The 144,179-nt window shown below is 42.5% G+C and overlaps 2 protein-coding genes and 2 pseudogenes across 2 annotated transcripts; 3 read left to right on the top strand and 1 right to left on the bottom strand.

Moving 5' to 3' along the window:
• Positions 1-29,261: 29,261 nt before the first annotated feature.
• LOC124004937 (patatin-like phospholipase domain-containing protein 2) lies at positions 29,262-39,101 on the bottom strand. Its single transcript, XM_046313743.1, has 5 exons — positions 38,972-39,101; positions 38,693-38,833; positions 30,134-30,354; positions 29,870-29,935; positions 29,262-29,603 (listed from the first exon to the last, which is right to left on the bottom strand). Exons 1-5 carry the CDS (start codon positions 39,099-39,101, stop codon positions 29,262-29,264), a joined length of 900 nt encoding a protein of 299 aa, XP_046169699.1.
• An 11,053-nt stretch (positions 39,102-50,154) lies between these two features.
• Positions 50,155-55,850, top strand: LOC124004936 (matrix metalloproteinase-20-like). The gene is made up of 9 exons (XM_046313742.1): positions 50,155-50,384; positions 53,163-53,311; positions 53,485-53,616; positions 53,734-53,895; positions 53,989-54,100; positions 54,184-54,326; positions 54,556-54,712; positions 54,997-55,100; positions 55,229-55,850. Exons 1-9 carry the CDS (start codon positions 50,155-50,157, stop codon positions 55,327-55,329), a joined length of 1,290 nt encoding a protein of 429 aa, XP_046169698.1. The 3' UTR covers positions 55,330-55,850.
• A 3,754-nt stretch (positions 55,851-59,604) lies between these two features.
• LOC124004935 lies at positions 59,605-66,193 on the top strand (annotated as a pseudogene).
• Positions 66,194-66,275: 82 nt separating this feature from the next.
• On the top strand, positions 66,276-125,632 carry LOC124004934 (annotated as a pseudogene).
• Positions 125,633-144,179: the final 18,547 nt, after the last annotated feature.

Here is a 144,179-nt window from a genome sequence, read left to right as displayed (position 1 = left end):
GAAAGAATGAATGGGGCCATGTATCGTGAGATTTTGAGTGAAAACCTCCTTCCATCAGCAAAGGCATTGAAGATGAACGTGGCTGGGTCTTTTAGCATGACAATGATCCCAAACAGCCCCAAAACATCACTGCTCTAGAGGAGATCTGAATGGAAGAATGGGCCAAAATACCAGCAACAGTGTGTGAAAACCTGTGAATACTTACAGGAAACGTTTGACCTCTGTCATTGCCAACAAAAGGTATATAACAAAGTATTGAGATAAACTTTTGTTAGTGACCAAATACTTATTTTCCACCATAATTTGCAAATAAATTCATAAAAAATCCTACAATGTGATTTTCTGGATTTTTTTCTTTTCATTTTGTCTGTCATGACGTAATGACGCACCTGAAAAAGTTGGCAAAACCAAAGAAGTGCTGCACCGTCTTGATATTGGATAGACCGTACTGCACTGATCCTCTGCTCTTCCATTTCTCCTCCCGCGGTGAATATCCAATAGCTCAGGAAGAAGACCGCTTGCTGAAAGATAAGACAGTTCTCCGCCTTGGCATACAGGTGACGCCCCATCGGCCTCTCCAAAATGGACCTGACATGAGAGACATGTTGCTCGCATGTAGTGGAGTACACCAAGATGTCATCTATGTACACCACTGCACAGCGACCCACCATGTCTCTAAACACCTTGTTAATGAAGGATTGAAACACAGAGGGTGCATTTGTCAGGCCGTAGGGCATTACCCTGTATTCGTAGTGCCCGGTGATGGTGCTGAAGGTGGTATTCTTTTCATCCCTCTCTAATGCGCCCCAGGTTGTAGGCACTGCGTAAATCCAATTTATTAAAGGACTTAGCACAGTGCATCTGTTCGATCACAGTGTGTATGAGAGGCAGGGATGACTGAATTTAACAGTAGCCTAATTCAGTGTCCGGTAATCGATACAGTGATGGAGACCTCCCTCCTTCATGAGAAAGAAGCTGGAGGCAGCTGAGAGAGTTTGACGGAGGGTTGAATCCTTTCGCCAGCCCCTCCTGGACGTAGGCCTCCATGGCTTCGTTCTCTGCATGCGAGAGAGGGTAGATGTGCCCCCGTGAGAGAGTAGATCCAGACAGTCGGTTGATAGTGCAGTCCCATGGGTGATGAGGGGGCAGGCATGAGTCTTTGAAAAGGCCACCTGTTGGTCCCGGAACTCCTCCGGAATAGGGACGTGGGTGGCCTGGTCCGGACTTTCCTTGGAGGTGGCACAGATAGATGGAGACAACTCCCCTGACACTCCTGTGACAAACCCAAAAACCTCCTCTCTGTCCATGATATCCTGGGGTTATGCAACTGAGCGTCTCCTCCGTTGTAGACCTCCCTCCTTCGTCCGCTCACCTCCCTCTCGACTCTCTGTAGGGTGGTCAAAGATGGTGCGGACGAGTTGGGTAAACGCTCATAGGACTGCACTTCTGGTCCGTCCCACTCCCAGACGGCGTGCGCCACTCAAGGGCCCGGCCTGTCAGCACCGAGATCACCAAGGCCACATTGTCCCTCTTGGAGGCCGTCCCAGCATGACGGGCCAGGTGGAGGTTACACTGCAGGAGAACTCCCCTACAGTGAGCGGGGATCGTGAAATCGCTCCGGAGGGGCAGGTGGACGTTGTTGATCGGACCAGGTAATGTACATGGTGGTGGGGTAGCTGGAACGACTGCGGGGAGCTGGGAAGGTGGTGGTGTAGCCTGCAGTTGGCCTACAACCAGAGCACCTCGTCTGTGGCAGTCCCGAGGCGCTCCAGGCAGGGGAGAGGTCAGGATGTCCTGCTGCTACCGGTTTTCTTAGGTCGGTCATTCTGTCACTGGTGTAGAGAGGAGTAGGCAGGAGGTACTCACAGGTTTAGAACTACTAAATCTAGGTTAACCTGTTATGGCTGCAATACTGATATCGGGATCGATATGACAACTACCAGTGAAAATAGAGGGTGCCAAATTCAAACCACAGAAATCTCATAATTACAATTCCTAAAACATACATGTGTTTTATATCATTTTAAAGCTATTCTCGTTGTTAACTCCACCAACATGTCTGATTTCAAATAGGTTTTTCAGCGAAAGCACTACAAACGATTTTGTTAGGTCTCCACCAAACCACAATAAGCACGGCCATTTTCCAGCAAAATATAGCATTCACAAAAACCAGAAATAAAGATAAAATTAATCACTAACCTTGAATTATCTTCATCAGATGACACTTCATGTTACACAATACATGCATGTTTTGTTTGATAAAGTTTTGTTTGATTAATATTTATATAAAAAAATCGGAGTTTACATTGGCGTATTAGATTCACTAGTTCCAAAAACATCAAGTGATTTTGCATAGCCACATCGTTTCAACAGAAATACTCATCATAAATGTAGATGATAATACAAGTTATACACATGGAATAATAGATATACCTCTCCTTAATGCAACCTGTTATGCAGGTGAATGAGGACCCAAAAGCGACTTGGCGAAAACAGAGTCTTTAATCCAGTTTAAGGAAATAGCAATACTCCTAGACAAATCGGAGCGGTAAATAAAGCATAAAAACAATTTCACTCGTAATCACGAGAACTGACTGGAGACTCGATAATAAACTGCAGGTTGCCTCGGGAAGGCACTTGACCGTAGCAGACTCAGACACCTGCTCACCACGCAGCATCTGAGGGAAACACGACACGACAGGGCGATACAAAGACACAGCACGGTGAACAATAGACAAGGATCCGACAGGACAGAAACGGAAAACAAGGGGAGAAATAGGGACTCTAATCAGGGGGAAAAGATAGGGAACAGGTGTGGGAAGACTAAATGATTGATTAGGGGAATAGGAACAGCTGGGAGCAGGAACGGAACGATAGAGAGAAGAGAGAGAGAGAGGGAGAGAGAAAAAGGGGAACGAACCTAAAAAGACCAGCAGGGGGAAAACGAACAGAAGGAAAAGCAAAATGACAAGACAATATAAGACAAAACATGACAGTACCCCCCCACTCACCGAGCGCCTCCTGGCGCACTCGAGGAGGAATCCTGGCGGCAACGGAGGAAATCATCAATCAGTGAACGATCCAGCACGTCCCGAGACGGAACCCAACTCCTCTCCTCAGGACCGTAACCCTCCCAATCCACTAAGTATTGGTGACCCCGTCCCCGAGAACGCATGTCCATGATCCTACGTACCTTGTAAATAGGTGCGCTCTCGACAAGGACGGGAGGGGGGGGGAGGGAAGACGAACAGGGGTGCGAAGAAAGGGCTTGACACAGGAGACATGGAAGACAGGATGGACGCGACGAAGATGTCGCGGAAGAAGCAGTCGCACAGCGACAGGATTGATGACCTGGGAGACACGGAACGGACCAATGAACCGCGGAGTCAACTTACGAGAAGCTGTCGTAAGAGGAAGGTTGCGAGTGGAAAGCCACACTCTCTGGTCGCAACAATACCTAGGACTCTTAATCCTACGTTTATTGGCGGCTCTCACAGTCTGTGCCCTGTAACGGCAATGTGCAGACCTCACCCTCCTCCAGGTGCGCTCACAACGTTGGACAAACGCTTGAGCGGAGGGAACACTGGACTCGGCAAGCTGGGATGAGAACAGAGGAGGCTGGTAACCCAGACTACTCTGAAACGGAGATAACCCGGTAGCAGACGAAGGAAGCGAGTTGTGAGCGTATTCTGCCCAGGGGAGCTGTTCTGCCCAAGACGCAGGGTTTCTGAAAGAAAGGCTGCGTAGTATGCGACCAATCGTCTGATTGGCCCTCTCTGCTTGACCGTTAGACTGGGGATGAAACCCGGAAGAGAGACTGACGGACGCACCAATCAAAGACAGAACTCCCTCCAAAACTGTGACGTGAATTGCAGACCTCTGTCTGAAACGGCGTCTAACGGGAGGCCATGAATTCTGAACACATTCTCGATGACGATTTGTGCCGTCTCCTTAGCGGAAGGAAGTTTAGCGAGAGGAATGAAATGTGCCGCCTTAGAGAACCTATCGACAACCGTAAGAATCACAGTCTTCCCCGCAGACAAAGGCAGACCGGTAATGAAGTCTAGGGCGATGTGAGACCATGGTCGAGAAGGAATGGGAAGCGGTCTGAGACGACCGGCAGGAGGAGAGTTACCTGACTTAGTCTGCGCGCAGTCCGAACAAGCAGCCACGAAACGGCGCGTGTCACGCTCCTGAGTCGGCCACCAAAAGCGCTGGCGAATAGAAGCAAGAGTGCCTCGAACACCGGGATGACCAGCTAACTTGGCAGAGTGAGCCCACTGAAGAACAGCCAGACGAGTGGAAACAGGAACGAAAAGAAGGTTACTAGGACAAGCGCGCGGCGACGCAGTGTGCGTGAGTGCTTGCTTAACCTGTCTTTCAATTCCCCAGACTGTCAACCCGACAACACGCCCATAAGGAAGAATCCCCTCGGGATCAGTAGAAGCCACAGAAGAACTAAAAGACGGGATAAGGCATCAGGCTTGGTGTTCTTGCTACCCGGACGGTAAGAAATCACAATCTCGAAACGAGCGAAAAATAACGCCCAACGAGCTTGACGAGCATTAAGTCGTTTGGCAGAACGGATGTACTCAAGGTTCTTATGGTCTGTCCAAACGACAAAGGAACGGTCGCCCCCTCCAACCACTGTCGCCATTCGCCTAGGGCTAAGCGGATGGCGAGCAGTTCGCGGTTACCCACATCATAGTTGCGTTCAGATGGCGACAGGCGATGAGAAAAATAAGCGCAAGGATGAACCTTATCGTCAGACTGGAAGCGCTGGGATAGAATGGCTCCCACGCCTACCTCTGAAGCGTCAACCTCGACAATGAATTGTCTAGTGACGTCAGGAGTAACGAGGATAGGAGCGGACGTAAAACGTTCTTTTAGAAGATCAAAAGCTCCCTGGGCGGAACCGGACCACTTAAAACACGTCTTGACAGAAGTAAGAGCTGTGAGAGGGGCAGCAACTTGACCGAAATTACGAATTAAACGCCGATAGAAATTAGCGAAACCTAGAAAGCGCTGCAACTCGACACGTGACCTTGGAACGGGCCAATCACTGACAGCTTGGACCTTAGCGGAATCCATCTGAATGCCTTCAGCGGAAATAACGGAACCGAGAAAAGTAACGGAGGAGACATGAAAAGAGCACTTCTCAGCACTTCTCAGCCTTCACGTAGAGACAATTCTCTAAAAGGCGCTGTAGAACACGTCGAACGTGCTGAACATGAATCTCGAGTGACGGTGAAAAAATCAGGATATCGTCAAGATAGACAAAAACAAAGATGTTCAGCATGTCTCTCAGAACATCATTAACTAATGCCTGAAAAACAGCTGGCGCATTGGCGAGACCAAACGGCAGAACCCGGTACTCAAAATGCCCTAACGGAGTGTTAAACGCCGTTTTCCACTCGTCCCCCTCTCTGATGCGCACGCGATGGTAAGCGTTACGAAGGTCCAACTTAGTAAAGCACCTGGCTCCCTGCAGAATCTCGAAGGCTGATGACATAAGGGGAAGCGGATAACGATTCTTAACCATTATGTCATTCAGCCCTCGATAATCCACGCAGGGGCGCAGAGTACCGTCCTTTTTCTTAAACAAAAAAAAACCCCGCCCTGGCCGGAGAGGAAGAAGGCACTATGGTACCGGCGTCAAGAGACACAGACAAGTAATCCTCGAGAGCCTTACGTTCGGGAGCCGACAGAGAGTATAGTCTACCCCGAGGAGGAGTGGTCCCCGGAAGGAGATCAATACTACAATCATACGACCGGTGAGGAGGAAGGGAGTTGGCTCGGGACCGACTGAAGACCGTGCGCAGATCATGATATTCCTCCGGCACTCCTGTCAAATCGCCAGGTTCCTCCTGAGAAGTGGGGACAGAAGAAATGGGAGGGATGGCAGACATTAAACACTTCACATGACAAGAAACGTTCCAGGATAGGATAGAATTACTAGACCAATTAATAGAAGGATTATGACATACTAGCCAGGGATGACCCAAAACAACAGGTGTAAAAGGTGAACGAAAAATAAAAAAATAAATAGTCTCACTGTGGTTACCAGATACTGTGAGAGTTAAAGGTAGTGTCTCAAATCTGATACTGGGAAGATGACTACCATCTAAGGCAAACATGGGCGTAGGCTTGTCTAACTGTCTGAAAGGAATGTCATGTTTCCGAGCCCATGCTTCGTCCATGAAACAACCCTCAGCCCCAGAGTCTATCAAGGCACTGCATGTAGCACCCGAACCGGTCCAGCGTAGATGGACCGACATAGTAGTACAGGATCTAGATGGAGAGACCTGAGTAGTAGCGCTCACCAGTTGCCCTCCGCTTACTGATGAGCTCTGGCTTTTACTGGACATGAATTGACAAAATGTCCATCAAATCCGCAATAGAGGCACAGGCGGTTGGTGATCCTCCATTCCCTCTCCTTAGTCGAGATGCGAATACCTCCCAGCTGCATGGGCTCAGTCTCTGAGCCAGAGGAGGGAGATGGTTGCGATGCGGAGCAGGGAAACACCGTTGACGCGAGCTCTCTTCCACGAGCTTGGTGACGAAGATCTACCCGTCGTTCTATGCAGATGGCGAGAGCAATCAAAGAGTCCACACTGGAAGGAACCTCCCGGGAGAGAATCTCATCTTTGACCACTGCGTGGAGTCCCTCCAGAAAACTAGCGAGCAGCGCCGGCTCGTTCCAGTCACTAGAGGCAGCAAGAGTGCGAAACTCTATAGAGTAATCCGTTATGGATCGATCACCTTGGCATAGGGAAGCCAGGGCCCTAGAAGCCTCCCTACCAAAAACTGAACGGTCAAAAACCCGAATCATCTCCTCTTTAAAGTTCTGGTAATTGTTTGAACAATCAGCCCTTGCCTCCCAGATAGCTGTGCCCCACTCTCGAGCCCGGCCAGTAAGGAGTGAAATGATGTAAGCAACCCGAGCTCTCTCTAGAGTGTGTGTTGGGTTGGAGAGAGAACACAATATCACACTGGGTGAGAAAGGAGCGGCACTCCTTGGGCTGCCCGGAGTAGCAAGGTGGGTTATTAACCCTAGGTTCCGGAGGCTCGGCAGACCAGGAAGTAACAGGTGGCACGAGACGAAGACTCTGGAACTGTCCAGAGAGGTCGGAAACCTGAGCGGCCAGGTTCTCCATGGCATGACGAGCAGCAGACAATTCCTGCTCGTGTCTGCCGAGCATGGCTCCTTGGATCTCGACGGCAGTGTTACGAGCGTCTGTAGTCGCTGGGTCCATTCCTTGGTCGGATCCTTCTGTTATGCAGGTGAATGAGGACCCAAAAGCGACTTGGTGAAAACAGAGTCTTTAATCCAGTTTAAGGAAATAGCAATACTCCTAGACAAATCGGAGCGGTAAATAAAGCATAAAAACAATTTCACTCGTAATCACGAGAACTGACTGGAGACTCGATAATAAACTGCAGGTTGCCTCGGGAAGGCACTTGACCGTAGCAGACTCAGACACCTGCTCACCATGCAGCATCTGAGGGAAACACGACACGACAGGGCGATACAAAGACACAGCACGGTGAACAATAGACAAGGATCCGACAGGACAGAAACGGAAAACAAGGGGAGAAATAGGGACTCTAATCAGGGGAAAAGATAGGGAACAGGTGTGGGAAGACTAAATGATTGATTAGGGGAATAGGAACAGCTGGGAGCAGGAACGGAACGATAGAGAGAAGAGAGAGAGAGGGAGAGAGAAAAAGGGGAACAAACCTAAAAAGACCAGCAGGGGGAAATAGAACAGAAGGAAAAGCAAAATGACAAGACAATATAAGACAAAACATGACACAACCGCTGTGTCAGATTTCAAAAAAGTTCACGGAAAAAGCAACCCATGCAATAATCTGAGACGGCGCTCAGAACAGTAGCCAAATTAGTATCCATGTTTGAGTCAACAGAAACCAGAAAATACATGATAAATGTTTCCTTACCTTTGATGAACTTCATCAGAATGCAGTCCTAGAAATCCCAGGTCCACAATAAATGCTTGATTTGTTCGAAAATGTCCGTTATTTATGTCCAATTAGCTACTTTGGTTAGAGCGTTTGGTAAACAATTCCAAAGGCACAAAGCGTGTCCACTATAACGTGGCGAAATGTCCAAAAGTTCCGTAACAGTCAGTAGAAACATGTCAAACGATGTACTGAATCAATCTTTAGAATGTTGTTTACATATATCTTGAATTACGTTCCAACCGGAGAATTAGAATGACTTCAGATGAGCGATGGAACGCAAGTCCTTCCCCTGTGAACGCGCCTGGTGAAAGCATGGTCCACTCATGGCTGTGGTGTCTATTTCCTGTGTCAATCGACCCCTCTTCACATTAGAGTCATCAGACAAAGTTCTATTGACTGCTGACATCTAGTGGAAGGCGTAGGAAGTGAAAACTCATCCATATCTCGCTGTAATTTCAATGAGACCTTGGTTGAAAATCTGCCACCTCCAGAAAAAAACAGGAAGTGGAATTTCTCAGGTTTTTGCTTGCTATATGAGTTCTGTTATACTCACAGACATAATTCAAACAGTTTTAGAAACTTCAGAGTGTTTTCTATCCAATACCAATAATACTATGCAAATATTAGCAACTGTGACTGAGGAGCAGGCCGTTTGATATGGGCACCTTTCATCCAGGCTACTCAATACTGCCCCTGCAGCCATAAAAAGTTAAGCACCATAGATCAAAGCTGGATGAAACCCAAACACTGTTGTGCTCAAAATATATCTTCATGAACAAAAAGGCACATGGTGGACGCAAAGTGCAACATTTTAAGTACTCAGGAAATAGTAGGAGAGATTCCTCTCAAGAAAACAAGTAACATTTACAAAGAACGACAAAGTCAAATGGCAGAGGGAGTATATATACAGTGATTGAGTGAGCATTGGAACCAGGTGTGTGTAATGATGACGAGACAAGTCCGGGTTGATGAGTGTAGGGTGTTTGCCAGCAGTTGGTTCGGCAGCAGATTTAAATGCCGGCGACGCAGAACGCCTGAGTTGAACAGGAGGGGGTGCCAAAGTGAAGGCTTGTGTGACACCCATGTTCTTCACCCTTATCATTTTGTCTATTTTCCCCTCTTAATTTCACTGACTGTTTTGACTTGCTAGTACACATGTAACCCATAGCCTGTTTTAGTGAAATGTCATCATTGAATGTTATAAGAGCTTTCTTTGTCTGCTTTACATGCCCCCTTCATTTATCGAATGGTTCTGACTTGGTTGATAGGGAGATTACTGTAAGAACCGCCCATGTTCTGAATTATGTCGCTGTACATTTCAAAAGTACTTCTAAGCTTGATCATTTACAAATTGCCTCTTGTCTGCTCAGGGCTCCCTTTTGGCATAGTTGGTACATCTCAATTGTCAGTAGTCACAAAATTTGTTTCAGCAAGTCAGCCATATCAGCTTTGTTTAAAAAAAGGCAGTAAATAAGGCTAAATGAACTGTTTCGCTGATAGCCAGGCGTAGTAGTGGTAAAGATTCACTCCATGGTGTTGAAAAGAAAGCTCTGCTGTTGAGACAGCTTTATGTTGGCCCTAACAGTTTGTGGGCACCGTTTGTCACTGCTATAGTGCAATTCATGTATTGATTAGTGTTGTGTTGTACATTGACTTTGCTGGCATGCAGAAAATAAAAAATAAAAATTGACTTTGCCCCACCAAGATTTACATGCTAAAATTGTCATTGCAAACAACATGCTCTACCAACTGAGCCACACAGCACCACAGGATCAGAATGGTTATCTAAATGTTAGAGGAGGGACAGGACAATAAAAGGTCCAGTGTAATAATAATCTATACTGGGTCATACTGGGTTCTGGGCCAGGTCACATTTAAGGTCACATCACAATTCTGCCACCTTTCAACCTCATATTCATTTTCTCCAGCACTTTACCAGAATGTGAAAAAGGTGAGTTTCTATGACTTGTGGTTAAAAATATAAGAAGTCTTAATAAATGCTTCTCTGTGACTCACAGGGTATAACTAAAAGGAAACAGCATTGATTTAACCAGTTAGAACACATCAGTCACACTATCATTAGAGACAGTTGTATAAGCAGCAAGGACACTTCTTTCATAAAACTATATATATATACACGGAACAAAAATATAAACGCAACATGCAACAATTTCAAAGATTTTATTGAGTTACAGTTCACAGAAGGAAATCAGTCAATTTAAATGTATTCATTAGGCTGTAATTTATGCATTTCACATGACTGGGTAGGGGCACAGCCATGAGTTGGACTGGGAGGGCCCACCTACTTGTGAGCCAGGCCCACCCACTGGGGAGACAGGCCCAGCCAATCAGAATGAGTTTTTCACCACATGAGGGCTTTATTACAAACAAGAAATACCCAGCAGCAGCTTATGGTAGAGAAATTAACATTTAATTATCTGGCAACAGCTTTGTTGGACATTCCTGCAATCAGCATGCCAATTGTATGCACACTCAAAACTTGAGATGTCTATGGCATTATGTTGTGTGACAAAACTGAACATTTTAGAGTGGCCTTTTGTTTCCCCCAGCACAAGGTGCACCTGTGTAATGATCATGCTGTTTAATCAGTTTCTTTATTTGCCATACTTGTCAGGTAGATGGATTATCTTGGCAAAGGAGAAGTGATCACTAACAGGGATGTAAACACATTTGGGCAAAATAAGCTTTGTGCATCTGGAACATTTCTGGGATCTTTTATTTCAGCTCATGAAACATGGGACCAACATTTTACATGTTGCCTTTATATTACTGTTCAGTTTAAATAATCGACAGGATGCTTTGTAATTGATTAATGAAGTCTGCAGACATAGACAAGCTAAGATGTTCTGTTTATGATATAGTGTGTGTTTTTAGTTTAAGTATTAACTATTAGAACAAATATGGGAGAGGATAATCTGAATACATTCTCAATTAGGTCCCCTTGACTGAAAGGAAAACTGGAAAAGTAGTTGTCATTGTCCGCAACAATCTGTTCATTATGTCACAGTTTCCCAGCTTCCCCATCTACATCATTTAGCAGACACTCTTATCCAGAGTGACAATAGCTGCATTTATAGAGGCAGCCCAATTCTGATTCTGATTTTCACTAATTGATCTTTTGACCAATCAGCTCAGCAGTGAAATAGATGTGAAAAGATCTGTTACTTGTCAAAAGACCAATTATTGGAAAAAATATCAGTATTGGACTGCCTGTGTAAACAAAGCCAGTCAATGCATTCAAATAAGGTAGGTAAAACCACAACACATGAGTCATTAGAAGTAAACATTCCTGGGTGGTCAAATGCACAATAGTGCTGTTTGAAAGTAGACTGTGTCACAACCGGCTGTAACCAGGATCCCCATCCCCACAGCGCAAACCCAGGGAAGGGTTTGGAAGGTGTGAGTTTCCTTGGCTCATTGTGCTCTAGTGACTACTTGTGACAGGGCCAGGCGCCTGAAAACTGACTCTGGTCGACAGTCTAACAGTGTTTACTCCTAAACATTGGTGCAGTTGACATCCGGGTCAAGTGAGAAGTGTGATAAAAAGTAAGCGAGCAGGCAGGTCATGTTTCAGAGGACACATGACTCAACCTTCGCCTCTCCTGAGTTGATTGAGGAGTTGCAGGGATGAGACAAATGACCTAATTTGGTGAGAAACATGGGAGAGGGGGAATACGCTCAAAAAAATATACATACACATATATATATATATATATATGGTGGCTTGAAAAAGTATTCACCCCGCTTGGCATTTTTCCTATTTTTTTGCCTTACGACCTGGAATTGAAATGGATTTTGGGGGAGTTTGTAATCATTTGATTTACACAACATGCCTACCACTTTGAAGATATCATTTTTTTTTTGTGAAACAAACAAGAAATAAGCTTGAGCGTGCATTACTATTCACGTCAATATTTTGTAGTCACCATTTGCAGTTACAACTGCAAGTCGCTAGAGGTATGTCTCTATAAGCTTGGCACATCTGGCCACTGGGATTTTTGCCCATTCTTCAAGGCAAAACTGCTCCCCCTCCTTCAAGTTGGATGGGTTCCGCTGGTGTACAGTAATCTTTAACCACAGATTCTCAATTGGATTGAGGTCAGGGCTTTGACTAGGCCATTCCAAGACATTTAAATAGCTCTCCTTAAACCACTAGGGTGTTGCTTTATTAGTATGTTTAGGGTCATTGTCCTTCTGGAAAGTGAACCTCCGTGCCAGTCTCAAATCTCTGGAAGACTGAAACAGGTTTCCCTCAAAAATTTCCCTGTATTTAGCGTCATCCATCATTCCTTCAATTCTGACCAGTTTCCCAGTCCCTGCCGATGGAAACCATCCACACAGCATGATGCTGCCACCAACATGCTTCACTATGGGGATGCTGTTCTCGGGGTGATGAGAGTTGTTGGGTTTGCACCAGACATAGTGTTTTCCTTGATGGACAAAAAGCTCCATTTTAGTCTCATCTGACCAGAGTACCTTCTTCCATATGTTTGGGGAATCTCTCACATGCCTTTTGGTGAACAGCAAACGTGTTTGCTTCTTTTTTTTAAGCAATGGATTTTTGTCTGGCCACTCTTCCGTAAAGCGCAGCTCTGTGGAGTGTACGGCTTAAAGTGGTCCTATGGACAGATACTCCAATCTCCGCGGGGGAGCTTTGCAGCTCCTTCAGGGTTATCATTGGTCTCTTTCTTGCCTCTCTGATTAATGCCCTCCTTGCCTGGTCCATAAGTTTTGGTGGGAGGCCCTCTCTTGGCAGATTTGTTGTGGTGCCATACTCTTTCTGTTTTCTAATAATGGATTTAATGGTGCTCCGTGGGATGTTCAAAGTTTCTGATATTTTTAATTAACCTAACCCTTTCTTTACATAGTTGAATGTACTGACAACAAAATCACAAATCAATTATCAATGGAAATCAAATTTATCAACCTATGGAGGTCTGGATTTGGAGTCACACACAAAATTAAAGTGGAAAGCCACACTACAGGCTGATCCAACTTTGATGTAATGTCGTTAAAACAAGTCAAAATGAGGCTCAGTAGTGTGTGTGGCTTCCACGTGCCTGTATGACCTTGCTACAACGCCTGGGCATGCTCCTGATGAGGTGGCGGATGATTTCCTGAGGGATCTCCTCCCAGCCCTAGACTAAAGCATCCGCCAACTCCTGGACAGTCTGTGGTGCAACGTGGCGTTGGTGGATGGAGCGAGACATGATGTCCCAGATGGAATCAGGTCTGGGGAACGGGCGGGCCAGTCCATAGCATCAGTTTCTTCCTCTTGCAGGAACTGTTGACACACTCCAGCCACATGAGGTCTAGCATTGTCTTGCATTAGGAGGAACCCAGGGCCAACCGCACCAACATATGGTCTCACAAGGGGTCTGAGGATATCATCTCGGTACCAAATGGCAGTCAGGCTACCTCTGGTGAGCACATGGAGGGCTGTGCGGCCCCCCAAAGAAATGCCACCCCACACCATGACTGACCCACCGCCAAACCGGTCATGCTGGAGGATGTTGCAGGCAGCAGAATGTTCTCCACGGCGTCTCCAGACTCTGTAACGTCTGTCACATGTGCTCAGTGTGAACCTGCTTTCATCTGTGAAGAGCACAGAGTGCCAGTGGCGAATTTGCCAATCTTGGTGTTCTCTGGCAAATGCCAAACGTCCTGCACGGTGTTGGGCTGTAAGCACAACCCCAAATGTGGACGTCGGGCCCTCATACCACCCTCATGGAGTCTATTTCTGACTGTTTGAGCAGACACATGCACATTTGTGGCCTGCTGGAGGTCATTTAGCAGGGAACTGGCAGTGCTCCTCCTGTTCCTCCTTGCACAAAGGCGGAGGTAGCGGTCCTGCTGCTGGGTTGTTGCCCTCTTACGGCCTCCTCCACATCTCCTGATGTACTGGCCTGTCTCCTCGTAGCGCTTCCATGCTCTGGACACTACGCTGACAGACACAGCAAACCTTCTTACCATAGCTCGCATTGATGTGCCATCCTGGATGAGCTGCACTACCTGAGCCCCTTGTGTGGGTTGTAGACTCCGTCTCCTGCTACCACTAGAGTGAAAGCACTGCCAGCATTCAAAATTGACCAAAACATCAGCCAGGAAGCATAGGAACTGAGAAGTGGTCTGTGGTCACTACCTGCAGAACCACTCCTTTATTGGGGGTGTCATGCTAATTGCCTATAATTTCCACCTGTTGTCTATTCCATTTGCACAACAGCATGTGAAATGTATTGTCAATCAGTGTTGCTTCCTAAGTGGACAGTTTGCTTTCACAGAAGTGTGATTGGAGTTACATTGTGTTGTTTAAGTGTTCCCTTTATTTTTTTGAGCAGTGTATATTGGTTAGAACATCTACTTTGTGCATGACACAAGTCATTTTTCAACAATTGTTTAGAGACAGATTATTTAACTTATAATTCACTGTATTATACTGTATTATATATGTTTTATAATTCACTGTTCCAGTGGGTCAGAAGTTGACATACACTAAATTGACTGTGCCTTTAAACAGTTTGGAAAATTCTAGATAATTATGTAATGGCTTTAGAAGCTTCTGATAGGCTAATTGACATCATTTGAGTCAATAGTATGTGTACCTTTGGATGTATTTCAAGGCCTACCTTCAAACACAGTGCCTCTTTGCTTGACATCATGGGAAAATCAAAAGAAATCAGCCAAGACCTCCACAAGTCTGGTTCATCCTTGGGAGCAATTTCTAAATGCCTGATGGTACCTCGTTCATCTGTACAAACAGTAGTAGGCAAAGGTAAACACCATGGGACCTCGCAGCCATCATACCGCTCAGGAAGGAGATGCGTTCTGTCTCCTAGAGATGAATGTACTTTGGTGCGAAAAGTGCAAATCAATCCCAGAACAACAGAAAAGGACCCTGTGAAGATGCTGGAGGAAACAGGTACAATAGTATCTATATCCACAGTAAAACAAGTCTATATCGACATAACCTGAAAAGCCGCTCAGCAAGGAAGAAGCCACTGCTCCAAACCGCCATAAAAAAGCCAGACTACGGCTTGAAGCGACATCTCATGCTTGGTCACAAATGGGTCTTCCAAATGGACAATGGCCCCAAGCATACTTCTAAAGTTGTGGCAAAATGGCATAAGGACACCAAAGTCAAGGTATTGGCGTTACCTTCAAAAGGAGCGGCAGGTACCTTAGTGTTGGACTAGTAACCGAACCCACTGTTCCTTGGCTGTCATTGAAGATAAGAATTTGTTCTTAACTGACTTGCCTAGTTAAATGAAGGTTAAAAACAAATCCCTGACCTCAATCCCATAGAAGCTTTGTGGGCAAAACTGAAAAAGCATGTGAAGCAAAAAGTCCTACAAACCTGATTCTGTTACACCAGCTCTGTCAGGAGGAATGGGCCAAAATTCAACCAACTTATTTTGGAAGGCTTCCCGAAACGTTTGACCCAAGTTAAACAATTTAAAGGCAATGCTTCCAAATATTAATTGAGTGTATGTAAACTTCTGACCCACTGGGAATGTGATGAAAGATAAAAGCTGAAATAAATCATTCTCTCTACTATTATTCTGACATTTCACATTCTTAAAATAAAGTGGTGATCCGAACTAACATAAGACAGGGAATTTGTACGAGGATTAAATGTCAGGAATTGTGAAAAATGGAGTTTAAATGTATTTGGCTAAGGTGTATGTAAACTTCAAATTGTGTATATATATATATATAAAGAAATAAACTTTTCTCAAAAATGCTGCTATCATTGCAAGACAAGTGTGAGTGTATGAAGGGCAAGTACAACAGTACTCAGCCCAGGGCAGAGAGGTACAGTGGCGATAGTCTCCACTCCTTCTCTGCCTCCATCCCCCTCATTCTCCACCACCTTCTATATATATATGCCATTTAGCAGACGCTTTTATCCAAAGCGACTTACAGTCATGTGTGCATACATTCTACGTATGGGTGGTCCCGGGGATAGAACCCACTACCCTGGCGTTACAAGCGCCATGCTCTACCCGCTGAGCTACAGAAGGACCATATATCCCTTCACTCCAGATCCAAGCGGAGCAAGATCGTGTCCTGGTTGTGTGTGTGTGTGTGTGTTTCATGGGGGGGGGGTTGGCTAGAAAAAGGAGAATAGGAGAATGGGAAAAAACACTGGTTGAATTGGACATACAAGACAAACTGACCCAGAGAGTCAGGAGACACAGGGATGAATACACTGGGGAAAACAAGAGACACCTGGAGGGGGTGGAGACAATAACAAGGACTGGTGAAACAGATCAGGGTGTGACAATCATCATCATCAGCAGCAGCAGCAGCAACAGCAGCAGGAGCCGCAGGAGGAGAGGAGAGGAGGAGGTTCCCTGAGAACATTCACACATCACACACACACACAGGAAAACACACTAAATATAAACATATACATGTGGTTCTGACACACAGAAACACAAAGACAATTCTGATAGAAATGTACTGTGTAGAACAGACTGTTTTGTGTAGATCGCAGCCCAGCTCTCACCTTTCCTGTAGTCCAGGTCTGTCTGTCTATCTGTCTTGTAGGTTTCTGTGGAGGCATTTTAATGACATACAAGCTGATGACATTCAAGGTGATGACATACAAGGTGATGACACACAAATGATGACACACAAGGTGATGACACACACCAGATATAGACAGTACATAATGTATGCATGTACACTGAGTGTACAGAACATTATGACATAGACTGACCAGGTGAAAGCTATGATCCATTAGTCACTTGTTAAATCTAATTAAATCAGTGTAGATTAATAAATATTGTTCATCCTTGAGATAACTGAGACATGGATTGTGTGTGTGCCATTAAGATGGTGAATGGGCAAGACAAAATATTTAAGTGCCTTTGAACGAGGTATGGTAGTAGGCGCCAGGCGCACCGGTTTGTGATACACACAAACATGGATATCTGATTTGTCTGTGTGTATCTGTCTATCTGTGTACCTGTCTTCTAGGTTTATGTGGAAGCTGGAGACCAGGGTGTTGATGATAAAGAAGGTGATCTGTCGTAGGTCCTGCCACATCCAGAACGCTAATACAACCAGCCTGACACACACAAACACAGACACAGAGAGAGAGAGAGAGAGAGAGAGAGAGAGAGAGAGAGAGAGAGAGAGAGAGAGAGAGAGAGAGAGAGAGAGAGAGAGAGAGAGAGAGAGAGAGAGAGAGAGAGAGAGAGAGAGAGAGAGACAGAGAGAGAGAGGAATCAGGTCAGACAATGGGAACAATGGGCACTTCTTACACTTGCTTTGGCAGTGTTAACATATGTTTCCCATGTCAATAAAGCCCATTGAATTGAATTGAATTGAGAGACAGAGAGAGAGAGACAGAGGAATCAGGTCAGACAATGTGAGCTTCCGATCTTTGTGTATTTGTGTGTGCGTGTTACCTATGCACGTTTCCAAGGAGGAAGCTGAGTAGCAGAGTGAAGGGGAGGAGCATGTATGACATCACACGCATTGGGGTGTGGGTCCACAGGAACCCCATGATGTTGCATAGCAACGCTGAAACACCAATCACAGCCTTGTAACATGACACTTCTTTATTAAGATGAAAATAACAGGCCACAGTCTGTCAAGTATTCTGAAAAAAAATGGAATTATCACTTATTTAGCATGATGTCACTCGGTGTGTGTGTGTACCATACCTGTGTGTATCCAGGTGGACAAGGCTAGATACATGGCCAGCTCTGGGTTTGCCAGATTCCAGGGTAGATCTCCCCCTTCAAGAGAGTAATTTCTCTGATCGCCTCTGGTCTCTGTCAGGGAGTACCACTCCTCTTCCTCCTCTTCCTCCTCCTCCTCCTCCTCCTCCTCCTCCTCCTCCTCCTCCTCCTCCTCCTCCTCCTCCTTCTCTTCTTCCTCCTCATCCTCCTCCTTCGTTTGCTCCTCTCTCTTCATCTTTTCCTGCCTCTCTATTTGTTCCTCTTCTTCTTCCTCCTCCTCCTCCTCCTCCTCCTTCGTTTGCTCCTCTCTCTTCATCTTTTCCTGCCTCTCTATATGTTCCTCTTCTTCTTCCTCCTCCTCCTCCTTCATTTGCTCCTCACTCTTCATCTTTTCCTGCCTCTCTATTTGTTCCTCTTCTTCTTCCACCTCCTTCTCCTCCTCCCAGTCTGTTTCCAGATCTGTCCATCTGTCAGGAGGAAAGGACTGATGCTCTGATGGAGTGTTCAGAAGAGGCAGACATGGGACCAGGTCTGGTAGTGACAGGAGAGAGAGTGTGAGGAGAGAGATCGAGGAGAGAGAGAGCGAGGAGAGATTATTATTATTATTATTATCTTTAATTTGCTTTGGCAATGTAAATACAGTATATGTTTCCCATGCCAACAAAGCCCTTTGATTTGAATTGAATTGAGAGAGAGAGAGACACACACAAAACTAGATCACCTATTGGGAAACTGGCCCGAAATTGACAGTACACCATGGCAGACCATTTGACCATGATTACTGATCAAAACCTTGACAAAGTACAGACAGTGAGCACAGCCTTGCCATTGAGAAGGGTAGATACAGGAAAACCTGGCTCCCTGTAGCATAAAGGCTATGCAGTCACTGTGCTATATTGTTGCCTGGCATCAAATGAGGGACAGTGTCTGACAGACCAACCAACCTGCACATTTCTTTGTGTTATTTACTTATTTTCTTACTGATATCCATTCCTAATACAACCCCATCCCCCCCCAACAACAACAATTTAGAGAGAGAGAGAGAGAGAGAGGCAGAAGATACGATAATTGAAGAGAAAGAGAGAGACAGAGATATAAGTCAGGAGAAGTGAACAGAAAGAAAGACAGAGGGACAAAGTGAGAGGCAGAATAGCAGTGAAGAGAAGGAGAGAGACAGAGAGACAAAGTGAGAGGCAGAATAGTAGTGAAGAGAAGGAGAGAGACAGAGAGACAAAGTGAGAGGCAGAATAGCAGTGAAGAGAAGGAGAGAGACAGAGAGACAAAGTGAGAGGCAGAATAGCAGTGAAGAGAAGGAGAGAGACAGAGAGACAAAGTGAGAGGCAGAATAGCAGTGAAGAGAAGGAGAAAGACAGAGGGACAAAGTGAGAGGCAGAATAGCAGTGAAGAGAAGGAGAGAGACAGAGAGACAAAGTGAGAGGCAGAATAGCAGTGAAGAGAAGGAGAGAGACAGAGAGACAAAGTGAGAGGCAGAATAGCAGTGAAGAGAAGGAGAAAGACAGAGGGACAAAGTGAGAGGCAGAATAGCAGTGAAGAGAAGGAGAAAGACAGAGGGACAAAGTGAGAGGCAGAATAGCAGTGAAGAGAAGGAGAGAGACAGAGAGAGACAGTCACAATTAGATTATGACTCACTAGCTATATGTCACATAATATCTGCTTGTACCATCATAAAGACTAATCGATACAGAGAACACATGACATGACCCACCACTGGTTTGTAGAAAGTGAAGGCCATCACTGTATCCACTGTGGTAGGCCTTGTCCAAAGCCTGAGGAGAGGATAAAGGTCATAGAAACAATCACTCTGGACTATCATTGCTCCACATCCAACATACCCCTGTTGAAATACAAGATACCAAACCCATTCACAAGGTTGTTAACTCTTGAGGTCCCACTCATCTCCACAATGATTGGTAAATCCACCTTAAGTTTATTTCTCTCTGATTTTATCCAGGTAAGGTGATTGAGGACACATTTTAATTTACAGCAACAACCACCTGGGGAACAGTTACAGGGGAGGGGGATGAATGAGCCAATTGTAAGCTGGGGATGATTAGGTTACTACAACAGTATGAGAGCCAGTTTGGGAATTTAGCCAGGACACAGGGGTTAACAGCCCTACTCTTATGATACATGCCATGGGATCTTTTAGTGAGCCAGGAGACCTGTTTAACATTCCCTACACAGGGCAATAGTGCCTCCTACTGGCCCTCCAACACCACTTACAGCAGCATTTGGTCTCCCATCCAGGGACTGATCAGGACCAACTCTGCTTAGCATCAGAAGCAAGTCAGCAGAGTGACACAGGGTGGTATGCTGCTGGAAAGATATGAACCACATATATGGAATACCTTACAAAACCAATTACACCTGCTTTCCCTGCTGCAGATAGGGCAGTTTAAAACTGTTGTTAAATAAGTTCACTGAAGTGCGACATTGTCTCAGTTACTTATTATAACTTGTTGTAATAACCCGAAGTAATGTTTTTATAGCTGTCTTGTAGTTTATCTGTTTGGAACAGGAGTGGAGAAATTATTTTTTTCTTTCAGCATCTCTTGATAAAATGTGAATGTGTGTTATCTTTTACACTTATGCGAGCAGACAGTACTTCAAACACATAAAATACACACCTAAGAAGAACTGAAGTCTTATCAGAAACATGTTTTATAGTTTTAACAGCTTTTTATTTCCTTGAAACCTGTCAAACTGATGACATTTAGGCATTTTGCACAGGAACAGTCTTTCCACTGTTTGAGTTGTTGCAATTTCTCCCCAGTCCCTAAATGAACCAGGCAACTTTACCGGCGTTAGCTAGATTATAATGCATTCATTCTATCAAAGTAAGACATTATTCCGGTGAGCTCTACTTTATTTAGTCTTCTTGAGTCTTCTAGAGCAACAAGTTATGACAGGAGAGAAGATGCATGTATCCAACCATAGATGGCAAATGGCCTACCAAAAGTCGGAAATTATAAGCAGAAACGTATCTAAGTTAGGGGTGAATGTAGCCCAAGCCAGTAGACTATACCGAGTATGCAGAGTATTAGCAAAGTCAATTATTATGGAATTATTGTGCTGCATCAAACTGTGCTGGTAGCCTACTTTCTTGCATTTATGGTCCTTTCTAGCTTGAGTAAACAATATACAGATTCATAAAAATCTTAATCTTTACACTGAAATAGGTTCTGATAGTAGTGTTCTGAATATGTCAGTGTGATCTGGGTTGTCACTAAGTTAGATTACTTTGATGTGTGTGTCTCATTTGTATGATGAGTTTCATTTTGAGCAGGGAGTACATTATTTTGACCGCTGTGTTTCTTTTTGCAAGATGTCTGTGGGTTTGGGGAAATTGTCTAACTGTTTTATAGAGTTGAGTACCTGAGATGTAGTTTCAGCAAACGTGTGTTAACAATTGGGAAAAACTGTAATAAAAGTTCATAAAAATACAGCATTATGACATTTACTGTACTGCAAGTGATGGCTCTACAGTCCTCCTATCCTTCTGATAGGCTTATGATCTTCCACCCATAGAGATCCCATTACATTTCTAGAGGGGCCATGTCATAAACCCACAAAGTTCAAATTTGGGGTGAAAATGGTAGCCATCTTGGTCAGGGATTAATCCAAAACTATTCTAATTGGAATGAATGGCAGTAGAGGTGTAGGTGATGCATTTCCTGCCTTTTCTTATGCAGGAAAATAAAAGTCATGAGATGCATCAGCAATTGAAAAATTACAGTTGTAACTCCACAGAAGAAAATATATTATTATTGTTGCTAGGCAACCAGTTAACGCTTTTAACTTGCGGTTTGTGCCCACCTTTATCCAGAGGTAATACAAAACTTATAGATAGTGTCTAAAATAATGATATGGATTTAATATTTGTCAAATTATTGAGCATGTCCTCCAAATTATACTGAACAAAAATATAAACACAACCATTTCAAAGATTTTACAGAGTTACAGTTCATTTAAGGATATCAGTTAATTGAAATGAATTTATTAGGCCCTAATCTATGGATTACACATGACTTTGAATATAGATATGCATCTGTTGGTCACAAAAAAAGGTAGGGGTATGGATCAGAAAACCAGTCAGTCAGTATCTTGTGAGATGTTGGATATTGGTGGGAACTGGAACACTCTGTCATACACGTCGATCCAGAGCATCCAAAACATGGATTATATGTCTGGTGAGTAAGCAGGCCAAGGAAGAACTGGGACATTTTCAGCTTCCAGGAATTGTGTACAGATCCTTGTGACATTGGTCTGTGCATTATCATGCTGAAACATGCGTTGGTGGCAGCGAATGGACCTAAGGATCTCGTCACAGTACCTCTGTGTATTCAAACTGCCATTGATAAAACGCAATTGTTTTTGTAGTTTATGCCTGCCTATACCATAATCCCACCGCCACCATGGGGCACTCTGTTCACAACGTTGACATCAGCTAACCGTTCACCCACACACGGCAGACACGTGGTCTGCGGTTGTGAGGCCTGTTGGACGTACTGCCCAAATTCTCTAAAAAACCACTGGAGGAGGCTTAAGGTAGATAAAAAAACTTGAAAGTGTTGAGAAATTAACATGAAAGGAACAACACTGGTGGACATTCCTGCAGTCAGCATGCTAATTGCACTCTCGCTCAAAACTTGACACATCTGTGGCATTGTGTTGTGTGACAAAACTGCACATTTTAGAGTGGACTCTATTTTCCCCAGCATAAGGTGCATCTGTGTAATGATCATGCTGTTTACTCAGCTTCTTGATATGCCACACTTGTCAGGTGGATGTATTATCTTGGCAAAGTAGAAATGCTCACTAACAGGGATGTAAACAAATTTGTGCACAAAATCTGAGATAAATAAGCATTTTGTGCAAATGGAACATTTTCTGGGATATTTGATTTCTGCCGAATGAAACATGGGACCAATACTTTACAAATATAATAGATGTTTTGTTGTTGTTGTGTAAAATAAGCATCAGAAATGGTCCTTATTTAGCAAATCAAGATCCTGATATGGACCTCATTCAATAACATAATGCATTGTAACTAAAAATATATTATGAGGGCCTACCATCAGAATTTGGCTCATATTGAGAAAATAAGATGTCCACATCAGGATCGTGATATTTAGTGAGTGTTAATGATTTAAGAGCAAACATTATGAATTTACTGAACATAAATGCAATAATGTTTGTGTATGGTTGAAAAGTCAAAACGCATGTCGACATTTATTCTTATTGAAGGAGAATGCAGTTACACAAATCTGCAAGGAGTTAGTAGAAACCATATTTATTTAAGCAAGTCAGCCATATCAGCTATTGTTTACAAAAAAGGTAGTAAATGAGTCTGAATTAACTTTTTTTTGCAGCCAGATGAGGCTCCACTGATAGCCAGGTGTAGTGGTGGTAACGATTCCCTCCAAGATGCTGAATAGAAAGCTCCACTGTCGGGACAGCTTTATGTCGGCACACAGTTTGTAGACACTGTTTCTCACTGTTATAGTGCCATTAATATATTGTTTAGTGTTGCGTTGTGACTTTTCTGGCATGCATCAAAATGTACATGCCAAAATCACCACTGCCCATGAGTGACAGAACACTGATCCAATCACAGCACAACTACAGAAAACGGCCAAAGCCTACGCTCTGTATTTTTGCTGGCAGCCCCTCCTCCACAGAAAGCACTGAACTAAACTGAAACACCTGCATTTTCGAGCTGCCTTACTCAAGAGACCAAGTTTGTATGTGGCTTTATTAACTCAATGATATTTTTTTATTTTTTACATTGTTTGCAAACTGATATGTAACACAAATTATTGTCAGGGTGGGAAATTGCAAATGTGAATTGGGCAAAGCTGGGGGTAATAATGCATTTTGGTTATAGCTTATTGAGATGCATGAAAAGCTTGATTTTATGGCTCTTTTAAAATGAATTTCCTGCAAATCAATGATTCATGTTCACTACTTGGTCAATTGATTTGAAGATATAATCTACGCAAATACATTTTATGAATTGATAGTTCACCTCCCTGTGTTATTTTATCGGCTCACGAAATAGTATTTCAAGAAGATCGAAATGCATAGGTTATTTAAATTAAACTGATTGAGATCAATCAAATGATTGGCTTGCAGACACAGTTTCACCTGTAAAATATTAGGAATTATTAAAATTCAATTGACAATGATGATGGCCTATTTTGAAATGAGGTATGGCTAACTTGGTTTTTGAGGGTACTAAAAGTAGAACCTTTTCTTGAGACAGTATCTGTGGGCATCATTGACGCATATTCAAGGATGTCAAGGGAAGCCAAGCTTACCCAAAAAATCGAATCAAGCGCAAAACGTAATTGACAGAAATAACTTGTATTGTTGCATCTTGTTGTACTTTGGTGACTAGCTAACTAGCTCAAATTGTTTCCCTTTCCTAAAGTTTCATTGGGCTAGGCCCCTTTTTTCTAAATGTTCTGCCTGAATGACGTGCCTAAAGTAAACTGCCTGTAGCTCAGGCCCTGAAGCCAGAATATGCATATAATTGGTACCATTGGAAAGAAAACAATTTGCCGTTTGTTGAAATGTTAAAATACTGTAGGAGAATATAACACAATAGAAGTGGTAGGAGAAAATCCAAAGAAAAAACAACCAGAATTGTTTTTTTTGAGAGACCATTCTCTTAGAAATGCAAGAGAGATTTAAAATAGCTCTGTGGATGCAATTCCTATGGCTTCCACAGGGTGTCAGCAGTCTATGGTTCATGCTTGTAACTTCAAAAACTAATAAGAAATAACAGTTTTAGTAGAAGGACACAGTCTTAGAAATCCGTGTTTGTGCGCGCCCTGAAGAAATTACATGCTCCATGAAGAAATTACGCACTTAAAATTGGTTTCCTATTGAACATAATTCTTTCCGAAATAAATATTATAGTTTGATTACATTTTATGGTATCTGAGGAGTAAATAGAAATGCATTTTGACTTGCTTAAACAAAGTTTAGGGGTAGATTTCCGGATTCCTTTCTCTGCGAATTGAACGAGTGGTTAACTCAAATCGATGGCGCCAACTAAACAGACTTTTTGGGATATAAAGAAGGATTTTATCTAACAAAACAACACTACATGTTATAGCTGGGACCCTTTGGATGACAAAACAGAGGAAGATTTTCAAAAAGTAAGTGAATAGTTAATCTTTATATGTGAATGTATGAAACCTGTGCTGGTGGAAAAATATTTTGATGTGGGGCGTCGTCCTCAAACAAGCGCATGGCATGTTTTCGCTGTAATAGCTAATGTAAATTGGACAGTGTAGTTAGATTAACAAGAATGTGAGCTTTCAGCCGATATGAGACACTCATATGTACCTAAATGTTTAAAATCCATAATATTTATGATTATTTATTTGAATTGTTCGCCCTCCAGTTTTACCGGAAGTTGCCCCGATCCTTAATTAAGAAGGTCTAAATTACTAGTGGTTTTACTTGATTATCCATACTGGCCAATGATTATAGCGGTGATTCTTATTCAACCATAAATTCATACATTGTGCCCCTGGACTGAGAGGATGGAAGTTCAACATGTAGCTAAATGTAGAAGGCTAATGTTAACTAGTTGGCTCATCGTTGCCCATGAAAGGATGTGAGGCTAGCGAGCAAGCATTTTAGCTAGGTTTCCTGGGACAACAACAAATAAAAGTATGTACTGTATGACAAAGTCATGGTGTATGACAAAGTGAAAGAGAGGATGACATTGGTGTTTCCCTACAGCTAGGGTGAGTCAACATTTTTTTGTATATGCATGAACACACACCTACACACAGAGAAATCAGAACCATGGACAGCCACATCATATTAAGCTTACGTTGATTGGACTAAATCGTTTTTGCTATCTTTTAGTTGTCACCGTATTAGACTCAGTGGCGACCAGTCATTCAGGGCAGGTTGCCTGTTTTGAGACCCACACTTTAAGGTAAAAAAATATATTTTTAAATGAATATATATATATATATATATAAGTCCGAAGTTAAGATACACTGAGGTTGGAGTCATTAAAAAATGTTTTTCAACCACTCCACAAATTTCTTGTTAACAATAATAATATATGCCATTTAGCAGACGCTTTTATCCAAAGCGACTTACAGTCATGTGTGCATACATTCTACGTATGGGTGGTCCCGGGGATCGAACCCACTACTCTGGCGTTACAAGCGCCATGCTCTACCAACTGAGCTACAGTAGGACCATATCATTTTGTGGGAGGCTTGCCAGTTTTGCTTGTTATTGTTTTGCATTAATACGTGTCACATATCGGTTTGCAAACAATGTAAAAAATGTAATTGATTTAATAAATCCACATACAAACATGGTCTCTTTTTGGTTTTCTTGAGTAAGGCAGCTCCAAAATGCAGGTGTTTCAGCTGAGCTCAGTGCTTTCTGTGGTGGTGGAGCGTCGAGCCTGATTTGCTTAGTTTTCTGCACTCATGGGACAGTACGTCACACCATTGTCTAAGGTTAGAGCTCAAAAATTTTGCCCCTTAGGTGCTGCCATAGAGTTAAATTAGAAGTGCCCATCCAAGAAGCCTCAAAGTCATTGGCCACAGATAGAATGACATCAAATCATGTTAAGTCTACAGTAGCTTTGATTGGATTGATCATGTCAACATCATACTTTCAAAATCATAGCTAGCAAGCTTGCAGTCGTCATTGTGAATCAAGTCGACAATCTACTGGTAAAACATTTTCAATCTTTGTCATATGAAGAGAAATGAGAGATTAAACATCTCAGTGCTCATCGGCCGTTGGACATAAACATTACACAGCAAGTTTGAAATTGCAAATTCAACAATGAGTGGTTTGAAAGGAATCAGTGGCCAACTGTGAGTTCAAGACAACTGGGAACTGGGAAAAACGAGCTACGACTAGGAAAATATGTTTTGAACGGTCATTCAACTCGGCACTGTCAATTCGGCATCTTTCTCTATGATGACAGCATTTTCCTTACCAAGCACATCACAGCTACATGAGTCCATAAATGTCTTATGCTGCTTCATAAATGATGTAGGAAGTCAGCGAGATATGTTACTGTAGTTAAGAAAGTAATACTAAGTGTATGTTGTGTAGTAAGCTGTTAGTAGCTCATGTGCCTCACCCTAATAATTTGGTCTATTTTCAACAACACGGCATTCGTGGCAGGTGTGTGCTGATAGTAGCACACTGTAAGAACGGCCCATGTTCTGAATTCTGTCGCTGTATATTTTAAAAGTGCTGAACAAATACTTATACTGACTACGTCCGTCGTCGCTCGCTCATTAATAACTTAATCGAAATTACGGATGGCCTCTTATCCGCTGGGCGTCTCCTTATGTCATAGTTTGTACATCTCAATTGTCAGTAGAAACCACATTTGTTTAAGCAAGTCAGCCATGTTAGCTATGTTTTTTTAAAAGGGAGCAAATGAGGCTTAATGAACTTTTCCGCTGCCAGACAAGGCTCCGCTGAAAGCCAGTTGTAGCAGTGGTAAGGTGTTGGGACTGCTGTTGGGACTCTGCTGTTGGGACAGCTTTATGTAGGCCCAGTTTGTCACCGTTACAGTGTAATTAATGTATTGCTTTGTGTTGTGATGTGTAGTGGTTTTCCTGGCATTTAACCCACTTTTTTATAGACTATGATTTACATGCTAAAATCGCCACTGATAAGCCTAAGCATAGGTGATTTGATGATGTTGAAATGTTGAAGTTGAAATGGTGCTGGAATAGTGGAGGCAGCTCCTGTTTTCTTTGTGACTTGCGGTAACTCTCAATAGTTGTTTAGTATTCTGAAAATGTCGGAAACATTAACTTACTTGTGGGCTACAGCGGAAAGAGGTTGCTCTCCGGATTTGTGATGAAACAAAGGTGTAGTTGAATTTATTGTCTGAGCCTTTAGGCCTAGAATCTCGATTGCAAGGCATATGAACTGGCAGCTTATAGAGCAAACAACTCATTTATCACAATTGTAAGTCGCTCTGGATAAGAGCGTCTGCTAAATGACTTAAATGTAAATGTAAATGTAGTGATCGGTTGTAATATGGCTTTTTGGGGAGGGATTGGCTTCCTCAATGATTTTACCCGCACAACGGTATTGGTGAGCATAGGCAGACGTTGCAATTGGAGAATGCATTTTATGCGTATTCTTTAACAGGGCTCTACAACCTTGTTCATGGAGAGCTATCATCCTGTAAGTTTTCATTCCAACCCTAATAGCTCACCTGATTCTAATAATTAGCTGGTTTATAAGATTAATCAGGTTAGTTACAACTGGGGTTTGAGTGAAACCTGACAGGATGGTAGCTCTCCAGGAATAGGGTTGGAGAGCCCTGTAATGATAGGCTATTCAATAGGCTACATCTGTCGGTACAAACTTCGATTGAGGAAATGATAAAGTCATTTAAAAGACATTTACGCTCCCTCACCTGAAAAGCGTAGCACTACAACACTGCTTATTTTCAACATATCAAAAAACATGTCAAGATCAGGATATGGAAGAGAAGCTTCATATCTTGAATTTGACGAGAAAACACAGATATCCGATGTATACAGTCAGTATTTGTCAACATGAAGAGAGAAAATAGGATGACACATGCATCCACAGGAAATGTCCATGTGTGATATTAGGAGTAATTCCAATATCATACACAGCATGTTAAAAAGACACATCGGGATTCAGAATTCGTCAGGATATGGTTAATATCAACGAAACTCAAAACATGTATTGGAAATGGTCTGTATACACCGGAATATAAAAAATGTATATCCCCTGATATGGACCCTTTTTACCCAGTTTAGTCTCAAAATATATGTAAACAGACCATAAATGTCTCAGATTTGTATTTTCTTGGTAAACTGTGAGAGCTATTATAAGATACTTGTTGAATTTACAACTTGTGTAAGTCCTATCATATACTGATTTGAGTCAGTGTATGGCTGTGGATTGACAACATTGTTTGAATGAAATGTTGGCATATTGGTAGTTAACTTGAACAATGTATTGAATCATTCCTCTGAAACTGTCCGGCTAGCTAAGACACAGCACAGATATATTGTTTGCATGTTTGTTTTCAGGTCTGGGGGAAGGGGGTTGGGGATTGTTTTCATGTCTTTTTAAAAACATTATGTTTTACCTTTATTTAACTAGGCAAGTCAGTTAAGAACAAATTCTTATTTTCAATGACAGCCTAGGAACAATGGGTTAACTGTTGGTTTAAGAACGACAGATTTGTACCTTTTCAGCTCAGGGATTCGATTTTGCAGCCTTTTGGTTATTAGTCCGATGCTCTAACCACTAGGCTACTCTGCCTCCCCCATGGGAAGGGTTGTTGTCATGTCTAGGGGAAGGGGTAGGAGTAGAGGGCTGCGTTTAGAGGTATAGAGGTTGTTTTGGGGTCTAGGGGAAGGAGTGAGGGCTGGTTGGAGAGGTAGAAGGCTGGTTGGAGAGGTAGAGGGCTAGGTGGTGTGGTAGAGGGCTAGGTGGAGTGGTATCAAGGTTTTTTTGGGGTCTAGGGGAAGGAGTAGAGGGCTAGTCGGAGAGGTAGAGGGCTGGGTGGAGGGGCAGAAGGCTCGGTGGAGAGCTGGGTGAATGGGTAGAGGGCTGGGTGGAGGGGTAAAGGGCTGGGTGGAGAGAGTAAGGGTTGTTTTGGGGTCCAACCTCCCAGTTGTAGGGGTAGAGGGCTTCAAGGATCCGGTAACCGTTGGCCACACTGCAGTTGAGGGGCATGCCACTCATGACGATGACGTACATGGAGCCAGGGTCTGGTGGACAGATGTCCGCCTCTCCAGCGAATGGCGACACAGTGAGGGTGTGTGCATAGGGAGAGGAGTGGGTTGGCTGGATACTGGACATACCACCGTCCACATAATACTGTGAGACAACATACACAGCTTTTATAGCATTATTTTTCTATTTCAGAGATAGCATACCTGATTCAACTTCTCAACCAATCATCAAGCCCTTGAATCAGGTGTGCTACTTCAGGACTACAACAAAATTGTAAAATGTTTGATGATAGCCTGACTGGAGTGTGTATGTCTTGCATGCAGGTGTAAAAGTGTTTGAGAGTGTGCATTAAGTGAAAGTATGTTAGGATTATTATTAGCCTACAGACAGTGAGCAGTGTGAGCACTCACCACTCCTTTGTAAGACGGTGGCTGTATACCATGGTACCCAGGGATAAAGCAGCTGCACAACAGCGCCTTCATGTAGGGAAAAGAGGAATGCAGTTAAACATCACTGCCTAATATACAGACAGTATGGCCAAGTTCTTCACATGTTGATTCTTCTATCTAATGCTTTAGGGTGAACAAGGGTCAACTGAGATTTACACAAAATATTAGCTTTCTTAATGTCATAGTCTATAGCAAAGCACACGCACTCAACCCCCGCCCAAACACCTGCACAACGTCCTCTCGGGATGTGAACTCTGACACCACAGTATTCTGTCCATCTGGGATGCGTGTCATGATGACGGCGAGGCGTCCACTGGCCCGGATGTGGGCGTCGTCTGGTAGTGAGCGCCGCAAAAGACCTTCTATCCACACAAACACGTTCCTCGCCAGGTGCAGTGGCCCCCTACTCTGCAGCACAAACCTCAGCATCTCATTACGCACCATGTCTGCATGTCACACAGTCAACATGGCACACACACAGACAGAGGCACAGAGAGACAGGCATAGACAGTCAGCATGACATACAGTCTGCATGGCACAGATGTAAGCTACACTTGCAGTGTGATTAACCTGTTAAGCTTACCCCCTACTTTTTCGAACATTCTGTTAAAAATCTCGCAACATTTCAGCGCCCTGCTACTCATGCCAGGAATATAGTATATGCATATGATTAGTATGTGTGGATAGAAAACACTCAGACGTTTATAAAACTGGTTAAATCACGGCTGTGGCTTTAACATAACGTGCGTTTCATTGAAAAGTGCAGGAAAATCTGATCACTGAAAGTGGAAAAATATATCCATCCGCCGCTTCAACCCATTGTTATGGGCGAAAGACATTAAATATGGCTGAGGTTGCAGTACCTACAGCTTCCACACGATGTCAACAGTCTTGTCATTTGCCTAGGATTTGTTTCTTGGTCAAACGAACAAGAGACAGCCCATTTCTTCTGGTCTCCGACTGGATATTTTGGTTGAGAAATAGACGGACAGTATTTCAAGATGGATCCCTATAGAAAACACTACGTCTCGTGATTAATTTGATCGCTTATTAACGTTTACTAATACCTAAAGTTGCATTACAAAAGTATTTCGAAGTGTTTTGTGAAAGTTTATCGTCGACTTTTTGAATTTAAAAAAATGACGTTACGTTATGAAACGCTATTTTATTTAATTTATCACACAGTCTACATAGAACGATATCTAGGCTATATATGGACCGATTTAATCGAAAAAAAGACCCAATAGTGATTATGGGACATCTAGGAGTGCCAACAAAGAAGATGGTCAAAGGTAATGAATGTTTTATATTTTATTGTGCGGTTTGTGTAGCGCCGAATATGCTAATTATTTTGTTTACGTCCCCTGCGGGTCTTTTGTGGTGTTACATGCTATCAGATAATAGCTTCTCATGCTTTCGCCGAAAAGCATTTTAAAAATCTGACTTGTTGCCTGGATTCACAACAAGTGTAGCTTTAATTCAATACTCTGCATGTGTATTTTAATGAACGTTTGAGTTTTAACTAATACTATTAGCATTTAGCGTAGCGCATTTGCATTTCCAGAGCTCTAGATGGGACGCCTGCGTGCCAGGTAGAAGCAAGAGGTTAAACCATGAATCAATGCATCTCACATTACATGAGGGTCTGGGTGTTGAGAGCACTGCACTCCCCTGGCTACAATCATACCTCACATACTGGGACCCACTACATCTCCATCAACGGCCACACCTCAGACTCAGCTACACTTTTACAGGGTGTCTGACCCCAAGTAGTTGTGCACAGCTCAGCTGTTTGTTCACCTCGCTAATAACCCATCCACAACGCCGGATTATATGTGAAAAAGTGAACATCTGAGGCCAGCACCCAACCCTAACCCGCAAATATAGAACATGTGCTATAGGCCACAGTCAAAGATGGCAGAACAATTTATTGACAGGTGGTGCAGGATTTGTTATGCTTGATTAAGATATGTTTCTTATTTTGGTAGGCTATTTGTTAGTCATCTTGTCTATGATTAGATCAGTGGCGACACGTCATTGAGGGCAGGTGGGACCGACCTGTTTTGAGCCCCGCATTTTTAGCAAATGTTTTTGCATGTTATTTTGGCATTGATACGTGTTACATAATAGTTTGCAAACAATGTAAAAAAACAAAAACATTTTGAGTTAATAAAGCCGCATGCAAACATGGTCTCTTTTTTGCTTTCTTGAGTAAGGCAGCTCCAAAATCCAGGTGTTTCAGCTTAGCTCAGTGCTTGCTGTGGTGTTGGGTCAACCAGGAGTTGGTAATGTTCTCTAGTTGCGCCGTGATTGGCTCAGTGTTCTGTCACCCATGGGGACACCACGTTACCGCCAAGTCTAGGGGTAGAACTTGAAAATTCAAGCCCCTTGGGTGCTGCCGTAGCGTTACATTAGAAGTACTCATCAAGGAAGGCTCAAGGTCATTGGCCATAGCTAAAATGACATCAAATCACGTTATATCTACAGTAGCTTTGATTGGAGTGATCAGGTCAACATCATGCTTTCAAAAATCTGGCGGATCCTGGCTGACTGGCGGCTCTGGCGGATCCTGGCTGACTGGCGGCTCTGGCGGATCCTGGCTGACTGGCGGCGCTGACGGATTCTGGCTGACTGGCGGCTCTGGTGGATCCTGGCTGACTGGCGGCTCTGGCGGATCCTGGCTGACTGGCGGCTCTGGCGGATCCTGGCTGACTGGCGGCTCTGGCGGATCCTGGCTGACTGGCGGCACTGGCGGCTCCTTGCAGAATGGCGGCTCTGGCGGCTCCTTGCAGACTCGTGGCTCTGGCGGCTCTGGACGGACTGGAGACTCTAGCAGCTCTGGACAGACAGGAGACTCTAGCAGCTCTGGACAGACGGGAGACTCTAGCCGCTCTGGACAGACAGGAGACTCTCGCAGCTCTGGACGGATGGGAACACACATAGGGAGGAGACAGAGAGACAGCCTGGTGCGTGGGGCTGCCACAGGATCCACCAGGCTGGGGAGACCTCCAGGAGGCTTGGTGTTAGGAGGAGGCACCTGAAGGACCGGGCTGTAGGGGAGCACTGGAGCTCTGGTGCACCACTCCCCCAGATAACTACTCTAGCCCTAACCCTCCAGAGTGCAGGCACAGGTTGAACTGGGCTGTGGGTAAGCATGGGAGATCTAGTGCGCGCACCTCTCCCTTAGGCTCCACTCCCACATTTGCCCGGACCGAGCGCAGGCATAGGACGCACTGCACCCTCTCAGCGCCCCGGAGACACAGCACGCAGAGCCGGCGCAGGATACCCTGGACCGAAACGGCGTACCGGCGACCAGACACGCTGAGCAGGCACCATACGCCCTGGCTGGATGCATACACATGCATGACACTTTCGGGGGGCTACCCTATAGTGCACCGGGCTATGGGCACGTACTGGCGACACCGTGCGCTTAACCGCATAACACGGTGCCTGACCAGTAATGCACTGCTTCTTCGTCTGAAGAGGAGAGGCGAGAAGGATCGGAGGACCAATATGCGGAGTGGTAAGTGTCCATGGTTCTTTTAATAAGAACTGATACACCACAACTGATACAAAAACAATAAACATGAAACGAAAAAAAAAAAAACGAAATAGTACCGTGTGGTGAAAAAACACAGACATGGAAACAAACACCCACAATCAAACAGTGAAACCCAGGCTACCTAAGTATGATTCTCAATCAGAGACAACTAACAACACCTGCCTCTGATTGAGAACCATACTCGACCGAAACATAGAAATCCCAAAATCATAGAAAAACAAACAGACTGCCCACCCCAACTCACGACCTGACCACACTAAATAATGACAAAACAAAGGAAATAAAGGTCAGAACGTGACACTAAAGTTTCCAAAACGGTCAAAATATTGTCTGTGAGGTATAACAGAACTGATATGGCAGGCGAAAACCTGAGGAAAATCCATCCAGGAAGTGCTGTTTTTCTGAAACTAATCTTTTCCATTGCAAGCCTATCCTCCATTTAAAGGGATATCAACCAGATTCCTTCCCCTATGGCTTTCACAAGGTGTGAACAGTCTTTAGACATAGTTTCAGGCTTTTATTCTGAAAAATTAGCGAGAATGATCACATCGCGTCAGTGGATAGCCAGATAGTCCTCAGATTTGTGCATGCGCATGCACCGGGAGCGAGACCTTTTCTTTCTCTCTTCTATTGAAAAGGCTACCGTCCGTTTGAAATATTATCGATTATTTATTGTAAAAACAACTTGAGGATTGATTATAAAAAACATTTGACATGTTTCTATGAACTTTACGGATACTATTTGGAATTTTCATCTGCCCGTCGTGACCACACGAGCCTGTGGATTACTGACCAAAACGTGCCAACCAAATGGAGGTTTTTGGCTACACAGAGAATCTTTATCGAGAAAACAAACATTTATTGTGTTGAGGGCAAACATACGAAGATCATCATAGGTAAGTTATTCATTTTATTTCTTTTCTGACTTTCGTGACCAATCTACTTTGCTGCTAGCTGTTTGTAAGGTTTTGTATGCTGAGAGCTGTCCTCACATAATCACATGGTTTGCTTTCACCGTAAAGCCTTTTTGAAATCTGACACGCCGGCTGGATTAACAACAAATTAAGCTGTGTTTTGGTTTATTGTACTTGTGATTTCATGAAAATTAAATATTTGTTGTATTTTCATTTTAATTTGGCGCTCTGCAATTCAGCGGATGTAGAAGAAAATGATCCCGCTAAAGGGATCGGAGCGGCAAGAGGTTTTAACTTCTTATGGCTGCAATCCTGTTAACGGGAGCGATATGACAACAACCAGTGAAAGTGCAGGGCGCCAATTTCAAAACATCAAAAATCTCATAATTTAAATTCCTCAAACATACATTTATCTCATACCATTTTAAAGCTAATCTGTTTGTTAATCCCACCACAGTGTCCGATTTCAAATACAGCAAAAGCACCACAAACGATTATGTTAGGTCACCACATAGCCAAAGAAAAACACAGCCATATTTTTTCCAGCCAAAGAGAGGAGTTTCAAAAAGCACAAATAGACATACAATTAATCACTAACCTTTGATGATCTTCATCAGATGACACTCATAGGACTTCATGTTACACAATACATGTATGTTTTGTTTGATAAAGTTCATATTTATCAAAATATTAGTTTACATTGGCGCGTTACATTCACTAGTTCCAAAAACATCCAGTGATTTTGCATAGCCACATTATTCAACAGAAGTACTCATCATAAATGTTGATGATAATACAAGTTATACACATGGAATTATAGATATACCTCTCCCTAATGCAACCGCTGTGTCTGATTTCAAAAAAAGTTTACGGAATAAGCAAACCATGTAATAATCTGAGACGGCGCTCAGACGAATAAATCACAATAGCCGCAATGTTGACGTCAACATAAACAAGAAATTACATGATAAATATTCCCTTACCTTTGATGATCTACATCAGAAAGCACTCCAGGAATCCCAGGTCCACAATAAATGTTTTGTTCAATAATGTCTGTTATTTATGTCCAAATACCTTCTTTTGTTAGCGCGTTTGGTATACATATCCAAACGCTCATTCTGGTCAGCGTTATGTCAGACAAAAACTTCAAAAAGTTATATTACAGGTCGAAGAAACATTTCAAACTAAGTACAGAATCAATCGTTAGGATGTTTTTAACATATAGCTTCAATAAAGTTCCAACCGGAGTATTCCTTGGTGTCTTGATGAGCAATGGAACGCAAGTGGATACCATGAGGAATGCGTGTGATCAGAAAATGGCTGATTGCCAGACACCTGATAGATTCTGCTCTCATTCATTCCCACAACAGAGCAGAAGTCTCATTCAAATTTCTAAAGATGGTTGACATCTAGTGGAACCCCTAGGCAGTGCAACATCATTAATATCTCAAGGGGATTTCATTGGGAACTGTGGTTAATACATACAAAGCTCAGATTTCTCACTTCCTGTTTTGATTTCTCCTCAGGATTTTGCCTGCCATATGAGTTCTGTTATACTCACAGACATCATTCAAACGGTTTTAGAAACTTTAGAGTGTTTTCTATCCAATATGAATAATACTATGCATATATTAGCAACTGAGACTGAGGAGCAGGCCATTTACTTTGGGCAACTTATTCATCCACGCTACTCAATACTGCCCCCCCAGACATAAGAAGTTAACATAGCTAGCATTTGCCACCTAGCAACAATTTGGATATATCATAGATTTTGCGAATTTGTCACATACGTTTTGCAAATTTATAAACATATTGTACGTTTTTGCTAATTCATACCTTAATGCATATTGCTACTTTAACATACAATACAAATTGAAAGTAAAGAACATGCAAAATGGGTGATGGACATCAACAAATTTATACACACCATACGAAACATAACATACCATACTAAATGGAGTATTGCGATTTACGTACAGAATAGTACGAAATGCTCTGAGAACAGGTGATCACACATACTGTAATTTACCCAGCACTGCTATCAACCTCTTTCACCACCTCACCAAATCTTTCCCAAACACAACTTTTCTGGCCCTTCTCCTTATTTTCAACTCTCCTTTCACAGATTATGTCTCATTGAATTAATCTATGACAATGTCCGTTTTGTCTCAATGGATTGACTAACTTTTTCTGCATTTTTCTGCCATTCCCAAAATAATTTGGCAATTGGCGTGTAGGCTCTTTGGCGCAAGTACAGTTAGCCTAAAATAATGAAAGGAAAAAAATCAATGTAGCCAATCAATATGAATTGTACAATAATTATAAATGTATGGATTTTTTAAAGTATTTTATTTTTATTCAACCGCCCACAATATTTAAAGATCCTAAACCCATCCGCCCTGCAAATATAACCAGGAAGACTGTGGGTTATGAGTCAACCCATGCATTACTATACTCCGGAGCTCTGTACTGGGTCCCTTACTCTTCATCATCTACATCCTTTATCTTGGTCAGATCCTACGTCACGTCAACCACTACTATAGTGATGACACCCAGATGTTCCTCAGCACCAAATCTCTCCTCAACCTACCTCTGACCCACATTGAATCCTGCCTCTCTGCAATAAAAACATGTATGCAACAAAACGTCCTTAATCCCTACAGTGATAAAACAGAACTTCTCCTCAGAGGGACCAAATCCATCTGGTCATGCTGCTGCTCCAGTTTCAACTGTTCTTCGTGCGGCTATGGTACCCTGACCTGTTCACTAGACGTGCTACCTTGTCCCAGACCTGCTGTATTTGATTCTCTCTCTACCGCACCTGCTGTCTCTAACTCTGAATGATCGGCTATGAAAAGCCAACTGACATTTACTTCTGAGGTGCTAACTGTCACGCCTTGGTCTTAGTATTTTGTGTTTTCTTTAATTATTTGTTCAGCCAGGGTGTGACATGGGTTTATTGTGTTGTCGTATTGGGGTTTTTGTAGGCATTGGGATTGTGGCTGATTAGGGGTGTGTCTAGCATAGGCTTGGCTGCCTGAGGCGGTTCTCAATCAGAGTCAGGTGATTCTCGTTGTCTCTGATTGGGAACCATATTTAGGTAGCCTAGGTTTCACTGTGTATTTTGTGGGTGATTGTTCCTGTCTCTGTGTTTGTAGTCACCAGACAGGCTGTATAGGTTTTCACGTTCCATTTGTTGTTTTGTATTATTTATAGTTATTTTCATGTATCGCTATTCTTCATTAAAGAACATGAGTAACCACCACGCTGCATTTTGGTCCGCTTCTCCTTCAACAGACGAACGCCGTTACACTAACCTGTTGCACCATCTAAAACCACTGTGATTATTATTATTTGACCCTGCTGGGTCAATGAAAATAAAACCTAATATAACTCAAATGGAAAGCATTTGCATTTTTGCGCAGTCCAGGCAGTGCTGAGAGGGATATTATGGACGTTTGAACATCTTGGCAATGTACGGCCTTGGTTCCTCTCTAGGGTTCTTCCTAGGTTCCTGCCGTCCTAGCGAGTTTTTCCTAGCCAGTGTGCTTCTACATCTGCATTGCTTGCTGTTTGGTGTTTTAGGCCGGGTATCTATATGGCACTTTGTGACATTGGGTGATGTAAAAGACCTTTATTGATACATTTCATTCCATTTGAAACGGTTCAAAACTCTACAGCCCGACACCTCACCTGCACTAAATCCTGGCAGCACATCACCACTTTCCTCCGTGAACTCTGCTGGCTCCCTGAAACTCCCTCCCTTCAGCCATCACTACCTTTCAGTCCATCCTAAAGTCCCACCTAAGCCCCCCTCCACCACACACACACACACAAATAACCCACGCACACACAAATAAATAAACTACAAAGACACTCCTCTTTTCACCATACTGAGCATAAACCTAACCCTTACCATACCCCTCACCCTAAACCAGATTCGTATCCTAACCCCAATCCCGTGCCTTACCCTAAACCGTGTTTGTATCCAAATCCCAACACTACCCTCTCCATACATCACAATCTATCCCTTCTTGGAGCCCACCTCTCTCTTATATTAGGTTTTGTTTTGACTCCTGTTATTTTTGTATACTTTAAAATATATATTTTTTTAAAGAATGTATGCACACATGACTGTAAGTCGCTTTGGATAAAAGCGTCTGCTAAATGGCATATATTATTATATTATTATTATTGTAAAGTGACTTTGGGTCCTTGAAGATCACTCTATTAGTCCAATGTTATTACATGTACATTCAGCCAACAATAAAACATGAACAATGTAATGTACTGAATAAACCTTCTCACCTAGGCTGGATCCACAGACCAAAGCAGCAGCTACCAGGGACCCGGCCGAGGCCCCCATTACCTTAGGGGCTGCTTGTAGCACCAACGGTGCCAGGTCCAACATGCTCTGGGCCACACCCAACTGGTAAGTGGCCTGGAACCCTGATGCAGAGAAGGAGATGGACAGAGGAGCAGGCTCAGACTGACCAGCCATAAGCGGACTGGACAGAGAAGGAACAGACGTATACTGTTGACCAGTAGAGAGAGATTCCATCGCCTGCCCAGTGGAGAGAGACTGACCATCCACAGACTGAACATCCACAGAATGACCAGACACAGACTGCCCAGCAATGAACTGACTAGCAACAGACTTCCCACTGGATAAAGACTGAACAGCATCAGACTGACCACTGGACTTTGCTGGAGACATGTTTAGGCTGCAGGAATAACAACCGGACTGTCTTTGGTGACCAAGGAGAGGAGAGGAGAGAAGAGGAGAGGATGTCTGACTAGTCTTCTTCTCAACCTCTATGGGTATCAGTCTTCTTCTCACCAGGAGAATATCTGAGCTTTTAGCAAGCAGAGCAGTAGCGTGGTTCTTTTCCAAACTTCACATCAATGTCTATCTAGACTTGTTTGAGGTTCTTGTTTGAGGAGGTGAAACAGAGTGAATAGAACCGAAATACTCCACTTGAGTTGCTCTTTAAGTAGTCCAGTAGAGATTAAGTGTATCAGTCCACACTAGTTCAGTCTGATGACAGTGATTAGCAGCCCCTGGCTCTCTAGGTGAAAGGTGTGCCGTCCACAATTTTACACATCATAGACTATCAATCAAATTATATTAAACACAATCAGTTGGAGGTCTCTTCTCTCCCAGACCTCTTCTATCCCAGTGTGTGCATGTGTCTCTCTGCTGTGTTGTGAATGAATAGTCTGCTCTGCTGTCTCTCTGTACTGTAGAAACAGGAAGCTGATCTACGTAGCCATGGTAATCAGAGCCCAGGGGCCTATTCACAAAGCGTCTCTGATAGTTACTGCTGAACTAGGATCAGTTCCCATCTTTTACTCATTATAATCTAAAAGGCAAAAGTGATCCTACATCAGCACCCCTACTCTGAGGCGCTTTGTGAATACGGCTCCATGTGATGTTCTAAAGCATCAATCTGATTCTGTTTCAGCTCCCCACTGAGACTGATCTGATTTCCTCACTGCCTCACAACTTGAACCTGGGTGCCTTGCTGCCTACACATACATAAGAAGGTTGTATTCACTAGAAACCAAACAGAAGCAAACAGAACAAAACTGGGCAGGATCTACCTTCATTCATCCAATAGAAACATTTCATTGCAATTTTTATTTCGTTAGGAGTAAACAAACCGTATCCATTTAAAACTGTTTTGCTACGGTGTCTGACTAATAGATACACCACTGATACGGGTGCCCACCCCCATAGGGTCTCAAAGACTGGAGTCTGTGTATTATGTGGTTTAAGGATCAACTCTGCATGTGTTGCTTGTTCAGTTCAGTGATGTAACAGAGTGTCATGAACTACAGTCATACACACACTATAGTTATTCACAACCACCAGTTCAGGAACATCACAGATGAAATCATTTTTTACAAAACATTTGAATTGAAGCATTAAAGGATAATCTGGGATTTAAAACAACAAACTGGACACCCTGACACTTTGGGATGGGGCAGGAGAAATGTGGATGTACCAATAATCAATTACCCCTTTAATACACATTCTGAAATTGGCCAGCAGACAGGACACAGGAGTTGGTAATGATTTGTTCTTAACTGGCTTGTTTAGTTTTTTTTTAAACAAAGTAGAAAAGCTATATAGGTTGATTATTATTCTTTTTTTAACAAAGATCAGAAAGAAAACGTATCAAAGATCCCAAAACCTTTGTCTTCATCAGACTCCTCCTTATTCTTCTCCTTTTTTTCTTCCTCTGAAAGAAGAGATTAACAGATTAACATTTAGGAAAAATTCTAGTCCACATAATGATCGTTCATTTCACAATTGGTAATTTCATTTATTTCCACTAGATGGAAGCAGTGTACAATGTAGCTGGTTCATCTGTGACAGGCTGGTCAGGCTGGTCAGACTGTCAGGCTGTGACAGACCCCACACAGTGAAAAACATGGAGCCCATTTCACTGACATTCATAATCAAATAACTATTAAAAAACCACAAAACGTTATCAAATGAAGAAATTATGATGCAAAAGTTTATGTTATATGCTATTTTAGTAAATCAATAAGACATAAGATGGTATAAGGTGTGATATATACTGTACAGACCAAACATACTGTATAAGGTGTTATTACTGTACAGGCCAAACATACTGTATAAGGTGTTATTACTGTACAGGCCAAACATACTGTATACAGTGTTTTTACTGTATAGGCCAAACATACCGTATACAGTGTTATTACTGTATAGGCCAAACATACTGTATACAGTGTTATTACTGTACAGGCCAAACATACTGTATAAGATGTTTTTACTGTATAGGCCAAACATACTGTATAAGGTGTTATTACTGTACAGGCCAAACATACTGTATACAGTGTTATTACTGTATAGGCCAAACATACTGTATAAGATGTTTTTACTGTATAGGCCAAACATACTGTATACAGTGTTTTTACTGTATAGACCAAATATACTGTATAAGGTGTTTTTACTGTATAGGCCAAACATACTGTATACAGTGTTTTTACTGTATAGGCCAAACATACAGTATACAGTGTTATTACTGTATAGGCCAAACATACTATATAAGGTGTTTATGTGTCGGGGGGCTAGGTTTAGTTTGTTATATCTGGAGAACTTCTCCTGTCTTATCCGGTGTCCAGTGTGAATTTAAGTATGCTCTCTCTAATTCTCTCTTTCTCTCTTTCTTTCTCTCTCTCGGAGGACCTGAGCCCTAGGACCATGCCTCAGGACTACCTGGCATGATGACTCCTTGCTGTCCCCAGTCCACCTGGCCATGCTGCTGCTACAATTTCAACTGTTCTGCCTGCGGCTATGGAATCCTGACCTGTTCACCGGACGTGCTACCTGTCCCATACCTATTATTTGACCATGCTGGTCATTTATGAACATTTGAACATCTTGGCCATGTTCTGTTATAATCTCCACCCGGCACAGCCAGAAGAGGACTGGCCACCCCTCATTGCCTGGTTCCTTCCTAGGTTTTGGCCTTTCTAGGGAGTTTTTCCTAGCTAACGTGCTTCAACACCTGCATTGCTTGCTGTTTATGGTTTTAGACTGAGTTGCTGTAAAGCACTTTGAGATATCAGCTGATGTACGAAGAGCTATATAAATACATTTGATTTGATTTGATTTTGATTTATGTTGCCTCTCTGATTGACCTGTTGAGGAATTGGGCAGTATTTTCACTTAGCATGAATTGAGTGCCCATAGTGAACTGCATCCTACTCTGTCCTAAATTGCTAATATATGCATATTATTATTACTATTGGATAGAAAACACTCTGAAGTTTCCAAAACTGTTTGAATTATGTCTGTGAGTATAACAGAAATCATACGACAGGCAATCTTCCAAACACGAAGTGAAATTCTGAATGTGGGTCAACTTTGACGTCATCGCCCCCTCCTTTCCCAACAAGATATGGATCTGGTAGCACTTCCTAAGCCTTCCATTAGATGTCCTCATTCAGTAGAAAGGGGAATGGAGCTTTTGGTGTGAACTTTGACCGAATGGGAGGGGAAATGGTCACTGTCCCGACAGAATGCCATTTTCCTGTGGCACATTTCTCTGTGGGTGCCACCGCCGTTCCATTTGGCTGCAGCTGAAAATGTATGATCCGGTTGGAACGTTATTGGATATATATGAAAATAACATCCTGAAGATTGATTCTCTACTTAGTTTAACCAGTTTATTCGACCTGGAATATATCTTTTTGAAGTTTTCGTGCGAGTTGTCCTGGACCGGCGTCAGCTTTTGGGCACGTGAGCTGAAAGTGGTAGCAAATGCAGCTAATTGGACACTAGTATTGGACATTATGGAACAAAACAACGATTTATTGTGGAACTAGGACTCCTTGTACTGCATTCTGATGAAAGATCATCAAAGGTAAGGGAATATTTATGATGTAATTTCTTATTTCTGTTGACTCCAACATGGCGGAGAAATACTTTTACGTCTGAGCGCTGTCTCAGATTATTACATGGTAGGCTTTTTCCGTAACGTTTAAAAAAAATCTGACATAGCGGTTGCATTGAGAACCAGTGTATCTTTAATTATATGTAGAACATGTATCTTTAGTCAAAGTTTATGATGAGTATTTCTGTTATCTGGTGTAGCTTTCTATAATTCCTTTGGATATTTTGGAGGCATTTCTGTAAACCGAGATTTGTGGATTTGTGGATATAAATATGCATATTATCGAACAAAACATAAATGTATTGTGTAACATGTTATATGAGTGTCATCTGATGAAGATTTTCAAAAGGTTAGTGATTCATTTTATCTCTAATCCTGCTTTTGTGACTCTATCTTTGGCTGGAAAAATGGCTGCTTTTTTCCTTTGATTTAGTGGTGGTCTAACATAAATATATGTTGTGTTTTCGCTGGAAAACATTTTAAAATCGGACATGATGGGTCGATGAACAAGATGTTTATCTTTCATTTGAGGTATTGGACTTGTTAATGTGTGAAAGTTAAATATTTCTAAAGAATATTTTTGAATTCCTTGCGCCACCTTTTCAGCTTATTGGGGGGGGGGGTGGAGTTCCCCTTGCCATAACAGGTTGCCTGGTCAGGCGCTCCTTGCCAGGCCCTCCTTGCCTGGCCTTCCTTGCCTGCCCTCCTTGCCTGGTCCGTGAGTTTTGTTGGGCGGCCATCTCTTGGCAGGTTTGTTGTGGTGCCATATTCTTTCCATTTTTTAAGAATGGATTTAATGGTGCATCGTGGAATGTTCAAAGTTTTCGTATATTATTTATAACCCAACCCTGAATTTCTCCACAATATTGTCCCTGACCTGTTTGGAGAGCTCCTCAGGCAACACTGCCTGAGCCATGTTCCTGTTTTAGGGTGGCCTAAACAGAATGTGTGAGGTGACAGGTGAGTCAAAAACAATGGTGTCACATAATATCATATGAAATATCCATCATGATCAGGTTTTATTTGGATTAGACATGGAACATAGTGGACCAAGACCAGGTTGCACAAGATATGTATCATGTGATTTTAAGATGTCAGATTAAAATCTCCAACAGTAAACATTGTACATACATATATATTTTTTACCTTTATTTTACTAGGCAAGTCAGTTCAGAACAAATTCTTATTTTCAATGACAGCCTAGGAACAGTGGGTTAACTGCCTGTTCAGGGGCAGAACAACAGATTTGTACCTTGTCAGCTCGGGGATTTGAACTTGTAACCTTCCGATTATTATACCAATGCTCTAACCACTAGGCTACCCTGCCGCCCCATATCTGCTATGGATGTGGTTATGATGCTACAGAGAATGGTTTGTTAGTTTATAGTATTTTGATAAAGTGGTGACATTTTGTTCCAGTGGTGCAGGTTAGTGTGTTGACATTTTGAAGTGGTTAAAAGCAAGCTCCCGTGAGTCTGGTTTGTGCAATGTAAGCTGTGTGCTTAGGGTGTTTGCGTACACACTCTGGCTCATCTGCTTTAGGCCCTGCATTGTGAAAGCCCTTAGCGACAGAAAACATTCTGATTGTGAAGACATCAGAGGCACGACTGTGGGCTTTGTTCTTACTTCTTACACATAAGCACTACATGTGCACTACAGTTTAAGGTCAATGAACTGCCTATGAATCTGAATGTAGAAACACAGTCATTTTACAACCTCCAACTTCGACAGACCATGAGAGAACTTTTACCCCTAGGGATAGATTTCCTACCTAAGAGGACTCAACCTCGCTAAGAACTGTCACGCCTTGACCATAGTAAGCTATTCTCTGTGTTGGTTGTGTTGGTTGGGGTGTGATAGTGACTTGGGTGGGTCATCTAGGTGTTTTTGTACTTCCATGGTGGCCTGATATGGTTCCCAATCAGAGGCAGTTGTTTTTCATTGTCTCTGATTGAGGATCATATTTAGGTAGACATTTCCTCATTTGTGTTTGTGGGATCTTGTCTATGTTTAGTTGCCTGTCAGCACTATTTGTATAGCTTCACATTTTCGTTCATTGATTTTGTTGTTTTTGTTCGGTGTTCATTTATTAAAAGGAAAATGTAAGCCTACCACGCTGCACCTTGGTCTAATCATTACGATGAGCGTGACAAAGAACCAGGATTCAATACAGGCACCGGAGGGGATGGCTGCCTTTTTGCGGGCTCCCAACCAACTGTGCTATTTTGCTTGATTTTTCGCATTGTTTATAACTCATTTTGCACATAATTTTGCTGCTAATGTCTCTTATGACTGAAAAGAGCTTCTGGACATCAGAACAGCGATTAATCACCTCAAACTGGACAACAAATCTTTCTTTAAATGAGTCCGACGCGAAGGATATACTGCTTTGTCAATACAAGTGTCACAATGTTAGAGAGGAGTAGGCAGGAGGCAGTCGCAGGATTAGAACTACTGAGTTTATTAAAGCAATATATATATATATATATATAAAAGTGTGACGATACCCAAAGTGCAAAATATTAACGTACTCAGGAAAATAGTAGCAGAGATTCCTCTCAGGAAAACAAGCAACATTTACAATGACCGACAAAGACAAATGACAGAGGGAGTATATATATACAGTGATAGAGTCAGGATTGGAACCAGGTGTGTGTAATGATGACAAGACAAGTCCAGGGTTGATGATTGAAGGGTGTTTGCCAGCAGCAGGTTCAGCAGCAGCTAGAAGGCCAGCGACGCTGAACGCCTGAGATGGACACGAGGGGAATTCAAAGCAAAAGCTGGTGTGACTACAAGGCCCAAATCGTAGTCCACAGCGTGAAGAAAACATGGAGGAAAAGTGGGATGAGTGCGGGTTGCCTTGTAAGAATTTGCAGACAAGTAGATAAACCACCCCTACCCTCCGTATTATTGGTCAACATGCAATAATTGGAAAACAAACTGGACGATCTACGATTGAGACTATCCTACCAATGGAGCATTAAAAACTGTAATATCTTACAAATCTCAGAGACATGGCTGAACGACGACACAGATAATGAAGAGCTGGCTGGCTTCTCTGTGCATCTGCAGGACAGAGCAGCAACGTTTGCTAAGAAAAGGGGTGGGGGTGTGTTAATTTGTCAATAACTGCTGGTGCGCAATGTCTAATATTAAAGAGGTCTCAAAGTATTACTTGACTGAGTACCTCATGATAAACTGTAGACTACACTATCTACAAAGAGAGTTCTCATCCATATTATTCGAAGCCGTCTATTTACCACCACAAACCGATGCTGGCACTAAGAAGGCACTTAACGAGCTGTATAAGGCCATAGACAAACAAGAAAATGCTCATCCAGAAGCAGGGCTCCTAGTGGCCGTGGATTTTAATAATGCACATTGTCACATGTGCAACCAGAGGATAAAAAACTCCAGACCACCTTTAAACCACACACAGAGACTCATACAAAGTTCTCCATCGCACTCCACCTGACAATAATTCTATCCTCCTGATACCTGCTTACAAGCAAAAACAGGAAAGTACCAGTGACTCAATCACTCAATAAAGCAGGAAGTACCAGTGACTCAATCAATATGGAAGCTGTCAGATGACATGAATGCAGGACTGTTTTGCAATGATACAGACTCGAATATGTTCCAGGATTCATCCAATGGTATTGAGGAGTATGCCACTTCAGTCACTGGCTTCATCAATAAGTGCATCGACGACGTCGTCCCCACAGTGACCGTACATACATTTCCCAAATAAAAGCCATGGATTACAGGCAATATCCGCAAAGAGATAAAGGCTAGAGTTGTCGCTTTCAAGGAGCCGGAAACCTATCCGGACACTTATAAGAAGCCCTGTTATGCCCTCAGACGAAATATCAACCAGAAAAACCGTCAATACAGGACTAAGATTGAATCGTACTAAACCGCTCGTCGGATGTAGCAGGGCTCAAAAAATATTACGGACTACAAAGGGAAACCCAACTTCGAGCTGCCCAGTGACGCGAGCCTACCAAACGAGCTAAATACCTTTTGTACTCGCTTTGAGGCAAGTAACACTGAAGCATGCATGAGAGCACCAGTTGTTCCGGACGACTGTGATATCACGCTCTTCATAGCCGATGTGAGCAAGACCTTTAAACAGGTCAACATTCACAAAGCCGAGGGGCCAGATGGATTGCCAGGACGTGTACTCAAAGCATACGCCGACTAAATGGCAAGTGTCTTCACTGACATTTTAAACTTTACGTCGGTAGCCATGAAGTGCTTTGAAAAGCTGGTCATGGCTCACATCAACATCATCATGCCGTAAATGCTAGACCCACTCCAATTCACATACACCCCCAACAGATCCACAGATGACGCAAGCTCAATCGCACTCCACACTGCCCTTTCCCACCTGGACTAAAGGAAGACCTATGTGAGAATGTTGTTCATTGATTATAGCTTAGCTTTCAACACCATAGTGCCCACAAAGCTCATCACTAAGCTAAGGACACTGGGACTAAACACCTCCCTCTGCAATTGAATCCTGGACTTTCTGACATGCCATACCCAGGTGGTAAGGGTAGGCAACAACACATCTGCCATGCTGACCCTCAACACTGGGGCCACTCAGGGGGGCGTGCTTAGTCCCTTCCTGTACTCCCTGTTCACCCACGACTGCGTGGCAAAGCACGACTCCAACACAGGCATTAAGTTTGCTGACGACACAACAGTGGTAGGCCTGATCAACGACAACGATGAGACAGCTTATAGGGAGGAGGTCAGAGACCTGGCACCATCCCATCTCCGCCTCGATGCTTCATGGTGGGAACCACATTTGCGGATATCATCCGTTCACCTACTCTGCGTCTCACAAAGTCACAGAGTTTAGAACCAGATTTCCACTGGTCTAATGTCCATTGCTCCTGTATCTTGGCCCAAGCTTGTATCCTCTTCTTATTGGTGTCCTTTAATAGTGGTTTCTTTGTAGCAATTCAACCATGAATGTTTAATTCACGCATTCTCCTCTGAACTGTTGATGTTGAGATGAGTTTGATACTTGAACTCTGTGAAGCATTTATTTGGGCTGCAATTTCCGAGGCTGGTAACTCTAATGAACTTATCCTCTGGAGCAGAGGTAACTCTGGGTCTTCCTTTCCTGTGGCGGTCCTCATGAGAGATACTTTCATCAAAGCTCTTAATGGTCTTTGCGACAGCAATTGAAGAAACTTTCAAAGTTCTTGAAATGTTATGGATTGACTGACCTTCATGTCTTAAAGTAATGATGGACTGTCATTTATCTTTGCTTATTTGAGTTGTTCTTGTCATAATATGGACTTGGTCTTTTACCAAATAGGGCTATCTTCTGTATACCACACCTACCTTGTCACAACACAACTGATTGTCTCAAACACGTTAAGATTGATATGAATTCCACAAGGCAGACCTGTTAATTGAAAGTAATTCCAGGTGACCTCATGAAGCTGGTTGAGAGAATGTCAAGAGTGTGCAAAGTTGTCATCAAGGCAAAGGCTGGCTACTTTCAAGAATCTCAAATATAAAATACATTTTGATTTGTTTAACACGATTTTGTTTACTAAATTATTCCATATATGTTATTTCATAGTTCTGATGTCTTCACTATTATTCTACAATATAAGATATTGTCAAAATAAAGAAAAACCCTTGAATGAGAAGGTGTATTCAAACTTTTGACTAGTACTGTGTTTATATATATATTTATTTTCACTTATAATGAAAAACGAAGAGTTATGGATGCTGGATACCCACTGTGCATCACTGACTTCCCATGGCTCAATACTACTATCGATGCAGCTGTCTACAAAGATGGTAAGCTACTATTATATCACAACAACAAAGGCCATGCCAGCTCAATTTGAACATTTAATTTTGTAAAACTCCTTTTAATTGTTACATTTTTGTTTATCCAAGACTTCATCTACTTCTTCGTTGGACAACAAGTTTATAAGTACGATTATACCCAGAAACAAGTTGCTGGAACTGAGAAAGCAAATACCTAGCTTAGATGCTGAAGGATTTTGATATGAAGTGACCACAAACATTTAATGGGAAATTAAATGTTTGTGTCCAAAATGCAATAAAGGCTATGCAAAGCTGTATAAAACTGTTTGCATACTTCTAACATGTTGAGTTCAGTCCAATGTATTGGGTTGCCTGTAAGGAAAACATTTTGGAAATATTTGCAGGTTCATGAATCAATACCGTGAGAAAGGAATGTGTTACATAATACCAACATGCTCCCAGCACATCAGGCAGAAATTAGTGGGTGAGTTTCTATGACTAATTTCATAAACATTTCCTAAATCACCTATTTCATTTCAGACATCTACAAGTACGGTTGAGATTGTAATGAAGATATCAAACCAGACCGAGAGTATCTATTTTATTGAAGCTGTGTGCCAATTGACACATTACGAGTAAGGGAGGACAACACTGCCTATTTGACACGTGCAATTCAACAGTTCAGCCAAATAACTACAGTATAGTAAAGTTAGTCCAAATAACTCTAGTCTAATACAGTTGTTGTTTAAAAATCATGGCCAAAATAAGGCCATATGTCATTTGACATTTTGGAAATATTAGAAAGACCATTGACTTGCAAAAGCAGGAAACAATATACTTGGTAACCAAAGTAACAAGCCCAGTGTTGACAGGTAGGGCTATAGGACATCCCTTTATCCCGTTTCACACTCTTAAGACCTGGATTGAGGTAAACAAGATATAGTTCAGGGTTTTCCATAGAGTAATTATTCTTACCACACACCTCATGGTAATAGCTTCAGGTAGAACTGCTGCAACTGCAGGATTGAGGGCTTGGAAACCATGTGATTCACCACAGACCTTAAGCATGCTCTTATCTATAAAGCCATGGGCTGTAAAGAGCTTGTTCATTTAAAGATGGAGTGGCTCTGGCCCTGGATCCAAGTGCTGTGCTTTCTAGTGCTCACAGACCTGTTTTGGACTTTACCTATCTCTAAGGAACAATTGCCAAGGATTGAGGACATGGAACTGGCTGAGGTCTGTGTCTTCATCCACTTTTTAGAAAATCTTCTGAAAATCCTATCTCTAGAAAAAAAACTGTATTGGAATACATTGACTGTGTTTTGACTATTTTCCCAGGTATTTCAATTCTAGTTATTGTCTGTTTTTCGATGGTAAATGTTGAGTAAATTTATGAGGTGCACTTTAGAACAACTTAATGTTAAGACTACTTTAGGTCAAGCAAAATCTGTCGTCCTTATAAGAGAAGTGACCTACTATCAGTGGAAGTTTGTTTAGTAACCAGCTGTATGATAGGGTTACCTGAGGAGGTTCTACCACATGAGCCCCAGCAGTGGCCCCCAGCCCCGTAATAGGAGGGCCACCGCCACCTCAGCCCTGGGGGAAAAGATCAGGGAGATGCAGGGTTTCTTCAGTCTGAAGCAGACTGGCAGACTGGACCTCCAGACACTCTCTGTGATGAGGAAGCACAGGTGTGGAGTGCCTGACATGGAAAACTACAGCTTTTACCCTGACCAGATCAAGTGGAAGAATTCCACCATCACATACAGGTGCATATTATTATCTGTTATCTGTCTAGTATCGGTTGTCGGTCACAATGTCTTCTTTTTTGCTGACAATTGTCTTCCATCTGTGTTATCCATCTTGTTGTACCATTTTTTTTTAAATCCACCGCCCCTGCCACACAGGATGCCTTTGGTCTCTAGCCAGGCCGTCATTGTAAATTACAATTTGTTCTTAATAGACCTGACTGGAAAAAATAAAGATAAAATAAATACACTTCATCTTTTGGGATTTGCTCTATTGATATTCAAAATATCTGTCAGAATATAGATATTACTTCCTAAAACAGACTTTCAAATTGTTTAACTGCAGGGAATTACACTGAGTGTAGTAAACATTAGGAACACCTGCTCTTTTCATGACATAGACTGACCAGGTGAATCCAGGTGAAAGCTATGATAGCTATGATAGTGATGTCACCTGTTAAATCCACTTCGCTCAGAGTAGATGAAGAGGAGGAGACAGGTTAAAGAAGGATTTTAAGCCTTGAGACAAGTGAGACATGGATTGTTTATGTGTACCATTCAAAGGGTGAATGTGCAAGACAAAAGATTGAAGTGCCTTTGAACGGGGTATGGTAGTAGGTGCCTTTGAACAGGGTATGGTGGTAGGTGCCGTTGAACAGGGTATGGTAGTAGGTGCCTTTGAACGGGTATGATAGTAGGTGCCTTTGAACGGGTATGGTAGTAGGTGCCTTTGAACGGGGTATGGTAGTAGGTGCCTTTGAACGGGGTATGGTAGTAGGTGCCTTTGAACGGGGTATGGTAGTAGGTGCCTTTGAACGGGGTATGGTAGTAGGTGCCTTTGAACGGGTATGATAGTAGGTGCCTTTGAACGGGTATGATAGTAGGTGCCTTTGAACAGGGTATGGTAGTAGGTGCCTTTGAACAGGGTATGATAGTAGGTGCCTTTGAACAGGGTATGATAGTAGGTGCCTTTGAACGGGTATGATAGTAGGTGCCTTTGAACAGGGTATGGTAGTAGGTGCCTTTGAACAGGGTATGATAGTAGGTGCCTTTGAACAGGGTATGATAGTAGGTGCCTTTGAACAGGGTATGGTAGTAGGTGCCTTTGAACAGGGTATGGTAGTAGGTGCCTTTGAACAGGGTATGGTAGTAGGTGCCTTTGAACAGGGTATGGTAGTAGGTGCCTTTGAACAGGGTATGGTAGTAGGTGCCTTTGAACAGGGTATGGTAGTAGGTGCCTTTGAACAGGGTATGGTAGTAGGTGCCTTTGAACAGGGTATGATAGTAGGTGCCTTTGAACAGGGTATGATAGTCGGTGCCTTTGAACAGGGTATGATAGTAGGTGCCTTTGAACAGGGTATGATAGTAGGTGCCTTTGAACGGGTATGATAGTAGGTGCCTTTGAACAGGGTATGGTAGTAGGTGCCTTTGAACAGGGTATGATAGTAGGTGCCTTTGAACAGGGTATGATAGTAGGTGCCTTTGAACAGGGTATGGTAGTAGGTGCCTTTGAACAGGGTATGGTAGTAGGTGCCTTTGAACAGGGTATGGTAGTAGGTGCCTTTGAACAGGGTATGGTAGTAGGTGCCTTTGAACAGGGTATGGTAGTAGGTGCCTTTGAACAGGGTATGGTAGTAGGTGCCTTTGAACAGGGTATGATAGTAGGTGCCTTTGAACAGGGTATGGTAGTAGGTGCCTTTGAACAGGGTATGATAGTAGGTGCCTTTGAACAGGGTATGATAGTAGGTGCCTTTGAACAGGGTATGGTAGTAGGTGCCTTTGAACAGGGTATGGTAGGTGCCTTTGAACAGGGTATGATAGTAGGTGCCTTTGAACAGGGTATGGTAGTAGGTGCCTTTGAACAGGGTATGGTAGTAGGTGCCTTTGAACAGGGTATGGTAGTAGGTGCCTTTGAACAGGGTATGGTAGTAGGTGCCTTTGAACAGGGTATGGTAGTAGGTGCCTTTGAACAGGGTATGGTAGTAGGTGCCTTTGAACAGGGTATGGTAGTAGGTGCCTTTGAACAGGGTATGATAGTAGGTGCCTTTGAACAGGGTATGATAGTAGGTGCCTTTGAACAGGGTATGGTAGTAGGTGCCACGCACACCAGTTTGAGTGTTTCAAGAACTGCAACGCTTCTGGATTATGCTCAACAGTTTCCCATGTGTATCAACAATAGTCCACCACCCAAAGGACATCCAGCCAACTTGACACAACTGTGGGAAAATTTGGAGTCAACATGGGCCAGCATCCTTGTGAAATGCTTTTGACACCTTTTAGAGTCCACACCCCAATGAATTGAGGCTGTTCTGAGGGAAAAATGAGGTACAACTCAATATTAGGAAGGTGTTCCTGTTTTGTACACTGTGTATAAAAGGAATGACATAATCCCCAAAATTAACCATGTTTCATCATAAAATCACAATTTTGTTTCATCACTTAATTGTATAGTGGTTCAAGCATTGGACCAGTAACGAAAAGGTTGCTGGATTGAATCCCAGAGCTGGCGAGGTAAAAATCTGTCGTTTTGCCCCTGAGCAAGGCAGTTCCCAGATGTCGATGTCGATTATGGCTGCCCCCCCCCCGCATCTCTCTGATTTAGAGGGGTTAAATGTGGAAGACACATTTCAGTTGAATGCATTCAGTTGTTCAACTGACTAGGTACCCCCCTTTCCCTTTTAAAACCAGACATCTGCCAATAGATTACCAGCTCACTGGATCTAACTAGCCCAGTTTTTTATGCTTTTTTTCAGGCTGCTTCATGTTTTTCTGTGTTGTCTGTGTGCCAATGACCTGCAGGATTGATCAGTACACCCCTGACCTTACACAGGAGGAGGTGGATACTTCCTTCCGTTTGGCCTTGAAGATCTGGAGTGACGCGGCCCCACTGAAGTTCATCAAGGTCAACCACGACAAGGCAGACATCATCCTCTCCTTCGCAAAAAAAAGTATTCTGACCCTGAATCATTCTCCGTTCAGTTCAGTGTATTTTCTAATAGAGGTTGTAGAGAATGTATGTGGCTGCATGTGAGGTTTTAATTGTGCTATAATTATATACTTATTGGAGGCAGTTTCCAGGTACATGCCTGATGATCCATCTCGCTCCATCCATCCATCATAGGTCACGGAGACTTCTTTCCCTTTGACGGCCCCAAGGGTGTTCTGGCCCACGCCTTCGCACCAGGGGAGGACATGGGGGGAGATGTGCACTTTGACGAGGACGAAATCTGGACGATGGGGAATTCCAAGCTAGGTAGGGCCACTGTTATAAGCATAACATGATCTGAATTGATTTTATTAAACACAATGAATTAGGATTCAAAATATGGTTGTAGACAAATAAACATTTTCTTATTGGATGCTGTTTTAGGTTATAACCTGTTCACTGTTGCGGCTCATGAGTTAGGCCACTCCCTGGGCCTCTCCCATTCCAAAGACCCCTCATCTCTCATGTACCCCAACTACAATTATTACATTGGAGCACAGTACATACTTCCACAAGATGACGCACTGGGAATCCAGGCGCTGTATGGTAAGTAGAAATGAGCAATAACATAATTATCACATGGTACATTTTTGGGTGGATTTCTATCTAAACATTGGAGACTTTGCTTTTATTTCCAAGGCAAGCCAGTCAGAAAACAGGATCCACCAAACCTTCCTAAGAAGTGTGATCCCAACTTCTCTGTTGATGCAGTGGCAGTGTTCGGGAAGGAAATTGTGTTCTTTAAAAACAGGTAAAGGAGTTTTGAATTATGCAATATCATTTTTATAGTATATGTTCTTATTTGCCCCAACACAGCGGTTTGTTTTCCTCCAGGTACATGTGGTTGAGGACAACATGGATGACATACTGGAACCTTCTGAGAGAGGGCCCCAGCAGCACATACCTCCCCAGCATCAACTCTCCTGTGGACGCAGCCTATGACATCCCTGCCAAAGGTGTGGCATATGTCTTCACTGGTAATGTGCCGTCTGATCGCCTCAAATGCCTCACTTAGGCTTTCGTAGCATGACAGGGCTAGATTTGAAACAGAACGTTGTTTCAAAGAACCACTGGACCTAAATTATAACCCTGCGTCAAAATTGTCGCACTTCATGCAAGAAACTCTCAAAGCTCATTGGCATCTGGCAGTTCTTGTTGTATGTTTTCATAGGGTTCCAAGTGCAGTAAAAGTGCCCTGTGTTTCAGGTCCTAAGTACTGGGTAGTTCGACAGCTTAAGAAGAAAAGCCACTTTGGCTCCATATATGACTATGGATTCCCAGCCAGAGTAAGGAACATTGACGCTGCTGTTCACATCAGTGAATATGGAAAAACCTTCTTCTTCATAGGACATGATTACTATAGGTAAACAGCCTCTAACAAAATGTTTTTTGGTAAATGACAAACAAAGTGAACGGTTATTACAGTATAATACAATATTATGTTGCAGAAAATATACTGTTCCAAAGTCCACTGTTTAGGTAGGAGCAGTATGTTTTCAATGTTTTGATGAATAGGCATTCCAGCTCCTGAGAGGCAAAGCCTGCCATCTAGTGTTTAACAATGAGACATTTGTTAGAAAGGAACTGCACATAAGCTATCCGTCATTTATTTCTAAGTTCAATGTTTATTTGTTATCTATTGTACAGATACGATGAACACAGACGTAGGATGGATCCAGGATTTCCAAGAAACATCCAAACAGACTGGCCAGGTATTGGGAGGAGTGTTGATGCTGCACTTGAGTTACAAGGTAGCCATAAAACACTTCACCATGTCACCTTGACTTAAATTGCATACATTATAATATCATGACACTTTTGTGTTACCTTGATTACTAGGCCCACTTTAAGAAAACATGATCATATTTCTCATCAACAGGTACAATCTATCTCTTCAGTGGAACAAAGGCATACAACTATGACTACAGACAGAACCGGGTGCTGAATCGAATCCTAGCCAATGCATGGCTGGACTGCTAACATATCTGTCAAAGACACTAGATGTGACCCCACCTACAGACACTCTTATACAGAGCAACTTACATAAGCAATTAGATTTAAGTACATTGCTCAAGGGCACATTGACAGATCTGTTTCACCAATTTGGGTCGGGGCTATGAACCAGCGACCTTTTGGTATCTGGCCTAACGCTCTAACCGCTAGGCTACCTGTCTCTGTTACAAAGCTTGTTACCGACCTAGCCCAACTTTGAAAGAACATCTGACAAGAGTGTACCTGCTCAATCAATTGAACATATCCTGAAGTATACCTTAGGGATATGAGTTTGACAGATTTTATACGTAGCAATCGGTTTATTGTTCCGGCACAAACACGTCTTTGGTAGCTTTGATGCAAATATCAAGAATTGCTGTTCAAAGTAGTTTATTTATTTGATATTGTCACGCCTTGGTCATAGTGTTTTGTATTTTGTTATATATTTGGTCAGGCCAGGGTGTGACATGGGTTTATATGTTGTGTTTCGTATTGGGGTTTTGTAGGCATTGGGATTGCGGCTGAGTAGGGGTGTAGCTTAGGTTGGCTGCCTGAGGCGGTTCTCAATCAGAGTCAGGTGATTCTCGTTGTCTCTTGATTGGGAACCATATTTAGGTAGCCGGGGTTTCACTGTGTATTTCATGGGTGATTGTTCCTGTCTCTGTGTAGTGTTCACCAGATAGGCTGTAATTAGGTTTCACATTCCGTTCGTTGTTTTTTGTATTTATTAAGTTATTTCATGTATCGTCATTTGTTTCATTAAAGAACATGAGAAACTACCACGCCGCATTTTGGTCCGACTCTCTTTCGACAAACGAAGAACGCCGTTACAGAATCACCCACCACACACGGACCGAGTGGTGTGGTAACAGGCAGCAGGAGCAGCGAAGGGAGGACGTTATGGATAGCAGAAGTATGGAGTATACGTCGTGGGATGAAATAGACAGGTGGGCGGTCGACCCAGAGAGAGTGCCGGAGCCCGCCTGGGATTCGCTGGAGCAGTGCGAAGAGGGCTATAGGAGAATGGAGTCGAAGGGAAAGACACAGCGGCGCAGAAGGAAACCCGAAGGTCACCCCCAAAAATGTATTGGGGGAGGGCTCAGGGAGAGAGTAGCAGAGTCAGGAGTCAGACCTGAGCCAACTCTCCCTGTTAATCGTGAGGAGCAGCGATCAAAGGACTTCTGAACTTGGGAGGAGATATTAGACGGAAAAGGACCCTGGGATCAGCCTGGAGAATATCGCCGTCCCAAGGAAGAACTGGAGGCGAAAAAAGCGGAGAGGCGCTGGTATGAGGAGGCAGCACGGCGACGCGGATGGAAGCCTGAGAGTCAGCCCAAAAAATGTATTGGGGGAGGCTTACAGGGAGTATGGCTATGCCAGGTAGGAGACCTGCGCAAACTCCCTGTGCTTACCGGGGGGCTAGAGAGACCGGGCAGGCACCGTGTTATGCTATGGAGCGCACGGTGTTTCCAGTGCGGGTGCATAGCCCGGTGCGGTACATACCAGCTCTTCGTATTGGCCGGGCTAGAGTGGGCATCGAGCCAGGTAAGGCTGGGCAGGCTCGGTGCTCAAGAGCTCCAGTGCGCCTGCACGGTCCGGTCTATCCAGAGCCACCTCCACACACCAGTCCTCCGGTAGCAGCTCCCCGCACCAGGCTTCCTGTGCGTGTCCTCAATCCAGTATCACCAGTTCCAGCACCACGCACCAGGCCTTCAGTGCGCCTCGCCTGTTCAGCACAGCCAGAGCCTTCCTTCCTTCCTGCGCTGTCGGAGTCTCCCGCCTGTTCAGCGCTTCTCGAGCCTTCCTCCTCTACAGCGCTGCCGGAGCCTCCTGCCTGTTCGGAACAGCCTGAGCTGCCAGTCTGCATAAAGCAGCCAGAGCTGTCAGTCTGCATGAAGCAGCCAGAGCTGTCAGTCTGCATGAGGCAGCCAGAGCTGTCAGTCTGCATGAAGCAGCCAGAGCTGTCAGTCTGTATGAAGCAGCCAGAGCTGTCCGTCTGCATGAAGCAGCCAGAGCTGCCAGTCTGCAAAGAGCTGTCAGTCTGCAAGGAGCTGCCAGTCTGCAAGGAGCTGCCAGTCTGCAAGGAGCTGTCAGTCTGCAAGGAGCTGTCAGCCTGCATGGAGCAGCCAGAGCTGTCAGTCTGCAAGGAGCTGCCAGTCTGCAAGGAGCTGCCAGTCTGCAAGGTGCTGCCAGCCTGCATGGAGCAGCCAGAGCTGTCAGTCTGCATGATGCAGCCAGAGCTGCCAGTCTGCATGGAGCAGCCAGAGCTGTCAGTCTGCATAGAGCAGCTAGATCCGCCAGTCAGCCATGATCTTCTAGATCTGCCAGTCAACCAGATTCTTCCAGATCTGCCAGTCAACCAGTCTCTTCCAGATCTGCCAGTCAACCAGAATCTTCCGGATCCGCCAGCCAGCCAGGATCTACCGGAGCCTACTACCTGCCTGAGCTTCATCTCAGTGCTGGGCTTCCTCTCTGTACTGGGCTTCCTCTCAGTACTGGGCTTCCTCTCAGTACTGGGCTTTCTATCAGTCCCGGGCTCCCCCTCAGTCCCGAGCTGCCCCTCAGTCCCGAGCTGCCCCTCAGTCCCGAGCTGCCCCTCAGTCCCGAGCTGCCCCTCAGTCCCGAGCTTCCCCTCAGTCCCGAGCTGCCCCTCAGTCCCGAGCTTCCCCTCAGTCCCGAGCTTCCCCTCAGTCCCGAGCTGCCCCTCAGTTCAGTGGGGTTCTGGGTGAGGACTATTAGGCCATGGTCGGCAGTGAGGGTGGATTATCCCAGGACGCGAAGGGGACGAGCTATGACATTAATGTCCCGAGCCAGAACCGCCACCATGGACACACGCCCACCCGGACCCTCCCTATGGTTGTGAGGTGCGTCCGGGAGTCCGCACCTTAGGGGGGGGGGTTCTGTTACGCCTTGGTCATAGTGTTTTGTGTTTCGTTATATATTTGGTCAGTGTACACTGTACTGTGACATGGGTTTATATGTTGTGTTTCGTATTGGGGTTTTGTAGGCATTGGGATTGCGGCTGAGTAGGGGTGTAGCTTAGGTTGGCTGCCTGAGGCGGTTCTCAATCAGAGTCAGGTGATTCTCGTTGTCTCTGATTGGGAACCATATTTAGGTAGCCGGGGTTTCACTGTGTATTTCGTGGGTGATTGTTCCTGTCTCTGTGTAGTGTTCACCAGATAGGCTGTAAATAGGTTTCACGTTCCGTTTGTTGTTTTTTGTATTTATTAAGTTATTTCATGTATCGTCATTTGTTTCATTAAAGAACATGAGTAACTACCACGCCGCATTTTGGTCTGACTCTTTCGACAAACGAAGAACGCCGTTACAGATATTTTAAATCGGATTCATTGAATCTTGTATTGAGTAAGACTAATATGCAGTATCTAAGTACCTCAGGGCTACCTCATCTAGCATGAACCAAGATAATTCACTAGCTGAATGTTGATGAAAGTGTTGCAAGAAGTGAAATTGCATCATCAAGCAACCATCTTCAAGGCCATTTAACTTAAATCCTTGTGGTAACTTACTGTATAGGTACAGAACATAAATTACAAATTGATTAATTGTATTATAATGTAGTAACATGTTATGCTTTGAAATGTTTTTTGAAGTTTGATTGTTAATAAATGTGCTTCACTGATCAAAGATATTCAAACTAACCACAGTTTTTTCCTTACAATGTTAACTTATGTGTACCTACAGTATGCCTAAACCTCACCCTAACAATCACCCAAAACTCTACACACCACCTCCAACAATGATATCAGGAGAACTCTCTCTCTTCCTTGAGGATAGGGGTTTGTCCAAAAGTTTACAGGAATGTTCAAGAGCACAACGCTTACCTTGGCATCTCACTCATGTTCTGAATGGAACCATGTACACCCCAGACTGTTAGGGATCATTCAAAAGAGAATTTGGACAGGGCAGAGTGATAGAGAAAGAGAGGGAGTCTCCCCTCTGCATTACCACAGGTTTGGAAATCGTCTTTATACGGGTTCCGTGGTCCTGTTTCTGGCCTGTTTTGGTCTGTGTTAGGCTGCCCCCGCCAGTGCTCCAGCGGTCCAAACATCATCAGAGGACGACAAGACAGTCGCTGAGGAAATGTATCTGAAGAATTGCATTACATGGCTCAGTATATTGCTACCCTTATCATCAGTATTATCTTAGAATAACGCGGGAAAATACAAGTTAGCCTACTTGTTATGCTTGTACTGTTTCGCATGAGAGTCGTAATAGGCATGAGAAAACAGATTGTTTAAAATGTTGTCTCTAATCCTCCTTCGACACCAGGACTATCTGTCTCAATAGTACACATATGTGGGGTTGACAAACTCAACTTCCCAGAGTATTATCAAGCCAGACTTCAACAAGAGCCTAGAGGCCATGCAGGCACTCTTTGGCCTGGAGGTCACTGGGGTTCTGGACAAAAACACTCTGGAGGTGATGAAGGAGTCCAGATGTGGAGTGTCTGACATCAGCAGATATGAACACCCCACAGGAAACCAAAATGGGAGAAGAACACTGTGACCTACAGGTATAGTGAAAGCTCTGACTGTAGATGAGCACTTTGACTTCTTTTAAAATGCATTACTTTTGACAGCTATAATCAAGGAAAAGAATATGGTATTCATGGTTCATTGTTGATCATCTGCTAAATATGTCAAATCCGTTGTTGCCCAGCCTGGGTCATTGTGCAATGCCTGCACTGCAGGAGTAAAACGGGTCCCTTTTATTTGTCAGGTAATGTCAGTGAGTGACTTGTGTTTGACAAAATCACTCAGTACACACCAGACCCGAGGCAGTGATGTACGTAGATGCAACTATAGCCCAGGCCTTCTAAATCTACAATGATGTGATCCCCCTGTACTTCAAACAGATCTACACTGACACTGCCAACGTCATGATCCTCTTTAAGGGTGGATGTGAGTATGGACTATGATAATGGTATTGACTCAATCACTAAATCAAATCAAATTTTATTTGTCACATACACATGGTTAGCATGTGAAATGCTTGTGCTTCTAGTTCTGACAATGCAGTAATAACCAACAAGTAATCTAGCTAACAATTCCAAAACTACTACCTCATAGACACAAGTGTAAGGGGAAGATAGGCAAGATAGGGGAAGATAGGGGAAGGGGAAGATAGGCAAGATACAGTAGAATGGTATTGAGTGCAGTATATACATATGAGATGAGTATGTAAACAAAGTGGCATAGTTAAATTGGCTAGTGATACATGTATTACATAAAGATGCAGTAGATGATATAGAGTACAGTATATACATATGAGATGAATAATGTAGCGTATGTAAACACTATACACTACTGATGAACGTCTTAAATCTTACTTGTCTAAACACAGATCATACAGACTATCCTTTTGATGGGCCAAATGCTGTCTTAGCCCATTCCAACTCCCCTGGACTGAACCAAGGTGGGGACCTGTTCCCGATCCTTTCCCCTGATTGGAGTCCCTATTTATTCCTTTGTGTTCCGTTCCTGTCCTGTCGGTTCCTTGTTTAGAATTCACCGTGGTTAGACTCAGGTTTTGCCTTCATTGATGACGATGAAACCTGGACACTGAGCCAGAGGGGTGGCCATCTGAACACACAACACTATTTAAAACATAGTGTAGCCCGATTCACTGATTCAACACACACATGTAGTGTTGTACTCAGGAGTGAATCTGCTGTTGGTGGCTGCCCATGAGTTTGGTCATCCTCTGAGGCTGGACCACTCCAGGGCCCGGAGAGCTCTGATGTTCCCCACCTATCAGTATGTCAACACCAATGGATACACACTGCCTGATGATGACAAACTTGGGGTCCAAGCCCTGAATGGTCATTAAACACATTGACAGCATTTCTATAGAATAATTATGTTCACTGTATGTGTTTTTTATTACCATCTTTCTTGAATACTATTGGTATGTTTATGTGATGTGTGTTATCTTAAAGGTATCCGTGAACATGACAGCTAATGATTTGTGTACTCCCACTCTCAAACTCTCTCTCGTACAAACAGTGTTTACTTCTCATATTTCCACAGGTGACAAAAAACTGGGGAATAAGGACTTCAGCAAAGACGATCCTCCCTGGCTATCCAAAGCCAACTTTGGCTTCCACTCATCAGTGACTAAGGGAAAACCTTATTTGTGTGCAACAAATACAGGAGGTGTTTGGAACATGGTTACATTAGACTCCAATAATTGATATGTCATGCATTTTTCTGTATGATAATATGCATCATTAGATTTATTAAAAAATCTAAATAAATAATTATATATAATAATATATATGCCATTTAGCAGACGCTTTTATCCAAAGCGACTTACAGTCACGTGTGCATACATTCTACGTATGGTATAATTTGATATTATGTTTCAGCTTTGATGAGGCAAGATGCCAGATGCACTATGGATATCCCCAATCCATAACTCAGGATTTTCCAGACATTGACTCCAAAGTTGATGCTGTCTTTCAGAACTTTGATGATAATTTACTGTAAAACTATATTTATTATTATTACATAAATGAGTTAATAAAGCATTCAGCACAACTTTTTTTTACTGATAAAGACAATTTTATAGGTTACCCTCTGGAGAGCCTTGCGGTTGAGGGCGGTGCAGTTGAAGTACCAGGCGGTGATACAGCCCAAAAGGATATCTCAATTGTGCATCTATAAAAGTTTGTCATGGTTTCAGGTGACAAGCCAAACTTTTCAGCCTCCTGAGTGTCACGACTTCCGCTGAGGTTGGCTCTCCTGCCCGTTCGGGCTGTGCTCGGCGGTCGTCGTCACCGTCCTATTAGCCACTACCGATCCCTTTTCGGTTATCTGTTGGTTTTGTCTGATTGTTTTCACCTGTGTGTTAGTTAATTAGTATCTGTATAATATGTAGGTTGTCCCGCCCTTGTTTTGTGCGGGATTGTTTGTTTTTGTCATTTTGTTTCGGCTGTCAGTGTTTTTGTGGTTTTTCTCCGGTTTGTCTGTTTATTCCTGTTTTGGATATTTTTCACCCTGTTTGTATTTTGGGTTGTCCGTGTTTATTGTTGTTCACCGGAGAATAAACCTCTATTCATTATTTGCTCTCTGCGCCTGATTCCACCCACCTTGACTAGTCGTGACACTGAGGTTGAAGAGGCGCTGTTGCGCCTTCCTTCTTCACCACACTGTCTGTGTGGGTGGAACATTTCAGTTTGTCTGTGACGTGTACGCCGAGGAACTTAACTTTCCAAGTTCTCCACTGCTTTCCTGTCGATTTGGATAGAGGGGTGCTCCCTCTGCTGTTTCCTGAAGTCCACAATCATCTCCATTTGTTGACGTTGAGTGAGAGGTTGTTTTCCTAACTATTGAGTTGGAGGCGTGCATGGCCATGCAGTCATGGGTGAACAGGGAGTACAGGAGGGGGCACGCACCCTTGTGGGGCCCCAGTGTTGAGGATCAGCGACATGGAGATATTGTTTCAGAAAGTCCAGGACCGAATTGCACAAGGGGTTGATGACCCAGGGCCTCAAGCTTAATGATGAGCTTGGAGCAGGTATGCCTAACCTGAAGTACGCTTACCACCAGTGGTAGCTCAATCCCGTCTGGGGTAAGTCAAATAAACTTGTGATTCACATTTAAAAAAACTATAAAACAGTATATACTGTAAAACTATATTCATTTTTATTACATACATGAGTTTATAAAGCCTTCAGCACAACTTTCACAAGCCATTTTATTCTCCTATAGGTTACCTTTACTTCTCAGATGGTCCAAGGCAGAGTGAGTACTACTGGGTGATACATGTTCTCCTGAACTACAGCTGGCTGGATTGCTGCTAAGATACTACTACTAGTTATTATTTTATTAGGCTAGTCAGTTAAGAACACATTCTTATTTACAATGACAGCCTAGGAACTGTGGGTTTTTTCTAATCCTTTTTAATCATTGTCATTTAAGAGAAATAATTATGGGCCTCCTGTGTGGCGCAATGGTCTAAGGCACTGCATCGCAGTGCTAGCTGTGCCACCAGAGATTCTGGGTTTAAGCCCAGGCTCTGTCGAAGCTGGCTGCGACTGTGAGGCCCATGGGGCAGTGCACAATTGGCCCAGCTGGGTTAGGGAGGGTTTGGCCAGCAGCGATATCCTTGTCTCATCGTGCACTAGTGACTCCTGTGGCTGGAAGGGTGCAGTGCATGCTGACCAGGTTGCCAGGTGTACGGTGTTTCCTCAGACACATTGGTGTGGCTGGCTTCCAGGTTGGATGTGCATTGTGTTTTGTTAGGTTATGTTATGGGAGTTGCAGCAATCAGACAAGACTGTAACTACTACCAATTGGGGAGAAAGGGGTCAATATTTTTTTTTCAAAATAAATAAATAATGAAGAGAATTTATAGATAAAACTTATCAGTGCTCATCGGCCATTGGACATAAACATTTCACAACAAGTTGGAAATCGCAAATTCAACAATGAATGGTTTGAAATGAATCAGTGTCTAATTGCAAGACTTTGCAAAGCAATCATTATCCTGCTATTCAGTGGAGTGGCAGTGTGGTCCCTAGTCTAAAATTAAGGGTCTAGTTTGAAATTATAAACATTCAAAATTGGACATGCTTTCAATAAAGTATGATTTCTGCCACGCTCAAAACAACTGTTAATCTAAACATTACTAAAGTGGCATTATTTAAAGTGACTAGTGATCCATTTATTAAAGTGGCCAATGATTTGAGTCTGTATGTAGGCAGAAGCCTCTCTGAGGCAATCACCATATCTACATGTACATACTACCGCAATCAGCCTGACTAACCGGTGTCTGTATGTAGCCTCGCTACTTTTATAGCCTCGCTGCTGTATATAGCCTGTCTTTAACTGTTGTTTTATTTCTTTACTTACCTATTTTTCACCTAACACCTTTTTTGCACTATTGGTTAGAGCCTGTAAGTAAGCATTTCACCTGTTATATTTGGAGCACATGACAAATAAACTTTGAATTGTCATAGATTTGATAGAACTAAATCTTATTATCAATAGTAGTAGTACTTAGTAGTATCTTAGTAGCAATCCAACCAGCCGTAGTTCAGGAGAACTGGACCATCTGAGAAGTAAAGGTAACCTATAGGAGAAAAAATGGTCTTTATCAGTAGAACAAGTTGTACTGAAGGCTTTATTAACTAATGTATGGAATAATAATAAATATCGTTTTGCAGTATTTATTTATCATTTTAACAAATAAGTAATGTGAATCACATTTTTATTTGGCGCACCCCCGTCGGCATTGCGCGTCCCCCTTCATGGTTAAATACTGTAAATAAGTGATTACTGTCTTTGATTTGTAAGTGATTGCTGTCTTTGATTTATATCAAATGATATTCAAATAACTGTTGGAATATAATCGATAACTGCCGGGTTATTTTTCTTTTTTAATTCAAAATTCTTCACATTTTCAAACAGTCCATTTCTATTTTCCAAAGGGTCAATGCATTTGGATGATGTTTTTTCCGAGTAGCCTCGTTTCAATGCTCAAAATAAACTGAAACCATGTAGTCTTCAGCAAAATAACAACACAATGTCAATTACAGGTAGCCTAGTCAAATAATGAACATCCAAACACATTAACCATTACTCTCTCTCGGGAATTCCACTAACGGTCCGTATGTAACCAAACGTAGCTGCTGCTCATTCCGTTTGCTCGAAAATTGATAAATGGTTAACAAAAGTAAGGCCTGCCTCCATAGAGACACATACTGTACCAGCTATACTGGTAGTACTGCTACTACCAGTAGTACTACACCTGCACCTGTCGACGACACAAGTTGTTCTGCTTCCACGAGCACATCCAATGCTAGCATCAGTAATTCTTCATTTGTTATTAGCCCAGCTAGCATGGACACTGACAGTTTTGATTCTGATGCAGCCGAAGAGTTACTGCCCCCTTACCCAGGAAAATCACCGAACAACAGACATGGACGTTGGACCATCGAAGAGGCACAAATATGATGAGAACTACATTCTTTTGGGGTTCACTTATATTGGGAGTAGTGCCTTTCCATAGCCACAGTGTGTTATATGTGCAAAAGTCTATCTCAGAACTCAATGAAATGTTCACTCTTACGCAGACGTTTAGAAACAAAAAATATTCAAATCTGCGAGCTGACAAGGTACAAATCTGTCGTTCTGCCCCTGAACAGCCAGTTAACCCACTGTTCCTAGGCTGTCATTGAAAATAAGAATTTGTTCTTAACTGACTTACCTCGTTAAATAAAGTTTAAAAAAAGGTTAAAAGAAATAAATACTAAAGACAATGATTTGAATCACTATTATTCAAGTCATTTCTGTAACACAATGAATTCAGATGCTACATGCTTCCCCCATTACACTTAGATGCATGGAGGAGAAATGTAGGTGATGTGTAGTAGACATCGGGCTCTCTGATGAAGTTGCACACTTGGAGAAGTTTGTGCGAGTAAAAGAGGAGCACAGGTGAGTACACTTATGGCTGTGCATGCAACCCAATACCTTCCCTCGAACTGCCTTGTATTGACACAAAAACATTTTCACTTTTGACCACTGATTGACAGGTACCTTGAAAACTGTTTTTGTTGTCTAATCAGACATCTCTTGTGCTTTGTTTTTAGGTTCTTACTGAAATCACTTTTGCAGTACCAGTCTGTGTCAGAGGGGGAGATGCTTATCGCTGCCAGTACCAGTTCCCACCCCCCTATGACATTCAGCTCCAGCCCAATGTGGGCATCTGGCCCCTAAGCCTGGCCTTCCTAAGAAGCCCAAGAAAGAACGAAAGGAAGGAGTCAGGGAGAATGGAGAAGAAGACGGTGCGTAGAGCCATGTTTATACCAGGCTACCTGTAGATTAGACACATTCTTATGTCCTGTGATGATGGGCAGCACAAAGTGTTCTCCATAAAATATATTTTCCTCAGGACCAAAAAGAATGTTGAAAAAGCAGAAGGTTGCTGACAGGGGTCTCGTAAGCAAGCTGGTTCAGCTCATCGCTCTGGACTCCTCAGGACGTCCTCTCTTCCCCATAGTACTTGGGGGTCTGACTGTGTACAGTCTAGGGGATGTCTGTGTCTCAAATCATGCTTATGCCTCACATTTGTTCTGTATAAACACTCTCCAAATGATCTTACATGGTTTTCTCCATATCTCCTCATTAGCATGACCACTCTTAGTTGAAAGTTCTGAACAGATTATCACCAAATTGTCCTCCCTGATCATTTTGTTCAGGGTCATTATCCATGAAAGGAGACCAGGAGAAGCTATTCAAGACTGTTGGGACACAGCCCATGACTGTTCTCAGATCAGTGGCTAGAGAATAATGAATGATGTCCTTCCCTGTTCCAGATGATCACAGACAGCATGCTATTCCATGACCAGTGTGCCATCTACCCAGTGAGCTTCTGCAAGACACGCTTCTTCGCCAGCATGAAGAGCCATGATCAGCAGTGCCTCTACACCTGCCAGATTAAGGACGGGGGTGGTGGCCCACAGGTACCCTCACACTAATTTAGCTACAAAAAATCATGGAGTCAAATGCTAAGTAAGTCAAATAGGTGTTGTGAGACAGCTTATGAATGTGCTTGCGAGAAGATTTGTCCTTATCAAACCATCTCTTCCCACCCCCACTTTGAGATAGTGCCTGAGGAAAACCATAAGAAAGCCATAGCTGCTTCCTCGGCCCTCACCTGCCATTCCAACCTGCTGAAGGCCATTGGTGCTCTAAGGTACCTCCTTGCTGTTTAGACTGGCTTATAGAATCGGTGGATACATTTCAATGTATGATTTTTCTCTCATTATCTTACATTTATGGCCCACATCATGCCTTCAGGAGCAGACTTCTTTTGTTTCTCCCACTCCACCGTCCAGAACCTTATCCAGTACTTCCCGGGAGCACACAAGCGCTGCAAGTGTGTCTCTAGTACTCAAGTATGTCAGATACCTCACAGGACATGAGTTGAACATTGCACATTATCTTTGTGGAGATTGCAATTGGTGCATTTCCTGAATTCAGAGGAACTGACCTTAATATGCTCTCTCATATCTGCTAAAGTATGTATAGCTGAACGACTTATGTGTTGCTTATTGGTTTGATATGTCCCTGTACAGTTATCTGTGGATCCGTTTTGAGGTGTGTCATCCATGGCCAGGCTCTACACAGCCTGTTGGAGGACAACGCCTCAGTCAACTTTGAGCCCTACCAGAGACACCAGGGCTTTGATGACAGCATGAGGGTGGAGCACAATCTAGTAGGTGAGGCAGAGCAGTTTGGCACAGACTTTCTCTACCTAGCTGTACCCTCTAGGCTATTTCTCTACCTACAGTGAGGGAAAAAAGTATTTGATCCCCTGCTGATTTTGTTTGCCCACTGACAAAGAAATGATCAGTCTATAATTTTAATGGTAGGTTTATTTGAACAGTGAGAGACAGAATAACAATGGTGGAGAGTTAGGAGAGTTAGGAATCTTCTTCTGTGGACAGGTGTCTTTTATACAGGTAACAAACTGAGATTAGGAACACTCCCTTTAAGAGTGTGCTCCTAACCTCAGCTCGTTACCTGTATAAAAGACACCTGGGAGCCAGAAATCTTTCTGATTGTGAGAGGGGGTCAAATACATATTTCCCTCATTAAAATGGAAATCAATTTATAACTTATTTGACATGCGTTTTTCTGGATTTTTGTTGTTGTTATTCTGTCTCTCACTGTCCAAATAAACCTACCATTAAAATTATAGACTGATCATTTCTTTGTCAGTGGGCAAATGTACAAAATCAGCAGGAGATCAAATACTACTTTTTTCCCTCACTGTACTTATAGCCCCTAGGCTATTTTTCTACCTAGCTGTACCCCCTATGCCCTTTCTCTACCTTCCTGTACCCCCTGGGCTCTATCTACCTACTTGTACCACCTAGGCTCTTTCTCTACCTATACTATCGGTCAAAAGTTTTAGGACTTCTACTTATTCTGCTCAGCAGAGCAGCACAGGGGAACCCAAGGGCAGACTCAGACCAGGAAACAGGGATGAATGAACCAATATTTTTATTGTAACACAGGAAAAGATGAAGTGCAGATCCAGGGAAGCTTGGATGAGTTGTAGGAAACCAGATGTGGAGGCTGAGGTTGGAATGAGCTGTGTTGGGGCAGGGTAAACGGGTTCAGAGGGTAATCTAAGGGAGTGATGATGAGTTGAATCCAGAGCAGGGTAGCAGGGTGGTGAGATGTGGACAGGAGACAGGAACCAGAGTCAGAGCAGCAAAACAGCAGTGAGAGGAGAAACAGCACCAGGCAAAGAAATAGGCAGAGCAGGATACTTAACTTCTTGGTGACAGGGGGCAGTATTTTCACGTCCGGATTAAATGCATGCCCAAATTCAACTGCCTGCTACTCATCCCCAGAAGATAAGATATGCATATTATTTTGGATTGAAAACACTCTGAAGTTTCTAAAACTGAATCATGTCTGTGAGTATAACAGAACTTAAGTAGCAAGCGAAACCCTGAGGAAAGGTCACTCTCTTTTCAATGAGTTTTCATTGGGAATCCAAATTTCTAAGGGACTTTCTTGCAGTTCCTACCGCTTCCACTGGATGTCACTAGTCTTTAGAAATTGGTTGAGGTTTTTCCTTTGTGTAATGAAGAAGTAGCCCTGTTCAAAACGAGGGTCACTTCAAGTGTACTGTTAGATAGAGGCGCGTGACCAGAAAGGCAGCGTCAGTTTGTTTTCTCCCTGTATTGATCACAGATCATTCCGTCTTCAATTTATCAATTATTTACTTTAAAAAAATGCCTAGTTGTATTACAAAAGTAGTTTGAAATGTTTTGGCAAAGTTTACAGGTAACTTTTGAGATATTTTGTGGTCATGTTGTGCAAGTTGGAACCAGTGTTTTTCTGGATCAAACGCGCCAAATAAATGGAATTTTTGGATATATATCGACTGAATAAATTGAACAAAAGGACGATTTGTGATGTATAAGGGACATATTGGAGTGCCAACAAAATAAGCTCGTCAAAGGTAAGGCATGATTTATATTTTTATTTCTGCATTTTGTGTTGTGCCTGCAGGGTTGAAATATGTTTTCTCAAAAAGCATCATTTGCTTTTTGAAATCTGACATGTTGGCTGGATTCACAACACGTGTCGCTTTAATTTGGTATCTTATATGTGTGCGTCCCACATATCCCAGAGGGGTTAAATAACAACAAATAGCTAGACGCATGACTGACTGAACGGAGATTATGATCTGGCAGAGTTGAAGTGGCAAGACTGAGTATTTGTAGAGGTCTTGATTATAGACCGGGTTGCAGCTGCTTTCCAACCACACAATCACACAGAGAAGAAGAGGGAGAGAACTGGGGGAAAGAGACACCGGATGTCCACTAAGGAGTGTAAGCAGGACAGATGTGGACAGGTGAAACATTCAAAAGGCTTTTCTTTATTTTTACTTTATTTTTATTTTTTTTACTATTTACTATTTTAACTATTTTCTACATTGTAGAATAGTAGTGAAGACATCAAAACTATGAAATAACACACATGGAATCATGGAGTAACCAAAAAAGTGTTAAACAAATCTAAATATATTTTAAATTTGAGATTCTACAAGTAGCCAGACTTTGCCTTGATGACAGCTTTCCACACCTCTTGGCATTCTCCCAACCAGCTTCGTAGTCACCTGGACTGCATTTCAATTAACCGGTGTGCCTTGGTAAAAGATTTGTGGAATTTCTTTCCTTCTTAATGCATTTAAGCCAATCAGTTGTGTTGTGAGAAGGTATGGGTGGTATGCAGAAGACAGCCCTATTTGGTAGAATACCAAATTCATATTACGGCAATAACAGCTCAAATAAGCAAAGAGAAATTCTATCAGTACTTTAAGACATGAAGATCAATCAATACGGAATATTTCAAGAAATTTGAAAGTTTGCAAAAACCATCAAGAGCTATGATGAAACTGGCTCTCATGAGGACCGCCACAGGACTGGAAGACCCAGAGTTACTTCTGCTGCAGAGGATAAGTTCATTAGAGTTACCAGCCTCAGAAATTTCAGCCCAAATAAATGCTTCACAGAGTTCAAGTAACAGACACATCTCAACATCTACTGTTCAGAGGAGACTGTGTGAATCAGGCCTTCATGGTTCGAATTGCTGCAAAAAGAAACACTACTAAAGGATACCAATTAGAAAAAGCGACTTGGTTGGACCAAAAAAACACGAGCAATGGACATTAGACTGGTGGAAATTTTTCCTTTCGTCTAGAGTCCAAATTGGAGATGTTTGGTTCCAACGGATGATCTTCACATGTGTGGATACCACCGTAAAGCATGGAGGAAGAGGTGTTAAGGTGTGGGCGTGCTTTACTGGTGACACGGTCTGTGATTTATTTAGAATTTAAGGCACACTTAACCAGCATGGCTACCACAGCATTCTGCAGTGACACGCCATGCCATCTGGTTTGGTCTTATTGGGACAATCATTTTTTTTTCAAAAAGGACAATGGCCCAACAAACCTCTGGGCTGTGATCTTTCACCTAGATATCCCTAATATGATGACTGCTTGCTTTTTTCAATTTTTAATAACGACATGCCACTGACTTTGAGTAAAGCCAGAGTGTCTATGTATGCGGATGACGACTCAACACTATACACGTCAGATACTACAGCAACTGAAATGACTGCAACACTCAACAAAGAGCTGCAGTAAGTTTCAGAGTGTGTGGCAAGGAATAACTTATCCCTAAATATTTCTAAAACTAAAAGCATTGTATTTGGAACAAAACACTCACTAAACCCTAAACATAAACTAAATATTGTAATACATGTGGAAATTGAGCAAGTTGAGATGACTAAACTGCTTGGAGTAACACTAGATTGTAAACTGTCTTTGTCAAAACATAATGATGCAGTAGTAGCTAAGATGGGGAGAAGTCTGTCTATAATAAAGTGATGCTCTGCCTTCTGAACAACACTATCAACAAGGCAGGTCCTACAGGCCCTAGTTTTGTTGCACCTTGTCTACTGTTCAGTCGTGTGGTCAGGTGCCACAAAAAAGGACTTGCAATTGGCTCAGAACAGGGCAGCACGGCTGGCCCTTGGATGTACACGGAGAGCTAATATGAATAATATGCATGTCAAGTGGAGGAGAGATTGGCTTCATCACTACTTTTATTTATGAGAGGTATTGACATGTTGAATGCACCGAGCTGTCTGTCGAAAGTAATGGCACACAGCTTGGACACCCATGCATACCCCACAAGACATGCCACAAGAGGTCTCTTCACAGTCCCAAGGAGGTACACAGTACTACATAGAGCCATGATTACATGGAACTCTATTCCACATCAAGTAACTGACACAAGAAGTAAAATTTGATTAAAAACTTATAATATATATATATATAATAATAATAAAATTTGATTACTTAAAAACATTCTCGTATGGGTGGTGGGATATGTACAAGCGCCATGCTCTACCAACTGAGCTAGCGTGAAATTGCAGGGCGCCAAATTCAAAACAACAGAAATCTCATAATTAAAATTCCTCAAACATACAAGTATTGTACACCATTTTAAAGATAAACTCCTCGCTAATCCAGCCACAGTGTCACATTTCAAAAAGGCTTTACGCCGATAGCACACCTTGCGATTATTTTTGGTCAGCGCCAAGTCACAGAAAAACATACAGCCATTTTCCAAAGAAGTAGAGGTGTCAGAAAACTCAAAAATAGCATTATAAATATTCACTTACCTTTGATGATCTTCATCAAGGAATCCCAGTTCCACAATAAATGTTTGCTTTGTTCGATAAAGTCCATTTTTCACTTACCTTTGATGATCTTCATCAAGGAATCCCAGTTCCACAATACATGTTTGTTTTGTTCGATAAAGTTAATAATTTATGTCCAAATACCTCCTTTCTGTTAACGCGTTTAGACCAGTAATCCAAATGCTCAATGCGCGATCACTTAGTTCAGACAAAAAGTCAAAAAAGTTATATTACAGCTCGTAGAAACATGTCAAACGATGTATAGAATCAATCTTTAGGATGTTTAACATACATCTTCAGTAATATTTCAACCAGACAATTCATTGTCTTTAGAAATGAAAAGGACCGCAGCTAGCTCTCACGGTTGTGCGCCTGACTCTGCTCATAGCATTCTGACAGACATCTGACACAAACAGCTCTTATTTTTCTCCCCCTTCAAAGTAGAAGCTAGAAACAAGGTTCAAAGTCTGTCGGCATCTAGTGGAAGCCTTAGGAAGTGCAATATAACCCCATAGACACTGTATATTGGATAGGCAATGACTTGAAAAACTAAAAACCTCAGATTTCCCACTTCCTGGTTGGATATTTTCTCAGGTTTTTGTCTGCCATATGAGTTCTGTTATACTCACAGACATCATTCAAAGAGTTTTAGAAACGTCAGAGTATTTTCTATCCAAATATACTAATTATACACATATTCTAGCTTTTGGGCCTGAGTAGCAGGCAGTTTCCTCTGGGCACCTTATTCATCCAAGCTACTCAATACTGCCCCCCAGTCCCAAAGAATTAAAAAACAGATAAAAAAAACACCTCGTGGAACAGCGGGGACTGTGAAGCAACACAAACATTGGCACAGACACATGCATACACACACACTCACACACACATATGGTAACATACGCACTAGACATACACATGGATTTAGTACTGTAGCTATGTGGTAGTGGTGGAGTAGGGGCCTGAGGGCACACAGTGTGTTGTGAAATTTGTGAATGTATTGCAATGTTTAAAATTCATATAAACTGCCTTCATTTTGACGGACCCCAGGAAGAGTAGCTGTTGCTTGGGCAGCAGCTAATGGGGATCCATAATAAATACAAATACAAATACTGCAGTATACAACATAGAAGCTTATCAAGTTCGGATCATCTTACTATGCTTCTTTACCCAAGATTGGCCACCGATTGCTAATTAATCAGTTAATTATTCTCCAGGCTCCGCTTTGCATCAAAATTGATAACCTTGCAATGAGTGACATGTATCCATCTTGATTTTCCCTGGACTCGTTATGAGCAAGACTTGATAAGGACCTTCCCATTTTGGCCCTAATGTGTCTGTTACATATGCATATCACCCATTGTCCTGGTACTACATCATGTGGGGAATAACTCCCGAGGGGAGACGTCTCTTTATCTTGCCTGTCTGCTTCCCCTACTGCATTAGAGAGTTGTATGCAATAGTTAAGCATTGTGTCATTCATAAGGTGAAAGTCTGCTTTTTTCAAATCAAACATACCTGGTAGTGACATGGGTCAACCTGTGACAACATCAAACGGACTCAACCCTGTGGTTTTGTTATGTGTTGCCCATATACTACGTAATACCGTAGGCATTGCATCTGGACATGCGAACCCTTCTTGATGCAACTGTTCTACCTGTCCACTCGATTGAGGATGATAAGGGCAGTGTAAGTTGCCAGTCTATGTTCAGAAGACGAGCTACCTCCCTACACATTTTCCTGTGAAATGAGTGCCTTGGTCAAAATCTAATTGTTCCAGATATCCCCATCTAGGTATGATTTCTTGAATCAGAATTTTAGCTGCGTGTTAAAATCCTTTTTTTGTAGGGGAAGCTTCAACCCATTGTGAGAAACGATCAACAATGACGAGCACATCTTCATGGCCTTTACATTTTGGCAGCATGATGTAATCAACCTGTAGATGTCTGAAGGGTCCTGGTGGGGCAGGTGCTTGTCGCGTCTGTACTTTCACTCGTCCCTTGGTGTTGTTTTCCATACAAGTGTTGCAATTTGCCACGACAGCCTCAGCCTCTTTCCCCACACCAGGATTCCACCATTTTCCCACAAAATGATAAACTATCTTGTCCACACCAATGTGTCCCAAAGAGTGGAACTGTGTCACCAAGTAGGGTAAGAGTGCATTTGGCGCTACACATCTCAGGTTGTATTTCCACACACCTTGATTGAGTTTGCATCCTGCAGCCATCCATTCCCACACTTCATGTTTTGTGTATCTCCAATGTGTTGCAATGTATGCAAGGGGTATCCAAGGTGTATCTGTGAATCAGTTTAGGTGACAGAGGTGTTCTCTTAGCAGCCACCATGGCAGCACTGTCAGCCAAATCATTGCTTTTACCCTCGCCTGTAAATCTTTTTCCATGTGCTTTCATTTTCAAAATTGCAACTTGTTCAGGTAACTGGAGAGCATTCAGTAGAGCCATCACCTCTGGTCCATTCTTCACAGGAGCTCCCAATGATGTCATGAATCCTCTGTTTTTCCATATTTCCCAAAATCATGGGTAACACCAAAAGCATACCTTAAGTCTGTGTAGATAGTAGCTGTTTTTCCTTCAGCTTGTTTACATACTTGTGTCAAAGTCACCAATTCCGCCACCCGTGCTGATGTTCCTGCAGGTAACGTGCCTGTCACTATCACATTGTCCACTGTAGTAACTGCCCAGCCTGCCTTCCTCACACCCCCCTTCACAATGCTTGAACCGTCTGTGTAGAAGATATACTCAGGGTTTTTTAACGAATGACTCTATGAACCCACCAGACTCTATTAACCCACCAAAACAACTCATAACAGTCGTGTTCAAGTAACGTGGTATCTGTAGGATACATCAGAGTAGCTGGATTACATGGTGTCTTTTCAACTATACACATCTTTACTCACTACTTTAGTAGCATCCATAGCTTCCTTACTAATGGGATATTGTTTTGTGCAAGGTGGGGCAACACCTGTCAAGCACACTGGTTCCATATCCAAAGTTCCTAAATATTTTTTATTTGTAGTCCAAATAGCATGGTTCTGAACTGTAGATCCCTGCAGTTGCCTAATTTGCCACGTCAACTTCCCTTCAGAAATGTTCAATTTAGAGTCAAGTTGCATAATAACATCAAGGCCTAAAATAGGTTGTTCAAATGAGCCTATCCACACCGCTGCATCAATCTTCATTGGACCAATAGAAATTGATAATGGTCTGTTTTATATGTCCCCCCCTCCCACTCCGGTTGCTCTCATCTTCTTGCCCATGTCCTGAGGACATATATGTTTTGTATAATACATTGCAAATACAGTGACTTCAGCACCCATATCTACTAAAGAATCTATTGCATAAATCCCATCCGAGGGAGTCTATTAGTTTACCTCCACAGCATCAAGCAAACTCTGATGCTAAGCAGGAGAGAGCTTCTTAAATTTCTGCATCAACATTGTGTTATTGGGGCTGTTGTCTTGATTCCATTTTCTCTTACATGGACCCTGCTTCTCCTGGCGATTCCTCATAAGAACACTTTTTCTTTTCCAACATTCTCGTTGCCAGTGACCAGATATCCCGCCAAAATGACATTCATCAGGTTTCTCTTCTGCTGAATCAATAATTTTGTTGGTTTCACTAGGAACCTGCACAACTCTGATAACAGCCAGTTTATTATGTTGATTGATGTCTCTGTCCAGTCGTGACAGTCTGACGATGATGTCCGCGTAGTTTTGTCTCTCCCAGTCATTAGATGTGGAAATCAAAGTTTTTTGCAAATCATCATGTATAGATTGCATCAGCTGATGAGTGATTGTCCCATTTTTGGAGGAATTTAGTGTATCTTCATTTTCCATGTCAGGTAACCCACTGTGTCTAACTAGCTCTGCTCTAAACCTTCAAATCTTCAAATTCATCTAATGGTTCTTTCGGTTTTTGAACACATTTAGTAATCTCTCCCCAATTGGTGGTTGCATTGGGCAGACCCTGAAAACATATATGGAACTCCATCCATCAGCCACATCTTGCTCTTCACCACCCACAGCTCTATAAACCTTTTCTTCAAGGACACCATGTTCACAGTGTAACCCATCACAAGAATGTCCTGGGACATTGTAAAGTCCATGGAGAATAAGAGCACCTCCTGCCGACTGTACTGAGGCTAGGAAAAACAGTCGCCACCGATAAATCCACTATAATTGAGAATTTCAATAAGCATTTTTCCACTGCTGGCCATGCTTTCCACCTGGCTATCCCTAACTGCCCGGCACCCCCCGCAGCAACTCGCCCAAGCCTCCCCATTTCTTCTTCACCCAAATCCAGACAGCTGATGTTCTGAAAGAGCTGCAAAATCTGGACCCTTACAAATCAGCCGGCTACACAATCTGGACCATCTCTTTCTAAAATTATCTGCCGAAATTGTTGCAACCCCTGTTTACTAGCCTGTTCAACCTCTCCTTCGTATCGTCTGAGATTCCCAAAGATTGAAAAGCTGCCGCGATCATCCCCTTCTTCAAAGGGGGAGACACTCTAGACCCAAACTGCTACAGACCTATATCTATCCAACCCTGCCTTTCTAAATCCAAGGTAACAAACAGATTACCGAACATTTTGAATCCCACCGTACCTTCTCTGCTATGTAATCTGGTTTCAGAGCTGGTTGTGGGTGCACCTCAGCTACGCTCAAGGTCCTAAACGATACTATAACTGCCATCGATAAGTGACATTATTGTGCAGCCGTATTTATCGACCTGGCCAAAGCTTTCGACTCTGTGGTCATTCTTATCGGCAGACTCAACAGCCTTGGTTCCTCAAATTACTGCCTCGCCTGGTTCACCAACTACTTCTCTGATAGAATTCAGTGTGTCAAATCGGAGGGCCTGTTGTCCGGACCTCTGGCAGTCTCTATGGGGGTGCCACAGGGTTCAATTCTCGGGCCGACTCTTTCTGTATACATCAATGATGTCGCTCTTGCTGCTGGTGATTCTCTGATCCACCTCTACGCAGACGACACCATTCTGTATACTTCTGGCCCTTCTTTGGACACTGTGTTAAGTAACCTGCGGATGAGCTTCCATTCCATACAACTCTCCTTCCATTGCCTTCAACTGTTCTTAAATGCAAGTAAAACAAAATAAATGCTCTTCAACCGATTGTTGCCCGCACCTACCTACCCGTCCAGCATCACTACTCTGGACGGTTCTGACTTAGAATATGTGGACAACTACAAATACCTAGGTGTCTGATTAGACTGTAAACTCTCCTCCCAGTCTCATATTAAGCATCTCCAATCCAAAATTAAATCTAGAACTGTCTTCCTATTTCGCAACAAAGCATCCTTCACTCATACTGCAAAACATTTCCTCGTAAAACTAACCATCCTACCGATCCTCGACTTCAGAGATGCCATTTACAAAATAGCCTCCAACACTCTATTCAACAAATTGGATGCAGTTTATCACGTTGCCATCCATTTTGTCACCAAAGCCCCATATACTACCCACCATTGGGACCTGTACACACCAGTTGGCTGACCCTCGCTTCAGACTTGGCGCCAAACCCACTGGCTCCAGGTCATCTACATGTCTCTGCTAGGTAAAACCCCTCCTTATCTCAGCTCACTGGTCACCATAACAGCACCCGCCCGTAGCACGCGCTCCAGCAGGTATATCTCACTGGTCACCCCCAAAGCCAATTCCTACTTTGGTCGCCTTTCCTTCCAGTTCTCTGCTGCCAATGACTGGAACAATCTGCAAATCACTGAATCTGGAGACTCATATCTCCCTCACTAGCTTTAAGCACCAGCTGTCAGAGCAGCTCACAGATCACTGCACCTGTACATAGCCCATCTGTATTATAGCCCATCCAACTACCTCATCCCCATACTGTATTTATATAGTTATTTATCTTGCTCCTTTGCACCCCAGTATCTTTACTTGCACTTTCCTCTTCTGCACATCAATCACTCCAGTGTTTAATTGGTATATTGTAATTACTTCGCCACCATGGCCTATTTATTGCCTTTACCTCCCTTATCTTACCTCATTTGCACACACTGTAGATTTTTTTCTTGACTGTAATTATTGACTGTATTTGTTTATTCCATTTGTAACTCTGTGTTTTTGCATGTGTCAAACTGCTTTGCTTTATTCTTGGCCAGGTCGCAGTTGTAAATGAGAACTTGTTCTCAACTAGCCTACTTGGTCCTTCTGTAGCTCAGTTGGTAGAGCATGGCGCTTGTAACGCCAGGGTAGTGGGTTCGATTCCCGGGACCACCCATACGTAGAATGTATGCACACATGACTGTAAGTCGCTTTGGATAAAAGCGTCTGCTAAATGGCATATATTATTATTATTATTATATTATAAGGTAAATAAAATACAATAAAAGATTGTAGAGTTTCTTAAATGCTTCAAATGGTCCCACGTTTTCATACCCTGTTCTCTGGGACGTTTCAAAGTTTTCGACCATTCATCCAACTGTTTGGAGATGCTGATTTATGTCACCGGAGGCTTTTCTTTATTACCTTTTACAGCCTGTGTTCTGGTTGGCCTAAGACATCATCCATTACCGCTATCAGTATCTGTTGACTCAAAGCCAGGCAGTGCTGACCAGATGCTTGAAACCCGATCATCCTTGCGTAACTCGGTGTGAGAGTGGATTGGAAGGGACAAAGGGTCCTCCACATGTTGGAGCCCAGTCTGGTTTTACGACCCTTGCCAATAATTATTGAATCTCTTCTTTCAAGGTTTTGATCTGACAACCAGGGGCTTTCAAATTATCCTTATCTCTCTGCAATGTCCTGTCATGATTCTCCAGAAATAATTTCTCATGGCTAATACAGTTAAAGACCATTGTGTCTTTGTCAAGGAATTAGACATTCTCTGTATTTTTCCCCAAGCTTTTGGTATATCAGACAGATTCCATATTACATCTTTGTCAACAATGACATACTATTTCTTTATTATCTCTTGCATACACTTCTCTACTTTGAAATGGTTCTTCATACCACTAGACAGTGAATTTAAAATATTTTTCATGCTCACATCCAGAGGAGCTGTTCCATCCTTTTCCAGAGTGGTTTTCTCACTCAACAATGGCATTATATTAACTTCAAAAGTAGTATAATAGTAGTTAAAAAGTTTGGGGTCACTTAGAAATGTCCTTGTTTTTGAAAGATAAACAACATTTTGGTCCGTTAAAATAACATCAAATTGATCCGAAATACAGTGTAGACATCGTCAATGTTGTAAATGACTATCGAAGCAGGAAAAAACATATTTTTTGAAATGGAATATCTACATAGGCGTACACAGGCCCATTATCAGCAACCATCCCTCCTATGTTCCAATGGCACGTTGTGTTAGCTAATCCAAGTCTGTCATTTTAAAAAGCAAATTGATCATTAGAAAACCCTTTTGCAATTATGTTAGGGCAACTGAAAACTGTTAAAGAAGCAATAAAACTGGCATTCTTTAGACTAGTTGAGTATCTGGAGCATCATAATTTGTGGGTTCGATTACAAGCTCAAAATGGCCAGAAACAAAGACCTTTATTCTGAAACTTGTCAGTCTATTCTTGTTCTAAGAAATTAAGGCTATTCAATGCGAGAAATTGCCAAGAAACTGAAGATCTCGTACAACGCTGTACACTACTCCCTTCACAGAACACAAACTAGCTCTAACCAGAATAGAAAGAGGAGTGGGAGGCCCCGGTGCACAACTGAGCAAGAGGACAAGTACATTAGAGTGTCTAGTTTGAAAAACAGACACCTAGGGCCTCCTGGGTGGCGCAGTGTTTAAGGGCACTGTACTGCAGCGCCAGCTGTGCCATCAGAGACTCTGGGTTTGCGCCCAGGCTCTGTCTCCATCGGCCGCCACCGGAAGGTCCGTGGGGCGATGCACAATTGGCCTAGCGTTGTCCGGGTTAGGGAGGGCTTGGCAGGTAGGGATGTCCTTGTCCCATCGCGCACCAGCGACTCCTGTGGCGGGCCGGGCGCAGTGCGCTAACCAAGGTTGCCAGGTGCACGGTGTTTCCTCTGACACATTGGTGCGGCTTCCGGGTTGTAATGTGTGCTGTGTAAAGAAGCAGTGCGGCTTGGTTGGGTTGTGTATCGGAGGATGCATAACTTTCAACCTTTGTCTCTTCCGAGCCCGTACGGGAGTGGTAGCGATGAAACAAGATAGTAGCTACTAAAAACAATTGGATACCACGAAATTGGGGAGAAAAGGGGGTAAAACATTTTTTTTAAACAGACACCTCAGAAGTCCTCAACTGGCAGCTTCATTAAATTGTACCCGCAAAACACCAGCCTCAACATCAACATCGAAAAGGCGACTCCAGGATGCTGGCCAAAAGGCACCTAAAGGACTCTCAGACCATGAGAATCAAGATTCTCTGGCACCATCACTACAGTGAAGCATGGTGGTGGCATCATCATGCTATGGGGATATTTTTCAATGGCATGGACTGGGAGACTAGTCAGGATTGAGGGAAAGATGAGCAGAGCAAAGTACATCAAGATCCTGCTCAGTACCTCAGACTGGGGCAAAGGTTCACCTTCCAACAGGACAACAACCCTAAGCATTAAGACAAGACAACGCAGGAGTGACTTTGAGTGGCCCAGCCAGAGCCCAGACCCGACTGAAAATATCTGGAGAGAAAAACAGCAAATTAATTACTTAAAAATCATCAATGTGATTTTCTGGATTTCTGTTTTAGGTTTGGTCTCTCACAGTTGAAGTGTACCTATGATAAAAAATTACAGACCTCTACATGCTTTGTAAATAGGAAAACCTGCAAAATCGGCAGTGTATCAAATACTTGTTCTCCCCACTGTATATAGATATATATATATATTTACACACACGTCAACATCTCATCCCAAAACCATGGGCATTAATATGGAGTTGGTCCCCCCCTTGGTTGTGATAACAGCCTCCACTCTTCTGGGAAGACTTTCCAATAGGATGTTGGAACATTGCTACGGGGACTTGCTTCCATTCAACCACGAGCATTAGTGAGGTTGTGCACTCATGTTGGGCTATTAGGCCTGGCTCGCTGTCTATGTTCCATTTTATCCCAAATGTGTTTGATGGGGTTGTGGTCAGAGTTCTATGCAGGCCAGTCAAGTTCTTCCACACAGGGTGACAAACCATTTCTATATGGACCTCGCTTTGTGGACCTTCCCCAAACTGTTGCCACAAAGTTGGAAGCACAGAATCGTCTAGAATGTCATTGTATGTTGCAGCATTAAGATTTCCCTTCACTGGAACTAAGGTGCCTAGCCCGAACTATGAAAAACAGCCTCAGATGATTATTTCTCCTCCACCAAACTTTACAGTTAGCACTATGCATTCGGGCATGTAGTGTTCTCCTGGCATCCGCAAACCCAGTAGTTCGTCGGAGTGCCCGATGGTGAAGCATGATTTATCACTCCAGGGAACGCATTTCCACTGCTCCAGAGTCCAATGGCGGCAAGCTTTACACCACACCAGCCGGCACTTGATATTGCGCATGGTGATCTTAGTCTTTTGTGCGCCTGCTCAGCCACTGAAACCCATTTCATGACGCTCCCGATGAACAGTTCTTGTTCTGACGTTGCTTCCGGAGGTAGATCGATTTGGAACCAAGGACATACGAATTTTACATGCGACACGCTTCAGCAATCTGCTGTCCCTTTCTGTGAGCTTCTGTGGTCTACCACTTCGCGGCTGAGCCATTGTTACTCCTAGATGTTTCCACTTCACAATAACAGCACTTACAGTGGACTGGGGCAACTCTAGCAGGGCAGAAATTTGACGAACCGACTTGTTGGAAAGGTGATGACATCTGATGACAGTGCCATGTTGAAAGTCATTGAGCTCTTCAGCTCATAAGAGAGCTAACGGGACTTCCCCGGCAGAGCTCCCGGCCGACTTGTACTATGGTGCATTAAGTTTGTTGAAACCTCTCCAGCTTGCTGATAACAAAGAATGATTCATTTATTTCGACTTTGAGTCCCTGTTGTTAATTTCCATGACATCACCAAGTAACAAATGAGAAACACAATATTCTGTTTTTATGTAAGATTATTTTTTACATGCTGGCCTTTTGTGAAGACAAATGAACATGCCATGATTTACTAGCATGTATGTAATTAAAATAAAGTTCCCATGCAGCAGAAATGTGTGATTGATGATGGGAAGATAATTGAAAAGATGTTGCCTCAGATGGAGCGATGACTAACGAGAGTTACACTTCTTATGTTCAGCTTCATGAAAAGGCTATACACAGGAGTGATTACTTTCCCAGGTAATTATGGAGTTTATATTTATGACAGTCATTTCACAAAACTGATAAATACCATAATATCAAATATGTTGTTCTCCATATTTTCAAAGGTGTTGTTCTCCAGAGAGAGAGGTGCTAGTATACATGTGCCCAGAGAGAGAGGTGCTAGGTTACATGTGCCCAGAGAGAGAGGTGCTGGTTTACATGTGCCCAGAGAGAGAGAGGTGCTGGTTTACATGTGCCCAGAGAGAGAGGTGCTGGTTTACATGTGCCCAGAGAGAGAGAGGTGCTGGTTTACATGTGCCCAGAGAGAGAGAGGTGCTGGTTTACATGTGCCCAGAGAGAGAGAGGTGCTGGTTTACACGTGCCCAGAGAGAGAGGTGCTGGTTTACATGTGCCCAGAGAGAGAGAGAGAGGTGCTGGTTTACATGTGCCTAGAGAGAGAGAGGTGCTGGTTTACATGTGCCCAGAGAGAGAGGTGCTGGTTTACGCGTGCCCAGAGAGAGAGGTGCTGGTTTACATGTGCCCAGAGAGAGAGGTGCTGGTTTACATGTGCCCAGAGAGAGAGGTGCTGGTTTACATGTGCCCAGAGAGAGAGGTGCTGGTTTACATGTGCCCAGAGAGAGAGAGAGGTGCTGGTTTACATGTGCCCAGAGAGAGAGGTGCTGGTTTACATGTGCCCAGAGAGAGAGGTGCTGGTTTACATGTGCCCAGAGAGAGAGGTGCTGGTTTACATGTGCCCAGAGAGAGAGAGGTGCTGGTTTACATGTGCCCAGAGAGAGAGAGAGAGGTGCTGGTTTACATGTGTCTAGAGAGAGAGGTGCTGGTTTACATGTGTATGTCTAAATTGTCCTCTTGGCACATCTGCTTCACAAACAACTAGGATATCTGCTGAAGAGTTTTTTTTCTGCTAGCGTTAATTCATTTGTTGACCTTAATGTCCCTGTAGATTGTTAGAGTGCTTCATGCTTGGTCGTTCCCCAACAGACATCTCTGATAATTAGAGTTGCAGTCATATCAAGCCTTATGTCATGTCAGCACACCTGCAATCCACTTCTAACAGTAGAGTTACAAAACAAGTGTCATTCAAATACAGTATAGCCTAGCATCACGATAAACAACACACTGTAAAAAGGAGGATATTGTTTTTGATTCTGTATTTAGCAGTACAGTGTCCCCTCAGAGGATTATAAATGTCTGAGATCCTGTGTGTTCTCTTAGACGTCGGTATGTGTTTGCATAATTGGATTTTCATTAACAGATAGTCACTTGAATGTATTTCATTGTCTGAGCCTGACTATAATCTGTCTATTCACTCATCTTGTTTTTCTACTCCCACACTCTTAGAGATTCTGCAGTGCTAGCACTCACATCTGTGTGTAGGAGGCATGTCCAGACTCAGAATGATGCCTGTGCTGTACTGTTCTCTACCATGAGGTGCTAATAATATGCAGACAAAATACAAATCCATTCAGACATGCCTTTTTCATACATTTGTATATGCTTTTCTTATAAGAGAAAAGAGCAAATGCACAGTGCAGACAGTTCTTTCTAAATCTACTTGTTACACCAACATGTTTATTTTTCATAAAAATGAAAGCTCATGGAAACAATAATTGTATGCAGTATCTGTTTTTTGGAATTTGCATGCAATATCTCTGGCAGATATACTTTATTTGATAATATGAAATTATTTTCGATCATTTTCACTGCAGTCCTGATATCAGCGCTCTGCAGGCAAACACTGTCAGACACCATATGGACAAGAAATGCATGTCCTCCTCTAGCATTTACCATATGCAAGATTGTTAACCATACCTTCCTGTGCATAGAGCTACCCTTTGTCTAATGCTGCATGAATGCTGCATGTCTCTATGGCCAGTCAATGACTGATGATCACCTACCTATGAATAAATATAGGACATCACTTATTTTCCATGTCACACAAATTCTTAACTATATGTAGAGATAGAGCCCTAGGGCTGCAGGAGGACCTGCCCCTTTGCCCTCCTATTAAATAAGTGCTCGTTTGATTGGTGGCGTTTTATAAAACATATTGCTTATTTAATTTTTTAAATCTATTTTCTCTATTGTAACTTTACATTCAATGAATTACCTATTAAACTTGACCTGCTGTTGGGACAGCTTTTTGTAGGCCCTAACAGTTTGTGGGTAGCATTCTTGAGAAAGTGTGAAATAAATTGCCCTTCCACTCTCTGCATCCCAGAGACTATGTCATGCAGGTGAAAGAGGACCCAAACGCGACTTAACAGAAACAGAGTTTATTAATGTTCAAAACGGAATAACTGAAATCCTCTAGATTTGTAGAGGGGAAAACAACTGGAGAAGCGGCCACAGACTGCAGGTCGCTTCGGGTAGGCGCAGGCCGTAGTCGACTGAGACACCTGCTCACACGCAGCGTCTGAAGAAGGCACAAAACACGACAGGACAGGGTGATACACAATCACGGCAAAAAACACGACAGGACAGGGCGAAACGCAATCACAGCATGGAATACAAAACAAGGAACCGACGGCACAGGAACGGAACACAAAGGAATAAATAGGGACTCTAATCAGGGGAAAGGATCGGGAACAGGTGTGGGAAGACTAAATGATGATTAGGGGAATAGGAACAGCTGGGAGCAGGAACGGAACGATAGAGAGAAGAGAGAGCGAGAGAGTGAGAGAGGGAGGGGAGAGAGAGGGCTAGAAGGAGGAAAGAACCAAATAAGACCAGCAGAGGGAAACGAATAGAATGGGAAGCACAGGGACAAGACAAGATAATAAATGACAAACATGACAGTACCCCCCCACTCACCGAGCGCCTCCTGGCGCTCTCGAGGAGGAACACTGGCGGCAACGGAGGAAATCATAGATCAAACGGTCCAGCACGTCCCGAGAAAGAACCCAACTCCTCTCCTCAGGACCGTAACGAAAAACGATAAAAAGGGAAACTAGGGTACTACTCTAAAAAAAAAAAAAAATGAGAACTAGGGACAGACTGAGACACAGCAAGGGCAGGGACAAGAACAGGAGAGATGCGATGGCAGGGAACAGACTGAGACCCAGCAAGACCAGGAGCAGAAGCAGAAAAAAATTACCAGACTTCTTCTGCGCGCAGTCTGAACACGCAGCCACGAAACGGCGCGTGTCACGCTCCTGAGTCGGCCACCAAAAGCGCTGGCGAATAGACGCAAGAGTGCCTCGAACACCGGGATGACCAGCTAACTTGGCAGAGTGAGCCCACTGAAGAACAGCCAGACGAGTGGAAACAGGAACGAAAAGGAGGTTACTAGGACAAGCGCGCGGCGACGCAGTGTGCGTGAGTGCTTGCTTAACCTGTCTTTCAATTCCCCAGACTGTCAACCCGACAACACGCCCATAAGGAAGAATCCCCTCGGGATCAGTAGAAGCCACAGAAGAACTAAACAGACGGGATAAGGCATCAGGCTTGGTGTTCTTGCTACCCGGACGGTAAGAAATCACAAACTCGAAACGAGCGAAAAACAACGCCCAACGAGCTTGACGGGCATTAAGTCGTTTGGCAGAACGGATGTACTCAAGGTTCTTATGGTCTGTCCAAACGACAAAAGGAACGGTCGCCCCCTCCAACCACTGTCGCCATTCGCCTAGGGCTAAGCGGATGGCGAGCAGTTCACGGTTACCCACATCATAGTTGCGCTCAGATGGCGACAGGCGATGAGAAAAATAAGCGCACGGATGAACCTTATCGTCAGACTGGAAGCGCTGGGATAGAATGGCTCCCACGCCTACCTCTGAAGCGTCAACCTCGACAATGAATTGTCTAGTGACGTCAGGAGTAACGAGGATAGGAGCGGACGTAAAACGTTCTTTTAGAAGATCAAAAGCTCCCTGGGCGGAACCGGACCACTTAAAACATCTTGACAGAAGTAAGAGCTGTGAGAGGGGCAGCAACTTGACCGAAATTAAATCGATAGAAATTAGCGAAACCTAAAAGCGCTGCAACTCGACACGTGACCTTGGAACGGGCCAATCACTGACAGCTTGGACCTTAGCGGAATCCATCTGAATGCCTTCAGCGGAAATAACGGAACCGAGAAAAGTAACGGAGGAGACATGAAAAGAGCACTTCTCAGCCTTTACGTAGAGACAATTCTCTAAAAGGCGCTGTAGAACACGTCGAACGTGCTGAACATGAATCTCGAGTGACGGAGAAAAAATCAGGATATCGTCAAGATAGACAAAAACAAAAATGTTCAGCATGTCTCTCAGAACATCATTAACTAATGCCTGAAAAACAGCTGGCGCATTGGCGAGACCGAACGGCAGAACCCGGTACTCAAAATGCCCTAACGGAGTGTTAAACGCCGTTTCCACTCGTCCCCCCTCTCTGATGCGCACGAGATGGTAAGCGTTATAAGGTCCAACTTAGTAAAGCACCTGGCTCCCTGCAGAATCTCGAAGGCTGATGACATAAGGGGAAGCGGATAACGATTCTTAACCGTTATGTCATTCAGCCCTCGATAATCCACGCAGGGGCGCAGAGTACCGTCCTTCTTCTTAACAAAAAGAACCCCGCCCCGGCCGGAGAAGAAGAAGGCACTATGGTACCGGCGTCAAGAGACACAGACAAATAATCCTCGAGAGCCTTACGTTCGGGAGCCGACAGAGAGTATAGTCTACCTTGAGGAGGCGTGGTCCCTGGAAGGAGATCAATACTACAATCATACGACCGGTGAGGAGGAAGGGAGTTGGCTCGGGACCGACTGAAGACCGTGCGCAGATCATGGTATTCCTCCGGCACTCCTGTCAAATCGCCAGGTTCCTCCTGAGAAGTAGGGAGAGAAGAAACGGGAGGGATGGCAGACATTAAACACTTCACATGACAAGAAACGTTCCAGGATAGGATAGAATTACTAGACCAATTAATAGAAGGATTATGACATACTAGCCAGGGATGACCCAAAACAACAGGTGTAAACGGTGAACGGAAAATCAAAAGAAATAGTCTCACTGTGGTTACCAGATACTGTGAGAGTTAAAGGTAGTGTCTCAAATTTGATACTGGGAAGATGACTACCATCTAAGGCAAACATGGGCGTAGGCTTGTCTAACGGTCTGAAAGGAATGTTATGTTTCCGAACCCATGCTTCGTCCATGAAACAACCCTCAGCCCCAGAGTCAATCAAGGCACTGCATGTAGCACCCGAACCGGTCCAGCGTAGATGGACCGACATAGTAGTACAAGATCTAGATGAAGGGACCTGAGTAGTAGCGCTCACCAGTAGCCCTCCGCTTACTGATGGGCTCTGGCCTCTTACTGGACATGAATTAACAAAATGTCCAGCAACTCCGCAATAGAGGCACAGGCGGTTGGTGATCCTCCGTTCCCTCTCCTTAGTCGAGATGCGAATCCCTCCCAGCTGCATGGGCTCAGTCTCAAAGCCAGAGGAGGGAGATGGTTGCGATGCGGAGCAGGGAAACACCGTTGATGCGAGCTCTCTTCCACGAGCCCGGTGACGAAGATCTACCCGTCGTTCTATGCGGATGGCGAGAGCAATCAAAGAGTCCACATCTGAAGGAACCTCCCGGGAGAGAATCTCATCCTTAACCACTGCGTGGAGTCCCTCCAGAAAACGAGCGAGCAGCGCCGGCTCGTTCCACTCACTAGAGGCAGCAAGAGTGCGAAACTCAATGGAATAATCCGTTATGGACCGTTCACCTTGGCATAAGGAAGCCAGGGCCCTAGAAGCCTCCCCACCAAAAACTGAACGGTCAAAAACCCGAATCATCTCCTCTTTAAAGTTCTGGAAATCGTTAGAGCAAACAGCCCTTGCCTCCCAGATAGCTGTGCCCCATTCTCGAGCCCGGCCAGTGAGGAGTGAAATGACGTAAGCAACCCGAGCTCTCTCTCTAGAGTATGTGTTGGGTTGGAGAGAGAACACAATCTCACACTGCGTGAGAAAGGAGCGGCACTCAGTGGGCTGCCCGGAGTAGCAAGGTGGGTTATTAACCCTAGGTTCTGGAGGCTCGGCAGGCCAGGAAGTAACAGGTGGCACGAGACGTAGACTCTGGAACTGTCCAGAGAGGTCGGAAACCTGAGCAGCCAGGTTTTCCACGGCCTGGCGAGCAGCGGACAATTCCTGCTCGTGTCTGCCGAGCATGGCTCCTTGGATCTCGACGGCAGTGTAACGAGCGTCTGAAGTCGCTGGGTCCATTCTTTGGTCGGTTCCTTCTGTCATGCAGGTGAAAGAGGACCCAAACGCGACTTAACAGAAACAGAGTTTATTAATGTTCAAAACGGAATAACTGAAATCCTCTAGATTTGTAGAGGGGAAAACAACTGGAGAAGCGGCCACAGACTGCAGGTCGCCGGGTAGGCGCAGGCCGTAGTCGACTGAGACACCTGCTCACACGCAGCGTCTGAAGAAGGCACAAAACACGACAGGACAGGGTGATACACAATCACGGCAAAAAACACGACAGGACAGGGCGAAACGCAATCACAGCATGGAATACAAAACAAGGAACCGACGGCACAGGAACGGAACACAAAGGAATAAATAGGGACTCTAATCAGGGGAAAGGATCGGGAACAGGTGTGGGAAGACTAAATGATGATTAGGGGAATAGGAACAGCTGGGAGCAGGAACGGAACGATAGAGAGAAGAGAGAGCGAGAGAGTGAGAGAGGGAGGGGGAGAGAGAGGGCTAGAAGGAGGGAAAGAACCAAATAAGACCAGCAGAGGGAAACGAATAGAATGGGAAGCACAGGGACAAGACAAGATAATAAATGACAAACATGACAGACTACATGTAGCCATGCCTCGGGACCTATACATACCCGCTAAGATTGGCAGCCCTATGTAGGCATGCAGGTCAATCTCATCCATCCTTTTCCAGTTGTCTCCGTATTTAAAGAAATAATTTGTCATGAAATTTGTCACCTCCAGGATGATTTTTTTGATGGCTTGTGTGATGAACATGTAGAATGTTGAGGCGATGTCCTGGTCATGGGCAACTGCATGTCTTGTGGGCCCAGGGGTCATTCTTATGACGTTTTGCAGTTTTTTGACAAAAATGTCTTTCAGCTTGAGGGATTTCTTCTTCATCTGAAGATGATGCCTCATGCTCTGGGTTGTATTCTTCCTGATCTTCTTCAGATACCTCCTCCTCTTCTAAATCATTGTTCTCTTGTTCCTCCTGGACATCTGAAGAAATAAGATCTTTGACCTGTTGAACACTGAAATGTGAACTCATGGCTTCAACAAAGAGAGAACTGGGGGGACTGTCATCTGCAGCACCTTTATAGTCTCTGACTGCATTCCCTATTAGTGAACAATGTTTTCAAGAAATGTTTATTTTGTCAGAATTTTTGTTTATTTTGTCTGTGAACTTGAGTCATGTGTGGGGTCATGGAGGGGATATGCTGCACATGCACAGAATGTTTTAGTTTGTCTGAGCTCAATCAGTAGCACACAATCTCAAATTCTCACTGTGTGTGTGTGTGTGTGTGTGTGTGTGTGTGTGTGTGTGTGTGTGTGTGTGTGTGTGTGTGTGTGTGTGTGTGTGTGTGTGTGTGTGTGTGTGTGTGTGTGTGTGTGTGTGTGTGTGTGTGTGTGTGTGTGTGTGTGTGTGTGTGTGTGTGTGTGTGTGTGTGTGTGTGTGTGTGTGTGTGTAAATTATTTTATAACAGTTTTTGTCCCAAGCAAGTGTCATCTTACTATTGGTGTCCTTTAGTAGTGGTTTCATTGCCGCAATTCGACCATGAAGGCCTGAACAGTTGATGTTGAGATGTGTCTGTTACTTGAACTCTGTGAAGCATTTATTTGGGCTACAATTTCTGAGGCTGGTAATTCTAATGAACTTGTCCTCTGCAGCAGAGGTAACTCTGGGTCTTCCTTTCCTGTGGCGGTCCTCATGAGAGCCAGTTTCATCATAGAGCTTTTGCTTCTGCACTTGAATAAATGTTTTACGGATTTACTGACCTTCATATCAGTAATGATGGACTGTCGTATCTCTTTGCCTATTTGAGCTGTTCATGACGTAATAGGAACATGGTCTTTTACCAAATAGTGCTATCTTCTGTATACAACCCCTACCATGTCACAAGATGACTGATTGGCTCAAACGCGTTAAGAAGGACAGAAAGTCCATAAATGAACTTTTAAAGTACTACTTAAGTCATTTTTTGGGGATATTCGTTCTTTACTTTAAGATGTATATTTTTTAACACTTTTACTTTTGCTCCACTACACTACAGTTTTACTCCCATAAATTTACCCTGACACTCAAAGTAGCGCTACTTGTTACTGTCACGCCTTGGTCATTGTATTTTGTGTTTTTGTTTTATGTTTGGGTAGGCCAGGGTGTGACATGGGTTTATATGTTGTTTTCGTATTGGGGTTTGTATTATTTGGGATCGCGGCTGATTAGGGGTGTTGTTAGGCTTGGCTGCCTGAGGCGATTCTCAATCAGAGTCAGGTGCTTGTCGTTGTCTCTGATTGGGAACCGTATTTAGGGAGCCATAGTTTCGCTTTGTATTTCGTGGGTGATTGTACCTGTCTTTGTGTAGTTTCACCAGATAGGCTGTAATAGGTTCACGTTCCGTTTGTTGTTTTCGTCTTTCAGTTATTTCATGTACCGCATTTTTCATTCATTAAAGTCATGAGTAACCAACGTGCTGCATTTCGGTCCGACTCTCTTCCTTCAACAGACGAAAGCCGTTACAGTTACATTTTGAATGCTAAGGCAGGACAGCAATATAACGCATTGTAATCTCTACTGCCTCTGATCTGGCAGACTCACTAAACACAAATACTGCATTTGTAAATGATGTCTGAGCATTTGAGTGTGCTCCTGGCTGTCCTTTAAATTAAAAAAATGTGCTTTCTGGTTTGATTAATATAAGGAATTTGATGAATAGCATTTACTTTACTTTTGACAATTGAGTACTTGTTCCATCACTTCACTTTAGTACATTTCAAGCGGGATACTTTTCGATTTTTACTGGAAGTAGCCTTTTTTCTGTGTGACTTTCACTTTTACTTGAGTCATTTTCTATTAAGGTATTTTCGCTTTTACTCAAGTATGACCATTGAGTACTTTTTCCACCACTGTGGAGTGCGTGGGTCTGTATGGTGGTGGTACACGTCGACAAGCTTGTTCTCCTGTATGCGATTACCATCGATCCAAGCACCATCTCTTAGTTCTTTCATAAGCTTGCTTTAAACTCTGGTCACAGATGTGACATTCCTGTGACATTCCTGCACACATATAAATATATATTTGTAAATTACATAATCTACAGTGAAAATATTTTTTTAAAGTATGTGTTTATATTGTAACTAAAACTCTTGACTTATTCCACATTTTGTTATGTTACAGCCTTCTTCTAAAAGGGATTTTTTTTAAATCCTCATCAATCCACACACGATAGCCCAAATTTATGAAAAATTCAAAACAGAAATACCTTTTTTATATTAGCATTCATACCCTTTGCTATGAGACTCAACATTTAGCTCAGGTGCAGCCTGTTTCAATTTATTATCCTTGAGATGTTTTAGAACTTGTTTGGAGTCCACCTGTGGTAAATTCAATTGATTTTAAAAAGGTACACACCTGTCTATGTGAGGTCCCACAGTTGACAGTGCATGTCAGAGCAAAAACCAAGCCATGTGGTAGAAGGAATTGTCCGTAGAGCTCCGAGACAGGATTGTGTCAAGGCACAGATCTGGGGAAGGGTACTAAAAAGCAGCATTTAAGGTCCCCAAGAACACAGTGGCCACCATAATTCTTAAATGGAAGAAGTTTGGAACCACCAAGACTCTTCCTAGAGCTGTCCGGCCGTATAAATGGAGCAATCGGGGTAAAAGGGCCTTTGTCAGTGAGGTGACCATGAACCCGATGGTCACTCTGACAGAGCTCCAGAGTTCCTCTGTGGAGATGGGAGAACATTCCAGAAGGGCAACCATCTCTGCAGCAGTCCACCAATCAGGTCATTATGGTAGAATGGCCAAACGGAAGCCACTACTCAGTAAAAGGCACATGACAATCCTCTTGGAGTTTGACAAAAGTGTAATGTCTGGAGGAAGCCTGGCACCATCCTTTCGATGAGGTGGCAGCATCATGCTGTGGATATATTATTCAGTGGCAGGTGCTGGGAGACAAGTCAGGATTGAGGGAAAGATGAACATGTAAATGTGATTATTTCAGTAGTTTTTTTTATACATTTGATCAAATTTAACAGCAGGGGTTCAAACTGTAGAGCCCATTTCCTACATTCGAATATAAAAATGGATTTTATCAAACAAAATTATGCTACATTTTATATCTGGGACCCTCAGGATGACAAGATTACTGAATGTAAGTCCATTATTTAACTTCAGAGGTGAATGTATCATACCAGTTGCAGTGATAAAAAGTGTTTTGTTGTTGTGCACTCCACACAAACAATAGCATGGTATTGTTCCACTGTAATAGCTACTGTAAATTGGACAATGCAGTTAGATTAACAAGACTTTAAGCTTTCTGCCCAAATGCAACATGTCTATGTCCTGGGAAATGTTGTTACTTACAACATCATGCTAATCACCTTAGCGCATGTTAGCTCAACCATCCCGTGGGGGGGAAACTGATCCCGTAGATTAAAGTGTTTTTACATATGTAATTTACACCAGTGTGCACTTAGCAGAGCATGGTGTCTACATTTGCCAGGCAAGACAACACCTTACGCTGTGTTATTGCTACAGAGGCTTTTGGCGTACAGGTTGATGACTTAGGGTGCACTGGGGGACATCCCGAAGACCATATGAGCTACTAGCAGGAGGTTGGCTGACGTGCCCGAAGATTCACATTCCCAGGTAGCATTGCCTTTAAATTGTTTAACTTGGGTAAAACGTTTCAGGTGGCCTTCCACAAGCTTCCTGATATTGTACCTGTTTCCTCCAGCATCTTCACAAGTTACTTTGCTGTAGTTCTGGAATTGATTTTCACTTTTCGCACCAAAGTATGTTTATCTCTAGGAGACTCAACACATCTAATTCCTGAGCAGTATGGTCCCATGGTGTTTATACTTGCGTACTATTGTTTGTACAGATGAACGCGGTACCGTCAGGCTAAACCAGACTTGTGGAGGTTTACAATTCCTTGTAAAGGTCTTGTGGAGGTCTTGGCTGATTTCTTTTGATTTTCCCATGATGTCAAGCAGAGGCATTGAGTTCGAAGGTAGGCCTTGAAATACATCCACAGGTACACCTCCAATTGACTAAAATTACCAAGCTTACCAATTAAATTTTCCAAGCTGTTTAAAGGCACAGTCAACTTAGTGTATGTAAACTTCTGACCCAATAGAATTATGATACAGTGAATTATAAGTGAAATAATATGTCTGTAAACAATTTTTGGAAAAATGACTTGTGTCATGCACAAAATAGATGTCCTAACCGAATTGCCTAAACTATTGTTTGTTAACAAGAAATTAGTGGAGTGGTTGAAAAACTAGTTTTAATGACTTCAACCTAAGTGTATGTAAACTTCCGACTTCAACTGTACATTTATCCCTACTCGATCTGAACAAAACACAAGAACATGATAGAACTGATCAAGAAGAAAATAATGCATTATTTTTTCTCTCAGACATGGGGAGAGAAGCGTTATTATCAGCATGTGGCCAACCATCTTGTTGCTGTGTGTGTGTGATGCCTGAGGTCAGTAATAATTTGCTCAGTTCAGTTGTTGGATTTTAGTTATCATTAATTTTTCATAATTTTTTTAATCATTTAATTTAGGAAATGAATGTAATGTATATACTTTCATACAATTATATGCTGCTACTGCACTGTACCCTATACCACTAACTTTGCACATCGACAAACAATGCCCATACTATATCCCTATAGGACATTTTCCTTTTTTCTACATGCCTCTTGTACTTTATTTAGTTTATTTAGTCTTTTATTATTTTTAGTATGTTATATGAAATTAGGTGATGGGCAAAAAAGCTGTAGGGCGCGATCGACCTCTCTGGAGGTCGTCCCTCCAGACTGCTCATTGCTAACTGGGTAGTAGGTTACTTTGGAGTTGCTAGTATGTGCTATCTTTTACTGTCATGTACAGGGGAAGGGGTGACAGGGGCAGGGGTAACTGCAGATCGACTGTTTGTCAGTAGCAGAACACATTCAAATCCAGGTCTGTGCACGGCCCTTCCCGCCGTCAATCACTATCAAGCGATATAACATTCAGTAACAAGTCTAGTGACCATCATCAACCCATACACACATGAGTGTCATAAATAATCATGTGCATCACAGAAAGGGAAAACATAAATATGCTAAACATTGTGTTAATTACTCTTAACTGAATTTGAATTTGATTCATTTTAAATAATCCCATTACATCATATAACAACATTAATTACACACGATTTCAGAGGACCAGACGTGTACTTTAAATTCAAGAGTTGTGGATAAATGCATGATATTTACTCTACATACAGTGTCTTCAAAAGTATTCACCCCCTTTGGCTTTTTTCCTATTTTGTTGCCTTACAACCTGAAATTTAAAAAATATTTTTTGGGGGGTTTGTATCATTTGAAGATGCTATATATTTTGTATTGTGAAACAAACAACAAATATGACAAAAAAACAGAAAACTTGAACGTGCATAACTATTCACCCCCCAAAGTCAAGACACCTTTTGCAGCATTTACAGCTACAAGTCTCTTTGGGTATGTTTCTATAATCTTGGCACATCTAGCCACTGGGAATTTTGCCCATTCTTCAAGGCAAAACTGCTCCCGCTTCTTCAAGTTGAATGGGTTCTGCTGGTGTACAGCGATCTTTAAGTCATACCACAGATTCTCAATTGTTTTGATGTCTGGGCTTTGACTAAGCCATTCCAAGACATTTAAATGTTTCTCCTTAAACCACTCAAGTGTTGCTTTAGCAGTATGCTTAGGGTCATTGTCCTGCTGGTAGGTGAACATCCGTCCCAGGCTCACATCTCTGGAAGACTGAAACAGGTTTTCCTCAATCATTTCCCTGTATTTAGCACCATCCATCATTCCTTCTATTCTGACCAGTTTCCCAGTCCCTGCCGATGACAAACTCCCCACAGGATGATGCTGCCACCACCATGCTTCACTGTGGGGATGCTGTTCTCAGGGTGATGAGAGGTGTTGGGTTTATGCCAGACAAAGTGTTTTTCTTGATGGCCAAAAAGCTCAATTTTAGTCTCATCTGACCAGAGTACCTTCTTCCATATGTTTGGGGAGACTCCCACATGACTTTTGGTGGACACCAAATGTGTTTGCTTATTTTTTCTATAAGCAATGGCTTTTTTTCTGGACACTTCTGTAAAGCCCAGCTCTGTGGAGTGTTGGTCTTAAAGTGGTTCGATGGACAGATACTCCAATCTCCGCTGTGGAGCTTTGCAGCTCGTTCAGGGTTATCTTTGGTCTCTTTGTTGCCTCTCTGATTAATGCCCTCCTTGCCTGGTCCATGAGTTTTGGTGGGCGGCCCTCTCTTGGCAGGTTTGTTGTGGTGCCGTATTATTTCCATTTAAAAAAATAATATTTAATGCGAACTCCGTGGGATGTTCAAAGTTTCAGATATTTTTTATAACCCAACTCTGATCTCCACAACTTTGCCCCTGACCTGTTTGTAGAGCTCCTTGGTCTTCATAGTGCCACTGGTTTGGTGATGCCCCTTGCTTACTGGTGTTGCAGACTCTGGAGGCCTTTCAGAACAGCTGTATACATACTGAGATCATTTGACACGTAGATTGCACACAGGTGGACTTTATTGAACACATTTTGTGACTTCTGAAGGTAATTGGTTGCACCAGATCTTATTTAGGGGCATCATAGCAAAGGAGGTGAATACATATGCATATGGATTTCAATTTATTTTCTTTTTTTTTACCAATTTGGACTATTTTGTGTATGTCCATTACATTAAAAAAATCCATTTAAATTACAGGTTGAAATGCATCAAAATAGGAAAAACACCAAGGGGGATGAATTCTGTTGCAAGGCACTGTAATGGCAATTACAAATGACTGTCTGACATGGTTAATAGAGAGCATATGCAAGACCTTTGATTATAGAATGTTGATGGATTCAGAAGCACCATGTCAGGTTAACTCTTATGCGCAGTTAACGTTTGCATTAGCAACTGTACTGCATGTACCACATGCAACTGTACCACATGTGATATTTGATGTGAAGTTACTGCATTATGTTTTTGATGGACTTCTAATTGTGGCTAGAAATATATTTGGTGGATACAGTCACCCATTTTAGGAACAATTCCAGTTGAAAACAGTATTATTTTCAGTTTCATTATTTCTTTATGCACAAAGGATTAGATCCAGAAATAAATCATATAGATTAGCGTATGGCAACTAATTGAATAGGATAATTTAATTAAAATCAATATGAGATATATTCAGTGGCATCAGTGACCTCAAACTGCAGTCTCCCTTCCAAGGAAAATGGTGTTACTTTGAAGCAAGATTCACAACCAGCATTTCGTTTAATGTGTTGAGTACAGACATCTTGTGACATCCTTCTGAAGTGTTTACATGTGTTCAAGATAAATGGTATCATGATTGCATGGAACGAGATGCATAACTTAAAACCTGCCTATGGACTGCCGTATGCAGTGTGTAGCAGCAGTTCTCCCATGCTCCAGTTTTGTACTTTCCTTACAGCTGTACACACTGCCTAAGTCAAACAGATATGACAGTAGGCCTACATTCCATGAGAATAATCTGGTAACACAATCACTACAGGCCTTAAGACAAATCAGTGTTCATTCGATCGCTGAAATTGGTTTGAAAATAGCCGCCCCTCTAGTGGCCCGTGGAATAGGCTAGAATGTTCCTTCAGATTTTACATCTAATTTCTCATGGATGAGATGCAAATGCATTTGTGGCTTCACGCGCGAACCCAAGATTAATGGGCGACGTCTGGACCCCAACACAGGTTTAATAACGCAGGACCTCTAATACATCATGTGATAAATTCCACCAATTAGGGCCTCCCTTTAGATACTAGTGTCCATACAGCATGCCATGCATGGTACTCTATGTATATGTAGCAGGTGAAACACTGCACTGCGGGTGAACAGGCAGTGGCTCAGGTGGTTGTTGTCCTTGATGATCTTTTTTGCCTTCCTGTGACATCGGGTGCTGTAGATGTCCTGGAGGGCAGAAAGTGTGACCCCGAGGATGGTTGTGCAGACCGCACCGCCCTCTGGAGAGCTTTGCGGTTGTGGGAGGTGCAGTTGCCGTACCAGGCAGTGATACAGTCCGACAGGATGCTCTCAATTGTAAATGTTTGTGAGGGTATTAGTCGACAAGACAATTTCTTCAGCCTCCTGAGGTTGAAGAGGTGCTGTTGCACCTTCTTCTCCGCACTGTCTGTGTGGGTGGCCGATATTAGTTTGTCCGTGATGTGTATGTCGAGAAACTTAAAACTTTCCACCTTCTCCACTGCTGTCCCATCGATGTGGGTAGGGGGGTGCTCACTCTGCTGTTTCCTGAAGTCCACGATCATCTCCTTTGTTTTGTTGACGTTGAGTGAGAGGTTGTTTTCCTGACACCACACTCTGAGGGCCCTCGCCTTCTCCCTGTAGGACGTCTCGTTATTGTTGGTAATCAAGCCTTTTACTGTTCTGGTATCTGCAAACTGGATGATTGAGTTGGAAGCGTGCATGGCCACGCAGTCATGGCTGAACAAGGAGTACAGGAGGGGGCTGAGAACGCACTCTTGTGGGGCCCAGTGTTGAGGATCAGCGGAATGGAGATGTTGGTTACTACTTTCACTACCTGGGGACGGCCCATCAGGAAGTCCAAATCCCAGTTGCACAGGGTGGGGTTGAGACCCAGGGCCTCAAGCTTAATGATGAGCTTGGAGGGTACTATGGTGTTGAATGCTGAGCTATAGTCAATGAACAGCATTCCTACATAGGTATTCCTCTTGTCCAGATGGGATAGGGCAGTGTGCAGTGTGATGGCAATTGCATCGTCTGTGGACCTATTGGGGTGGTAAGCAAATTGAAGTGGGTCTAGGGTGACAGGTAAGGTGAAGGTGATATGATCCTTGACTAGCCTCTCAAATCACTTCATAATGACAGAAGTGAATGCTACGGGGCGATAGTCATTTAGTTCAGTTACCTTTGCCTTCTTGGGTACAGGAACAATGGTGCCCATCTTGAAGCATGTGGGGACAGCAGACTGGGATTGGGAGAGATTGAATATGTCTGTAAACACACCAACCAGCTGGTCTGCGCATGCTCTGTGGACGCGACTAGGGATGCCTTCTGGGCTGGCAGCCTTGCGAGGGTTAACACGTTTAAATGTCTTTCTTACATTGGCCAAGGAGAAGTAGAGCCCACAGTTCTTGGTAGCGGGCTGCGTTGGTGGCACTGTAATATCCTCAAAGCAGGTAAAGAAGGTGTTTCGTTTTTCTGGAAGCAAGACGACGGTGTCCGTGACGTAGCTGGTTTTCCTTTTGCAGTCTGTGATTGTCTGTAGAACCTGCCACACGAGTCTCGTGTCAGCTGTTGAATTGCAACTCGATTTTGTTTCTATACTGACATTTCACTTGTTTGATTGGCAGGGAATAACTACACTGTTTGTATTCGGCCATGTTCCCAGTCAACTTTCCATGATTGAATGCAGTGGTTCGTGCTTTCAGTTTTGCGCGAATGCCGCCATCTATCCACGGTTTCTGGTCAGGATAGGTTTTAGTAGTCACAGTAAATACTACATCTCCTATGCACTTCCTTATGAACTCACTCACTGAATCAGCGTGTACGTGTTCTCAAATTTGCTTTGTTAAAATCCCCAGCTACGATAAATGCAGCCTCTGTATATATGGTTTCCACCCGGAAGCTGTGGATGGTGTGCATACCTCCGAAGTTTGACCAGAAGACCGTTCCATCTACCTCTTCTCCGGCTGCTTTGTTTTGGGTCAGCCTCTTGAATCAGTTCAAATGCCCTGTTGACGTCGCTCTGATATCCAATAGTTCTTCCCGGCTGTGTGTAAATAACCCTTAAGATTTTCTCATCTATCAATGTAAGAAATCATACATAAAAAAAGAAATACTGCAAAGATTCCGAGGAAATAGAAGTGAGGCAGCCCTCTATGTCGGTGCCATCATTGTCATTAGATACAGGTTAAAGGGAATTCAGCAGGCAATAGAAAAGAACTTATTTATCTAGAGAGGGACCATCTGTACAATCCACATAGACTGCATCCTTCCAAAGACGACATGATTTACCACTGGCAAATTAACACATCCTCTTTAGGACCATGTACTTCATTAAAGTTCCACTGAGGATTATGACTATATGGGTAGACATGTTCTTTGTAATATCATGAAATAATGTGGAAAGCTTAAGGGACACAGAAAATGATTTCAAAGTGAAATGCAAATGGCTGGACAACCATTATTAATTAATGACCTTTTATATTTCAATGGCAAGCCATTAGATCATAAGAGAAGACCACATTGATGAGAGTCCCCAGGGAGCCAAATAGCCGCGTCTGACACATCAACTATGATCATTGCATTCAGAACACATGAATACATTCATTTAGTTGTGACACACACAAAACAATGGACGTTTTGACATTGTGGATGACAGACAGTTGTTTAAAAAACAATTTCTTGTCCTTCCCATCTTTATATTAAAAAGCTATAAATCTGATAAACAACAATCGGTCACAGATATATTAGCTATACATCGGCATCAGTTAGAAGATGTCGTTGGCCAAGCATCAATAACAACAATTCTTGTTCCTTTTTTATCTTTGATTTTATTTAACCAAATGTGTACTCTGCAGTCCTGTTGCCAAGCAACCCCCTTTCTGCTCCTGGGAAGAAGAGAAAGTAGAGCTGCAATAGATTGTCAAGTAGATAATTAGAAGTTGGCATGCACAAGGGGAAGAAAGATCTGTGGGAAAAGTGTTGTCACTCTCAATTATTTTCTTTCTACGCCCATGTCCATACAAAAATGTATTAAGAAATTGTTTCCCGACACAAGATATTGACTTAAACACATTTTGTAAGGCACATTTTCTCCCTGGGAATGCTTTTTTAGCACTTAGAGAATGTGTAGGCAATAGTATGAAGAAATGACTTTTACTTACAGTACCTTCGGAAAGTATTCAGACACCTTGACTTTTTCCTCATTTTGTTACATTACAGACTTTTTCAAAAAATATAAATGTTTATCCTCAGCAATCCACAAACAATACCCCATTGGTTTTCCAAAAGGCACCTAAAGACTCTCAGGCCATGAGAAACAAGATTGTCTGATGAAACCAAAATGTAACTCTTTGGCCTGATTGCCAAGCGTCACGTCTGGGGGAAACCTGGCACTATCTTTACCGTGAAGCATGGTGGTGGCAGCATCATGCTGTGTGTTACGTTCATCGATGGAAGGATCGGACCAAGGTGCAGCGTGGTAGGCATACATTATAATTTATTAAATGAACACCGAAAAATAACAAATACAAAACGAAATGTAACGTCTAGAAGGGCTAAACAGTACCAAAGACAAGATCCCACAAACCACAGGTGGAAAAGGCTGCCTAAGTATGATCCCCAATCAGAGACAACAATAGACAGCTGCCTCTGATTGGGAACCATACCCGGCCAACAAAGAAATAGAAAACAGATTGCCCACCCTAGTCACACCCTGACCTAACCAAGTAGAGAATAAAAAGGATCTCTACGGTCAGGACGTGACACTGTGGGGATGTTTTTCAGTGGCAGGGACTGGGAGACTAGTCAAATAAAATCATAATCAAATTGAATCTAATTTTATTGGTCACAGACATGGTCAGCAGATGTTATTGTGTGTGTAGCGAAATGCTTATGCTTCTACATCTGACAGTGCTGCAGTATCAAACAGGTAATATCTAACAAATTCCACAACAAAACCTAATACACACAATCAAGTAAAGGAATGGGATAAGCATATATAAATATAAAATATATGGGCGAGCAGTGACAGAGCGGCTAAGATGCAATAGATAGTGTAGTATACAGTACATACATATGAGATAAGTAATGTGAGATATGTAAACATTCTTAAAGTGGCATTATTAAAGTGACTAGTGTTCCATTTATTAAAGTGGACATTGATATCAAGTCTGTAGGTAGGCAGCCGCCTCTCTGTGCTAGTGGTGGCTGTTTAACAATCTGATGGCCTTGAGATATAAGCTGTTTTTCAATCTCTCTATCCCAGCTTTGATGCACCTGTACTGACCCTGCGTTCTGGATGGAAGTGGGGTGAACAGGCAGTGGCTCGGGTGGTTATTGTCCTTGATGATCTTTTTGTCTTCCTGTGACAGCGGGTGTTGTAGGTGTCCTGGAGAGCAGGTAGTTTGCCCCCGGTGATGCGTTGTGCAGACTGCATCACCCTCTGGAGAGCCATGCGGTTGTGGGCGGTGCTGTTGCCGTACCAGGCGGTGATACTGCCCGACAGGATGCTCTCGATTGTGCACCTGTAAAAGTTTGAGGGTTTTGAGTGACAAACCACATTTTTCAGCCTCCTGAGGCTGAAGAAAGCGCTGCTGCGCCTTCCTCAACACACTGTCTGTGTGCTTGGACCATTTCAGTTTGTCAATGATATGTACACAGAGGAACTTAAAACTGTCCACCTTCTCCACTGCTGTCACATCGATGTGGGTAGAGCGGTGCTCCCTCTGCTGTTTCCTGAAGTCCACCATCATCTCTTCTGTTTTACTGACATTAAGTGAGATTATTTTGTATTGATTGATGAGGAAAAAAACGATTTAATCAATTTTTAAAAAAGGCTGTAACATAACAAAATGTGGAAAAAGTCAAGTGGTCTGAATCATTTCTGAAGGCACTGTAGGCAAGAACAAAGTGGATTTCAAAGCCATCAGTGAATTGGGAGTCCGCCCTTACAGCAGGCCGGGATGGTTGGAGTACTTCTAGGTCTTACAAGTAGCTCAAGTAGGGTACAACTAATGCATCGCTATCAAGAAGGATTTATTAATAGGGGTTATTTTTCTCAACAATATAGCCTGAAAGGGTTATAGGTTCAGAGCTAAAACATCTTTTGAAATCCTTGATCGTCTATGCATCTCAACGTTATGGCTATTAGACATACAGTACAGTACGTCATCAAAAGGAAACCCCTTCAGGAATTACAACTCTATTCTTTCATCCTTGAATCCAAAAAAAGGAACATATCTTTACCCCTTTATTATTAATAGACTAAATCAAAGCCAGAGGCAATTAGGTTAGGTGGCGGACTTAGCGCTACTATTCCTCTCATTTATTTTAACAGTACAATGTCCCTGTGCTGGATGATAAATGATTCAGTGCTTTAAAACATAAAACAAGCCTAGGGGTATAATTAAAATGAATTGCTGTGCAAACAGATGAAGCAGATTATTTTCTTTCTGTTGCACTCCATTAAACATGCGGGGGACACATACTGTAGTACTCAGTGAATTATGCGAGAGTGGGCATGGAAAGGTGTATTATATTTGTATTTGAGCAGAGAGAGGCATGCCAGGTGCCTAGATCTAAGAGGATGCAAGGACTACATTAGACCAGCAGGTGGAGCTGTAACAATAGTAACTTGGTATTACTGTACTGTGCTGTGCCGCCTTAGTCAATGTGGGATGGGGGATAGATTCTAATCCAAGGAAAGGCAGAGCAACACTAAAAAAGCTGCTGTCTTTGCATTTAAGTTTAACTGATGCCTCTCAACAGAAGCTGAATTTCAGAGTGCAAAATGGTGAGGCTGAAAACAGTTGACAAGAGCCAGTCTAGCTTTCAAAGATTAGTCATAGCACACCAACACATGTTTTTTCCATTCAAACTGATTGACATGTTTAACTGTATGTAGTAATATTCAACCATTTGAATGAGAGACACAAAGGCCATTCAAGCTATCCCTGATTCATTCAACTGCTTCCCAGTATTCCTGGTGTTAGCTAGTTACAGCATTATGACTTATTGAAGATTCCGACGCCGAATACAAGACAATCAAATTACTGTGAGAGTGGTTGCCTTGTTGACGTATCAGGTGAAAAATTGAGGAGCTTTGAAATTATGTTTGTGTACATAGACTTCACAGCATGCAGTTGTGCACCTGCAGAGACTTGAGGGCTGGAAGAATAATTGCTTCACACTCCAAACCCTTGATGGAATCAAGGCAATATAAGTACGAGGCACGGTAAAGGTTGTTCACCGCCCAGAATTAGCCCGGAATTCTAATTTAGCTTAAGACCCCTACAACTGCTTTTTAGAGTCAGGCAGGGTCACTTTCTCTCTCTCTCTCGCTCTCTCTCAAAATAATGCTGACAGGGTTCCATGAGCAATTGCCTTCAAATTCAATCCCACCTGTGTAAAGTGGTATACACTGCACTGGGAAGAAAAAAGCCCTCCACTTTTCAACATTGATAAAGTCCCATAAACTGCGATTATTTTTAAACAGAGATGCCCGGTGTCATGTAACGTGGTCAAAACCTCTTGAAGCATGAAATATATATGAAGCAGGAAGTGAAGAAATATTTATCTTAAAGATAAGGCAATTTTAGACAGTTCACCGTATATAATTCACTATTTTGTATTAATGGTTATACTTCTGGGATATGTGTTAGATAACATTCAATAATCCCTAATGTAAGGTATATGGTTCAAACCTGGGACACTATAATGTATCCACAACAAAGCACAGCAAGCATTGTTTTGTTTATTTCACCTTTATTTAACCAGGTAGGCCAGTTTAGAACAAATTCTCATTTACAACTGCGACCTGGCCAAGATAAAGCAAAGCAGTGCGACAAAAACAACAACACGGAGGCACACATGGGATAAACAAATGTACAGGATAAACAAATTCTGTACACTGTGCAAATTAAGTATGGAGGTAAGGCAATAAATAGGCCATAGTGGCAAAGTAATTACAATTTAGCAATTAACACTGGAGTGATAGCTGTGCAGATGAGGATTTGCAAGTAGAAATATTGTTGTACAAAAGAGCATTAAAAAATGTATAATATGGGGATGAGGTAGGTAAGTAGGTTGGATGGGCTATTTACAGATGGGCTGTGTACAGCTACACCGATTGGTAAGCTGCTCTGACAGCCGAGTTAGGGATGAGGGAGGGATATACGTCTATAACTTCAGTGATTTTTGCAATTCATTCCAGTCATTGGCAGCAGAAAACTGTAAGGAAAGGTGGAAAAAGTAGGTGTTGGCTTTGGGGATGACCAGTGAAATTTACCTGCTGGAGCGTGTGCTACGGGTGACCAGTGACCGGAGATAAGGCGGAGCTTAACCTAGCAAAGACTTATAGATGACCTGGAGCCAATGGGTTTGGTGGCGAAAATGTAGTGAGGACCAGACAACGAGCGCATACAGGTCGCAATGGTGGGTAGTATATGGGGCTTTGGTGACAAAACAGATGGCACTGTTAGACTGCATCCAATTTGCTGAGTAGAGTGTTGGAGGCTATTTTGTAAATTACATTTCCAAAGTCAAGGATCGGTAGGATAGTCAGTTTTACGAGGGTATGTTTATCAGCATGATTGAAGGAGACTTTGTTGCAAAATAGGAATCCAATTCTAGAATTAATTATGGATTGGAGATGCTTATTATGAGTCTGGAAGGAGAGTTTACAGTCTAAACAGACACCTAGATATTTATAGTTGTCCACATATTCTAAGTCAGAACTGTCCAAAGTAGTGATGCTACGCGGGCGGGTGCGGGTAGCGATCGGTTGAAGCTCATACATTTTGTTTTACTAGCGTTTAAGAGTAGTTCGAGGCCATGGAAGGAGTGTTGTATGGCATTGAAGCTCATTTAGAGATTTGTTAACACAGAGTCCAAAGAAGGGCTGGATGTGTACAGAATGGTGTCGTCTGTGTTGAGGTGGATCAAAGAATCACCCGCAGCAAGAGCGATATCATTGATATATACAGAGAAAAGAGTCGGCCCGAGAATTGAACCATGTACAACGCCCATAGAGACTGCCAGAGGTCCGGACAACAGGCCCTCCGATTTGACACACTACTATTCTTAGAAGTAGTTAGTTAAGCAGGTGAGGCAGTCACTAGAGAAACCAAGGCTGTTGAGTCTGCCAATAAGAATACGGTGATTGACAGAGTCAAATGCCATGTCCAGGTCAATGAAGACGGCTGCACCGTACTGTTTTTTTTTATCCATGGTGGTTATGATATCGTTTAGGACCTTGAGCGTGGCTGAGGTGCACCCGTGACCAGTTCAGATGTCGCATTGCATAGCGGAGATGGTACGGTGGGATTCGAGATCGTCATTGATTTGTTTGTTCACTTGCCTTTCAAAGACTTTAGAAGGGCAGGTCAGGATGGATATAGGTCTGTAACAGTTTGGGTCTAGAGTGTCTCCCCCTTTGAAGAGGGGGATGACCGAGGCAGCTTTCCAATCTTTAGGAATCTCAGACGATATGAAAGAGAGGATGAAGAGACTGGTAATAGGGGTTGCGACAATGGCGGCAGATAATTTTAGGAGGAGAGGGTCCAGATTGTCGAGCCCGGCTGATTTGTAGGGATCCAGATTCTACAGCTCTTTCAGTACATCAGCTGTCTTGTTTTGTGTGAAAGAGAACTGGGAGTTTTTGTGCCAGTTTCTGCGGGGGTTCAGAGCTGTTGGCCGGGGTTGTTGTAGCCTTGTGAAATGCGCGGCCAGCTGTAGAGAAATGCTTATTGAAATTCTCGATTATCGTGGATATATCGGTGGGGATGGTGTTTCCTAGCCTAGCAGCTGAGAGGAGGTGTTCTTATTCTCCATGGACTTTACAGTGTCCCAAAACTTTTTGGAATTAGTGCTGTAGGATGCAAATTTCCATTTGAAAAAGCTAGCCTTTGCTTTCCTAACCTCTTAGCACGAAGATCCTCACTGGCGGGATCAAATTCGACAACATTCGGTGAAATCGGAGCGCACCAAATTCAAAATACAAAATCGTAATATGAAACATTCATGAAAATATAATTGTCATACATGATTCTTTAGCTATGCATCTTGGTAATCTAACTGCGTTGTCAGATTTCAAAAAGGTTTTATGGCGAAAGCATAGCATCTGATTGTTTGAGGACAGCGTCCCATGTCAACATATCTTTTAAACCAGCACTGGCGACACAAAATCATAAATAGCAATAAAATAAATAACTTACTTTTTAAGATCTTCCTCTGGTTGCAATCCCAAGGGTCCCAGATACACAATGAATGGTCATTTTGTTCAATACAGTCCTTTGAATTCAATAATCCAGTCTTTCAACATGCATACGAGTCAAATGTTTTTTATTAAACACAGGTTGTCTAATATCTAAATAAATGATACAATTTCAGACGGAGAATAGTATGTTTAATAGCATAGGAAAAGAACGAAGACCGCGCCTACATTCACACGTGCAAAAAGACTACCTTGCCCTGGCGCTCAACTTGGAACGACAACAAATACACTGCTCCAAAAAATAAGGTGGTGACCACAGACCACTTCTCAGTTCCTATGCTTCCTGGCTGATGTTTTGGTCACTTTTGAATGCTGGCGGCGCTTTCACTCTAGTGGTAGCATGAGACGGAGTCTTACAACCCACACAAGTGGCTCAGGTAGTGCAGCTCATCCAGGATGGCACAGCAATGCAAGCTGTGGCAAGAAGGTTTGCTGTGTCTGTCAGCGTAGTGTCCAGAGCATGGAGGCGCTACCAGGAGACAGGCCAGTACATCAGGAGATGTGGAGGAGGTCGTAGGAGGGCAACAACCCAGCAGCAGGACCGCTACCTCTGCCTTTGTGCAAGGAGGAGCAGGAGGAGCACTGCCAGAGACCTGCAAAATGACCTCCATCAGGCCACAAATGTGCATGTGTCTGCTCAAACAGTCAGAAACAGACTCAATGAGGGTGGTATGAGGGGCCAACATCCACAGGTGGGGGTTGTGCTTACAGCCCAACAACGTGCAGGACGTTTGGCAGATTGGCAAATTCGCCATTGGCGCCCGGTGCTCTTCACAGATGAAACCAGGTTCACACTAAGCACGGGACAGACGTGACAGAGTCTGGAGACGCTGTGGAGAACGTTCTGCTGCCTGCAACATCCTCCAGCAGGACCGGTTTGGCGGTGGGTCAGTCATGGTGTGGGGTGGCATTTCTTTGGGGGGCCGCACAGCCCTCCATGTGCTCGCCTGAGGTAGCCTGACTGCCATTAGGTACCGAGATGAGATCCTCAGACCCCTTGTGAGACCATTGCTGGTGCGGTTGGCCCTGGGTTCCTCCTAATGCAAGACAATGCTAGACCTCATGTGGCTGGAGTGTGTCAGCAGTTCCTGCAAGAGGAAGAAACTGATGCTATGGACTGGCCCGCCCGTTCCCCAGACCTGAATCCAATTGTGCACATCTGGGACATCATGTCTCGCTCCATCCACCAACCACCAATGTTACACCACAGACTGTCCAGGAGTTGGCGGATGCTTTAGTCCAGGTCTGGGAGGAGATCCCTCAGGAGACCACCCGCCACCTCGTCAGGAGCATGCCCAGGCGTTGTAGGGAGGTCATACAGGCACGTGGAAGCCACACACACTACTGAGCCTCATTTTGACTTGTTTTAAGGACATTACATCATAGTTTCTTCAGCCTGTAGTGTGGTTTTCCTCTTTAATTTTGTGTGTGACTCCAAATCCAGACCTACATGGGTTGATACATTTGATTTCCATTGTTAATTTTTGTGTGATTTTGTTCGGCACATTCAACTATGTAAAGAAAAAAGTTTTTAATAAGAATGTTTCATTCATTCAGATCTAGGATGTGTTATTTTAGTGTTCCCTTTATTTTTTTGAGCAGTGTACTTAAAAAAACAAAAAAACAAACCTATAATCTTGTATCCATTGGAAGCCATAGGAACTGCAATCTGGGAGGCAGAAATAAGATCTTTCAATAGCATTGCATTGGAAGTCATTCCAAGCTGAAATAAATTTTTCGGATCGATTTTCATCGGGTTTTTGCCTGCTATATCAGTTATGTTATACTCACAGACATTATTTTAAAAGTTTTAGAAACGTCAGAGCGTTTTCTATCCAATCCTACCAATAAGTTGCATATCCTAGCTTCTGGGCAGTAACAGGCAGTTTACTTTGGGCACGTCAGACGGGCGGAAATTCAGGAAACTAGCCTTACTCGCAGAGATGTTTCCTCACTGACTGTGTATTGGTTCCTGACTTCACTGAAAAGCTGCATATCACGGGGACTATTTGAAGCTAGTGCAGTGCGCCTCAGGATGTTTTTGTGCTGGTCAAGGGCAATCAAGTCTGGAGTGAACCAAGGGCTATATCTGTTCTTAGTTCTACATTTTTTTAAATGAGCATGTTTATTTAAGATGGTGAGGAAGACTCTTTTGAAAAACAACCAGGCATCCTCTACTGACAGGATGAGGTCAATATCCTTCCAGGATACCCAGGACAGGTCGATTAGAAAGGCCTGATCGCAGAAATGTTTTAGGGAGCATTTGACAGTGATGGGGTGTGGTCGTATGACCACGGACGCAGGCAATGAGGCAGTGATCGCTGAGATCCTGGTTGAAAACAGCAGAGCTGTATTTAGAGGGCACGTTGGTCAGGATGATGTCTATGAGGGTGCCCATGTTTACGGATTTGGTGTGGTACCTGGTAGGTTCTTTGATGATTGAGTGCATATAGCTTCGATTATAGGACAGCCGGAGTGTTAAGTATATCCCAGTTTAGGTCACCTAACAGTATGAACTCTGACGATAGCGTTCAATTCACATATAGTGTCCAGGCCACACCCCTTGGAGCTGAGGGGGGTCTATAACAAGCGGCAACACTGAGAGACTTATTTCTGGAGAGATGTATTTTTAAAAGTAGTAGCTCAAACTGTTTGGTTATAGACCTGGATAGTAGGACAGAATCTGCAAGCTCTCTCTACAGTAGATTGCAAACAGAGGCAAGTCCCTCCACTATTCACCAATTGCCAGGCTCTTCTCCAAACCCAATACTTCCCCAAATCTTACCTAAAAGCCAAGGTCAATACATGGATGATGGCATAAACCCTGTTTATTTTAGAACTTATCTTCTATCTTCCCAACGTATGGTGGTGCCAACAAAGCAAATAATTAGCTAATGTGGTAATTAGGAGATTAGTTGGAGGCAACATACACTGGGCGGATGGGCCTCACTCAGAGTGGCCTGGTCTGCAGCAGAACATACTGTATTAAATCAAATTGTGTTTGTCGCATGCGCCGAGTACAACAGGTGTATAGGTACAGTACTGCAATCTTCTGTTTGAGGGTCTATTGGAGCTCCTATGAAGTGACTGAAAATGAATCAGCTGAATCAAAAGGTAGAGGATGCTTTTCTTTTGGTCTCAGGGAAATGAGTGCTCAGGGATTTCAATCTTCAGATTTGCATTCTGTGAGTTTGCCAACTCCAAATGGCAGCTGGCTGAATGGCAGCTCTCCGTGTTACGAGAGCTAAAGCACTATCTAATGAGCTCAGTATAGTGCCAGAGTGGATCCAGTTCAACCCCAGAAGTGATACTATCTCACCATCCGGACCCAACTCCCAAGTTGCCTCAATTTAACGTGAAGATGTGACAAGCGTTGAAAGTCACGAACGGAAAGTAGCCATGCTCGACTTGATCTACTAATCAATAAAGTAGTTCAGATAGGTATTCATACATTAACATAGCTAAGCATTACAATCTCTGTATGTAAACAAATCTAGCAGTAAATATTAGTTCTCAAGGACTCTACAGAAGTTATTGCAGTGAGCGAAGCTCAGATCCCTGTTACCACTGGATGCATTGTATTTGCGAAAACTGTCATTAGCACTAAGGAGTTTAAATCAACCCCTACTCAAATCAAGGATTTATGAATCCAAGCCTTTGAAATCACCCATTACTGTCTAAAATTGTATTTCTTTCTATTCTGAGAGTACAGTAATGCCGTGATGAAAACAGGCTGTTTTTATAAGGAGACAATCTTAGAGAATATGACAGCGAGAGAATCCCTGTAGATATAATCAACATACCGCTGGCTCTATATCTTGGTTATGTATGACAGCGCTATCATGTAGGCAAATAATATAACACAAACAGTGATAAGGCCATCATAAATCAAACTAAGGGGAATCGGCTTGTTGATCCCCATCGAATGGCTGCTATCCAGCTCATGAGGCAGGCATTACTAACTGTGGAAGCTACAGCATGTAAACAAACAACTTTTTCCATTTCAACAACCTCAACTCTCAGCAGAACACATCATCCCTGTCAATGTGATATTACTGTACATTCAAATGAATACTAACATTATTTCAAGCTACATGAACTTTTTTGTCATTGTTTAGAGATACCAGGGCTGTGGACATCAGCATCTCAATAGGCTAAAGGGATGAATGTTTTGAAGTACTTTTCTCGAAGATTATTGTTCATATAAAACGTGAGGCTAATGCATATGCATACATCATTTACAGACACACAGTTCCCAAAGGTTAGTATTGAAAACACCATTATATATGAGCCTGGCGCCATTAACGAGGCCCATTCAAGTGCCCTATCTGTGAACGATAAGCAGATTAACTGAGAGAAAAGTCAGGCTTGGAGAGCGGGCTCTCATTCAAATAATATAACAGAGCCCATTTTCAATGTGAACTGCTTAGATTTATATAAAAAGTGGCTAATAACCAAAGGGTGAAAATGAATTAGCAGAGGGCAGTAACAATGCGACAGTGACCACTGAGCCTCTCAGAGTAGATTTGAGTAGGAAATGGGAAGTACAGCATGAAAAATGCATCGCCATTTAAATTGTTAACAGCCATTTCAATAAGAGGAATTCGTTTTGGATGGCTCACTTGCCAGTCAAACTATCATGGAAAACATCCAACAAAAAGTCAAGGTTACCCTGCTTCATCCCCTGAGGATTTTAACCCTGCTTCATCCCCTGAGGATTTTAATAATATTTCACAGATGCCTGCAGAGACACACAGACAAACAGGCCAATTTAAAACAACAGCCCACCTTCTGATTGGTTTGGATAATGTGACAGAGTCCAGGAAGTGTAATGAGACAGTAGGTCATGGAAAAGCATCAGTCAGATCTCAGACTGTCCTTTCCTCCATGCAGAACGGAACGGTGGGGAGAACAGAACTATGGGGGTTATTTTTCCCTGGGGTCACCTGATACCATTAGTTTGTAGGTAGACTGGCAGCCTGTTGGGGATTGGTTGGACTAATGCAGCCTAGGTGATAATCAGGTACATGGAGATCATTCCCAACATGCCTGGCATGTTGTGCTGACTGAGTGGCGTGCCTGGAAGAAATCAGATACCGGGAGAGAGTAATGGATGCCTCTGCTTCGCCTCACAATGGGGTTTAAGATGGAATTGTGTACGCTTTACGTGTGACTGGAAAATGAAATGGAACTGTCATCCATTCCTTCCTGGTTTTCTTTGAGAGGTATTCACGCCACCTTTTACTGAAGTAGCTATGGTTAAAGTGTAAAATGATATCACAACTAAGCATGTGTATTCTGAACTGTATTTGCAAATTAATGTGTAATTATTTTAATTAACCTTTATTTAACTAGGCAAGTCAGTTTAGAACAAGTTCTTATTTACAATGACGGCCTACTAAACAATTTAATTTTAATTGTCAAAGCAATTTTAAATGCAACAAATTCTGTTTAAATCATTGTTGTGTCATTTCAAGTAATTTAAAATAACCTTCCTTTAGTGTGTGGTAAATTGATCCATGTTAAACTACTGTACTGCATGGTTTTGCCAAATTGACTTTGTCACTTGTATGATTGCAAATAGATAGATGCCACTCTATAGCCAATGGCAGAAATTTCCCCTTTGATTTGACTGCAAAATAAAATGTGTGTCTGACAAAGCAACTCATCATGTTCATGGGGAATAAAAAGAGTCCACTCATGATTAAGTATTTATTAAAATGTGCTCATCATCATACATCATGTCTTGATATTGCCCCATAAAATAACCATCATGTCTGTGCATTCATCTCCTGCTCATTTAATTCCTAAAATATATACCCGACTTTCTCCTCAGGGCTCACTCACTGGCATCAACAACTAGGGGTGAGGGAGGGAGTATTTCAAATTACTTCTGAATACAACACACACAATTTGCATGTTCACCCTATACCTACACTCATCTGTTTGTGCAATGTTGTCTTGCTTCATACGAGCCTTCAGTGCAAAATAGGCCATCACACGGGGTCAGACAGGCAATCAGTCAGAGACAACACAATCAATCAGTACAGCAGTCCCAGTCATGTCCTTCAGCCTGGTAACAGCCTAGTTACACTGACTGGGAGGCTGGGACTCTGGAGGTAAAGTCATCAGATTTTTAGTATACAGTTCTGCTGGAAGTTATTCCTGCAAAATGTTTGTGTACAAAGCAGGGCCAGACATGCAAGATATCTTTGTTAGCATTGGCAACCCATCATTCAGGGCAGGTGGGGCAGAGTTTTGAGCCCCCCTCTTTAGCTAAAAAATCTATATATACAGTACCAGTCAAAAGTTCTGCAGTGAAGACATGAAAACTATGAAATAACATATATGGAATCATGTTGTAACCAAAAAATGTGTTAAACAAATCAAAATATATTTTATGTGTTAGAATCTTCAAAGTAGCTTCCCTTCGCCTTGATGACAGCTCTGTACACTCTTAGCATTCTCTCAACCAGCTTCATGGGAAATGCTTTTTCAACAGTCTTGAAGGCGTTCCCACATATGCAGAGCACTTGATGACTGCTTTCTCTTCACTTTGTGGTCCAACTCATCCCAAACCATCTCAATTGGGTTGAGGTCGGGTGATTGTGGAGGCCAGGTCATCTGATGCAACACTCCATCACTCTCCTTCTTGGTCAAATAGCCCTTACACAGCCTGGAGGTGTGTTTTGGCTCATTGTCATGTTGAAAAACAAATGTGACCCGATTCAGGGAACCAGGCATATGTCGCATGTCACGACTTCACAGGAGAGCTGTTTGAACGTAAAACATATTTTGGATCTAAATGCGTTTTGGGGCAGAAATGCCTTCTGGAACATGTGAACCTTCATGTGCCTTAATATCAAACTTGTATGCCATCTGTAACACAAATAAAATATAAAAAAATACGAGTTGGTTTAGCCATAGAAAAAGGAAGCAAACTTCCCGCTATCCCTGACTGGCTGAGATAATGAATGGGAAGGACATGCCAAGAGATGAGTTTGGATTGGTCTGCCATATAGCACGTGTCTGTCTATTGGAGCTGGTCAGTATGTCTAGGTAATCGTGTCAAACGCAGGTTTATTTTAAACGTATTTCGTAGTAGAATACAAACCTAATGTCAAGTTAAAGTGTACTGTTAGCTAGCTAACACTAGCTGGCTGGCTTGCTAGCTAATGTTATGTGTGTGCTCTCCACTCTCTGGAGGACTGAGTTTTGAAATCAGTGGAATTGGAGTATGATTGCTAAAGAGATGGCGAGAACACCAGTCTGGATTACATCGTCAAACTAAGGGCAACCATGCATGACATCAGACAGGAGACGCGTCCAACCATGATGTATACTGGTAAGATAGTCTAGCGAGCTACATTTTCAGATATTACAGGTTTCTAATTTTGACAGAAAGTGGTTTCATTTTAAGTGTACTTTTAGCTAGCTAACGTTAGCTGGCTGGGTCGCTAGCTAACGTTGTGTATGATCTTATTCTTCATATCTCAGACAATTTGCTTGACTAGTTATAGCCATAGAACCTGTTTGGTTAGCTACCTGCAGATTCATGCATAGTAGTAACATCATGAGTTGTGATTATGGTCCATTGTTAAGCTAGCTAGCTAGTTACATGTCTTAATAAAAGACTCCACTCTGCAAGTATCCATTTCAGTAGAATGTCACTGCAACTATTTATAGACGTACTAGCTGGTAAAAATCGCTCTCGCTATCAACTCCAGTTTCAGACCACGGGTAAGATATTCTAGTTAGCTACATTTTCAAATATTTCACGCTTCTAATTTTGACAAAGTGGTTTCATTTCAAGTGTACAGTTAGCTAGCTAACGTTAGCTGGCTTGGGTTGCTAGCTAACGTTATGTGTATGATCTTATTCTTCGTATCTCAGAAAAAATTGCTTGACGAGTTATATCCATAGAACCTGGTTGGTTAGCTTCCTGCAGATGCATGCCCGGTAATAACATCATGAGTAGTAATTATGTTCCACTAGCTAGCTAGCTACATGTCTTAATTAACAAAAGACTCCACTCTAATTTTGACAGTATTTTCATTTCAAGTTAGTGTACTGTTAGCTAACTAGCTAACATTAGCTGGCTGACTGGCTAACTACCGTTACGTCATGCGTTGGGATTCATTGTTTACCTAGCTATCTATCTATTTCTTAACAAAAGACTCTCGTCTTAGTGTGGCAGAGCACAGAATAACTGATTAATTTTTGAACTCTCAACACCTGTTGAATAGGTCCAGTGTCAGTAAAGTCGGTATCAAAGCGTAATTCATTTGTTGCCAGCAGCACAGTTACAGTCACCAACGCTCTGGATAACATGAAAACTGCCGAACCAGCTCTGTTAGCGGGAGTAAAATGGTCAGTGTGGGTGTTCTTTCATTATGTGTCTAGAAGTAGCTAGCCAATGTTAGCCAGTTAGCTTGGGTGCTTGACTGTCGTTGTGAGGTCAGGCCTTTCGGAACATCCCTACTTATTTGCCAGAGCATCCAGTGTGCGCTCTGAATGCAAAACACTCTGAATTTATGAACGGACAATCTGACAGCACAGTTGCAGTCAACACCGCTCTTGATAACATAACAGCCTAACCAGCTCTGCGAGAGCGTGCAATGTTCAGTGAGCTGTTCTCTCTCTTAGATGTCTGGAAGTAGCTGGCAAGTTAGTACAGAACGCTCGGATCAACCCTTAAAGAGATGGTTGGGGCTAAGACTTGAAAGGGTGTGAACAATGCAGAATGGGTGTAGACAAAGAAGGGCACTCCAATAGTAGTACCAAAACATTGAAAGATGGTTTTCTCAAAGGTGAGTTTACAAGTTGAATAACTTTCAAAGCAGAAATAATTTGCCATTGTTTCCTCAAATGCAGTGTAAGATATAACGTGTTGTAGCTCTGAGTGTCTAATTTTAGCCAACATAAAAAAAACAATTCAAATGCTGCTACGTAAGACAGAATCCAGGTGGTGAGTCACACATAGTAAAGTGTGCCTTGAATTTTAAATAAATCACCAACAGTGTCACCAGCAAAGCATCCCCACACCATCACACCTCCTTCTCCATGCTTCACCTTTGGAAACACAGATGCGGAGATCATCCGTCAATCTACTCTTTCTCACAAAGACACGGCAGTTGGAACCAAAAATTTCAAATTTGAGCTCATTAGTCCAAAGGACAGATTTCCACCGGTCTAATGTTCATTGCTCGTGTTTCTTGGCCCAAGCAAGTCTCTTCTTATTTCTGGTTTGCTTTAGTAGTGATTATTTTTGCAGCAATTTGACCATGTAGGCCTGACTCACGCAGTGTCCTCTGAACATTTGATGTTGAGATGAACTCTGTGAAGCATTTTATAGACTGCAATATGAGGTGCAGTTAACTCCAATAAAATGATCCTCTGCAGCAGAGGTAGCTCTACCTTTCCTGTGGCGGTCCTCATGAGAGCCAGTTTCATCATAGAGCTTGATGTTTTTTTGTGACTGCACTGGAATAAACTTTCAAAGTTCTTGACATTTTCCGGATTGACTGACTTTCATGTCTTCATGTAATGTTGGACTGTCCTTTCTCTTTACTTATTTGAGCTGTTCTTGCCATAATATGTACGTGGTCTTTTAACAAATAGGACTATATTCTGTGTATCTTCTACCTTGTCACAACACAACTGATTGGTTCAAATGCATTAAAAAGGAAATAAATTACACAAATTAACTTTTAACAAGGCACATCTGTTAATTGAAATTCATTCCAGGTGACTATCTCATGAAGCTGGTTGAGAGAATGGCAAGATTGTGCAAATCTGTCAAGGCAAAGGGTGGCTACTTTGAAGAATCTCAAATATAAAATATATTTCAATATGCTGAACACTTTTTTGGTTAGTACCTGTTAATTCATAGTTTGTCTTCACTATGCAGAAAATGCAGAAAATAATAAAAAAATATATTTTAAAAAAAATGCAGAAAATAATAAAAAATATATTAAAAAACAAATAAAACCCTGGAATGAGTAGGTGTGTTCAAACGTTTTAATGTTACTGTAAACAAACAGTGTAAAAAATATATTATTTGAGTTAATAAAGCCGGGTACAAATATGGTCTCTTTTTTTGCATTCTTGACAAAGGCACCTCCAAAATGCTGGTGTTTCAGCCTAGTTCAGTGCTTTCTGTGGTGGTGGGGCAGCTAGCGGAAAATACGGAGTGTAGGGCTAGTAAATGTTCTCTAGTTGCGCCATGATTGTCTCAGTGTTCTGTCACTCATAGGGACACTGTCACAGCAAAATTCACGGGCAGGGCTCGAAAATTCTGGCATTATACATTAAAAGTGCCCATCCATCGCTCAAGGTCATTGGCCACAGATAAAATGGCGTTCTACAGTTGATGTCGGAAGTTTACATATACCTTAGCCAAATACATTTTTTTCACAATTCCTGACATTTAATGTTAGTAAAAATTCCCTGTCTTAGGTCAGTTAGGATCACCACTTTATTTTATGAAATGTGAAATGTCAGAATAATAGTAGAGAAAATTATTATTTCAGCTTTTATTTTTTTCATCAAATTCCCAGTGGGTCAGAAGATAACATACACTCAATTAGTATTTGGTAGCATTGCCATTCAATTGTTTAACTTGGGACAAATGTTTCGGGTAGCCTTCCACAAGCAAGTTGGGTGAATTTTGGACCATTCCTCCTGACAGAGCTGGTGTAACTGAGTCAGGTTTGTTGACCTCCTTGCTCGCACACGCTTTTTCAGTTCTGCTCACAAATTAAATATAGGATTGAGGTCAGGGTTTGTTATCCTGAAGACATTTTGCCACAACTTTGGAAGTATGCTTGGGGTCATTGTCCATTTGGAAGACCCATTTGCAACCAAGCGTTAACCTCCTGACTGATGTCTTGAGATGTTGCTTCAATATATCTACCTAATTTTCCATCCTCATGAAGCCATCTATTTTGTGAAGTGCACCAGTCCCTCCTGCAGTAAAGCACCCCCACGACATGATGCTGCCACCCCCGTGCTACATTTCTGAAAAAAAGTATTACATGTTATTAACAAAATCTCTATCTCTGAGCAAATGTATTCGTATAAAATAATATAATTTCCCAATTATTTTGAGCATACAACACAGCTCGCTATTTGAATTATTTATTTTATAGTCAGTATTGCTCATATTTTTCAAGGGTGTCAATCATTTCGGACCCCATTGTAAATAAAACAAATATCTATTTTTTTGTGTTTTGTGTAATGTCCTTGGTCATGAAGTATTCGTGTTCAGGTGAAATAAAGTCCTTCAATTGCCTATTATAGATTGGGACCCATTCCTATTAAATTGACTCATTTGCCAATTAGTAATGAGATCTATGGAAGGAATCCAACAGTAGGTTATGACGAAGTCAACAGGAAAAGTCAAGCTCAGTATTACATGTGATCAATTCATTCATTGAGTGCTGTTAGTGCATTTAATTGGGCATAATGGAGTTTATAATGTAATCTGAAATGACCATGGACAGAATTAACCCCGGTTGATGCAGTAGTTGGAAAGGCACTCAGCAGACTGTTCAATGTTAGACTACCTCATGATTCTTTGCTATTTCATTGCTGATCAGACACACATTTCATGATCTCAGTTCAGATACATTTCAACACAGCACTCTCTTGTCAACTATGACCGGTCAGATGGAATAAGACAAAAACATTGTTCCACAGTTTGTTGTCAGAGCCGACCGGACCATGGATGAAATTGACAGTGGTTGAAACCCTCCACTTCACTCTTCGGTGGTAAACTGTGGCATGTCACAGCTCAAAACCGCTACTGATAAAGAACACTTTATTTTTCTGCATATTTTTTCTTATCACGGAAAACGAGTTACTCAAGTACCTCAGGCAACCCAAAGCATCAAGGACAATAACATATTGAAATGAGAATTTATTCTGTGTGGCCCACTTACAGACAATACTACACATACACAGGGGCGGAGCCAGAGGGGTGTCCGGGGTGGCACTGGACAAACTTGACATCTGATTGGCCACCCCAAAATGTAATTCGCGACTGGCAGTTTGATGCTGATAGACCTCATGTCACCTCTTGTTGAAATTATTTTGACTTTCTGCAGCACATCTTTCAAATCGAGGACGAGGAAGAGGGAATATTAACGTTAGTTGTGAGATACAGAAGAATAAGAATCAGAAGAACATACAGAAGAAGAAGAGAGAATATTTCCACAGCTCCATGAGATCTTTTCGCTATTGGCGAAAGCATCATATTTGAAGTAAGTTTTAGGTTTAGCATCGGGTTTACGTTTCCTGAACAATTTTTATGAAAGTTGATTCGCTGTGAGTTAACGTTAGACCTTTGGCTCCATTAACAGACAGTTAATCAGATTAGAGAACTTGTTTCCCAATTTAGCCTAACATTATGTTTACATCTGTGCTAGTAGTACATGCATAAACAGTGCAGTGTCGTTTGCTGATCTTCCTCGCAGTGGCAGACCACGTGTAACAGCACCTGCATGTGATAGACCATCAAATGTTTAGCAAGATGCAACATCACCTCAGACTTGTTGAAATAGGCTGAGAGAGGCTGGAGATGCTAAACTGGAAGGCTTTTGACAGTTTAATACCCTTCCAGAATTCAGGAATGAGTGTTCTGATAAATAACTATTCCCCCAAAACTCATGGGGTTTGTGACAATATTGATGGCACTGCTTGATAGACTGCAATTTTGTGTTTACTTTTTTGATGAGGGCTTATCTTTGGCATTGAGCTTAGGATTTGTTCAGAAAATAAGCCTAACATTTATTTTCTGTCATGGACTATGGAACCCCTGAAGTAGCAATGTAGAAAACTCTAGTTCCACCACTGAACATACAGTAAGAATATTAAACCTAACAGTATTTCACCTCTCAAGCATTGGTAGCTATGAATAGTCAATGAATGCAATACACACTACAGAACCTCCAACTCATGAATCATTTCATTCTAATTAGAGATGAAATCCCAACTGTAACAAGAGGAACTTATCCTATTTTCATGATTTGGGCAGATCTGACAGAGAAAATCTGTCTGGTGAATATGCATAACATATCCGCTGTGCAATCTGAATCTCTGAAAACTGTTCATGAGCTCCACATAAAAAATACATAAGGAATGTCAGCAGAAGGAGCTATTTAGCAGACCACAGTTTGCATTTGGGCTTGTGAAAGCTGAAACCTCAGGCATAGATCACAGAACAAATGATCTCTCTCAGCTGGAAGACCCAGTGTTCCCATATTGGCACAGAAAGTCTTCTCTTTGGGAATATAAACGGTGGAATTAATATGAGTGCCGTGGACAAATCATACACCTTATGTTAAGAATTTACATATAATAAATGAGGACTATTCATCCATATATTTCTTAGAAATCTCTGGGGAGTGAGACAATACTCTCATTGGAAGATGTCATGAATGTATGGTTGAAAACTACAATGAGATACTTGACAGACAACTTGAAATGTACCGTTTAAGATCATGCATTTACTAATGGTAGATTTGTGTGAACAAGTTACTGTACAGAATACGGACAGAAACGTCTAAAGCAGTCCCCAGTATTTACCACGGATGTTCCCTAATTAATTGGTGGAACAATCAAGACTGGTTTATCTGTACCTCCACAGACCCTTTCTTGTGTACCGCCTAATACAATGTGGATAACAAGTGACATGTACAACAAGTCACGATCAGGCATGACAGGAACTATTGTAAAATGACCTTTAACATCTTATCATCTAACCCCTCATTGTTTAGTCAGGATTATCTGCTTTGACACTATCCTTTTTAAAGTTTACAAAAAACATACCGCTTCCTATGAAGCTGTGGCTGTGAATACCAATTTTCTTCACACAAGCCTTTCCACTGACTTCCTATATCAACTCAAATTCTGTGGCTGCAAATTAAAACCACTGGACGGTATAGCTTCAAACTGATGACCAGTGATGATACACTCCACTGCTCTCAAATCTTGTCTGGGCTTTCTAATTTCTTACATTTCCTCAAAAGGTTACCTTTGACACATTGACAGCTGGACATATATTGGTGGTCATTTGTTTCAGAAATCAAATGGCTTTTTACAGGAGCATACACAGCCGACCTAATCATTTTCAAAATGAAAGACACAGATTGATTCCCTGATTCCCTGTCCCCCACGTAAAATGTTACGTACAGGATCATATCAATGGCTCCACAGTTGTTGGCTTGTAGCATTGTTGACATTTCATGGTTCTTTGTCATAAATGACAAATGCGTGTTCCCTGTCTCATCCCCATTGGGTGTCAAATGTTAAGGGCAATGTAAGAAGCATGAAATGTCGACGCTACAAGCCAACAACTATAGCGCAACGGATAGAGATATGATCCTGTACATACCCCTTTATCACATTTATCTGGCATGTATGGCTATGCTATAAATTACCCTGCAAACTACGAATGATACGGCTGGAAATAGTATTAGCCTGTTTACAAACAGTATTGAAAGATCTGATTATGTATGATGTTATCTTGGTACAGTATATGGGACTCAAAGTTTTATTGCCAGGACTTGGCGATGCATAACATATTTTGTCCTTCAACAGTACAATAGAATGTCCCTGACTGGTGAATGAACATAGAGTAGAAAAGAAACATTGGATGTCAATGTTATTGTACACATGTCTGAAATATTGTTAGTTCTTCTGCTCAGTAAACTCTCCTGTATATAATGTGCCTTCAGAAGTATTCATAACTCTTGACTTATTCCACATTTTGTTCTGTTATAGCCTGAATTCAAAATGGATTAAAAACAAATCTCACCCATCTCATGACAAAGTGAAAACATGTTTCATGTCTCATTTGCATACTGTACCAGTCCAAAGTCTGGACACACCTACTCATTCGAGGGTTTTTCTTTATTTTTACTATTTTCTACATTGCAGAATAGTAGTGAAGACATCAACACTAAGAAATAACATATAAGGAATCATGTAGTAAACAAAAAAAGTGTTAAACAAATCTAAATATATTTTATACTTGAGATTCTTCAAAGTAGCCACCATTTGCCTTGATGACAGCTTTGCTTTTCCTTCGCTCTGCTGTCCAACTCATCCCAGACCATCTCAATTGGGTTGAGGTTGGGTGATTGTAGAAGCCAGGTCATTTGATGCAGCACTCCATCACTCTCCTTCTTGGTCAAATAGCCCTTACACAGCCTGGAGATGTGTTTTGGGTCATTGTCTTGTTTAAAAAAATGATAGTCCTCCCAGTTTTGACACTTTGACACTTTTCTGGACTCTGTACCCGTCTGCCTGAGCAGTCTGCCTGCCCTGACCTTGAGCCTGCTTGCCACTCTGTACCTCCTGGACTCTGATCTGGGTTTAACCATTTGCCTATCCAAGACCATTCTCTTGCCTAACCCTTTTTGGAACTAATAAATATGAAACACTCAAACCATCTGTGGAGAACCTCGTGAGAGCCAGTTTCATCATAACGCTTGATGGTTTTTGCGACTGCACTTGAAGAAACTTTCAAAGTTCTTGACATTTTCCAGATTGACTGACCTTCATGTCTTAAAGTAATGATGGACTGTCATTTCTCTTTGCTTATTTGAGCTGTTCTTGACAAAATATGGACTTGGTCTTTTACCAAATAGGGCTATCTTCTGTATACCACCCCTACCTTGTCACAGCAGAACTGATTGGCTCAAACGCATTAAGAAGGAAATAAATTCCAAAAATAATATTTAACAAGGCACACCTGTTAAAACTTCTTATGGATCAACTCCCGTTAGCGGGATCGATTTGACAACATCCGGTGAAATGGCAGAGCGCCAAATTCAAATTAAATTATTATAAATATTTAACTTTCATACAATCACAAGTACAATAGACCAAAATAAGCTTAACTTCTTGTTAATCCAGCCACCGTGTCAGATTTCAAAAAGGCTTTACGGCGAAAGCAAACCATGCTGTTATCTGAGGATAGCACCCCATCAAACAAACATATAACAATCATATTTCAACCCGCCAGGCGCGACACAAAACTCAGAAATAACGATATAATTCATGCCTTACCTTTGAAGATCTTCTTCTGTTGGCACTCCAATATGTCCCATAAACATCACAAATGGTTATTTTGTTTGATTAATCCCGTTGTTATATCCCCAAAATGTCATTTTATTTGGCGCGTTTGATTCGGAAAAACACCGGCTCCATCTCACCCAAAATGACTACAAAGTATCTAATAAATGATCTGTAATCTTGGTCCAAATAGCTACTTCTTCATTACTCAAAGGAAAAACATCAACCAATTTCTAATGACTCTTGACATCTAGTGGAAGCCATAGGAACTGCAAGCATATTTCTATTAAAACAGGCTTGCAATAGAAACCTAATGGAAACAGATTGACCTCAAAAAATGTTTTCCCTGGATGGATTGTGCTTGGGGTTTTGCCTGCCAAATCAGTTATGTTATACTCACAGACATTATTCAAACAGTTTTAGAAACTTTAGAGTGTTTTCCATCCACATCTACTAATAATATGCATATCCTAGCTTCTAGCAGGGAGTTTACTTTGGGCACGCTTTTCATTCGGACGTGAAAATACTGCCCCCTATTCCAGAGAGGTTTGAAATGCATTCCAGGTGACGACCTCATGAAGCTGCTTGAGAGTATGCCAAGAGCGTGTAAAGCTGTCATCAAGGCAAAGGGTGGCTACTTTGAAGAATCTCAAATATAAGATATATTTTGATTTCATTAACACTTTTTGGTTACTACACGATTCGATATGTGTTATTTCATAGTTTTGATGTCTTCAATATTATTCTAAAAGAAAGAACCCCTTGAATGAGTAGGTGTGTGCAAACTTTTGACTGGTACTGTGAGTCAATCAGTACATGTCACGGCTGCAAGTATTTCTGGGTAAGTCCCTAAGAGCTTTGCAGACTTTGATTGTACAATATTTTTCTTTAAAAAAATCTTCAAGCTCTGTCAATTTGGTTGTTGATCATTGCTTGACAGACATTTTCATGACTTGCCATAGATTTTCAAGTCAATTTAAGTCTAAACTGTAACTAGGCCACTCAGGAATATTCAATGTCCTTTTGGTAAGCAACTCCAGTGTAGATTTGGCCATGTTTTTTAGGTTATTGTCCCACCAAAAGGTGAACTTGTCTCCGAGTGTCTGTTGGAAAGCGGACTGAAACAGGTTTTCCTCTATGATTTTGCCTGTGCTTCTATTCAGTTTATTTTTATCCAAAAAAACTCCCTAGTCCTTGACGATGACAAGCATACCCATAACATGATGCATGCCAGCATTCTTGAAAATATGAAGAGTGGTACTCCAGTGATGCGTTGTGTTGGATTTGCCCCAAACATAACGCTTTGTATTCAGAACATAAAGTTGATTTATTTGACAAATATTCAGCAGTTTTACTTTAGTGCCTTATGTTTTGGAATATTTGTATTCTGTATAGGCTTCCTTTTTTCACCTGGTCTTTTAGGTTGTATTGTGGAGTAACTACAATGTTGTTGATCCATCCTTAGTTTTGTCCTATCACAGCCATAAATTCTGCAACTGTTATAAAGGCACCATTGGCCTCATGGTGAAATCCCTGAGCAGTTTCCTTCCTCTCCGTCAACTGAGTAAGGAAGGACGTCTGTATCTTTATAGTAACTGGGTGTATTTATACACCATCCAAAGTGTAATAAATAACTTTACATTGCTCAAAGGGATATTCATTGTCTTTTTATTTTATTTTTTACTTTGACCCATCTACCAATATGTGCCCTTCTTTGCAAAGCATTGGAAAACCTCCCTGGTGTTTAATCTGTGTATGAAATTCACTGCTCAGCTGAGAGACCTTACAAATAATTGTATGTGTGGGTCACAGAGATGAGTTAGTCAATCAAAAAACATGTTAAACACTATTATTGCAGTCCATGCAACCTATTATGTGACTTTTTAAGAACATTTTTCTTCCTGAACTTATTTAGGCTTGACATAAGAAAGGAGTTGAATACATCATGTTTTTCATAAAAAAATCGAAAAACATCATTCCACTTTAACATTATGGGGTATTGTGTGTAGGCCAGTGACATACAATCTCAATTGAATCCATTTAAAATCAGGCTGTAACACAATTTTTGGGTGGAACATGTCAAGGGGTGTGAATATTTTCTGAAGGCACTGTAACTCACAAAGTGGAGATGGTAAAGTGGTGTTGGAAGCCCCTGGCATCCCTTCTCTGTGATAAACAGCTGTTGTGGTTAGACCACAATGCCTTGAGGAGTATTGAGGCAGATGCTGTGATGACATGGAGAATGATGAACACAGTCTGCCGACATCTGCCTCCCACTCTACTGTACCTCCACACATACACACACACCACACAGCACACAGATGTATCCCACTGTACCTCCACATGCAGCACAGATGGGAGGCCATTTGGCACACGGATCAAAGGAAAGAGGACAATTAGAGAGTCAACATTATTCAAATGAACCCTATAGCGTTAGTGGTCCCAATAGAGCACGTGGCCAGGCAGAGCAAGAAGCTTTTCTAAAAGATCCTGTGGTGCATACGAATGAGATTGATCAGGATCTGTTTTTGTTGTCCTTTGTTTGTGAAGATCACATATGACAGTCAGATTTCTGTGTTTTAATAATATGTCTTATACCAAGGTATAAATGAAAACTTCTCCTTCACCACGAGGGGCGAAAAAGTCCTAGACCACTATTAGTCTACCCACAAGCCAGCATACAAGGCCCTCCCTCGGCCCCCCCTTGCCAAATCTGATCACGACTGTATAGTCCTGCTTCCTGTCTACAAGCTCAAACAGGAAGTACCCCGTGACGCGCTCAGTTTGGAAATGGTCCTCCGTATTGGAGGCTATGCTACAAGACTGCTGGAAAAGCCCTGGATTAACACAGAGGTTGGCGCTAAACTAAAAGGACAGGGCTACCGCACACAGGGCTATCGCAGCCAACACCGAGACTACGACTAAGGATACAAAAAGTATGAGAAGGCCCGTTATGAAAAAGTGGCAGAGGCTACAGTCCATTATGCATTACAAAGGAGGACCCAGCAGTGATTTTCCCAACGATGCCTCACTACCAGAGGAACTCTGCATATTATCCACGATTCGACAAAAACAACACAGAGGATGGCATGAGGGCCCCAGCTGACACAGAGGACTGGGTGATCTCACTCTCCGAGGCCGATGTGAGTAATGTTTTTAATCAGGTCAACACTTGTAAAGCCATGGGGTCGTACAGTTTTCCAGGGCGCGTTCTTAGAGCATGCGCAGACAGCTGGCAGGCATATTCACAGTCATTTTCAACCTCTCCTTGTCCCAGTCCGTATTCCCCACATGTATACATGTCTCATGCTGACCACCATCATTCCTGTTCCCAAAAACCATAAGGCTACCTGCCACAATGACTAACTCCCTGTGGCACTCACAACTGTAATCATGAAGTGCTTTGAAAGGCTGGTTATGGCACACATCAACCCTATCATCCCAGACACCCTAGACCAACTCCAATTTTCATACCACCCCAACAGATCCACAGGCGATGCAGTCTCAATTGCACTCCACACTCCACTCACCCAACCAGATAAGAAGAATACTGATGTGAGAATGCTGTTCATTGATTATAACTCAGCATTCCTCCATACTCCCCTCTAAACTCGTCACCAACCTTGGGACCCTGGAACTGAATACCTCCCTCTGTAACTGGATCCTGGACTTCCTGTCGGGCTGACCCCAGGTGGTGAGGGTAGGCAACATTACCCTGTGCACCAATGACTGCGCGGCCACACAAGACTCCAACATCACACACGACGGTGGTAGGCCTGAATGTCAGTAAGACCAAGGAGCTGATCATAGACTACAGGACTACTGAGTGGGTGGAGAGCTTTAAGTTTCTCTGTGTCAAATCGCTAAGGACTTAAAATGGTTCACAAAACACGCAAACAGCCGTGCGGACAATGCAGTACATCACTGGGGCCGAGCTTCCTGGCATCCATGACCTCTATATTTTATTTTGCTAGTTTAACCTTTATTTAACTAGGCAAGTCAGTTAAGAAAATGTTTGAATTTTACAATGACGGCCTACCCTGGCCAAACCCTCACCTAATGACCCAGACAACGCTTGGCCAACTGTGCGCCACCCTATGGGACTCCCGAATGTTTTTCTGAAAATGGAACAGGCTGGCAACAAGTGTGGGCTTGGATTGTGTAAGGGGTGCATACTGGTGGCAGAGAAGTCAGACGCAGAAGAGCAAAAACTGTGTTTCCAACGGCGCAGTTTAATAATAAAAATCAACCGGAAAACAGAACAATCAATAAATGGTTACATAACCCGACGCACACGAGACATAACGTGCACAAGCACTTACAATAAACAATACCGGACAAGGACATGGGGGGAACAGAGGGTTAAATACACAACATGTAATTGATGGAATTGAAACCAGGTGTGTGGGAAGACAAGACAAAACAAATGGAAAATTAAAAGGGGATCGGCAATGGAGGAAGTCGTGACAGGTTGTTATGAAGTTAGGATGTACCGTATCTGTATACGACGGCTGTGTGATAATGTACAATTTGCATTCATATTGTATGCAATGACATCCCATTTCTGAGAATGTGTCTGAAAATTTCTATCGTATTTGATATGGCAGAAGAAGGAAATTAAGTCCATTATCAGGTTCAATATCAGATAGCACACGGAGAGAGCACATTACACTCCCAGACTCAGTGGAAGTTAAATTTATGGATCTGTTCCTGCAGTTCCCTGGCACTGTTCTTCTTTCTCTCGTTGACATGTGAAAGCCATTTATGCTCATGGGAGCAAAAATAAAGAGGTAAACAATTCTTTCCCAACGTGGCAGCTATATATTAGCCATATATATTAGCCGAGCTATGCGGAAGCATGGCGGATATTGCCTATAAAATGACAGATTGTACAAAAGTCTCCGTATCTCCAGGTGTCATGATTCATTAGAATAATAACAAAAAGGTACATCATCAGAGATGAACTCTGTACCCCAACATCTACTGAGTGGCTAAGAGCGAGATAATTATTCAACATTTGATATTCATGTGAGTCACAGAGAGGTTGAAAACGTGAATACTGAACACTTTAAAACCAATTACAGAGGGGAAATGTATCTAGCTCAAAGCTTGTTTTTCTAAGGTACTATAAACCAGGAGCTACAGTAAATACCATGAGTGGGTAGTTGCTGTGGACAGTTGATTAATGTGTGGTTGTGCTGACAGACAGATTTTAGAGGATATGCGGTGGTGGAGGCTTCCCTCCTCCCTCCTTTCTACTTTCCATGAATCAGTACAGCCCTTGCGGACAGAGGAACCTCTGCCAAAACCTCAGCCAATGACAATGTCACCTCTATCAGAACTCAAACAGACAAGCCAAAGGTACATTATTAGAAAGCAGGCAGCAGGGAAATGTGTTGCTGCAGCTTTCTATTTTAAGTTTTAGTCATAAGATCCATGTGCCAAGAAATGTAAACACACCTTGAAAATGAGAGCACAGCACGATATGTGACCTTCAGCATGTGTGTATGTTAGGATTTACAAAAATAAACATAACCAGTCAAAGCATCAAAGAAAAAGAACAAACCTTCATCTGAGATTCATATTTGAATGCGGCTCAACTCGCACTTATTTCTTACTTATTTTCATCTCCTGTCTCCAGTGCAGATATCCCAGCATTAAGAATCAGATATGGAATTCAGATAGGATGTCATTGTTTTAGCACTACCCACAGAGTTTTAAAACTATGGCGTGCAACATGGTTCAATGTGCCAATATATCAACACAATCTACTTGTTTTTTAAACGACACCGTCTTGGAACTATAATGGGGATTCAAGTTGACTGCGCCTTTGCAGATACAAAACAAGAGAAATGGAGAGTGTGGTGGTTAATTTCCTTACTATCAAATGAGGAGAGAAACGTATCTCACAAGTCAGTTATACTTATACTAAATCTTTATTCACTTATTAATAAGGGAGCGGGTCAATACAGCACACACATATAAAGTGAATCGATTGGATGCTCTACGATAATGATGGCTGGTCAATGAATCACCCTCAGATGATTCATTGAGAGCCCTGAGACAACAGTACAAAGTTATTTTATAGCTAAGATACACCCTCGTTCAGTCTACATGATGAACAACAGATGTATGGAATGGGTCACAATGTTAAGATTTGTATGAAAGACACTTATAATTCACAGCAGACAGTATCTGCTGCAAAAACAGTTATATTTGTGTAATGACCAAGGTCTGGCCCTGGAGTCATCTCTCCCTGGTACCATATAGAACAGAAACCTTAACTCATGCTCTGGAATGCGGCCTCTTTAGGTTTTATCACCCAAAATATATCATAAATCTCCTATTAGTGTTATCTCCCAGAGGCCCTCTTCAGTTCACACAGGCACAATAGTTATAAGAACCCTCTATTCTGTTGCATAAAATAACCATTTGATACAATAAAAATATTATAACATAATCTTGCAATCTTGCTCTCACAGGAGCATATGTACAATACAGCAAACTTAGCAAATTATGCATTTGTGGTAAGTGCATGGGGTCCGCCATCTTTATGCATGTCCTCCAATATTAGTGAATGTCCTACAGAAAGCATAGGCTATATGTACTCGGCTTCACCTCATACCTACGACAACAGCACAGCTGGGCTAAAAAAAAGTCACAACCCACCTTGAAAACCTTGAAACCCAAGCCAACAGTCCGGCTTTGGACACTCTTGAAACCCTGCCTATCAGTGCATAGTCATGGACAGCCTGTATAGCCATGGACAGCCTGTCGGCTTGTGTAGCCAGAGGCTGAGTCAGCAGTCTGAGACTGAGGATGTGAGAGAGAGAGAGAGAGCTCTGACCACAGCGAACGCAAAACTTGTTATTGGCACTGGTCTGTGAGCCCCTCAAACCTGGACTTCACTCTAATTTGAGTTATTTCTGGACCTCACTCAGTTCAAATGAATTATTTATGAAGTTTGTCATCAAACATCATCAGTGTGTAACAATATAGATGGAGTGTCTCAACCATCAGTAAAACAATGGCAATAATATTATCACGTTTCAGGAGAAGACCCAGATGCAGACAGTGTCGAAGTAACAAATGTTTATTACTATAACAGGGGGCGGACAATACGACAACTCAAGAGCAGACAGAGGTCAGTAATCCAGATCAGAGTCCATAAGGTACAGAACGGCAGGCAGTCTCGGGGTCAGGGCAGGCAGGGTGGTGTGACAAGTTACAGAATGACAGGTAGGCTCAGGGCAGGCAGAAATGGTAAAAACTGGGAAAACTAGAAAAAGACAGGAGCAAGGGGAAAAACGCTGGTAGACTTGATGAACAAAATAAACTGGCAATAGACAAACAGAGAACACAGGTATAAATACACTGGGGATAATGGGGAAGATCGGTGACACCTGGTGGGGGGGGTGGAGACAAGCACAAAGACAGGTGAAACAGATCAGGGTGCGACAAATATGACATGATATTGCTTTCGGATACTTGCAGTAGTCCTGCTGTTACATGTACAGCTCCTGTCAAGGGACTAATACATGTCATTGGCAAGCAGAACATTGAGCACAGATTCTTTACACAAGCACATAATAATTTCCCAACGCTATTATAACTATTTTCCCCATGCACCCAACACAACAATGAAAGGGTTAGGGTTAGTTTGATTAAATAGAAACATGTTCTGAATAGCAATGTCCATGTCCATGGTTTCAATTGGATTGTTTATCTCAGAATCTTGTGATGTCCGTGATGGAATCTTGATATTACCTCGTTCTGGACATAAATGTTTGATTCCTCAACTGTATTGGATAGAATATTAATTCCATGTCATAGAATACAATACTTTGATTTGCTGCTGTAAAGTTGGAGCTGCAGAGTTATCCTAATTATTCAACATTCTCAAACTGTTTGTCCTTAAAGCATAATGGAATTTCTGGCATAATTATCATGCAAGAAATGTAATTAATTTATGAAGCATAATCACAATTCATCAGGTGAAAGGGCAGTGCATCTGGTACTTAACATTCAGTCTGACACTCATTAACGACTCATTATAGGATTGTTAAGACTGTTCAACTGAGCTTGCAGAAATACGAGGTGAAAAATAATAATCAATGGGTCAGTGAATACTCAATATCACAGATGCAGATTAACAAATGAGGCATAGACAGTACTCTTCCATCTAACTATTGTTTATGCTTCTCTCTTTAACTCTACACTGAATATATAGTAGTGGTTGTAGTAGTAGTAGTAGGTTTCATTGGTTTCTTGCAGTCATAGTGTGAATTGTAAAGCAATTTACAATCATAACATCAATCATATGTTATTATCAAATAGTAAAATCCTAAACTAGCAACACACTTAATGTAATACAATGGCAGAATATGCAATATATACAAAGCAACAACACTAAAACAACACTGTTTGGGGTGGCAGCTTTAGAAAATACATCTTTAAAGTTCTGAAGAAGGCATTTCTAAGGCTCCCGGGCTATATGCTGTGTGCATTAATCAGTTTAGTGAAGTATGGTATGAGAGAGTTCGGATAGTGGCCTGTGCGTGTCATGGAAGTGTTCAGTTTGTGGCTGTTGCGGTTGCCCATCCAGTAATCTGCTCTCTGGTTGGGTGGAGCAAGCCTACAAACTGGGAGTTCTGCGAGGATTTAGCAAATGTGAGGAAGATCTGCTCCTGTATGCTCTCCAAGGACATGATTCAAAAGGTTTTGAAGGCTTCCTGGTATCTGGTGTACGACCCGCCCAGAATTATTCTGCAGGCTCTCTTCTGGACACACTCCAGCTGAGCAGTCAGCGTTTGAGTGAGGCCAGGGTGTCACGCCCTGACCTGAGTATTCTTTGTTTTATTTATATATTTTGGTTAGGTCAGGGTGTGACATGGGTGATGTATGTGGTATTGAACTGTCTAGGGGTTTTGTAGGTTTATGGGGTTGTTTACCATCTAGGTGTTTATGTATGTCTATGGTTGCCTAGATTGGTTCTCAATTAGAGGCAGCTGTTTATCGTTGTTTCTGATTGGGAACAATATTTAGGCAGCCATCTTCTTTGGGTGTTTCGTGGGTCATTGTCTATGTGATGTTGTATGTTTGCACTCAGTTTTGATAGCGGCCACGGTCATTTTGTTATTTCATTTAGTGTCCTTCGTGTTTTTCGTCTTTCATTAAAAAGATGTATTCACATCACGCTGCGCTTTGGTCTCCTCACTACGACGATCGTGACACAGGGTTCCAGGGACAGCATACTCCAGAGCTGGTCTTACGTAGCCAATGTAGATGCACAGTAGGGCTGCTCTAATTACAGAGAAGCGCTTGAAAAGGAACAGCTTCATGCTGGTGCTTGTGGTCATGGTGTCAACCTGGCTGCTCCAGCGCAGATCCTGCTGGACAGTGAGACCCAGCACCCTGACCTTTGATGTCTCTGACAGGAGGACACTGTTGTTGAAGAGGGGTGGTGCAGGGGTGGATTTCTAGAGAAGGTGACATGCATCACAACACATTTATTGTCATTGAGGAGCATGTCATTGGTAGCGGTCAAGGTGCTCAGCTCATCCACTTGCTTCTGCATTGATGATGGTTGTTGCAGTTTCCTGGTTTCAAGCAGATTCATGTCATCGGCATATGTCCACACAGAGTTGGCAGCTTCATGTGCAGCATCAATGATGAGCGCAATGAAAAGGACAGGGCCAAGTAAGGTCCCATGGGCCACCGCATATGTGAGGGATCCCCATTCAGATAGGTCACCACGATAGCACACCCGTTGTCTCCTGTCAAGGATAAAGTTAAAAATCCATGGGGCTATTTCAGGCCTCACCCCCATCGGCAGTATATTGTTGATGACGCAAGTATGTAACCCTCCCAAATGCTTTGCTGAAATCTGTGTCTACCAATGAGCAGACTGAGCTTTGGGGAGACTGTCAACAAACCTAAAAAAGGGCATGGGTGGTGGAAGACTTCGAAAATGCCTGGGGTCAAAAGAGATGTCCTTGACAATCCACTGGAGAGTAAATTCTTCAGCAAATGTTTCATTACAAATACTCAACTTTAACCTTGCATATATTTATGATTTTAAGGACTGAATGCGTGACCTGGGTTGGATTGACAGGTTAATCTTGCATTGATAGGGGCCAAAATGCTACAAATCTCTGTCATGTGCCCATCAAGTCTTACTGTAACGCTTATACTTCCCATCCCACCACACTCCTACTTGGGGGAGCCTATAAGGAGACTGCGAAAATATAAAACTGACCCTTTATCTTAACCCTAACCAAACCCTTAAATCTGACCCTAACCCTAACCTTTACCTAATTTGAAGCCATTCTAAATTTAACATCTGTTTGCAGGCCAGGAGTTTCCGTATAGCCTTTTCACTCTTACTGTACAATTATATTTCCTGTTAATAAGAGCTGACCAATCCTTCTGCTCGTGGGCTACTAGTCTCCCTCTCTTTTCAGATTGAACAGCTATGATGTATTTTATGTGTTCCATCTCAGGACACAGAGGCACATATGCACAGCTGGGGGTTTTCCATTGCAGATGCAGATGCTCTGAACCATATATAAAAATGAATCTGCAGGAATGTGAATCCGTGGTATGAGTCCTCGGGTTAAATGGGAGTCATGTCCCAACTTTATGGCATCTGGGAGAAGGGGCTTATGGTGACGTGTGATGATAGGTTTTGCTGTCCGCCACAAAGGATGCTGCTATATTGGGTTTCTAAGCCAGACAGCCGTCATCTTATTTCCCCGTGGATGGTTTTAGTTCAGAGCACATTTGTCTTTTAAATGTTTCCCATTGTCCACTCAAAATGAGCACATGCTCGTGTTAATGCAATGAAACTGACTTCATCTGTTGTGAGTCCCAGTGGCCAAGCCCCTGGCTGGCAGACCTCTGATAAACCTCTAATGGCCTTTGGGGGTGTGAGTGGCAATCGCAGGGGAGCACCTGCCACCACATGCATATTAGTAAAAATGTTGCCTGTGTTTGCTTTGGCAGATTAGCCTGGTGCCATCAGTGTTGTCAGGGACTATCAACTGTTCACCGACTGCGACGGGGAGCGATACCTCCACCGATGCTCTCCCTGATTATTATTCACCGTTCACTAATGGCAGAAACACATTCTGAGTGGGGGAGAGCAGAGGAGGAGGTATTGCAATTTTCCAGAAAATACAAAGTGGAGAGGGGCAGGAGGGCGGAGGACAACAAGGGTAGAACACAGTCATGTGTGACCACTCCATCAGGAGATATATGACTATCTGTTAGAGGCCAACAGTATGGTAATCAGGGTTGTTAAATTATGGAGAGTAGAGAGGTGCTGGACACCACAGAAAAAAAGAGTAAAGTATAACTCTGCTACCCATGTTTGTCTACCTTCATTAGGTCTCAAGGATACAGTCTAGGTCTCTAGGGTACAGTCTAGGTCTCTAGGATACAGCCTAGGTCTCTAGGATACAGTCTATATCTCTAGGATACAGTCTAGATCTCTAGGGTACAGTCTATATCTCTAGGATACAGCGTAGGTGTCGAGGATACAGCCTAGTTCTCTAAGATACAGCCTAGATATCCGTAAGATACCGTCTATATTTCTGTATCTCTAGGATACAGCCTAGGTCTCTAGGATACAGTCTATATCTCTAGGATACAGTATAGGTCTCTAGGATACAGCCTAGGTCTCTAGGGTACAGCCTATATCTCTAGGATACAGCGTAGGTCTCGAGGATACAGCCTAGGTCTCTAGGGTACAGCCTATATCTCTAGGATACAGCATAGGTCTCGAGGATACAGCCTAGGTCTCTAGGATACAGCCTATATCTCTAGGATACAGCATAGGTCTCGAGGATACAGCCTATATCTCTAGGATACAGCCTATATCTCTAGGATACAGCCTATATCTCTAGGATACAGTATAGGTCTCTAGGATACAGCCTATATCTCTAGGATACAGCCTATATCTCTAGGATACAGCATAGGTCTCGAGGATACAGCCTAGTTCTCTAAGATACAGCCTATATCTCTAGGATACAGTCTATATCTCTAGGATACGGTATAGGTCTCTAGGATACAGCCTATATCTCTAGGATACAGCATAGGTCTCGAGGATACAGCCTATATCTCTAGGATACAGTCTATATCTCTAGGATACAGTATAGGTCTCTAGGATACAACCTATATCTCTAGGATACAGCGTAGGTCTCAAGGATACAGCCTAGTTCTCTAAGATACAGCCTAGATATCTGTAAGATACCGTCTATATTTCTGTATCTCTAGGATACAGCCTAGGTCTCTAGGATACAGTCTATATCTCTAGGATACAGTATAGGTCTCTAGGATACAGCCTATATCTCTAGGATACAGTATAGGTCTCTAAGATACAGTATAGGTCTCTAGAATACAGTTTAGATCTCTAGGAAACAGTCTAGTTCTCTAGGATTCAGGTTACAACCTAGGTCTCTCGGATAAAGCCTAGTTCTCTAAGATACAGCCTAGATCTCTAGGATACCCTTACGAAAAGTAATTCAAATTAAATCAAACCGTATTTGTCACATGCGCCGAATTCAACAAGTGTAGATTTTTACCATGAAATGCTTACTTACAAGCCCTTAACCATCAGTTCAAGAAGAGGGTTAGCCTGACCCTATATTTACCAAATAAACTAAAGTAAAAAATAACCTAACCCAGAAAGGTAACACAATGACAAAACAATAACGAGGCCAGTTGAGGTTAGTTGAGGTAATCTGCACAAGCAGTCAGAGTGCAGTATAACTGCAGTTATACTATGGGGCGGCGGGGTAGCCTAGTTATACTATGGGGCGGCAGGGTAGCTTAGTGGTTAGAGCGTTGGACTAGTAACTGAAAGGTTGCAAGTTCAAATCCCTGAGCTGTTTCCAAAGTAACACAGTGTTTTATTTATTCTACAAAATACCACAGTAGCAGTTACTATACTTTGCTGCAGATTCGAAATGGCAATCTTTTTTTGTAAGTCTAGGTCTCTAGGATACGGTCTGGATCTCTAGGATTCAGTCTAGATCTCTCTCTTGGATACAGCCTAGGGATACTAGCATGAGCATCTGAATTTTGGGTAGTTTGCATCACCTGAGACTACTGTATTTCTCTTTGCATATTTAGCCTGATGGATAAAAACAATACATGTGAGACAAAAATGTCTATGAAGCACGTTCTCTGCTTTGGGAGAATAGATTTCCCACACTGGCTGAACTAGCTATCAGCAGTCATATGCAGCTATGTAAAGCATTTAAGTAAAAAATACTTTCAAGTACTCCTGAAGTAGTTTTTTTTTTGTACTTTACTTTGCTAATTATATTCTGACTTGACAACTTTGACTTTTACTTCACTACATTCCCAAACAAAATAATATATGTATCATACATCTTCCCTGACACCCAAAAGTACTTGTTACATTTTGACTGGAAAATTGTCCAATTCACACACTTCTCAAGAGAACACCCCTGGTCATCCCTACTGCCTCCGATCTGGCAGACTCACTAATCACAAATGCTTTGTTTGTAAATGATGTCTGGTGGAGTGTGCCCCTGGCCATCTGTAAAGAAACAAATAAATAGAAAATTGTGCCTTTTGGTTTGCTTAATATAAGGAATTGCTTAAGTTACTTAAATTATTTTGATTATTAAGTATATTTCAGCAATTTAATTTACTTGCAATACTTAAGTATATTTAAAACCAAATACTTTTACTCACGTTGTATTTTACTGCTTGACTCACTTTTACTTGAGTCATTTCTATTGAGGTATCTTTACTCTTACTCAAGTATGACAATTTAATACTTTTTCCACCACTGGCCATATGGTCATTTGATAAACCCAAAGCTTTACAATAGGCAGTCTGAGTTAGCTGTGTGTGTCTGTTTACCTTCACACCATAAGCCTTCTCTGTATTAGTGGCAGTGATCCAGCTGGTGGACCCTTTGGCAAATAGTTCCAACTATAGAGCTCACCACAATGTCAGGCTTTGGAAAACCAAACCAATCAGAGCAAAGAACAAAGAACGTGTCCATCACCTGTAGAAAGGGTCTTCGTGACAGAGGTGATCAATATAATACAAAGTGCAGCGAGGCAGGGCTTCAGATCATGTCTCTTCTTGACAAATGGCCCGGCTTTGTGAAACTGATGGTGGTGAAAACAAATACTCTATCTTCTGCCTCCAGCCAGCAATTGTAGAAGAAAGTGACATTGTTGGAAACGAGGGGAGACAAAACAAAAGAACAAAAGATGAATGTGTTATTTTATTGTTGGAGAATGCTACTGTGTTGTGTGCATGCTCTCATGTGACCTCACAGCTAAAAATAACACACAAAAGATGAGTTGAAAATACTGTAATACTGCCAAGCTTAAAAAGTACACCACGGTCATTACAGATAATAACAGCTTCAGAAGGCTACTGTATTCTTTTGAAATTGAAGCTCACGGTGCATTCCCTAGAGACATAAAGGTCAATTTATCAAATTGATACACAAAAATAAATAACCTAATTTTGCTATCTAAAGGATTATAGCTCTGAGCCATGTTGATGCAGGACACAGTCTCTGTAGAAACCCAGTGTGTGTGTGTGTGTGTGCGTGTGTGTGTGTGTGTGTGTGTGTGTGTGTGTGTGTGTGTGTGTGTGTGTGTGTGTGTGTGTGTGTGTGTGTGTGTGTGTGTGTGTGTGTGTGTGTGTGTGTGTGTGTGTGTGTGTGTGTGTGTGTGTGTGTGTGTGTGTGCCCTCTGAGGGAGTGCTCCAGCTTATTCATCCCCCTGAAAGTAGTGAGATGAGCCCAAAAGGCCTGTCAGTGTGACTGCATGGCTATGGGCCATCTAATTTCCCTTCCCCACTCCAATCTGCCAGGGTGCTTTGTGGCGCTGACACGTGGATCGGTCACATGAAGAGAAGCATTATCCCTGTTGTCACTCAGGTGGATTGACACACACAGGGACACCAGAACAGAGTGATTGAATCAAGGGAAAATACATTACCCAGGCCTAACGGGCATGTTGACAGAGAATCACATGGTTTCAGGTAGCAGAAACATGTGACAACAACCTAATAAGATGCACTCAGAATTAGCACTGTGAAATCTAATGTGTGTGATGCCCTGTTTATTCATCACCATCATCAGACAATCTACCTATCCTGAACGATCTACCCTGAACGGTGTACCTTGAATGGTAATTGTGTTCAAGAACCTTACTCTTTACTCTCATGTCCCCTGTTCACATATTATCCACTTTAAATGAACTTGTGATCAGTGTCAACCTATTATTAAAATGTTGTAAAACCAATAATGTAAATGATCACAAAAGCAAGGATACATTGCAGCAATATAACATCATACATTGGGCAGCCATCCAACCTGCAAAACGTTTCGATATGACAGTTCTGAAGTTATCCGTGATCAACTTGTTTAGGATCATAACTGCGACAACTGCTTAGCTTGAGGGACATAACATAACAACCCTTAATGGTATGTTAATGACTGTATAACATTGTTCATGGAGTAAATCAGCAACTGTAATTATAGAAGTAGGCAGGGGTGTCAGAAAACAGTCATATGTCTGACTATGGAGTCATCTTTTCACATTGAATCACTATGGGCATGGGAAACCTATCCTTGAAAGTTACTATATAGATAGAAACAATTAGATCCAGATATAATAGTAAATTGACTGGTAATATCAGTCATAGTATAAACAGCTACTGTTAAATTAATTAAGGGAAACATTTGGGAAAAGAGAGGAAATATGTCTCAACACAAGGGTAAAGTTCAGGTCATGACTGTGTGTGAGAGAGAGAGACCCAGGCTAGCACATTGATATGTATTATCGGTGGTGAGAAGGTGAGCCTGTGTAAGCTGATCATCTTGACCACAATGACCACATAATGCAGTCTGTCAGCCTTTCAGGATTGAAATGGTCCTACACTGGTGTTTCAATAACAGGATTTGGCAAAAGGCATTTCAACAGAGATTAAAAACATATTTGGATTAGCCCTGGGTAATGGGCTGATATTTTTATAAACAGTACTGGAAGTACTGTAAATGTGTTTTATCTGGTTTTATTTGTTGAAAGACATATTGACATAGTAAAAAAGATATAACACCAATGTTATTCACTAAATTGATGGTTTATACACTGAACAATAATATAAACGCAACATGTAAAGTGTTTGTTTCATGATCTGAAATAAAAGATCCCAGAAATGTCTGCACATACTAACAGAAAGCATATTTCTCTCAAATTTTGTGCACAAATGTATTTACATCCCTGTTTGTGAGCATTTCTCCTTTGCCAAGATAATCCATCCACCTGACAGGTGTGGCATATCAAAAAGCTGATTAAACAGCATGATCATGACACAAGTGCATCTTGTGCTGGCGACAACAAAAGGCCACTCTAAAACGTGCAGTTTTGTCACACAACACAATGCTACAGACGTCTCAAGTTTTGAGGGGGGTTGCAAATTGGCATGCTAACTGCAGAAATGTCCACCACAGATGATGCCAGAGAATGTAATGTTAATTTCTCTACCATTAGCCACCTCCAACGTCATTTTAGAGAATTTGGCAGGATGTCCAACCGTCCTCACAACTGCAGACCGCGTGTATGGCGTCGTGTGGGCAAGCGGTTTGCTGATGTCATCGTTGTGAACAGAGTGCCCTATGGTGGCAGTGGGGTTATTGTATGGGCAGGCATAAGCTACGGACAATGAACACAATTGCATTTTATCGATGACAATTTGAATGCACAGAGATACCGTGATATGGTCCTGAGGCCCAATGTCGTGCCATTCATCTGCTGTCATCACCATGATTCAGCATGAAGATACACAGCTCCATGTTGCAAGGATCTGACCACAATTCCTGGAAGCTGAAAAATCCCAGATCTTCCATGGCCTGCAAACTCACCAGACATGTGACCAATTGAGCATGTTTGGGATGCTCTGGATCACACAGCGTGTTCCAGATCCCGACCAATATCCAGAAAATTCCCACAGCCATTGAAGAGGGGTGGGACAACATTGCACAGGACACAATCAACAGCCTGGTCAACTATATGTGAAGGAGATGTGTTGCACTGCATGAGGCAAATAGTGTCACATATAAACTGTAACTCAGTAAAATCTTTTAAATTGTTGCATGTTGCATTTATATTTTTGTTCAGTATATGTGGGATAATATTTTACAACTTTGTAATTCAGTTTTTTTTCAAATCATCTTATTAGATTTTTAAAATATATGTTACATGTGATATGGCCACACAGAGGGCCAGAGATAATTATAGACACCTGTGAAAATCATTCCTAAAAAGGCCACTGAAATTCCATGTTCCTTGAAAGTTACCAAAATTCTGGTAGTTTAGTGGTTAACTTAGAACGTTTCCAGTAATATACCCTCCCTTTGCAACCCTAACTCTATGTTTCTTGTAAATAAGGCATACTGGAATGTGCTTTAAAAACATAATTGAAAACGGTAGTGTTTAATTCCAAGCTCAGAGGACTCCCGGTTCACCCATCTGGTTAATAGAAAAAAGTATTTTATTTTCTAGCTGGCTGCTTCATTCTTACAAAAACATAAAAGGATGGGGTTATTGGAATGATGCATGACTGTAGCAAATGAGGAGGATGGGTTAGTTAAGGCGTTCTTCTTCTGGGAGTTCACATGGATTGTAATCTGAAGTTTTCCCCTGTTATTTGGGGTCATGGCTGACAGCGAAAAAACAAGTCTGACAGTAAGATTACTGTTACCTTGCACGGCTGGTAGCCTGGACGTGAACTGGAGTGATATTCAGTTTGGATTCCAGGCTAACTGGACCCCTACTAGGGTGACCTCTAAGGTAACTGTCTCCCAGTCAGTGATAATTTACTTCCTGAGGAGCATTCTGTGCCTGACACCTCAATCCTCCCAAACTAATTAAACAAGCGCAGCCTTTTGTGGGCCTAAACACACAGTCCTCAGACGCTGTGGCAGATTAATCAACCCTTTGAAAGTAATGATGAATAATGTCTGGAGGGAAATGTGATTATATATGCCCCCCTTTACAGGCTACCGACGTGATGTAAGGACAACAAACTTTCCATTAAACAATACAGCTGTCTGCAACTGTGATGCAGGAATACATGGGGAATGTTAAGGAAAATGTTCATCTGTGAACTAACACTTAAGAGTTCAGAACTTCACTCAAGTCGTTGTTAGAATGGTAATGTTCTTACTGGTCCGCTAGGTAATGATTCCTCTGCAAGTGTATGATGACATGGATGTTCCAAAAGCATTTTGAGAACATTTCACACAAACTTCTGCCATCACACTGTTGTTGGAACATTATCTTGCTGTTGCACAAAACATGGAGGCATATACCAAATCTGTTCCATGGCTCCAGACACAGCCTGCCTTGCCATGTGTTCTCCTATGAGAAAACTGTTAAGCTGAAGTGGCTGGAACATCACTGCATTATTCTCAAGTATTCCGGATTGCTCAGAACATAAACTCAACCAACCATCACGTTAGCTTTGGGTTTCTCCCAAGCAGAGACAAACACGATAATGTTGTTTGAAAAAGAGGGAACTCAAATGTCTTAAAAAGAGGAATTTGTATTTATCATTAAAATGACTTCAGCTTATGTATTTTGAAATACATTTCAGAATAAAATAGCTTAAAAACAAAAAGTATTGCTATTTGACCTGTTCTATGCCCAAATATGCCAAATATATGATTCAACTCACTGTCGCTTGTGATCTACAGCCGTTTTTGTATTGTAGTATATTTAGTCTTTGACACATGTGGTTACTATTTTTTTTAAACATATTTCATGAAGTGCTACTTCAGTCATTCAATCACAAATATACAGTACACCTACTCGATCCATTACACAAGTGCTCATGTCTACAGCTGGAAAGCATTCACGATCTGTGCCTAATCACAATGACAAATGTTCAAATATTTTGTGCATAATAGAAGGATATGTAAATGTATTTCAATAGAATAAGACATAAGTGATATGAGGATAAGTATCCCATTGATCTATAATGTGACCAGTCCAATGCAATAATGAGATTTCAGAATTTGCAAATAATGCAATAATACATAAACACTTTAAATTCATCTTGTTTGTTTTATTACAAAATTACTTTACTTTTCATATATTCATAGCTGCAACAATGGAACTAAATTAATCAAAATTGTTTCAGAGATTGTTCACTGTTTTATCAAAACAATATCTGCAGGCTAGAATAATATCGGTGCTCCAATATCTGTTCTCTGCGATATGGCATTTTCACAGCTCCATCTGAAAGTGTGTATCAACAAGGGCATAAAAGCACTCCGGAAGGCCTGACATTTGCTCATAATATCCTTTTTAAAACATTTGAAATGCAGAACTGAAAATGCACTTTCTGCTGAAGAGTGCTGAAAAATGTGTCCACTTAATCTATTCAGTGTTTGTTAATGCTCTGAAATGAATACAAACAAGGAATATTGCCAACAGGTGGTAGTTTTTGTGTATTATGAAATCTATGAACAACACATTTAAGACACAGATTATGTCTGAAAGCATCCTCTTAAAAGGTCGTTGTCCGGAAATCTAATTAGCATAAGAAAACATCACCATAGAAATCTGTCAGTTTAAACTAGAGATATCTTTTTTTTTTTCGGCCTGCGGCTATGGAAGACTGACCTGTTCACCGGACGTGCTACCTGTCCCAGACCTGCTGTTTTCAACTCTTTAGAGACAGCAGGAGTGGTAGAGATATGTCACGCCCTGACCTTAGAGAGGTTTTTATGTCTCTATTTTGGTTTGGTCGGGGTGTGATTTGGGTGGGCATGCTATGTTCATTTTTCTATGTTTTGTATTTCTTTGTTTTGGCCAGGTATGGTTCTCAATCAGGGACAGCTGTCTGTCATTGTCTCTGATTGGGAACCATACTTAGGTAGCCTTTTCCCACCTGTGTTTTGTGGGTAGTTGTTTTCTGTTTAATGTTCTGCACCTGACAGGACTGTTTCGTTTCTCACTTTGTTATTTTGTTCTAGTGTTACTAAAAGTCATGAACACCTACCATGCTGCGCTTTAGTCCGATCCTTCTTCATCAGATGACCGTTACAAGATACTCTTAATGATTGGCTATGAAAAGCCAACTGACATTTACTCCTGAGGTGCTGAAAAGTTGCACTCTCGACAACCACTGTGATTATTATTATTTGATCCTGCTGGTCATCTATGAACATTTGAACATCTTGGCCATATTCTGTTATAATCTCCACCCGGCACAGCCAGAAGAGGACTGGCCACCCCTCATAGCCTGGTTCCTCTATAAGTTTCTTCCTAGGTTCTGGACTTTCTAGTTTTTCCTAGCCATCGTGCGTCTACACCTGCATTGCTTGCTGTTTGGGGTTTTAGGCTGGGTTTCTGTACAACATGTAATGTAAGGGCTTTATAAATGAATTGTATTGATTTGAAATTGATTATTATTGGGTGCTTCTCAATCCACCACATCCGCCTACAACACAGTTGAAGTCGTAAGTTTACACACACTTAGGTTGCAGTCATTAAAATTCATTTTTCAACCACTCCACAAATTTCCTGTTAACAAGCTATAGTTTTGGCAAGTCGGTTAGGACATCTACTTTGTGCATGACACAAGTAATTTTTACAACAATTGTTTACAGACAGATTATTTCACTTATAATTTACTGTATCATAATTCCATTGGGTCAGAAGTTTACATACACTAAGTTGACTGTGCCTTTAAACAGCTTGGAAAATTCCAGAAAATTATGTCATGGCTTTAGAAGCTTCTGATAGGAAACTTGTCATCATTAGTCAATTGGAGGTGTACCTGTGGATGTATTTCAAGGCCTCGGAGAGTTCATCAATGAGCTTGATGCCTTGATAAGCTCCTTTCCTGAGGACGGCTCACCTCTCACAGTTCTGGGCGACTTTAACCTCCCCACGTCTACCTTTGACTCGTTCCTCTCTGCCTCCTTCTTTCCACTCCTCTCCTCTTTTGACCTCACCCTCTCACCTTCCCCCCCTACTCACAAGGCAGGCAATACGCTCGACCTCATCTTTACTAGATGCTGTTCTTCCACTAACCTCATTGCAACTCCCCTCCAAGTCTCCGACCACTGCCTTGTATCCTTTTCCCTCTCGCTCTCATCCAACACCTCCCACACTGCCCCTACTCGGATGGTATCGCGCCGTCCCAACCTTCGCTCTCTCTCCCCCGCTACTCTCTCCTCTTCCATCCTATCATCTCTTCCCTCCGCTCAAACCTTCTCCCACCTATCTCCTGATTCTGCCTCCTCAACCCTCCTCTCCTCCCTCTCTGCATCCCTTGACTCTCTATGTCCCCTATCCTCCAGGCCGGCTCGGTCCTCCCCTCCCGCTCCGTGGCTCGATGACTCATTGCGAGCTCACAGAACAGGGCTCCGGGCAGCCGAGCGGAAATGGAGGAAAACTCG

The sequence above is a fragment of the Oncorhynchus gorbuscha genome, linkage group LG19 (assembly GCF_021184085.1).
Source record: "Oncorhynchus gorbuscha isolate QuinsamMale2020 ecotype Even-year linkage group LG19, OgorEven_v1.0, whole genome shotgun sequence".
In the NCBI taxonomy this organism is placed as follows: Eukaryota; Metazoa; Chordata; class Actinopteri; order Salmoniformes; family Salmonidae; genus Oncorhynchus; species Oncorhynchus gorbuscha.
This window is presented reverse-complemented; position numbering and strand designations above follow the sequence as displayed.

Bases quoted from the DNA above. Each gene is read 5' to 3' on its own strand.
- LOC124004936 (XM_046313742.1), top strand. From the start codon at position 50,155: ATGAGCCCCAGCAGTGGCCCCCAGCCCCGTAATAGGAGGGCCACCGCC. The intron at 54,101-54,183 runs GTAAAGGAGTTT...GTTTTCCTCCAG, and splicing joins ATTGTGTTCTTTAAAAACAG to GTACATGTGGTTGAGGACAA. The intron at 54,713-54,996 runs GTAAACAGCCTC...TCTATTGTACAG, and splicing joins ATAGGACATGATTACTATAG to ATACGATGAACACAGACGTA.
- LOC124004937 (XM_046313743.1), bottom strand. From the start codon at position 39,101: ATGTCTCCAGCAAAGTCCAGTGGTCAGTCTGATGCTGTTCAGTCTTTA. The intron at 29,936-30,133 runs GTGTTTGGGCGG...CCCTACATGAAG, and splicing joins CCCGAGAGGACGTTGTGCAG to GCGCTGTTGTGCAGCTGCTT. The intron at 29,604-29,869 runs GTGAGTGCTCAC...GTTGTCTCACAG, and splicing joins CACCGTCTTACAAAGGAGTG to TATTATGTGGACGGTGGTAT.